This window comes from Aulonocara sp. 'chitande type north' Nkhata Bay, linkage group LG17, assembly GCF_057382095.1.
Source record: "Aulonocara sp. 'chitande type north' Nkhata Bay isolate Kocher_YH1m ecotype deep benthic linkage group LG17, A_spYH_male_GT1.1, whole genome shotgun sequence".
Lineage (NCBI taxonomy): Eukaryota > Metazoa > Chordata > Actinopteri > Cichliformes > Cichlidae > Aulonocara > Aulonocara sp. 'chitande type north' Nkhata Bay.
In genome coordinates, this window is record NC_141360.1 from 40,944,103 (window position 1) to 41,084,897 (window position 140,795).

Genomic DNA, 140,795 nt, shown 5'->3' on the forward strand with positions numbered 1-140,795 from the left:
AAAGTGCAGCCCGGTGGTTAGACTCAGGAACAAGAACATGAGATTAGACTTTGGAGGAAAACATCTAAAAGAGTCGAAGGCAAAGCAAACAAACAAACTACGGACTCATGAAATCAAGATGGACTTGCACCCGACAGGAAGTGGAAAGACTCATGAACAGAAGCGTACCACACCATCTGTTAGACACGGTGGAGGTAATGTTATGGCATTGGCATTTGTGGCTGCCGGTGAAACCAGGTCATGTGACTGCTGATAGACGTTAAAGCAGCGGTCCCCAACCCCCGGGCCTCGGACCGGTACCGGTCGGTGAGTCGTTTGGTACCGGGCCGCGAGAGTTGAGGCTCAGGTGTGATATGTGTGGTTTTCAGGGTTTTTATCGGTTTTCAGCGTTATTTTGTTATCGTTTTTATCGTTAACTCGGTTTTCCTGGGTCTTTTCACGTGTGTCATGAATAAATCTTCTTTTTTTCGGTACCGGTACTAGTTTTATTTTGTTGTATTTATCCGCGACACCTTAAAGGCCGGTCCATGAAAATATTGTCGGGCATAAACCGGTCCGTGGCACAAAAAAGGTTGGAGACCGCTGTGTTAAAGGATGAACTGTGACGTGTACACGTCTGCACTCTCTGCTCAAACTCAGTCAAACGCTGCAGAATGACCAGACAACGCTTTGCAGTGCAAACGCTTAATGACGCAACCCAAGAATTTGTGACGGCAAAGAAACAGGATATTATTTGATCCCCAGTCAGTCACTTGTTCATCCAGATATTCAGAACAATCGTTATATTTGAAATTCTGTTGGTTTTTGCTCTGAAACTGAAGGACTGTGTATTAAAATGAGTACTCCTAAACACTTAATACAATACCTGTGTTAAGCCTTGAGTTGCATAAAGATGAGGTTCTTTATTTAAATCACCCAAATAGTTGTGGACTGTCGTTGGGAGTGGGCCTGCTTTAGATTTAGGAGTCTAGGAAGTATGCACTTTGGTTTGAGCGTCCTTTCCTAATCTTTAACATCACCAAGCCTTTCACAGTACATCTATGGATTTCTCACAGCTTCATCATGCCTTCCAATATTCCCACATTAACCCATCAAATGAATCAACCATTTCAGCCATGTCAAGAAAGCTCTTTAGCAATGAATGAACACCCGTGTGCCTGGAGCATGGAAAATTGTCCCTTCCTGTGGAAAGCTGTGCTTCCCTGTTAGTTTAAGAGCATGTCTTTGAACTGCAGCGTCGATGCAAATTTAACTGAGGATTTTCATTGGATGCAATTTCCCAATTCTGTCTCTCAGCTGTTAAAGCATAAAATCTGATTTAAAAAATTTGCAGAAGTCCATAAAAGTGCCAAAACCCAGTTTGTCCATCAAATCACATTTCATCCTGATATCATTACTCAGATGAGTAACAGTTTGGACAAAATGAGTCCTTCAAGTTTTCAGTGCCGCTCTTACTTCACAGTTTCATTGACTTAAGATCGGAAAATGTTGCTTTGGCAAAAGCAAGATTTTCCAAAAGTTATTCCCTTATTTGCTTTTGATGCACTGTTCAACACATCAGTCCACACCCTAAAAGTTCAGCTGCGTCTGCATCTTCTGAAGGTTACAGTTTATGATTCACATCAGCTTGTTTCCATAACATTACATCTGTAAGCTGCAACGCTCAAACACCTTTTAACGAAAAATATTTGGTGGGTTTTCCATGTCTTTGTGGAAAATTGTCCCCGCCGTTCAGTGGATCCGTTTAGATCACAAAGAATCTGTTTGTGACTGAAAGAGTGAATAAAAGTCATTAATAATCACATCACTGACTGGGAGGCAGTGATATCTGGGAAAACAGCGCGATAAAGGGGACAGCAACACCGACATTAACAGAAAGCATCAGCAGCATCCGAGTGAACCCAAGCCCATGTTGTGATCCGATTACAGCGGCAGCATTATAATAAGATGCTGACTTCCTGACCCGTCAGTGCTTAAGCCCTTACTTGTGGTGATTACCGAGCCTGAGTGCGGTGTACTCCGGCTCAGTAACAATGGGGCTACACCCACCTTCAACCGACCTTCAGCTGTCTTGACAGTTGTGCTGAAATTGTGAAAGATTGCATGTTACACGGTTATGACATGAACATGTTGACAAAATCAACAGACAGACACACGCGCAAGCACGACAATTTTTCCTTAAGCACTTCAAACTGTCGTTGTGGTACCCTGTGCTGCAATCAGCATCTCCAGAAACGCAATTTTCCATAGTGAGACACACACCTGCGTTGACACTGACAGCAGCTGTGACAGGGCCCACATCACGTGCAGCTGGAGCTTTGTTTCAGGACACCGGCGTGGTGTTCGTGATCATCTGCGTTACTGCGTGTTTCATTTGCGATATCTTTGCCAACGTTGTTCGTCGGCTGTAGACAACAGGCTTTATGACGGGGTTGTGTCTGACTGATTGTACCTATAATCAATCCAGTCCTTTTTGGCCATTTAAAAGATCTTCATAGAACTGTTATGTTCATTTTTAATTTCTCTTTGCTGTTTGGGCTGATTGGGACCTGATGACTGTAAAAACAAAGAATTACTGGATTTTTTTACACTATAATGTCCTCGTAAGTGTATATCAGGCCTTTGTAGAGCAAAATTTTGTATTTTGATCTAGACGAACCAAAATGTGATGTCCACATATGTGGACACCAGGTCCTAGGAGGTTAATGCTGATCTAGAAGGAAGCCTCCTGTCCCTCTGATACTGAGGAATTAAAAGCTCAGATGAGCTGACCTGCAGCCCGGCGCTGAGCTCATTAAGCATGTGTGGCTCTCTCACCAGGACTTCAGACTTTTACCTTTGTGGTAAAAGTAAAATACTCCAGAATAATGCAATAATTGTATTGTGTAGGGTCTTCACCTTGTGATATGAATCACTTTGAAATCACTGTTGTTGTGATTCGGTGCCATTTAAATAAAACTAGATTACTTGGTGTGTTTCTTGTCCTGGTCTTTGTCCAGTCATTCAAAACAGAAAATCCCAGCACTGCTCAGAAGTGGAGACGTGTTAGAACATGCAGGCTTGTGCGCAGTAGTAACTAATTACATTTACTTATTTACAATTACTTGAGTAACTTTTTGGAAAAAAATACTTTTAGGAGTAGTTTTACTACACTGTACTTTTTACTTTCACTTGAGTAATATGAGGAAAATGTGAAAACATTTTGGCTGCTGAGTGTGAGTGATGTCACTGAATGAACAATAAACAGGAGACACAAACCTACAGTTTCTGTCAAAGTGAGACGTTTTGTTTGTGCATGAAGTTTGTTGTTGTGTCATTTGGAGAGCAAAGAAATGAAACTCCAGATATTATTAATATGAACTCTTTTTTTTGCTTTTCAGTGTTTTAAATACCAAAATTTGCTCTAAACTTTATATTTTTGTTTGTCTGATTGTCTCATTTTTAAACATTAAATCAGGTGTGATGATCAGTTACTCAGTACTCAAGTAGCCTTGTTTACTAAATACTTTTTTACTCTTGCTTGAGTAATTTCTTGGACAGCTACTTTTTACTTTTACTTGAGTAAAAGTAGTGCTACTATTACTTGAGTACAATTTCTGGCTACTCTACCCACCTCTGCGTGCGCTACATTTCACTGACCATATCAAGATTTGTTGTTTTTTCCTGGAAATGATCGAATTCCGATATTTTTTCCAGGATTTTCCTGCTATAAAGTCATGGTTCCTGCTACTCTGTGGACAAACGCACAGACAGCAGCTGCAGACATAACAGACTTGAGCTGTAGTCTGCTTAGAGCAGGGGTGTCAAACTCAAATACACAGTGGGCCAAAATTCAAAACTGGAACAAGGTCGCGGGCTAACGCTAATATTTATTGAAAAAAAATCTTCCTCCAGATTTAAGAATGAATCTTTTCTTATGGACTCAAACAAGTTTTGCTGAAAAACTGAATATGGAACAAGCAAAGCTTAATACAAAACATTATATATATTAGCTGTATAATAACAGTAGGCCAGCTCTGATAGTCATTTGGTATGGCTTCGCTGTCAAACTCTGGCCCGCGGGCCAAATTTGGCCCACAGCCTAATTACATTTGGCCCGCGGGCCAGAGTTTGACAGCTATGGCTTAGAGGTTGTGTGTAGCTAATACTTTGGTGGTTTCTTGTATTCACGCTCTGATGATGCCACTTGTGTCACTCTGACACAATCGGTCGCTCGGTTCGGTCACAGCGACACCATCTGTGTTACATTTGTGAATGAGTAACTTTAGCTTAGACTGAGAAAAGCAACACGAGGCCAAAGTATTAAAAAAGTCCTAAACATCAACAGAAGATGTTGGAAAACTGTGTTATTGGTCTTTTGGAACTTCCATCATCAGCTGTGTGCTGTCGGAAACTGGAGGCACCTTCACTTCCTGCCGGAGTCCTTTCACTGATGTCGCCACAGAGCTGCTGTGGTTTGTTGGTTCCTGTCTCAGTTGCTGTTTGATAAATAACAAAAAAACTTACTTTAGTGGTATTAATATGTATGTAAACAGGTCTGTATGTAGCCCATCTCCTTAACAGTGGGGTGAATCTAAACATTACTCTGCATGAACATCAGATTATTAACATCTTTATGCTTTTCCAAAAACATTTCACCACTAAATACTAAAGACTTAGAAGAGTTTTGTTATTTGAAAGCCCACCGTGCTTTTTCACAATTATTATCATCATTATACCACTGTACAATCGTTACAGATGTCTAACACGTCAAATACAAATCCGTGTGTACTTCAAGGGTACATACATCTACAGATTTTATGCAGTTGTTTCCAGTACAGTTTAAAATTGACTAAAATGCACAAGGTGTGATCAGCTGCACCTAAAAGCTTCTATAAGTGGGTTTCTGATTAGGTCGCTGACCTCTTCCACAGACCAAACAGCAGTCTCGAGCCTGAAGAAAGCAGATGCATGACCAGAAGCATTTCCATCTCTTTTTTTAATCCAACATTGGCAGGTTGTCCACCATTCATCCACTCCCCACAGTCAGTCTGATGTCTGTGGACTTCAGACATGAACTGGAGCACTTGCCGTCTTATAGGCAGGATAAGCATAAAAATAGCAACTTTGCTCTTTTTTCATAGTAAAATATGAGGCAATGGGTCACCAGTTTGAGATGCAGTGTGCTCAGACATGCCCACCATCAAGTCATCAGAGCCGGACCACCTGAGAAAGATCCAAATCTTTCAGGTGGCCTATGAGCCGTGGCTACACAGGTAGATTATCTTTAATGAGATGGGGGCTCAGTTTAAATCAAGTATTTCAGCTTTTACAGGCACAGTCAGAACAAATGTGATATTGGTGACATCGAACATCTGCTGGTGACGTTTCGTTATGAAGCCTTGAGTTGAGTTTGGAGTTTTCTTGATCATCATCTCAGTGTTTTCAGACTGAGCTTGAGGAAGACGAGCAGATCTAACAAAACCTTGGACACATCCTGCTTTCTGACTCTAAAAATGACTCGTTTAGAAAATGAACTAACTCATAAATTCAGTTCCACAGAAGTCGTTTTGAAAACAGGGGCCAATGAAGAGAATGGAGGTTCAAGGCGATTCTGCATTAGCTTCACTTTTCAAACCTGGAAGCTCAATTTTTTATACTGACCTGTAACTTTTTAATTCCACCTTCAAACTAAGCAAGTACAGGCAAACACACACTGATAACACCACAGTTTATAAAATCCCAGCAGCATGAAACAGCAAAGGTACAGACTAAGCTTACCCATCAGGCTTCCACAGCTGGAATAACCAGAGTCTGAAATATGTCATCAAACAAGGACAGTTTAAGCCTTCGGACTGTTCACTGGAGGATAATGAGAAGAACCAGAGAACAAATCATTGTTAATGCTGTAGATGCCCACAGCGTGTTTGCTGAACAATAACTCCAGATAGCTAGCTGTTAGCATATTTCCATGTGGTCCGACACTTACAGGAGATGAAGGTTTGTGAGGTTTGGACTTGCAGGAGGCCTGAAGCAATGACGGCTTGCTGTCATAAATCCCCATTCATATTCATACGTCAGGTAATGAGAAAAGCCTGCAACCTATTCTGGGATACAGCCAAACAGGCTGAAGCTTTGTGCGGTGAACTTAGGCGATGTTGTCAACCACAGGTGATTGGTAACCTACTGTTAGCTCGCTAGTCGTTATTTTAATATAAGTTAAATTATATTTGCATTGTTATGTAAAACATCGTATTTAGGTGTTTGTAAGTTCTTTGTGACTGCTCTGCCTGTTTACACGTTTCAAAAACAATCAAAACGGTTAGCTTGTTTTAAAAAAGCATCAGCAGCTGGTTTATTTTCTTTCTTTCCAGCACAATAGGCTGTGATAATGGTTGTGTTAAATGTATAAAGCAGAAATGATCAAGCATGAACAATATATAGTTAATATTTTCCAGAGGAGGGTTGGGAACGCTTTTAGCTGAGGTCGGCCCCAAAGTTAAATTCTGCTCTGATATCAAGAGCACCAAACCACCTGTCGGTGTGGTGTGTGGACGAGCAGGTGAAAGTGTGAAGGTTATTAAAGTAAGTGAATTTATAATGTGTCCTTCACAGGCAAATAAAGCAGTTAAAAAAGAAATAAAACGGATAAAGGTGAGACAAATATTCCTTAAACTGAGTGTGAAAGCTCTGGGATTTACTGCAGTGGTTAAAACAAGATTTTAAAAATGTGTCTATAAAGTTAAAAAACATTTTTTAAAACTGAAGAGATCTCGTTCCCGAATTAGTTAAAAGACGTGCCACTCCGTTTTAAAGAGATGATTTGTTAAGACGGGTAAATAGAGAGTTGCATTGATCCCAACGAGGAAAGATAAAAGTATGAACAATTTCCAGCAGTTCCACTTCAGAATTAAAACGTCTTAACTCAGCAATGTTCCTCTGATGAATGAGGGCTGAGTCAGCTTCCTGCCAGTCTAAAGACAAAAACTGTTCAGGATAACCTCAAAGTCACATAAGCTAGATGTAGCCAACCGATTTAACCAAGACCTGATGGCAGCTTGTTAGGTTGGAAAGAACAGGAGAGATGGATGCATACAAAATTTGGTAAAAAAAAAAAAGTTAATTAAATGACCGAATTATACAATATACAAGCTAAACAGTATAGATCCCAAAACTGATCCCTTTGGAAAGTAGCCTTTTCCAAAAGACGGAGATTAATGGTGATAAAACAGAAAATTCTGTTTGGTAAAATTGAAACCAGTCTAATGCTGATTTAAACACAATCGTCACCTGATGGCTTTAAGATTGTTGCAGGACATGAAATCAGCACAAGTAGGTGAAGATATGGTGCTGAGGTAGCTGGGATAGGTTCTAGCACCTTACCCTTCTGCTCCCTGATAAGGATACGCAAAAATGGATGGAAATGGTACTGTTAGAGAATATGGGGGATGCCAGAAAAAGATAGAGACACCAGCCTGTTTATTGCATCAAAAAGGACTGAAGGATTTCTCTTCCTGCGTGATATAAGATTAGCAAGAATTTGTAGTTCTGGCTTCCTTTATACCAACATTATAAAAACAGTTGTGCACTCTCTCAGATGAAGCATTTCTAATTTTTACCACATGTACTTGATATACAGTATGTGTTCCATTACAATAAATCACATACTGGTGTTGAATATTGCATTGTACAGAGAAGCACATTAGAATAGGAGCACGCTGTAAAAATGACCTTAAAATCTTGTTTTTGTTCATTTTTCTGATGTGGAAGCTGTTTCCATGAAAGCTTTAGCTCTGATCGAAGCACAATGAAACACTGATCTTAACTGAATTTGTAAATCTAAACAGCTTTCTCAACCTGCTGACAGGCAAGCATGCAATCCTATAAAAGCATGAAAATCCCCTAAGTGGACTTATAATGTGCAACAAGATTGTAGTCTTTATCTGTCGGCCTGTGGTGCGATGGGCTGCTGGCCTGAGCTGTTTGATCTCATTATCTGAGTGTGTGTGAGCACAAAAGCAGATGTGATAGGCCGTTTGATTGAGGTCAAATCTCTTTTGCGCTCCGCCGTGCCAAAAGCCCCCTCCATCATGCTCCCGACCCCTCTGATGGGCCGGCTGGTGTCAGAGAGCTCAGGAGTGACATGTCAGGTCAGCGAGGCAGTGCCCTATGGCACCAAGCAGAGAAGAGAGGCGTAAAGAGAGCAGGAGATGGAGTGGTTGTGGTAGGTGAGCTAATGGCTTTGAGAAAGAAGAGGTACAGGCCTGAAGGTGCAGACTGTGATGTCTTTATACAGCGTACGAAGGGACAAATTATTAAAATGCAGGAACGGATGCAGAGAGTAAATGACTTGACCTGAAACCCATGGGTCAGGACCCCCACCCCTCCACCCCCATCTCCGTATGTGCATGTGTGATTGTGTCCACCCCCACACTGATTGACAGCCGCTGTCTTTGTCTAATAATGCTTTGGGTATTTTTCCCAGGCACTAAAAGAAACGCTGCTGTCCAAAGGCTCGAGTGGAGGCTGCTACACGCGGGGGTAGAAGTGTGTCCAGAAATATGGAGCCTAAATGTTAACAGATGAGACTGTTGGGGCTAATCGCTCGGTTCTCATGCTCTTTGTTTGACTTTCCAATCTCACATCCTTTGGGAGTGCACTGTTGCAAAACTGTATTTCAGCGCATGCTTCAGCGCACACGTATCAGCTAGATTAGATTAGACCTTTCTCACTTTCTCACTTTTTAATGGTGGAAAACTACATTAGATCACAGGCGTTTAACATTACATTGAACTATTTTATTTTTGTAATTATGTTGCAAATGAATTCAGTTGAATTAGGATTTTACATGCACACAAAAACGGCCAGAAGAGACAGCTGTAGTCATTATATATCTGTATGTTTGTGGACTGTTAATGAGTCGGAAACAAGTCAGTCTTTTTTATTATTTTATTAAAAATGTTTCAAATGGTCGGCTCCAGTTGTGTTTAAAGAACAAAAACATTTCATGTGGGCTAACGTACTACACACATCTTTAAATAACAAACATGGAATATTAGCAGGGAGCCGGACAACAGCAAATATATATGCATTTATTGAAATCAGACATTTTTTGTTGTATCTACTCGATCTGGAACTTTGTGTGTGCATTTCTCAAAACAGGCAGTAATAATGTATCAAAGTATATTTAATGATTACTGCACTTACACTATGTTAGTATATTTTAAATGAAAATATACATTTTACTCCAGTTTTCCATGGTGGCGAGATATCTGAAAAATAATACGCTGTTTAAAATGAATAAACTGTCACTACTTTTATTTTGATAATTGAAAGACGACTTTTAATAGAGTGCTTTTAGGTACCGAAATAAAACATCTGAACACTTTTTCACCCCTCGAGGATAAACAAAAGAACAAAAATCCATTTCTTTCCAAGAGACATTTTGCTTTATTGCGTTGCCTTTGACACAAGAGTCACACAGAGGTTACAACAATCGTGTCATCGAAAAAACCTTTGATGAACTCAGAAGCTTAACGCAGATCTTAGAGAGCGGCAACACAAAATGGAAAGATAATTGCATCATCTGCTCTAATGGCAGCTATTACAACAATGGCGATGGTGACCTGGAGGCGTGGGGGGAGCGGGAGGACGGGCCCTCTCCGGTGACCTCTGCTCGGGAAAGGGCGAGCTCAGGCAGGAGTCGGAGCGTCAGGGGCTCGCCACCTCGTCTGGCACTGTGAACTCTCCATTCACAGCCTAACACAACAGGCAGGCATCGCTGTGACCCTGTGGGTGTGACACTCAACCTTTGCCTTAACCTCCTGACCGGCAGTCACAGCTGCAGCTAACCGGCTCGGGCAGGTCAGGGCGAGGGGTGAGAGATGAGAGCAGGGAAGATGGAGGGGGAGGAAATAAAGAGTAAAGGCAGAGCGACTGAAATATGAACGAGTGGGTGACAAAGAAGGTGAGAAGCTCAATAAGCCGGGTCTTAAAGGGTCAATCCACTGAATTTAGAAATAATAATTTAAAAAAGCCCAGTGCATCTGGAAGTATGCACATTACCAACAAATAAATAGGTACACTAGAATAAAGAGGTAACAAATAAGGTTTTTACAGGATATAAAGAAATAATTATACTGTAAGTAAATTTAAAGACTGTGTCATTTCCTGGTGATTTAGCAGAAAAACAAACAACATGGGTACTTTTCAGGGTGCAGACTGCATTATGGAAACCTTATGTTTAACCTTGCATAAAATGTTCCTCAGTATAACGGGATTACAGCATAAATGTACAAGGCAGATATTTCCAGACACGATAACTATACACAAGGTAAGTTTAGACATACGAGAGTGAGGCGAGGCTTAGAAAACGAGTAGTTACGCTACTATGTCGACTACTAACCCCGCTGTCACAAAAGGAAGGATGCCTGGCAGCAGCTTCGTGCAGTTGGTGTTTGCAGGAAAATGGACGCGTGCACTGTTGAGGTCAGTCCCGAGGCCTTTAGTGGGCTCAGTCTTTGAGTCCCAGCTGTTTGTCTGATGTGGATCCTTTTAGAGACGCCAAGCTTTAGAGTCCAATTCAGTTTATTGATAAATCTTACACAACCGTTCAGGTAGAAATCACAGTGTTATGTTTTATTTTTTACCCCCCAAGAGCCAAAGAAAGTGCTGGATGTCATTAATGATTGCTAGATAAATAGATATTCTTTACAGGCCCAGAAAAAGGCTAAAAATCTAAGCATGTAATATAAACTAGATAAAAGCAGAAAGCTATACTCGTCATATTTACACATGTAGCTGATGTGATTAAGATACGGATGTCGAGATGGCTTTCAGCGAAGACTTGATGTCTTATAAAACAGTCTCTTCCCTCCTCCACTCCAAGGCTTCCTCTGCAGCTTTTGCAGCTCCGCCCTGGCCGTGTCGACTCTCCATCGAGGCCGCCAATTTCTGCTCCAGCCGCCACACCTGCTCCCGATACTTCCTCCGTATCTGACGGTATGAACTCAAGGCTTTGCTGCGACGAAAAGATCCACATGACTTTTTAACTTTGACTCAAGCTGAGCACAAAGGGCCTGATGAACAGACACCAAAGAAGTATATTCAGCAGCTTTCTTTTTCCATTCACCTGTGAGCTTGTGTGAGGCGAGCTATCTGCTCCGCATTGTCCCTCCTGTGGGAGGAACTGTCTGAGACGGCTGCGTTCAGTGACTCATGGACCAAAGCCAGCCGCTTCTTCAAGGCTTGCTCCCTGGAAAAAGAAATAGTGAGGTCAGTGGGTAAACATGCTGTGAGGTTATTCATTTTGCTGCAAGCACAAAAGATGTTTACTCACAGACTCATATTTAACATGCGTCCTTGGCCTTAGGGCCGCTGTGACGCATTGTGTTAACAGGAGTGCTTTATTTAAAAGTATTCAGCACTCTAGGTCAGAAGAGAAAAGGTGCTCTCTGAAGCACATCGTGGAGAGAAACAGCTAGAAATTCTTTATGTGCAAAGTCTGCAGCGTTCCTAAGCAACAGTTCAAAGCGGCCAAGAGATGTCTGACACATTTTCAAACCTGATTATATTCAAGTACGTCCACATATTCAACATCCAGATAATTACTATCATAATTATTATCAGATTTTATTGTTAAAACACGAAACTAGAAGTTGTCAAGAGCTAAAGTGCTTCTATATAGAGGCCATATGACACCGACAGGTATGGAAAAGACAGAATCCAACCCTCACCTCTGCAGGACCGCCTGCAGCTCTTTCAGGATGGGTCTTGTCCTATAACCAGCGATGTCCCCTTCACAACCGAGCTTCGCTGCGTTCTCACAGAGCCTCTGAAACACAACGTTCAGTTAAGATACCGCCCAAAGTCCCAAAGGTGTCTTCACTTCTCCTCTGGCGTATGTGCACTTTAATCTAAAGCTGTGGCTCCAGGCTGTCATCATGCAATGTCTCGTGTTTTTAGCTCTGAAGTGCTTTTACACTTTAAGGCTCATGGGACACTGTTGGCCGTGGACACCGAAGTTTGTGAGTATGATAGCTTGAAAATGAGGTGGATTTGATATCCCAATATTGACCTCAAGGTCAAGGTCAGAGGTCAAGTTTTCTCAAAACCTTGTGAATGTAATTAATTGAGATTTTCTAATTCATACCATACGAGCTACTATGAGGCTGGGGCTGGTGGTCGCCAGTATTTCTTACAGTTCAGTGTCCAACAGACCGAATAAAGTGATCTGCGAGGCCAGTAGTGTTGTGGGGATGGAGCTGGACTCTCAAAGGGGTGTCAGAGAGGTGGACGTTGTCCAGGACAAGGACGACGCTGGACGATACCTCCCACCCACTACATGACGTGTTGGCCAGTGACAGGAGCACGCTCAGTGAGAGACAGAGGAACCATCCCTGCCTGTGATCAGTTACTGCTCTTACTGTCTCAGAGCGATGTGACCACATAATTTCCTCAAACGTATTCTGATTCTAACATCATTTGTTTTTATCATTGACCGTATCAGGAACATAATACTTGGGTCTAATTTCTCCAGCTGAGCAAAATCAGCTGGTTCAGACGCCTGCATGTACACGCAGCATTTATTACACGGCCTGGGCGCTGACTGAGATTTTAGGTGAAGTAGCCAAACAGGACACAGTCTGCAGAAACCAGGCAGCGTGCAGCACAGGAAGTTTGAAAGCTATTCACATTTGTAATCTGGAGGCAAAGAGCCAGTGCAAATTAACATCACGGGGGGAAGGAAAGCTAAAGGAGCTGTTCCACTCTTTGTCATTTGACAATGACAGAGATGCGCGGCATGAATCTGTGCTGCAGTGACAGGACAGCTCAGCAGAAGACCTTGTGGAACCAAAATATCCTTCCTGGCCTGGAGGGATTCTGCTTTTGTAGATGTGTGATTTCCCACGTGGGGCACCCATATTTGAATCGGGTCTGTCACAGTAGACCAGCGTCCTGCTCCCTCTTGCTCGTTTCACCTTGACTTTGTATTATTTTCCAATTTGAAAAAAAGAAAGGATAAAAACCCCGTCTGGATTGCTGCTGCAGGAGTGTATCCTACCTGTTGTTCAGGCCTACGATCCTCCACCTCCTCTTGGAGACTTTCTGGGATGAAGACCCCAGCTGCTCCCTGAGCCTTCTGGCCCATTAAACTCCACTCCAGACACCTCAGCTCTTTCTCCTTGAGGCGGATTAAAGCTCGCAGATCTGACATCTCCTCCTGAACAAAAGCGGTTATTTAAAGAGTGGCAGCTACAAATCAATAGAGGCACCAAAGCCCAGCTTTGGTGCCTCTATTGATTTGATAAATATTACCTCAGATTGTCAATGCATGAAGATTTCTTTAGAATATCCTGATGTTGTGTCCCCTGATTTTTCTTTTTTGTTTGCATGTAAATTCATGAAACTCTGTCTCGTTTAGCTGGTTTGCACTTTTGTTTGAGTTATTATGAATTTATTATAATCTGTATATTCATGGCGTCTCATCCACTATATCCTGTATATGTATTTAGAGTACTATGCAAACAGTGTTTTAGGAAATTGTGCAAATATTTTACTCCTTTCATAGAATAAATCTGTTTCACTCATAATCTCTTTGCATCCATAGTTTTGCATGCTTTTTTTTTTTTTCCTGGCCATGGTGTGATTGTAATGTACGTCATACCCTGACTGAGATCAGTTCATAAAACAGGGAAGCCTTCTCCTTCTTGTTATCAGGCTTGTCTTTAGTCATGTGACCCCCTCTTTGTCCAGGTGGGCTCAGTTTGGCCTCTGCTCCTGGACCTGGCTTAGGGAGGCAAATGGCTGCCCGGTCCCTCTTCAGGCGCTCAATTTGCTGCCGGAGAGCCGCCTCCCGATCCTCGGGCTCGGGCGTCCTGTGGGGTTACTTGCAGTGAACAAGCTGACAAAAGCGCAGCCCAAGAAATTTGCATATTTGAAGTTCCTACACGGTGATCTCGAACTCTTTCGTCAGCTTTGTTGTGTGTAAGCGTTTTAAAACATCACCTCTGCCCGGTGTGACTCGCTGTTTCCGTCTCCTCTGTGACCCCTGCTGTCGAGAAGGAGGTGGACAGCTCTTCAGTGCCCATTTTCCTCAGCTGAGCTAATGGACTGTCTGGGTCCCGAATGTCACCGACCGGCTCTGATGATGGGAAAAAGAGAGAACACAACTGTGTCTAATGCTTGAAAGCCGTATATTGTACATGTGAGTGTCTGAGTGCTCTTTGGTGCGAGCAGTATTAAAACTCGGTATTCCATCACCTGCTGAGACACTCTGCTGAGGACTGCTTTGCTGCTTCCTGGCGTCATAAAGCGACAGCAGCTCGCCGTAGGCCTCTTCACACTCCTCACTGTCAGTCCCAAAACACAAAACGTGACCTTGCTAATACTGTTAAACCGACCTGTGCGTGCTGATGGTTTCTGACAGGTGATAACGAACTCGTCCAGCGTTGACACAGACAGAAATATTTATTGGTACCAGTATCTGAGAGCCATCTGCAGGGCCGAGCAGTCGGACTCAAGCCTGTTCAGCGTGAGATTGATCTGCTCCGACTCTCCTTTCCTTCGCTCCAGAGCTGCAGTGAGACGTTCGTTTCTGGCCTTCAGCCTCTCGATGCATCTGCGGTAAAGTGAGTGAGGATGAGGGGATTAATTCAATTCAATTCAATTTTATTTATATAGCGCCAAATCACAACAAAAGTCGCCTCAAGGCGCTTCAGAGAGAAAAACCCAACAGTCATATGACCCCCTATGAGCAGCACTTTGGCGACAGTGGGAAGGAAAAACTCCCTTTTAACAGGAAGAAACCTCCAGCAGAACCAGGCTCAGGGAGGGGCGGGGCCATCTGCTGTGATTGGTTGGGGTTAAGAGTGAAATGGCTTTAATGATCAAAATAACACATGAAGAAGCTGCTTTACTTGATTGGTTGAGTTAAACTTCAGCAATTACATCATCAATCAGACCAGTGAGATTTGAGATTTGACCCTTATAAGCACTTTGAGGCGGTCTTCAGGAGGCAGAGCAGGTCATCTACTAATGGCAAGGTTGGTGGTTCGATCCCTGGCTCCTCCAGCCTGTATGCTAATTATCCTTGGGCATAAAAAACTAATCCCAAGTCGGAGTGTGAATGTTAAATAGAAAGCACTGGTGAATGTGGCCTGTTGTATAAAATGCTTTGAGTACTCTGTTAAAGCAGAAAGGTGATAAGAACCAGTGTTACAGATATCTACCTGAATCTTTAAATGAGCTGTGGGAGGTTATAAGAACATGTAGTCATAAGTCTAGTAAGTGAAACTGTATCTGTGTCTTTCTTTACATACATGTAAATACAGGGACAGCGTGTGTCAACAATGTGGTAGTCGAGTTTTTATTTTTATTTATAACTCCTAAACCTTCTAAGCTGCTAATCACTCCCACCTGTTGAGCCGCTCTGTCTCAGACTCCAGGCTAAGGGGGCTGGGACAGAGACTGCCCGAGTTAACTGATCCCAGTGGAGATCCATCCCCACCCACAGTCAGAGGCGTCACAGCTCTGTTGGCTCTCCTGTGGAGTAAAGGTGAACCGGGATAGGGGGGCGAGGCCCAGTCTGGACTTAGGGCCCCAGCAGTGGGCCGGTAGGAAGGAATGTGGCCGCCAGACCTCCAGGCTTTATGGAGACCAACCAGCTGAAACACAGGAGAAAGGCAGCTGCACTGATTCTTGTCAGTCTCTTGTAGTGTTTATTGGATCTTTGTCCACTGAACGAGATTCATTCTGGCTAATAAAGTACGAGACATCTTCTCCCACCTTGTTCTTCTCCTCTTCCACCTGGCTGATGCTGCTCTGTGGGGGGCTTCTGAGAGCAGACTCCTGTTTGTCCCCATCCAGCATGTCTTCCTGGTACTGGTCTCTTGGGAAGCTCGACCGGCACGAAATCCCAAACTCTCTTTCCATCTCTTCCAATATCTGTTGGAAATGAAGCAGGATCATGAAAGGGACTGATGGGAGTCTAAAGACAGTCTGAACAATGACATTTTTTTCTCATAAACTGATCCTTGCTGAATTTTCTTTTTTTATGAAAGAAGAAGAGCCAGTATATGGACCTGAAGCTCTTTTTCTTGGGCTTTGCAGCTTTAAATTACTTAATAGATGTTTTAATTGTGATTATTCTTATTTGTTTTTAACTTATACCTGGCTGGCTTTAACCCAGTTCTCTTGAGCTGCTCTCAGATGCTCTCTGTGCGTTTCCTGGTCAGAAGCTGTGATGGGGGCCGCCCAGGTCCTTCTGAAGCTGATGGAGTCCTCCACTGATGATAAAACCTCCTGCAGTTTGCTCCAGACAACACCACTGCCTCCTAGTGGATAGAAAGCAAAGGTGCAGGGATATATGCAGTATATGATGCTCAAACAAACATAAAATATGCAATAAAGGACATAAACATAAAATATTAATCGGTGGAAGCTTCTGAATTGGATGAAAGTGCATGGCATCCAAACTGATAAGCTCTGCTGATGAACGAGTGATGCTATGGTAACGCCAACCTTGGTCATTCAGTGGAGGTTTAGATGTTGGGCTGTTTCTTTCTGGGCTGCTTCTAACGAGCCGGTGAGACAGAAGATCTGGAACCAGAGGCCTGGATGGAGCCGGCGGTCTCGTGTCATCTGGTTCACTGCAAGAGTAGTGCGTTTACACGAGCTATAGGTTGAATATCAAACTCCCTATTAATGTGAAAATATGTGTGGTATTGCCCACAAGGATGAATACAAATCCACAGATTTCAGGTGTCTTGTAAGGATGGCATTAGTATTCAAGTCAAAGTGGAGCCAAAGGTGATGCTGCAGTAAATCCAGCCGTCGCGCCGGGCGCCTCGCTTACCTTGGAGCTTTTAGTGACCCCATCTTCTTGTTCAGTTCAGCAATGATGTTGAGCAGCGTGCCCACTTCAGCCTCACACTGAGCCAGCTCTGCTGGTGTAGGCTCGAGGATGACTGCAGGGTCACAGCCCTCGTGGTAGAGGGAGATATAGTCACTCGGGCTCATCGCCTCCTTGTCACACCTTGACCCTGCATCCAGACTGTCACATCTGCCTCGCCTGAAATCCTACAGAAACATGGAGTCGTGTTTGGACTGAAAGAAAAAATAACTTGGAGGACCCATTCATTTAGTTTTTTGCTGTATTTTTTTTTATATTTCTGCAATCTGTCACGTCTGCGTGCACCAATAATAACACACATCACACCCGATGTATGCAGCCTTCTTCCGTCCTGTGAACAAGCACCTTTCAGTGAGTACAGCAAAATAATTTAATTATATAATGTATCAGCATTAAAAATCTGTTACGCTATTGAGCCAAACATGTTTGGCAGCTATTGTTCTGAGCAACGGAAAAGGAGGAAACTAAAACATCCTGACATCCAACTTCCTGCCAAGCAAATATTTGTGGACCGAACCATCTATTGTTTTCATGAAGAACGCTGAACAAATCTCTCAGACACAAAATGTTGAATCAGAACAAAATGTTACTCTTTAATTATGGAATTAACTACAGTCAGATGTAGAATGAAAATGTACTTTTTAAACGATTGAACACATACATCTTTTTAATAACACACGTATATATGGTGCAGGCCAGAGTTGGCAACATACTTGAAATTCCTTATCCTCATTACCAAACTATTCCCAGTCAGTGTCAGAGAAAAGTCATTTAGGCATGAAAAGGGGGAATAAAGACTTTACGCATGCTGTCAGACCAACTCTCTGATTTCAGATTTGTGGATTTTATTACTTATGTGCAAAGTGCATGTTTTCAAACAGTAAAAAGTCTTACCCTGCCTTATCGATGGGGCAGATTAAATCATTTAAAAGTCTCTATTATGAGGCTGCAGCAGTTCTGCAAACAACAGTTCTTCTCTTATGGGGCATATTGGAGCAACATGCGACATCTGCATTAGGCATTTACCAGTGACAGCTTTGAACTGCATTACAAACTCATATACTGTGTCACATATCATAAGCTCAACTGGATTTATGTTGCTCCCAATCTCACTAAACCTTCAAAACAATCCCTCAAACATTTCATCATAACTTACCTCCATGCTCGCTGATCTGTGTGACTGCAGAAGTGACTCAGTTTACCACGTGTGTAAAAAAAAATAAAAAATTGACAAAATGAGGGTCTGTTTTCTTCCGTCCTACTATTTTGTGTAATTATATTTTCCAAGAGTCAGTCAGTCTCTGTAATAAGTCTGCTCTCTCCATGTCTGCCTAACACTGTTTTGTGTGATGGGTGAAGTAAGTGGAAAAGTCATCCCCACCCATTCCCTTTCACTCTGAGTCCTTTCCTGTTTTGTCCGTAGTGTGCTTCTATGTCTGATTATGACCAAAGGGGGTGTGAATTATCCTATCTGGTTAAAATGTGATATATACGCAGGAAAATGCTACCTGTTTATTTTTTGGATACAATCTGCAGACCGGTGTTGGCAAAAAATATAGTAAAAGACTCACTTTGGTAGAATAAATTCAATACATCAATAAATCAATCGATTACTTATGCATGACAGTATCTGTGGACTCAAACAAAGCTTTTTATGATACTACTACTACTGCTACTGCAGTAAAAACTATATTATTAGGTCAGCAAAACTGTTTTTGAGCACCACAATCCATAAACTTCATTACCCACAATTCCATTGTACCCGTTCCAGTTTCTGGTTATATCATTTCCGTTCAGAACAAATGTTAGCTCGCTGTTGGAATATTTCTCAGTCCTCAATGAGTTGTTACCGTATATAAATACAAGACCTGTCGTAATAATTAAGTAAGTGTCTGTTCTTCTTCTTCCAAATGTAAAAGTTATACTTCAGTTCACAGAGTGACTGATTTGACGTATTTGTTTTAGTTAAAGCTAACTAATGCTAACGGCTAATGTTGCTACAGCCGTGGAGCATCAGCTGCTCTGTCTGCTGTGGTTTTTAGCACTTTGTCAGGTTTTCTGGTCGCATTGACTCAAGCTTTTGCCAATTAATAATATTTCCTGTAAATATACACCACTGCGTTTATCTACACATAACACTCGAGCTAACACGTGGAGAAGCAGTCCTTGTGTGTAAAATGAACTTTACACTGGACTGAGTTTGTACTGAAAGTAGAAATATGATTTTAAAGTTGATGAGAATGGTTGTGTGGTGGTCTGGTGTAAATGTGCCCTCTGTAAGATAGGGACAAGCGGTGTCGTTTATGAGAAGCCCGTGTTTAGGATTTTAGGTGGATTTGCACTTGTTGGTCTTTGTGAAGGATGGACAGCAAGCAAAGTTACAAATATTATACCAGCCTTTTAATGTCAAGTGAGTCCATCACCTGTTAAATGCTAGAAATCTTTGAGAGCCAGAATAACTAACTTCACCTCACCACCTCCACTTCTGTAGCTTCCTCCTTTATCAATGGACACACCAGAGCCCGGCCAGGCAGATGGAGAGGAGCGTCTTGTAGAGCTCCGACCTCGAACGCGCTCCAACCCAGAGGGTGCTGAGGACCGACGCAGCAGCACTGGCAGCCTCGGAGGCAACGGGAACCCCAGCATATCTCAGCCTGCCGTGGGAAGTCGTGTGGAGGGAGAAGGTGAGGCCTCGACCAGCGACAGCCCTCCAAGTTCCACCACCGCAACCATCTCAGTGTCTACGGCTCAGGCTGTGGCTCCTACTGCCGTCACAGGTGCGACTGCTGCGGCCAGTGCTGCGGTACCACTGTCCACTACGGCCGTGTCAACCAAAGACTGGCCAAAGTCCACACAGCAGCACCCCACACTCACCACGTCCGTCCCTTCACCGGCAGAGTATCAGCTCAGAGTGCCCCGTGTAAACTGCCCAGAGAAAGTGGTGGGTCCACTTAGCATTTCAGATTTTTGAAGAGTCACAAGAAAAAAAAAAGTCATTTTCACTGTCAGTTCTTCTCTTTTATGACAGATTATCTGCTTAGATCTTTCTGAAGAGATGTCTTTGCCAAAGCTGGAGTCCTTTAACGGGTAGGCGGCTGCATGTTAAACTTCATTGTGTATCGTCAAAGTTTCACCGCCTAATTTGACTGTTTTTCAACCTAGGTCTAAAACGAATGCTCTGAACATATCCCAGAAGATGATTGAGATGTTTGTCAGAACAAAACACAAGATTGACAAACGGCACGAGTTTGCTCTGGTGGTCGTCAACGATGACGCCCTGTGGGTGAGTACGAGAGCTGTTAGGATGCTTTTTCTTATGTGTGACTTCTAAAAAATGTAGAAGACTCAACACACTCTTAGCCGTTTGTTTGGGCATGATCATGTAGTTCCTTTTTGTTGTTGTTGTCTATGGCGGTTGAATGCACTTCCCTAATGTAACGTCATTTAATCCATCTGTGGACATATCTCAGCTGTCAGGCTTTACCTCTGATCCCAGGGAGCTGTGTAGCTGCTTGTATGACCTGGAGACCAACGTGTGCGAGTCCTTCAGTATCCTTAAACTGAAACTGACAAAAAAATGCTAGTAACTTCTAGATGTTTGGTTTTGACCCTTAACTCCCCTTTTATAGACCTGGAAGATCTCCTTAATGTCATGTAAGTAACAGATCTGCTGTAAATTTGATTAAAAATGCGATTTTTTTAGCTTCTAAACACATAAGTGTTTCAACTGTTTGCTCATTTTTTGCCTTTGCAGACATCAGAAAATCGAGCTGCCGTTGATGGAGAATATTCAGACTATCCCGCCTCCGTATGTGGTGCGGACTGTGCTTATCTACAGCCGTCATGCTGGGCAGCTGCAGTTCAACCCATCTGAGGCTGTTAGTGTAAGTACAGCACAGTCTCTCTTTGTGTCTGTATTTTAGTTTTTACACGTGGGACCTGTTCCTGACTGTGCACTTTGTGTTTCTCTGTCCTGTCACAGAAAATGCTGCAGTCGCCATATTTTTTCTTCGACGTGGTCTATTTGCACAACGGGGTGGAAGAGCAGGGGGATGAGACCAGCTGGAGGGTGAGTGCAGAAGCTGGTGATGGTTCAAACTGTGTGCAGCAGCTCCATGTACCAGGTTTGACGCCCTTTTACCTTCAGAAGTGCCTTAAATCTGTATGGCACAGGTTCAACAAGGTGCTGGAAACATTCATCAGAGGTCTCGGTCCATAAACCATCGCATCAAATAGTATCCAGTCTCAAACTGACCGCAGCCTTAGACTGTCACTGACCGGGTGGTTAAAGGAGTCAAACAAGCTTCATGCTGTGCCACAGCGATGCAGTTACTGTCCTACCAAAGGGGGGGACATGTGGATGATTATTAACATGAGGAATAAGAAAACAGAGGAACATAAAATACCTCGTGATCAAGATCAAATCTGTTAAAATAAGTTAGTTCAGTGGATAAGACGACACAATAATGGCACACAGTGCGTGAGTGCTTTACTGACAACACATTTTTCAGCTAGCAAGTATTACACAAACCACACTATACGCTCATTGGTTACTTTCTTAGGTGCACGCGATCAGTTGCTTGTTAATGCAAATATCCAATCGGCCAATCACATGTCAGCATAGCAGGTGATTTAAGTCACTTTAAACGTGACGTGTTTTGGTGCCTTAATGTTGAAGCAGACGGGCTACAACAGCAGGAGAGCGCCCTGGCTGCCACTCCTGTCAGTTACAAACAGGAAACTGAGGCTACGCTCCGCACAGGTTCAACAAAATTAGAAGATTGGAGTGTGGCAAATATTTCCTTGGCACACTTTGGTCCTTTTAGTACCAGCTGAGAATCGTTTAAAGCAGGGGTGTCCAACTCCAGGCCTCGAGGGTGTCCTGCAGGTTTTAGATCTCACCCTGGGACATCACGCCTGAATCAAACGATGAGTTCATTGCCAGGCCTCTGGAGAACTTCAAGATATTTAAACCAGCTGTGTTGGATCAAGGACACATTTGAAACCTGCAGGACACCTTGAGGCCTGGAGTTGGACACCCCTGAGTATTGTTGCTGACCACAGTGATGCGATCTCCTGATGGCTGCTCCCAGCAGCGTGACGCACCATCTCATAAAGCTTAAATCATCTCAAGCTGGTTTCTTGAATGTGACGATGAGATCACTGCACTTAGATGACCTCTGCCGTTAGAGCGCGTTGGCCTTTCGGATGTGGTGGAACGGGAGATTTCCACGATGACTGTGCAGCAACTGCGTGATGCTATCACGTCAAGAAGAACCAAAAACTCTGAGAAATGTTTCCAGCGTTCTGTTGAATCAGTGACCCAAAGGATTGAGACAGCTGAGACAAGCGGTACCAACAAGGTCCAGTGAGTGCATGTTGTAACCTTTGAATAAATCCAAACCTTTACTTGTCTAAACATAAAGTACGTCCTTGTTTCTCGTCAGTGTTCAGCATGTTTGAAAAGCCTCTGTGGCATGTTAAATGTGAACCAGGGCACCGCTGTAGTTACTGGTTTGAGCGTTAAAGCTCTGCTCTGAGGCAATTCGCTGCATGTCGTCCCCTGCATCGTCTCCCAGCTTTCATGTCTTCTCTCCACTGTCCCATCTCATTAAAGGCTAAAACCCCCCCAAAATATATATTTGAAAAAATGAACCATCTATGCCTCCAAGCTTATCTTTTAAGATATTTTCTGCACATTGTAAGACAGCGATGCCAAACTCTGGGCTGTGGAGCTTTTGCACGCCCGACTCACCTTCAAAGCCTTTGCTGCTCTCGTGTTCACACCCAGTGATGATAAAACTGCAGTACTGACTCTAAAAACCAGCACCGGCCTTTTGATTCTGTATGTAAAAAGCTGTTTTACACTGTCTCACCTGATATTCTCTTGCATACTCTTAAACTGAGTATTTGCTTTTTCTCCAGGACAACTACACCTCTTTCAGTAACCTGGACTCTAAGGGCATGTGTTACCGCTTTGAGGTTTCCTTAGGCGGACCCGCCATTGAGCTGCACAATTGCATGGCCAAACTTCTGGCTCACCCTTTACAAAGGCCTTTCCAGAGTCATGCATCTTACAGCCTGCTGGAGGGGGACGACCCCCAGGACATTGAGGCAACAGTTTAAAATGGGACACTGGCTTCTCTGTGAAATCCACACGCACGCGTTTCGGTTTTTCCTCCACATTATGACCATTTTTTCTCTTAGCTGCTGTAATTCATGTATTATTTGGGATGTAGGTGTAGATCTAAGGATAACCAAGGGGTTTGGTAAGTTGCCAACTGCACAGACATTGTATGTCCATACTAAAATAGACGAGTGATTTTTTTTTTTCTTCATCTTAGCTGCAGAACTCATGCAGCTGTTAGCTGCAGGTGTCGTGAGAATGATTAAAAGTCCCAGAATCCAAGAAAAAGATAAAAGAGCAGCTAAACGGTGTAAAGGCATCATTCATCCCTCGTTGCTTTCTAACACACCACACTGCTCCGAAGCAGGCGATCGGGAAACTAATGAACCTTAATTTGAAGTAATGAATCACAGAGACACGTGATCCTGCCTGTACGTCTGTTTTAATCTACTTTGTTTTATAAGGGCTTGTTTTCTTTCTTAGCTGTCACACTTACGTTATGTTACATAAGCAATGAAAAAATAAAGGGTATGATTGTAAAAACGGCCCTTTGCACTGCCCGTAGATGCACTCGAAACACGTTGTGTACAGATGACGTTTGTAAAACTGTTTCTGCGGATTAAAAACGTTCGTTTAATGACACTTGTCGTGTTCGTGTGTTTGATGTCATTTTTTTAATGTCTAGCTTTTGTCAGGAGATGGCAGCAAAGCCTCTGCTGGGATCCTTCAGCTGTAACTGTGATTTCACTGCAGCTCAGATGTCTTTATATTCGTGTTTATGGCGGTGATTGAGCAGTCGAGCAGCAGACACCGTTGTAAACAGGAAGTCTTCTCCAGTTGTAGCATGAAGATTAATTCAGTGTGGAGGTTCTCAGTCTTGTTCTGATGCTTCACGTGCTGTTTGAATGTTAGTGAAGCACTGACGGCATCAGTCATGTCTCTATCATATTCAGTTTGGTTCCGCTCCATATTTTCCCCTCGTTGAGCTGCAGCGCTCTGTCCCCCGGGTTGAGAATCACCGCTTTAGCTGTAAAATATGTTTTCCCGTCACCTCAAAGATGTCTAGTCTGTTATCTTAAAAGGTGTCTTATCACGGTCTTCAGCCATTTGGTTTCCTGCTTTTGTTCACGTTATCTAACACCTCTTTCCCGACTCGTTGTCTTCTGTCACTCTTAACATGCCTCATAAATAAGTTTTTCCACCTGAGGACAGGTTGTCAGGGAGACAATAGGGAGCAGGAAAGCTTCAGGCTCAGAGGCCCTTTCCCCTTTCACACCCTTCCCCGGCTGACCCGACTGCGCCTGACGTCACCGGCTCTGCCGTGGATGCCGTGGGTGGGACGGGGGGTGAAGGGTGTCTGCGCTCTGCAGGGAGAATTTGTTATTCCCCATCCCCACAGAATGACAGGTCCCTATTGTTTTCACTCCTTCACTCCTCCACTACCACGACTCCTTTCCGTGCTCGTTCAAGACAGGATATGCTGGAAAAAAATTTTGTTTGGCATTTTCTGCTTTTACTCCTTAAATGGTTCATATTGTTCATCAAGCACCAGGGGAATACATCAGTCTGCAGCAGCTATAATTAAATAGGAATATTTCCTGTTGTTTCTTCATTATTTTTATATCTCATGGAGTCATGGGTAAAAAAAAAACATAAGCAGTCTTACTAAAGTACTGAACGTCTGTGCTTCTGGTGGACATGAGTCCTGACTGATTGGATATTTATCTGAGAAAATATGATGTATGTAGTTTATGAATGTGGCGTGGTTGTTGATGCAGCTGAGCTGCTTGGAGTATTTGAGAAACTGTTGATCTGCTGGGATTTTACTGCACATCCATCTCTAGTGTTAAAAAAGAGGTTTTATTTATGTAGTGGCAAATTACAACTGTTACTTTATACTGTAAGGTCAAGACTGTACAGTAATACAAAGAGAAACCAGAGCGCTTCAACCAACGTTTGTAGAAGAGCATCTATGAACGACTGTGGCAGATGGGCCCCAGCAGCAGGAGGCCTCACCTGCCAACAGGAACCTGAGGATTGAAACTGGACCACAGAAGATTAGAAAAATGTTGCCCGGTCTGTTGAGTTTTGCTGCAAATAGCATGAAATCAAATCATCGACCCATCCCGCTGCAGCCCAGCCTGGGTGTTGTTGCTGGGTCCATATCTATGACTGCAGTGCACCTTCTTCTGATGCCGCTGTGATGCTGTCGCACCAATATGGACCAAAATCCCTGAGAAATGTTTGCAGCACCTTGTTGTTTCTGTGCCACAAATTATTATTAAGGTGCTTCTGAATGCAAAAGTGGGTCCGACCCGTTACCACCGAGGCACAATGAAGTGATTGCTCGCTTATTTTAAACCCTAATTTAAGGTCATTTAATAGAGTTCGTAGATTCCACTACAGGAGAGCATGCAGCCTCTGCAAAGGCGACTTCTTTAGGCAGCGTGAGCACATTTTGTTAGAACTGACGGTTTTCTTACAGTTTTTGTTGAAAAGCTTTAAATGTATTTATGTCTTGAAGATCTTTAAATCTAATTCCCATCACACCAACTTATTTTTGTTTCAAACGTTCCATGAAAAGTTTCTGATAACTTGGGCAGCTTTGCAGCAGGAGGCTGTCCTGCGACACAGGCTGATTAGGGACGGGAGGGGAAGAGGCAGGAGAGGTTGGGCTGGGATGGGCAGGAAGTGTGCCTCTAGCACCAATTATAAACATGACCCTTCTGGACACCTAAGGGTCATTGTTTACGTCCATCATTGCCTGCCACTTGTGCCTGTCTGCTTCTTCACGTCGGTAGGGCTGCAGAGCTGTAAAAGGTGAGCAGAAGTCCGGGAAACCATCACCTCACTGCACGCTCGACTTCTTCCATCTTCCAGGGGGAATACTTGCGGATTTTCTTTATGGACAAATAATTTCTCTGTAGTCAGTCATGTACAGCTCCAGCTACTCTCGGGCCAAACTGAGCCCAGGGGTAAGGCACCTGAACAAGTCCAAAGCGAAGAGCTGCGGCTACTACATGAGGATCGTCTTCCTCTTTTCTTCTCTCATCCAGTCGCTCATCATCGTCAGCTTGGTGCTTTTTGTCATCTACGGACAGCCGGAGAAGACTGCAGCAGATAAAAGGGTCAAGGTCAGTGAGCTGGTCTAAGTTTGGTTTATTAAACTGAAGCATTCAAATATTTTAAAGACATTTGAATGTCCCGGCCCACCTTGAATAACAATACAACAGCTTATTAGTAGGATTATTTTCTGAGAGGTTTTCTTAGATTTCAGTGATGTCATGTTCAGAAACCATTAATGTGTTTTTTTCACTGTAAATATTTTAATTCTAATTATTCTAGTATTTTACGTGATTTCCCAGTTGTTCTACCATCATGTGTAGAGCTGTAAGAAGCATGGCTTTGATGCTGAGTGCTGTTATCCTGCAGGAGCTGGAGCTGGGCTTCAATAAACTGAGTGACAACAACATCGAGCTGAGGAAGGAGAAAAGTAAGCTGGAAGCTCAGCTGAAGGCTCGCGCTGAGGAGAGAGCAGCTCTGGAGAAAGAGATGGCGAAGCAGCAGATTGATGCCAACAAGACGGAGCAGGATCTGAAGAAAAAGTCTGTAAGTTCACTTCCCCGTTGGTCACCAGTGCAAGAAAATATAATCGTGAATCAAATGTCTTTGTGTGTGTTTTCTTCACAGGAGGACTGCAACAGGTTACTGAACCTAGCACGGCGCCCCCTCCCTCCGATACAGCCCCATATCACTAGAAGCAGCACGAGCAGTATGTACCTCAGTGCCATCTTCTTCTTCTCAGGCATTTATCGTCTCATCAAACATGAAACACAAACAGTGTCTGCAGACGTCACTCTGAAGTTGAACAGTTAAAAGAGTCTTGATGCTGCGGAGGTGGATCTCGATCTGCCCAAACAGTTAAACATGTTGCAAACCATCTGGAAACTCGTTATCTAATAACTCTGAAGCATTAATAAATGATGCGTTAAGCCTTAATTAGCATTATTGCAGTTGGCCTTAATAAGAGTGAAATCGTCGCTTTCTGACAGTTTCTGTCTGAATCCTCCAGGCGAGCTGAGTAATCTGAAGAGACTCTACGATCAGCAGGAGGCCAAGCTGGACGTCGTCAACTCAAACTTCACCCAGACGGTGCAGAATCTGCGGGATGAGTTAGACACAGCCGTCAAAGACCGAACGCGCCTCAACGACGAGGTGGTGGAGCTGCGGCGCGACAACACCTTTCTCAGGGAGCAGCACGCCTTGTACACCAGGTAGGTGTGTGTGGCGTGTGCGACTGAAACAACCTGAAAAATAAGCAAAGTTAAAGCGTTTTATTTTATTCTTTCTGCCTCCACCAGCAAGTGCAAAGAGGACTTTGCAAATTCTCTAGAAGGCATCACGACGGTGACCAGAGAATTCTTGGACCGGATTAACAAACTGTTTCCTCACCAGCTCACCTTTCACCTCACCTGCAGCAGCCAGCGGGAGCACATGGACAAGATCAAAAACAGCTGCACGAACCTGTCCAGAGACGTGGAGAACAAGTTCCAGGTTTATCTCGACAATGTGGGGAAAATGGTAATTTAACATTTTTAATGCCATTTTTAATACTTTCAAATCACTCTTTGGTGCAGCTGCTGCCAACTCAGAGATGCATCAGATCAGACAATCAACCAGATCTGTTTTTGTTTTTAAAGAAGGGGTGATAGGCAATCGGGATTTCAGTTCTCATTTTATTCTGAAAGGTCAGAATAAAAGTGATAAATGACATACTTGTTGCTCTTGATAAAAAACAGCACTGTGCTTCTCTCTTTATCGACCTGTCAAAAGCTTTCGACACTGTGGATCACGCCATTTTGAAGCATAGACTTCTTTCTTTGGGGCTGTCTAGACATGTTGTCTCCTGGTTTACTAATTATTTGAGTGACAGGACTCAATGCATTAAATGTGAAAATCTGTGCTCAGAACTTTTGAATATTCACACTGGGGTGCCACAGGGTTCAATTTTAGGACCTCTGTTGTTCATCATGTATATAAATGATTTGGGACAAAATGTGTCCAATGCTAGTATGCATTTTTATGCTGATGACACAGTTATTTATTCCTTTGGCTCAAACTTTGAAAAGGCAATAGAATCGTTGCAGAAAGCTTTTGACGTGGTTCAGCACACACTTCTGGAGCTGAAATTGGTTCTCAATGCTGAAAAGACAAAGCTAATGTTGTTTTCAAACATGAAGAGATTTCCTCAAACTGTCCCCTTGGTGTCCACTCTTGAGGGAAACCTCATAGAAGTGGTGCATACGTATAAATATCTTGGCTTTTTAATTGATGATTCTCTGACCTTTAAACCTCACATAGACAATCTTGTGAAAAAACTCAAACTAAAATTGGGATTTTTCTTTCGAAACAAATTTTGCTTTTCTTTTGAGACAAAAAAGCGTCTTGTAAATGCCACATTTTAATCTGTTTTAGATTATGGTGATCTGCTGTACATGAATGCTTCCGCCCAGTGTCTTCATAAGATTGACTCAGTTTATCATGCCTCCTTACGGTTTATTACAAACTGTAGGGCCTTGACCCATTGTTGTGATCTGTACGCTCGAGTGGGATGGCCTTCGTTGTCCTCCAGGAGGTTTGCTCACTGGTGCATCTTTATTTATAAGGCCCTGCTTGGACAAATGCCCACCTACATTTGCGATCTGCTCACACGGAGAAGTACTGTTTCTTACAGCCTGCGTTCAAGCGATCTTTTTTTGTTCCATTTGCCAGAACTGAACTGGGAAAGAGGGCTTTTACTTATGCTGCCCCTTTCACATGGAACATGATGCAAAAAGACTGGAAGATAGCAGATCTTATTTCATTAAATGCTTTTAAGTCCAGATTGAGAGAGCCAGAGAAAAATGTTTTTAAAATGTAATTGTTACTTATAATATGTATGTAACTTTGTAATTTCAACGTGTTGTCGCCTCTTGGCCAGGACTCCCTTGAAAAAGAGGTTTTTAATCTCAATGGGACTTTTCCTGGTTAAATAAAGGTTAATAATAATAATAATAAAAAATATAGTGAGATATAACGTGGCAGAGAGATGCCTGCATAAAAGAGGTTTGCTTCAGTAAATTAACTACTTGAGGGAGAGGACGTGTTTATTTTCAGGTCAGACTTTCAGCCTTTAAACTTTTGAACTCTCCCTGAAGAAGTTAATTCTGTGGAACATCCCAGAGTACAATCTGAGTGGGAAACCGCTTTCTCAAGGGAGGAAGTCTCTGCATTGTATCATTGCTGATAAATGCAGCTAAAGAGACAGATGTCCTGTGAGGCAGTGCCAGGGTAAAGCAGACGTGAAGTATGTGTCTCTGCTGATGCAGCACTTTAAAATGAGCCTCGGACGCCTTCAAAGTGTCGGGTCAAAGTTCTCAAAACAGCTTAAAAACGTTCGAAACGTCATAAATATTTTGATATTTTTCATGTTTTTACTCAAAATTGCAGCAGGGAAAGCAAAACAAAATTCTATCTACTCATATGTTGTCCAAGATTAAAATAAAATTGTGTTGTTTTGCTCTCAGGTGTCTGAAATTCAAGAAAAGTCCAGTCAGCTGGAAGTGAAAAACAAACACTTAATCTCCGACTTCGAGGAGTGTCAACGCAATCACTCAGAGTTTGTTGAAAAAACGTCCAAACAGTCGCAGATCGCACAAAAAGCTCATGATGATAAGGTAAATCAGATCTGGGTGGACGGGAAGCGGGAGCCACTGTGTCGTTACAAAGCAAATGCAAATGTTCATCTACTCCTGTTTTATCTGCTTTTCTAAGAGTGCAAATCCTGCAGTTTCATATTCGACACAAACACTGTTTGACTTACACCGTGTGTACTTTCCACAGGTTGAGAAATTACTGCAGGAGAAGGAAGAACTGAGACAACAACTGTCCAATATGAAGGTAAAAGACACGAACAAATAAACAAACTAATACTCTGTCACAGAACGAGAGCTTGATTAGGACTCGGGACAGATGTTCACTTATTGTATTTACATTTGACTCAGTCTTGAATCTCAGCTGATGAAGATTCGATTTCCCTCCAATCGGAATTATTATTTATCCCCAAAAGCAGAGATGTAATCATGTCACATCCTTCTCGGAGTGTCATCCACCTCTGAGCTGTGAAATCACAGCAGATCTGGTGATTACATAGACGTCAGTGCAGAGGTGAGGTGGTGAGGGGGAATTGGACAGGAATCTGAGAATCTGCAGCAGCTGCAGGGCGGATGGAGAAGCGAGATGACAAAAGAAAGCTGCACTAATGTTCTGACTGTGTCTAACGTTAAATGACCTTTGTTTTGCAGCCCGGCGCTAAACCTGCAGGCTTTCAGGCGTCCTCGCTGCAGGGCAGACACACTCCAACTAACTGGACTTCTGTAGGAATAACCGGCATCTTCAAAGCTCCAATGGTAAGCCTTCAGATTGCTGTTGACTGCGAGCTCGAAGCTTCATCAGCCTGCAGATATCATCCCTGTGACAATGATAAAATACTGATGCTGAGCAGGGATGAGACCTTTACACGTCCAGCTTACTTTGCTTACAATTTTTTGATGTTTTATCTTCCAGGTGAAATGAAATAATGCGTCCTGGTGGTCAGAGAGAGGAGAGAGGCAAATCCAGCCCACAGCGCTCAGGACGTTGTTTTTTAAAGCCTGTGTATATACTAGAGTGTGCAGATGCTTTGCCTCCATATAGTAACTGCATCGTGTGTTTTTGAACTTCTGCTCTGAAGCATTGTACCCAGGTAAATGTAAGAAGTAGGTGTGCATGTGTCCTTTTGTGTGTCTCTCTGTGCAGGTAGAAAAACTGACTCTGGAAAAATACTTTTGTTTGCTGACGATGAAATTTCGTCCCGCTGACATTAAAAATGTAACAAAGACTCAGACAACAGCTGCTCACTGGGCTGTGAGAAACAGACTAGTCTTAAAATAGCAACTGTTAAGTGTCCCAGTGGCGAGATGCTAACGTAGCCTGGATGACAGTACAGACGTCCATTAAGTCATAAACACGTGGTCACGTCAGCCGAGTCGCTCGAAGTCGTAAACACTGGATGTCAGAAAGAGGAATCATGAATTTGACTGAAAACACTTTGTTTTGATGATCAGCTTAAAGAAAAGAAAGAAAAACAGCTGAGTCTTCATGAACTGTCCCAGTTTCGGTGCTGTTTTCAGGCTTTACTGCTTCCTTTTCTCGTCATAAGCAGGCTGAGCACGTCCGGTCTGTGGCAGGAAACAGAAGCCTGCTTTTATGATTATTGTGGATCCGTTTGGACATGAAAAAGATGTCAGGAAAACAACAGAAACACAGTGAAAAGTCGTGTTATTTGCAGTGTTTTCAACTTCTGACTGAAGACTGTTTCATGGCTACTATTCATGTAAATACTGTATATTTAATAAAAGAATAAACAACCATTTGATGTTAACAGTTATGCAGTTTTGTTTTTATTTTACCAGACGTTCAGCTTTACAGGGTTAAACAAAAGTTACATCGTTATACAAACATCCTCAGAAACTCAAAGCTGCAGGTGACTGACAACCAGTTTCACACACGTGTTCTTTCATTTCAGAGGTGAAGCTTGTGTCGCGGTAATAATTCTTTGAGGTCCAAATGCACGTCACAGCCTGAACTCACAAAAACACGCTTTTTAAATGCAAAAACCAAACGCTGAGAGACCCACAAACAAGCAGCAGCTGAGGCGGCTGCAGCGACGGCCTGGCACAGCACGTTAACGAAGGACACGCAGCACTGGTGTCCGTGGGTTCTAGGCCAGACTCGTGTCCTATGAAGCCTATGAAGGGATTTTGTGCGTGAGCATTAACACTGAGACGGTCACCGCCTCCTCGTTGATTAGTGAACACGGTGTTTAAGTTCAGACACAAAAGCGTTTTTGCAGAACATCTTTGCCTGTTTGTGTAGATAATAGCATCACTTCTTTTATCCTGTTAGACACCAGTGCACGTTTTCTATCATTTGCACGATTATCTAACAGGTTGTGTCCTCATTTAAGTTTGTGTGAAGTCACAGAAGATGTTTAACCTTTGACCAACAAATTCTACTCAGTTTATTCCCGAATCTGATGCAATAATTGTGCTAAATTTAAAGATATTTCCTCTAGGTGTTCTGCATTCACAAGAACGGGATCATGGTGACCTTTGACCGGCTCCATCTCAACAAAGTTTTTCTGTTCTGTCTTATAAATCCCGAGGATTTGTTTTAGTTTCATTTTGTGACAAACTTGCGTCAGAAGTGGAAGAAATAAGGCCAGACAGAACAAATATTTGAGTTTGTTTCCATATTACATAAGAAACAAACCAGGATTATCTCCCAGACTCGCTGTACACAAGGATGTGTGTGTTACAGGTGAGCTGGTCTGCCTCCTGTTTTCAGGAAATCCTTTGTTTCGCATCAAGTGTTTCCAGTGCCGTGTATAGCTACGAATGCACTCACACTGGTTTAAGTAAAATGCGTGCAGGGTGGACCTGGCTGCAGCGGAGCAGACAGTCATTAATCAAACCTACAGGAAGCTAAAAGTACCCATCATCAGTCACATATGGACCAAACTGTGACGATGAGGTTAAGCTTATGCGTCATCTCTTTTTCCCATTCGTGTGCAGACTGATGATTATGAGGACATGTTATCATGTTGAATTTGTTTAACTACATTGTTATAACTCAGGGCACTGATATTTGCAATCGTGATGATTCAGCTAAAATAAAACACCTCAGGTTTAGTCAACACGAGGCACTGATGGACGAGAATATCCAGAGCTGCGCTTTTACTGTCACAGATCTCTGTCATATACCCTCCATATAAAAAGAATTAAAATTACATTTTTTGGTTCTTACGAAGCATGAATGCAGATCCAAGCCATCAGCACTACAGTGGTGCAGGACGTCAGCGCAATTATTCTTCTGGGAATCATGAATTTGTAGATAAAATATCAACAGGACACATAAAATTGACAACAACCACTGAGCTTTCACAGAGCGGCACCATTAGCGTTGTGAGGTCCCAAAGAAGTACACCTTTCCTACTGATATACAAAACATCCGACTTTCACAGCTGTAGTAAACACAGTGACCCGGAGGCCATCGCACACGGGCAGGGCTTCAAAGACAAAGCTCCAGAATTTACTACCACTAATTTGTCTGACAACAAGCCCCACTTTTAGTTTACACTTCCCTTGTTTTGCAATTAATCAACGCAGAACATGAAAGTCAACAAAAAGGGTGACAGAGCAGCACAGGAAGAGGAAAGGTCAGATAGCACAGCCAGACGCCAGAGACGCAGAAAAGGCAGAAAGGCAGCGGTGGTGCTGGGTAACAGAGGTGCAAATGTCGTCAGAGACGGGGCAAGAAGACACCAACTGGGGAAGAAGGGTGAGGAGTTCAGCGTGGAAACATAAATATTTGATCAAGGCTAAACTGACAGGGAAACAAAGGGCACAGAAAGCAGTGCCAACAAGAATGTGTCTAACAAAGGGAACGCTGGCTTTAGACAACACTAAGCCAGTCTCTGTAGGAACAGACAGGAATATATGTAATGCATAATGAAGAAGGTTAAAGCATGCGATTCGTGCAATCTGTTCTTCGCCTTTACTTCTCTACTGTAACACGTCCGTGCACCTTTAAACTTGTGTAATAAAGATTAATTCAAATCATCGCTGAGCGACACATTCCTGTTTCACCAGTGATGCAATGGACTGTGGAAGTCATCCCAGTACAATGAACTCACCGTCATGTTCAAGAAACCAGTCCGGGATGATCCGAGCTTTGTGACATGCCACCCCTGCAGACCTGTGGTCATAAAGGGACGGACGGTGCTCAGGTAGGCTGTGGTGTTTGGACAATGCTCATCTGATACTAAGGGGCACAAAGTGCGTTAAGACAATTTTGTGGATGTGGTCTGTAATAGTTCAGCAGCCCATTTAGCACCAACGATCACACCATGGTCAAAGTCACTTAAATCGCTTTTCTACACAAATCAATTTTATTTATACAGCCGTGCTTTATATTGTACAGTAAACCCTACAATAATACATACAGAGAAAAGCCCAACAATCATATGACCCCCTATGAGCAGCACTTTGGCGACAGTGGGAAGGAAAAACTCCCTTTTAACAGGAAGAAACCTCCGGCAGAACCAGGCTCAGGGAGGGGCGGGGCCATCTGCTGTGATTGGTTGGTGTGAGAGAAGGAAGACAGGATAAAGACATGCTGTGGAAGAGAGACAGAGGTTAATAACAGATATGATTCAATGCAGAGAGGTCTATTAACACATAGTGAGTGAAGAAGAAACACCCAGTGCATCATGGGAATCCCCAGCAGCCTACGTCTATTGCAGCATAACTAAGGGAGGATTCAGGGTCACCTGGTCCAGCCCTAACTATATGCTTTAGCAAAAAGGAAAGTTTGAAGCCTAATCTTGAAAGTAGAGATAGTGTCTGTCTCCTGAATCCAAACTGGAAGCTGGTTCCACAGAAGAGGGGCCTGAAAACTGAAGGCTCTGCCTCCCATTCTACTTTTAAATACTCTAGGAACAACAAGTAGGCCTGCAGAGCGAGAGCGAACTGCTCTAATAGGCTGATATGGTACTACAAGGTCATTAAGATAAGATGGGGCCTGATTATTTAAGACCTTGTATGTGAGGAGCAGGATTTTGAATTCTGGATTTAACAGGAAGCCAAAACACCAGAAAGTTAGCGGCCATCCAGGTCTTTATATCTTTAAGACATTCCTGCAGTCTAACTCATTGGTGTGTGTTATATTTGTTTATTATGTAATATGTAGTAATATGTTTTGAAAAGCTGTAAAAATCCCTTGATGTTTAATAGCATGAGGGAGGCTAATTTTGTACTGTTAACGAGTAGCTGATGGGTTTATATTATTCCATCCATCCATCCATTCACTTCCGCTTATCCTTTTCAGGGTCGCGGGGGGCGCTGGAGCCTATCCCAGCTGCCATAGGGCGAGAGGCGGGATACACCCTGGACAGGTCACCAGTCTGTCGCAAGGCTAACACACAGGGACAGACAACCATTCGCACTCACATTCATTTGCACATTCACACCTAGTGACAATTTGGGTTATCCAATTAACCTATCCCCACAAGCTGCATGTCTTTGGACGGTGGGAGGAAGCCGGAGTACCCGGAGAGAACCCACGCAAACACGGGGAGAACATGCAAACTCCACACAGAAAGACCCCGGCCTGATGTTGGAATTGAACTCAGGACCTTCTTGCTGTGTGGCAACAGTGCTAACCACCGTGCACCGTGGTTTATATTATTATTTTTATTATTAGTGACTCAAAGAGGGCACCGAGTATTTTTAGTTCACTGTTTTATCTTCAGCAAAAAAACAAGAACGTAGCTTCTGTGTATCTTTAAAGAGAATTTTTATTTGTTACAAAAATACACACGATCTCATTTATTTAAGGGTCCAAAGTAACGTAACACAGCAACATGCAACAAAGCGACACAATCATTCTGATTAGTATTAGTTCTTTTTTGGAAAATAAATAAATGTAATAAAGGCGCAAAGTAAAAAAAATAAGTCATGTTCCTGCGGTACAAGTAAACACCCAAACCTTCAGTCCATGACCTTGCAGGTTATATTTGAAAGATCTGGGCTGTTGTGTTGCAGCCCAGGAGGCCGATCTTCAAAGGATTTCGACATCTATTTTCAAATTACGACTCAAGGCTTGCCAAACACTTGTTCGGTATATTGGGCCTTTGAGGCACCTGTCATCATGCTCAAACTATTTTGGCTGATAAAAAGCATCAACAGAAAACATTTTAGCGTCCTGGGAGCGCACGCGTTCAGCGGCCAAGAACACAGAGTTTTTTCTTTCAGCTGTGTGTCGACGCCTGGCTCAGCGCCCAGCGGTGTCCTTTCAGTCCTGTTTTCTGACACCGTGAGACTGCAGGAATGCGATTTTCCTCTCAGAGCAGCCGGCGATCGCATATCTGTCAGTTTTTCACTCTTTTATTTTCCAATGCAGAAGTCTTTGAAGATGATGTCCAGGATCTCCTCTGCGCCGACCCGTCCAGTGATCCGGCCCAGGCTGGTGACAGCTAAACGGACACCTTCGGCTGCCAGAGCGAGGTCAGTGTCACGGTACCGCTGATACTGAGCCAGAGCCGCCGCGCACCGCTGCAGGTGGGCCCGGTGGCGAGCCTGTGTCAGGGTGGGGGCACCGAACAGAGGGTCGCCACACCTACAGAGGAAGTTAATCAGCGAATGTGAAGAGCCTCTGGAGGAGAACTACAAAGATAAAGATGCACTGGGAAGACTGCCTTAACAAATAAACAGTTAAGATTGATCCCTGCCATCAGTTCAGTTTGTACAGCCATCTCACACATCCTGCAAGAGGACATTCAAATGAGACTTGGCCTTCGCACTGGGGCAACAAAACAAAACTCAAACTCACAGAGTCTTGACACTGCTGTGCAGCACTGTGAGGAAGGCCTTCAGTCCCTCGTTAGTCTGGCAGGAGATCAGACGGACAGCAGGGAGACCAGAGACACCCCTCAGCTCCGTGTCCAGCTTTTGTCTCTGCTTCTCAGGCAGCAGATCGGCCTTATTCAACACCAGGAGACACCTGTCTGCAGGACATGATGTGGTAAGTTAACTTGACTGATCCTCATTTGTCTCTGCCTGGGGTTACCTCATGCACGTGTTTAAGACTCTAACTAACTAACTGCAGACAGCTACAGGCACCAAGGCTTTCTGTGAAAGTCAAACGTCTTTAAAATGCAGTCGGTGCATCAGTAGACAAACACATGGCACGGTACCTGTGTCAGGCAGCACACTCCTCAGGTGCTCCCGCAGGAACGCCGCGGCTCGGTCTACCTCAGAGGGGAGATGAGCAGAGTCCACGACCACCAGCGTCAGATCTGCCTGCTCCACCCTGGAGAAACAGAGCAGCCTCCACTTTAGTCACAAACCCTCTGCTGACACTCGACCTGTAATGATGGCGTGGCAGGTATTTCTCATCACCGTGTGTGTTTCCATGGCTGAATGTGTTCTGGTAACCACAACAAGGACAGTCGTGAGTATTTCAGACGTGGATCCTGAAATGTGTTTATTTGAGGCAACTTTTCCACAACAGCGTGAAAATCGTAAGATGCAGTCAGGACACTTTATGGGCGATAGCTGAGGTCAAAAGGAAGGTGAAGGGCGAAAGTAGTTGTAGTCCAAACCAGGAGTACTGAGTAAAAATAATCTGGGGCCTCTTACTTCTTACTTTGACGATTTATGGTTCAGACCCCACCGACCATGACCTTCACATCTGTATCTTGCACTGTACACAGACGAACAAACACCGGCACTCAAAACTGCTTTTGTGGTGGTTTTTGTGCTACAGGTGGTTCCTCTAGGATAAAGTATAGCTCCTTTATGCTCTACAATCTATGGCAGTACTGTTGGGAAATACATCAAGCCCAAACACGTTTCCCACCACCTGTGCCCGCTCTTGGCTGCGCACCAAGATATCTCAGAGCAGAGACTGTTGTGCTGTTTCACAAACGAACTATAAGCTATAGCCCAGAAAAGCTGGCAGGGACATCCCATCACTCTAAATGGTATTCACGTGAAATACTGGTTCCTTGCATCCGTCTCACTGCGAGGTAGCAGCAGGAGTGGAGGCGGATGCTTGTACTTACCACGTCCTTCCTGTAGTGACCCAGGTCACGAGCCTTTCTCCTGCTCCCTGCAAAAGCAGTTTCCCACAGAACACAAACTGCCTGCCCTTCCTATAGAGCCACCAGGTCAGGCACATAACTTAAACAAGGAGTGAAGGGATGAGACTGCATTTGCACTGGAAATGGCATTCCTCTGGACACACCTGGATTTATACCAGCAGTGACAGCAAAGCTGATACTGTGCTCATTTTGGGAGTCGGGAGGTGACGAATAAGAAAAATACAGCGTAGTACTGTGAAGGCTGACACATGTATGAGGTTCAGTATTCACTTTACTCTATACCAGTGAGTACAGCCTGCAAGTATGAGGGTCCTTCTTTCACTGCAGGCCCCTTCATGTCCCACTGACTCACATACTAGCCACCCACCCATCCATCTGTTTATCCGTGCATCTGTACTTCATTCCATCCTTCCACCCATTCATCTGTCACTCCATCAGTCCCTCCACCCGTCCATCTGTCCTTCCATTCATCCATCTTAACTTCATATTCAGTTTAGGACAGCAGGGGGACCGAAGCCCACCTTTGCCCATCACAGGGCTCAGCTGTCTTTATGTGGTGTAGAAACATACACTGTTTATGTAAAGTTAATGTGAAAGCTTTAAGGTTTTAGCCCTTTCATTAGCTCGCACACTGAACTGACATTGAAACCTTGTTAGAATCAGCTACCTGAAGCCATCTGCCCGACTAGTTTACACAAGTTTGATCTGGTCTAATATATTTAAAAACCTGCTGTAGTCTAAATAAGCCTACTTCCTGCCGTCCTACCACCTCACCTCCCTAAAGAGGCACAAATGAGTCATAGATAATACCGTTCAGGATGTGTCCTTCATTTTTGGTTTAAGTACGCTGTGGCGCAGCCTGTGCTTGAGACCTTGATAACCTTGATCTCTTCTATGATTTCAGGTTTGTTTCCAATATTTCTAAAACTAATATTAGGGAGAAAGTCTGTCTTTAAATCAAACACACTCGGTGTGCAGATATTTTATTAACACTTGGCACTAACGACTCGGCTTTAGCTTCCGTTAACACTGTAGAGCCCAGCGCTATCTCGTTTGGCGGGCATACATGCACTGCAACCAGCTTTAAGTTATAATTGTCAAACAGAAGATTTTCTGTGTGCCTCACCTGCTTCCTCGGGGCTCCTACCAGCCTCTACTCTTGACCTGTTTCTTTATTCTCTGTGCCGTTTGCATGTTTCCTCTGTTTGCTATTTATTCCTCATGTCTTTACTAGTTTACCATTTCTATGTGGAACTTCTAAACTTGTTTTAAAGCCTTCGCGGCTCCATCACGGCGGATACTGTTTTCTATTTTTGAGTCCGACTGCAGAGATGTATGTGTTGTCATGCTGAATGGCCTGATACTGTATGTTCATCTCTCCTACACACGAAACTTCTCGACGGTACAACGAGGAAAGGGGACTCTTCGTTATGCAACCTCCTGAGAGTGTTTGCACTGTGTATTTATAACTAGCATCAATATAAACTCTGGGGTAGGACAGACATTACAGAAATGACTTATTTCTTCCTTTCTTTGTTTCCAGGGTCACTTCGCATTGGTCTGCAGGCCAATATGTTCTGTTAAATCATACATAATGCAGTACTTTGCAATAAATACTCACTTGCATTCCTGTCCTGTGCAAGTATTCGAACATCAGTCTTCATTTCTTTCTATTAACATGAAAGCAAAACAATGCAACAGAAGTCCAACTTTAAGAGGTTTCCATGCGCTACCTTTCCCGAGCGCGGCGGACGCCCTCTCTCTCCACCAGGTCCGAGCTGTCTCTGAGGCCAGCTGTGTCACTCAGGAGGACGGGGAACCCACCGAGGTCCAGAGCCGTCTCCACCACATCTCTGGTGGTGCCAGCAATGGGAGACACAATGGCTGCAGGTCTCTGACCTGGAATACAAAATGTTTTTAAATGTTAATGAATAAACTTGCCTGTCACAAAAAAACAAGCATTGTGTGCATTTCTCAAAGTAATAATTTGGTCATTTCATCACCTGCAATACAGCAGATCATTTATAACCAGAGAAATCTCCCGGGTCTAATAACGCTGACATATCTGTGCTTCTGGGTGTGAGCTCGAGCCACCGGAGCACGAATCATAGCAGGAAGGACTTTATCTGACATCTGTCAAATACACCGATCGCTCTGATACGAAGACATCCGAGCTTCAAGACCGGAGAGCTTACATTAAAAGGTTCGACATTATGTCAGGAAACATGTCCTCATATTACAAAACACCAAACATATACATAATTAGAGAGAAGCGGCACATTTAAACTCTACAGAAACGTATCTAACAAATGTGAAAATATTACTTAAATCTTAAATGTTTTTATTCTTTTAAGTGTTTATTCTACAGATTAGGGCTGCCACGATTACGTCGACTATCAAAATCGTCGACGACTGATTTAATAGTCGACGCGTCGTTTGAAGCTTTGTAAGATCACAAAAGACGCAGGAATAAGTAGCAGGATTTAAGAGTGTAATAACGGACTGAAACAGAAGATGGCAGCACTGCATGTACAAGGATGCCAGCTGCCGTTAAACCCCGAAGAAGAAGAAGCTGTGTCCCAGAATTCATAGCGCGGCCCAGCTCAGTTTCCAACAATGGCGGCAGCTAGTTAGTTTTATTAATACTCTTATTATTCTTTCTGGGTCACAAAATAAACATTTAACATATTTTCAGGTGAGAATGTAGCTGTGTAAACCTCAAATATCTGCTTAGTTTATCAAGACACCGCATATTTTCAAAAGCGCTCCGACGTTTTCGGAGACGTCTGTTACCCACTAGCTCGATAGTTAGCCGGGGGCTAGGCTAACTAGAGCCGTGAGAACACCGGACTCCCGGCAAATCGTTTTCAAACCCACCGCCGTCTTTCGCTACTCAGGTTAAACATGATATATGAGTCACTTAGATAACTTAAAATGTTATTGTTTGGCTTTCTTTAGTATTTTATTTGTTCCTGAGTAAATCGGTTTGGCTGAGATTAAAGTTATAGTTTTTACACAGCTGAATAAACCTCAAGCAGACAGCTGATTATCAGAAGTGTGAGATGCTCAGAATTTACTCCTGTGTCCTGTTATAGTTTAGATAGCAAGGAGTTTATTAAACTTCACCGAAACAATCTGCAGATTTCATTAAAATTGAATAAACTATCATCTTGTCTTTATTTTTAGTTAGCACAGACCTTAAACACTTAAAGCTGTAAGCTAATGATAGTTATATAAGAGCAGATGCTGCTGGTGCAATAAGCTGTAGTTTTACGTCCAATGGATGATGATCTGATTAGTCGACTAATCGCAGAAATAATTGGTGACTAGTCGACTATCAAAATAATCGTTTGTGGCAGCCCTACTACAGATTGACTCCACTGTCACCTGAAGCACCAGCACAAGCGTAAAACAGAGATAAAGGTTCCCGTCTTTCATACAAAAATCTGGGATGAAAAACAGAAGTTAAAAACTTTCACCTTTTGATTAGACGAAAGGTGAAAGTTTTGTCTAATCAAAAACTAGAACAAACTCTTTGACTTAAGCTGCAGCGTAAAGGTGTGAAAGCTCTCAGGTGCATTTATGTTTCCATCCAGACTCCTTTCATTATTATTCTTTCACATTTAGTGAAGAATATGAAGGATTGAACTGAAGGAACTGGGCACAAAGGTAAGTCACCAACTCTTTATCCAACCAAATATGAAACATGGTCACAATCTCCTCTTTGGTTCTGAATCAGGGCTGAGCATCGACTTCTATGTATAAAAACAAAGCTGACACTTCATCAGAGCTGTAACTTTGTGTGACTGAGGATAAAACACAGGCCTGGCTTTTTATAGCAGATGACCTTAAAAATATTCTGCAGTAAATCAAAAACTGAAGAAAACCATGAATCAACATGTGAACGTTACCTGATGCTGCTGAGGTGAAGCAAAGTTACAGAGGCAGAATTTTAAAAAGTTTACATTTCCTCTGGATTGAACAGCAGAAATGAGGCCGACAGCTCTGAACACAACAGCCGACTTGTGCGTAATAATCAGTGAATAATGCAGAAAGCAGAGATTTTGATGGTAAACTGGTCTCCGAGTACACTGAGAGAGAGAGCTGTGCAGGAAGTGAGACTTTTATCGTGGTGGAAACAAAACAGCCAAAGTCAGAGAGATTAATGACGAGAAGTTTTCATCTTCTTTTGCTGCTTCAGTCAGTTTTGGTCAGAGTGACGAAACCTGCAGCTTCAGAATCTGAGACGTCGACTTTCAGCCCCGACGGCGTGTCCGTGCTGTCGGGTGAACGGTCCACACTCGTGTTTGCATCCTTGTGTGGATCCGTGTAGCTGCCCTCATTTGCTGTTTTAAATCGTTTTGTGAGCTTTAACCTGAGATTCTGGCGTTTCTGGTAAAATACATTTAATGAATCGATATCGCTTCATTCAAACTAAAAATGATTTGAATCAGGAAATCGATATTTAAACCCAGCCCAAGTCTGAATTATGGTTTTAAATATATCACCATGCTGATGTCACAGTGAAGCTGAACGTTGACTTCTGGATATAAAATGTAACCAAGCTGTCCACGTTTTCATTCACAAACATGTTCACTGTGGTCTCAGTGACGCTGGGCCGTGATCGGCTCGTCTCTGACTCCACGTTGGTGTTTGCACCAAATGTGCTGCGATTCCCTAAAGTCGTTCCTGATGCTGCACTGGATGAGCCGGATCGATCCATCAGAAACTTTTGCACTTTTCAAACAGATGCTAAAAACTTCTGATGAGAAGGAAAAACCAGGTTTCTTGTGCTTGATGGGACGCAGCACAGACTTCCTCTGACTTCTGAGATGACAGATATCTTTTTCCCTGATTCGCCATCAAAATATATATTAAAAATATTCTTTGTACATTATAATTTGATCCTTTGGCTGTATGTGAGGGTGTGTCCGACTCCGGCTCTCTTACAGAGTTTGTTAAGAAGGCTACTTTTTCCTGCATTCGTAGCTCCCGCGATCACCACCTGGACCCCGCTGCGAAGCCGCTCGCCCCGTCTCTCGTCCTTCAGGTGTCGCTCAATCTCCGCTTGCAGATCACTTACTGACACGTCCACTATGAGGGGATCAGCACAGACACAGAGGCATTATAAAATACATTGCTGTCCTCTTTTTCCTTAAAACTCTTCGAACTCTTCGATGGACAAAGTACTTCACTCAAATTTTGGCCACTTTGAAGGTAAAAATGAACACGATGTCAGATAAATCTTTGCAGGTGGAAAAGCAAAGTATTTATACCACCTTTCCTATTTTTGAAAGTCTATTATTAAGTCTATTATTATTTTCCGCTCTGTGGCATGAGCCAACATTAGTCACCACCAAAACAAACACCCGTTCCCAGGCTTTGTGCTCAAATCTCAAAACATTTGAGACTTATGAAAGAATCTGGCAGTGCCAGACGACCGGCGACACTCACAGGGGAGGTCGCTCCCTCTCAGGTCTGCTGAGAGGATAGGAAACCCAGTCGGGCCGCTGACGGCACTCTTCCTGGGAGTAGGCTTGTTTTTGAAATGCCTCAACTCCCCTTCTGGCCGTCCTCTCAACACATCCTAAGAAAATGACCCTCGGAAAAATTGCCACTTAGAGCTCATAACAGGAAGAACAGTCGGACTCCTCTCTCCCTTTAACCCCTTTAAACCCCAAAGCATGACTGCCCTGTTGCTGTTTCGCAAAGGTCAAAGTGCACAGGTACCTCGGTTCAAGACCCCGTCCTCAATGAGCTCATCCTCGCTGAAGTCTATGAAGGCCTCGACGTGGGCCAAACACTGTGAAGACACAGGGAGGGGAGGGGTGAAATCAGGGAGCTAAAGCTCAGCTCCTTCAATGACTTAAGCATAACATTTCTGGAGGAGTCTTACAAAAATGAAGCTACTTTTTCTATTTTTACTGCAAAGCTTATTTACATGAAATGTGACACCAGGCCAGAAAAATACACGACAGAGAGCCGGAGACTCGTGAACAGCAGGTCGCTGTGCCTGCAGTGATGTCATTCAGAAACAAGCCTGTAAGTCACTGATATCACTCAATGTTTGTCCTCTAAGTTCAGTTTCAAGGTAAAAGCAAGAAGAAGCTCTCTCCTTTTGAGCCGTCCAGTTATTCACGTCACTTATCTGCAGATATGAACATAAATCCCTTTTGCTGAGTCTTTCTGTAGGTTTGCTTCACTGCCAGATTTAAGCTCAGGAATAGCTCTGTATAGAGAAAAGCTTCAGCATTTCCACCAAGATCAGTATCTTCACTGACACTGTGGAACATAAACACAATAGCGGTATAGCTCCAGAAAAACAGGAAGCATCAGATTCCCATAGTTGAATCAATTTCTAAATGTGGGAAACCTATGGTTAAAAAAGCCGCATTGTTTAGTGTCAAATGCAGGTTTGACCTCCACCAACATGAACATATAGGATACTTTTTTATTAGCAATCTTCTCAGAAATGCGCGTCCAAAATAAAGCCGTGTTTTAAAAGCTTCTGGGAACCGAGCTCAGCAGCTGCCAACAAGCAAATTAAGAAGGTTTTCTCAGGGGAGAACACCTGGACCGGCTGGTCAGGTCTGGTGCCAAAGTATTGAAAGACCAACGTTTTATGCTTTTCAAAACAGGTCAGAGTACAAAAGGGCTTGGCCCACATCCAGCGAGTTCAAGTGTTCATCCGCGGTCAGCGACCTTCTCCTGTGAGCTGCCTCCGCAAAACACCAACAAAAACCACGATCAGGTCAGGATTACACAAACGCACAGCAACGCACGGCAACACGTCAGCGTCCTTTAACTTTGGGCCTGACTCACAATGACTTCTTTATCATTTTGGACTGCATGCATCAACTCAACCACAAATGAACATCGTTGCTTTTTAAATCTTTAGAAATAATAAAGCAAAATAAGGCACCGAGCTACAGTATCGGAGCAAAAACGGTCTAACCTGGGATTTAAATTTGCGTTCATTTCTCCCAACCTGAGCTACACCTACTGATTTATGACACACACAGGATACTTCACACAGATAAGAAGAACAATACCGCTGCACGTACTGTATCATGCTTTTATTCGACCGTGGTCATTTTCAGATAAACGTTAGCCATGCTTCAGACGTTCAGTAAACACTGCAGCAGGTTTTAACCACTTTTCTAAAACGACAGTTGTCAGAAACAGATGTGCCGCTTTGTCTGCTCACTAATATCACACTTTTCCTCAGGAAATAAAAATCTTAACACAGGTCTGATGTCACGAATGCTAAAAATTAGTTTTTTTATTTTTCTCTGGAAAGTGAATCACATCACTGATCCGAGGAAACGCTGCCGTTACTCACTCGACCGCTGCTGACTCTCCTGTCTGAGCATTTTATCCATATCTGTGAGAAAAGTTCAATCATTTAAAAAAGTTATTAAGACTTTAGAAACCTTCTGTTTAACTGTTACGCTGGCTGATTGGATTCATATGATTTTCTTTTAATTCCATGTCTGCGAGGTCAAACTGAACTGACTTTAATATTTTAAAAGTACTTTGTGTACATGTGCCCTGGAAAGACTATCACTTTGAATCCAAGCATTGAACAGAAACACACGGAATGCAGCAACTTGAAAACAGGAAGCCTCAGACTCCCATAGGTTGCTGCATCAACACTGCAGTCTTGGAGGTACAAAAATGCATTGTGTTGGTACGAAGCAAGTGAATCCCGACCTACAGCACAGTCCGGACAGGTTCTTTCCTGAGTTTCTTCTGGGAAAACTCCAGAAGTTCCCCTCGTTTCAGGTGCCAAGCTAACTCGGAATGAGTTAAAACAGATGCTTTCTGTTTGTGCAGAGACGCAAGGAGGAGAGACCGGGTGTCAAAGCTGCTGCGTCCAGTCCAGCTGAAGACCGGAGCAAGTTTAGGATTTTCTTGTAGGCGGCAGAATTCCTGGTTTCAGCTCCAGACCATCACACGACCACCACCAGGTTTGACTGAATCGCCGCGTCAGTTTTTCAATTCAATGCAATTCAGCTTTATTTATACAGGCGCCTCAACGTGCTTTATATTGTAAGGTAGACCCTACAATAATACACACAGAGGAAAACCCAACAACATCAGAGCAAGCACTTTGGCGACAGTGGGAAGGAAAAACTCCCTTTTAACAGGAAGAAACCTCCAGCAGAACCAGGCTCAGGGAGGGGCGGAGCCATCTGCTGTGATTGGCTGGGGCGACGTGGATGACCTCAAATACTCCAAAAAGTCCAGCTTTTGACTCATCAGGATAGGTCCTCAATTTATTTTCCCACATGAGCCCCGCAGCTCTCTAGATGTTCTTCCTCCTGGATGAGTCGTCGATGTGAGTAATTTTGGTCGGCCGGTCACTCCTGGGTTGTTCCCCGCAGCTGAAAGACGATGCTCTGCGACTCTTTCCAAGCTGACTTTGTTTCTCAGCAGTTTCTCTTTCAGATCTTTTATACTACTTCATTTTCTCTCGATTCAGCAGGTCCGGCAGGTGTAAATGAATTAAATATGTATGTGTGACACAGAAATAACTAAAACATCATGAAAACGGGCAAATACTTCTTCAGACCAGCTGCTTTTCTACCAGAGGACGTACCCGTTTCAGTCTGTCGCTCCAGTCCTGATACAGGCGTCCCAGTTCGCCTGACATCTGTCTAAGAGCCTGCCTCCTCTGGGCCTCTGTCTCTGCGTGGATCAGATCCCCAAGCCCCTCCACCTATGAATCACACACCATATGTTACATATATCCTTATACTGGAATGTTTAATGTGTACACATCCTTTCTGTCTCCTGTCATAACAAACGTTTCTCCCAAAAAGTTTAAAATAAAGTGAAAAATTCAATAATTTCCAAATCATTCAAAGAGTATTTAAACACAACATATCAAATGTTAAAAGTTAGAAATGTCATTGTTATTATTTTTTAACATAACACAACATAACTAATAATTTTTTGGTTTTGATGAAGCCGACATCTTTCACAAACTGCCCTTTCTGGCTGAGGCGTATATAAATATATGTAATGCAGCCCATTGAATACGCAGATGTGGGTCTTCAGGCCTGTTCAGCACCCAGAGTCTGGCTGCTGGGATACGTGCAGAACCCATTTTGGCGCCCACGATTTCCAAAAAACATATCTGCAAACTTTAACGTGTCCCATCATCTTTTCCAACACGAATTTTAAAATGAATTGTGTTCACTGACAACAGTTTTCAGAAGTGGTGCGGGCTGTTTCATCAAGTGTTTTTCCCTTATTATGTCCATTAGGTGTTATCTACAGGAAAGTGCATCCTGCTGCTGTTTAGAGAGGGATGTCGCTGCCTCAGCTTAGACACTGATGCCAAATTCCTTTCAGCACCAATAAAACTCATCTTATCTGAAAGTCCTGCGAGCGTTTGGCTCATCTGCTATTTTACTTTTCCTCTCAAAACAGTCCGTTAAAAACTTTATTAAATTGTTCGTACGTGTTATTCATATCCAATGTCCTGTGTGAGGTTAATATATTAGTTTTTATGCTTCACAGAAAATCCAAACAGACTTTTATTAATGCTTCAGGCTGTATATTAAAAAAAAACATCTACAGAGGCCCAGTTGTTGCATTAATGTGGGAATATCAGACAACTCAATGAAATAAAATCGCCAAAGGGCAAAATACGCAAAAGGAGAAGTTGTCCCTGTTTACATTTCATGCATATGAAATCCCCGAACAGCCGCTATAATAACTCTAGATGCACAACAATGTGTTTTACACATTCCTCTCCACTCGCCTCCGTTAAACCGAGTTTCCCTGCTTGAAAAGCTCTCCGCGTGAACTCCCCCGCTTCGGCCGGCCTCAAGCCAGGCACGCTTCCTGAAAAACACACGTAAACACAAATATGAAGAAATGTATGAGACGTGTGCGCACACAATGCACACACTGAGGACAAAACATAAGGTCAATGACTCACGCAGAGAGCAAAAACAGGCACAACTACAGGTTAAGTAGGTTCATTGTTTTCTCAGACACTTTGCAAATCTCATCAGGAGAGACAATAGTGAGTGCAAAACCAAACGTGGGTCACCGTCTCCTGATTACAGACATTTTACTCGACTGATCTCACCGACACGCTCGGTGTTTTTGGTTTCCAAATGAAGGCAACAATTTTATGTGAATGAACCTTGAAAACAAAGGTAATGTAATATTAAATATTCCTCCCTGCTTAGAAAAAAACACCTTACAGCACATAAACTCTCTGCTTTGTACAATGCTGCCCCCTGGGAGGTCAACAGGAGAACTGCAGTAAAAACATCAAGCACAGGAGGACTGTCACGCTTGCCACAGCACATATTAAAAGTATCTCAGACGCGGCGATGCATGCGTCAGTTCTCTGTTTTAAGTCGCAGTGATGGATGGCCGCCTGACTCCAACAGATATCGTACTTACGGAGGCTTAGAGCTCAGGAAGCTACAAAGACTCAAACTTCAAAACGCTCTTCAAAGGGACGGCTGCATCTCAAGTCTGGATATGTTTGCTTGTCACATTGAATTATATCAAGTTTTTTAAAACATTATACTGAGAATCACATCTTACCAAGAGCCTGTAAGACAGCAGTAACGACAGCGGGACCTCCGTGGATATGGAACTCCACGCTATCTTCTCCGGAGAAACTACGAGGAGCTGATGAAACAAACAAAGGAATAACAACACTCTGTGCATCCTTTAGTTATTTAAATATGTAAAGAGAACTGAAGTGAATAACGGGCAGGACGTGAGATGCTGGAAAGATTTATTACTGGTTTTAGATCAAACACAGCAGCTATGGTTGTGGGTTAGTGAGAAATGACGTGGTTTTACCAAACTCTGTCATGTTGTTTAGAGAATGTGTCCCACCGTTAAAGCAGCCACCGCTCTATTTCCACCGTTTAGCCTCTACACGCTATTTCCAAACAATGCAGTGAAAAACCTTATTTCACGAGTGGAAAACATTCGAGGCAGATGCTCCACTTCTCAGGCGTAGACCTTCCACCAAAGTCAGTCCAAGCTCAGGTCGTGTTCAGAGAAATGGGGGAAAAAACTAAACAAAGAACTACGTCTCAGACTCAGTTAGCATGTTTTGTTTGCATGGCTGCATCTGCCAAACACAAGCCTTCTGCGACAATGTGCTTTAGGCAGATGAGACCAACAGCATCTTAGCACAAATACTTCAGCACAGTGATGGAGTGATGAAGGTTTGGGCTTGTTTTACAGTCTTGTGGCTTAATAAATAGCCACAAACAATCAGTGAACTGAAGCACATTTGAAAAGGAGAGTGAGCCTATAATCCTCCACAACAATACTTCAAGCTATTGCTGCTAAATGGGGTTCTACCAGTTCCTGAATCATGGAGCGTAGTTAGTTTTTCACACACTGCTTCTATATTTTGGCTTAGCATCCCAACCCCACCCACCCTCTCCTCTTGTTGGTACCCAGGACTTAGAAGAAACTGCTGATCCTCTTTGAGGCCTTTCCCAAACCGCAGCATCAATCAAGATCTTTGCTCGCTCCATCCATCATCCTGTTTCAATAAGCACTGTTTAATCAGAACTAAGGTGTGGTCCCTGCCTGAGGAATAACAACACTGTGTAATACATCATAAGGCATTATTCATCTCAGGTTGTATTTACCTACTTTTATTGCCTGGCAAACACTACATCGTTTTTATATTGTGTGCTGATATGTAAAACAATAACACTGGCTGAGGGAATACTTCCTTGTTATCATAATTAAGTACGAGTCTGTCTACATATCTGGGACATGCTGATAAACCTTTGGACATGGATGTAACTTATGTGCTTCTAAACAAAAACATATCCACATCCTCATATTCTCAGACAAAAACAGAGAAGAACAAAATGTTAGAACGGTCCAGTGGAACTGACCTGGAAACCACAGGACGAGCCCACGGTCCAGCACTTCTGTGGAGCGGGGGTCTGTGATGCTGCGTAACAGGGCGGTGCGTGGAGGGGGCAGACGCTGCGTGAACCCAGCCATACACCTCAGGGCTGTAGCTGAGGCGGGACCGCTGACACGTACCACTGCCACCCCGCACCTGCCGTGCCCGGACGACAGCGCAAAGATGGTGTCAGCATCAGCCAGTGCAGCTGGGGCTCCATCACAGGTAGAGGAGAAGAGCCTGTAGGGTGGAGCTCCACGGCTGGAAATAAGAAAATGACTGATTCATACTATAACATATTCTACATCTTGTTTTCAGTTATTATATCTCTATTATATTATTTAAACTCAAAATCAAAGTTATAAATGAGCACTTAAATAAACAACACTGAAAGTTAAGTCAGTGTAACAACAAGCATTAAACTTGAGTGGGTAAATAATGAAAAGTGCCCAAAGAAATCTATATTTTAATAGCACTATTTTGCTTCTGTGAATGCAGCCATAAAAATAAAGACATGAATTTGACATAGAGGCCGGGAAACAGAACGAACCTCATCCTGACTGTGTGCACAGCAGCTCTCCATATCCCACCACACACGGGCCGCAGCGGAAGCATCAGTATGAGACACCAAACGTTTCATTTATTTGCCGCTTCTCCTACAGACCAACACCCAACACATTATTTCCACTTTGCTTCTTTTCAGTTAACGTCGGAGTGTCTGTGAAGCTAATGTTAGCTGCCAAATCCGGACATTCACTCTTTTGCGTCTTATCTTATGTTATATTAAAGTATAATTTACACACTCATCCCACTCGTGACTTTTCCTTCCCATCTTTCAGTCACATTTATGTAGCTCCTCCCACTCTTGATTTCGATTGGTTAGCGTTTCTCACAACGACAGCAGATTAAGCACTCCCGTTTGTTCGACGCTTGTCAATCCATCTCAAGCCACGCCCATCGTACGCTGAAAATTCGGTCCGTGTGACTATTTCAAATATGATCGTTCCGGGATCAAAGGTCTGATTTTCAGCCTTTTTTGTTGTTTTATATCACGTTAAACAAATACATCCATTTAAACATTAAAATATAAAATGTTGGTTATTTTGTGGAAGGAATCTGTTTGACAGTAATCTTTTGTCCCCCCACAAAAGTAGCTTTGCATGAAATAAAGCATGAAAATAACTCTTGTTGTCTTGTTTAACTTGAAATTGTGTTGTGATATTTACAAATCTTCCTCTAATATGAAGGGATTTTATGTGATTTAGGCCACAAAAAGGTTCATTAACATTGTCATTGGTGTACATCGATCATTGCTGCAAATTCCAATGTTTTACTTTTTGTGTATGTAGCTAATATCGTTCTTATTGCGGCTATAAACGTTTCACTTTTTATCACTACTGTTTTTTTTAAACTTATGTTTACATGAACTCAAATGATTAACTCAGTGATGCACCTGCTATCAAAGGATCTACTGTTTGTGTGATGTACGTGCCAACATGTCTGTCACCTTTGTTTTGTGGTTAGTATATGAAAAAGGAGGATGTAAAATTCAGTTCAGGACAGACCACAGTTTGTTTTACTGCCAATTTACTTACCAAATCATCAAAGACTGGGGGAAACACCTCTGGCACATTATACAGAATGCACATGTTAACCAGGAAACAAATGAGCAGTCAAGTTTTGCTTTTTTCAGCACAAGGTGGAAAGTATTCCTTAGTGTGTGAGAATCAACAGCAGTGCAAACAGGGTTATTCTTACAGCACTACTATTTTTAATTTATTTCAAATGATAAGTTTTACAGTATTTGTTTAGATTGTGTTCTGTCTATTAAAACTAACAGTGCTTTGATCTGTGGTTCTTCATAGACTAGGCAAGGCAAGGCAAGTTTATTTGTATAGCACAATTCAACAACAAGGTGATTCAAAGTGCTTTGACTACATAAATGCGTGCATGTAACAGAATATAAACAGAGACTGTGTGCATCAGTGTGTGTGTGTGTGCGTGCCCCACTGCAGCGTCTTGCAGCTGTCATCCCAGAGAGTGGTGAGTAAGCAGAATTTGTGCTCACAGATGAGATGCTTCTGAGCCATACGGAAAACAGGCTGCCAGCCTGCCTCTGTAGCCGCACAGTGAACCACGGCCTCCAGGAGGGACGACCAAGATGATAGATTGTGTACACGGTGAAGAGGCATGGCCCAAGGCCTGGGAGCAATCTTTAACCTGGGATCTAAATAATTTATAGACTGCTCAGTGTGTGCACAGAGCATGGCAGCTGCCACCTCACAGCTGCTGAATACAGTCCAAACAGAGACAGTTACCTCTCAGCCCCGATTATGATTCCAGGTTATGAAATGATCTTTGTCTACAACGATAGCTGTGTTCACCTTCCTTGCACACACAAGCACTCCTAACATATGCTTTAGCAACTCCCCCACAGGTTGAAAAGGGGCAGACACAGCAATTTAAGACAAAGCACATATTTTACCTGCAGAGGATCATCTGACTCGCTCTGCTGTAACAACATTTATTTTGAGGGCCGTGTGTCTCTTTAGGGTGGAGGACTGCTCTTTGCTCTCTTTTCAAGACAGTGTGACCATGTAAACTGGCCTTAGCGATACAGTGATGGAATGACCAAGCTTATTAAGCAGCAAAGCAAACATTACACAGCCCCACGCCGTGTTTACTGTAGAGTGTTTGACTGAGAAGTGATATTACCGGTAGCCACACCCAAGTGTCACTAAAAATTTAATCCATGAAGATATTTTTTGCACAGCTTCTTCAGTTTTCCCATCATAGTCAAAGAAGAGTGATAGTCTATGAAAGGATTATCAAAGGCGTGCACATTAAAAGCACCAGATCATCTGATTGGGCATCTTGCCTGTGAAGTAATGTCATCACTGTGAAAACCATGCATTTTGAATGAGTTTTCCTTTAATGTAGCCATTTGGATTCTATTTTTGGCCTCGATCTGCAGCCTGCGAGGTGATAAAAATACACTTCTCTCAGAGATGGAGGAACCGCTATTACATGCATGCATAAAATGATCCTAACAGACAGATTCTTTTAATTCCTACAGCGTGCGTAGTGCGGGTTTGTTACATTTAACATTTTTGGTAATGTAATCTGAGACAACAATCAGTCAGCGACCGTGAAGGTGCATGTGTGTCACACAGCCCCCTCCATCCACCCCTCCCTCCCTCTCTTTGTCCCTCCTCCTGTAGTGGTTGGAGGAGCGCTCTCCATCTAACCGCGCATCCTGCTCCAGAGTACCACCAGGATGATCCGCCGCTGCGCCAACAACCTTCACTTCACTTTCATTCTCATTTAACCCCCACTCTGACCCCCACGCTACACCCATGCTTTGCCTTCCTCTTGAGATGCGACACCGCTGCACGATTTCCCGGAGAATACCTTTATCCTCAGTCGCTCCTCGCTGATAGAGAGCATGCCCGACACGGGGACGGCAGCGGCGGGCGCTGCTGCAGCCGGGGCGGCCGCCGGTGGCGCGACCACCTCCGGGGACGGCCCCGAGAGTTCCCGGCACCGACACCGAGCGCCGCAAGGAGACGCAGAGAGGCCGGATCCAGGCTCGGCTCCGCCACAGACCTCCTCCGGCGTGCTGGGTGAGTGAGAGGAGGCGGAGGGGAAGGACAGGTGAAGGCGACGCTGTTGGAAAACGAGACAAGAGGCGCACTGCCGTCGCGCACCTCGCGGTGGCACGGTTCTTTTGTCTCCACGAGGGCGTCCCAAAATCAACAGCTGGTCAGGCAGCAGGCCTGTAAACGATGGCTCTGACTGGCATTTCGTGCTGTTTCCAAAATTCACTGCTGTGATAATAGGTGTTCAGGAAAAATGGCCACTTTGGCACATCCGAGTTGTGACCTTCTGGTCGGTTATTGTCTGTTTAGCCCATTAGCCTGCCTCCTGTTATGAGCCCATTTGTTCCCTCTGGGCAGCTGTTGTTGTCCATACTATCCTCACACGCAGCTCACGGGCCTTGATTGGCTGATAGTTAGCCTATTTTTATTGAAGGGGGTTCTCTCTTGTCAGTCATCTCCTCTGGTTTAAGGTTGTTTACCTTCGAGATCACTTTCCTCGGGATTTCCGAACTATTGCAGGTGGACTGCACTATTGCACACCGCGTCGTGCACCTCAGTGTCAGTTTCCATGCTATTGGACAGACTCGAGGACAGGTGCATGTTTAATCTGCTTTGAGCTCGCAGTGTTTGCCTTTTCTCGGTTCACACCTCCTCACATTTCATTGTATTTTGGTCTCCGGTGCTGTTCTTGTATTGGAGGCTGCAAGAAAAAAGTACATCATAAAATCGACTTTTCCCTCCTTCTTCTTTACAAAGGATAATCAGAACCAGCCTGCTTCATGTTAATACTCCGTGCCTCTGACAGTGGATTTGAACAGCCCATATCTTAGTTGTCTCTTTGCAAGATTTACAAGTGAGGCTATTTTTGGATCAGACCACAATATTAGCTGGGACAGGGAGCCTCAGCTGCCAAGGCAGGATTGTTTTCCTGCATGCGGGGTGCAGAGACAGCCTGTGCCTCCTGAGTGCTGCTGCAGAGTGATGCAGTGGAGCAGTGGGCTGTCAGCAGATGAGACCTTCTTTCCACTCTTGGTCGAGGTAACCTGAGCAGGCAGCTGCCGAATGGAAGAGCAGCCTGTCATCCAGTTGAGAGGGTGGCACCCAGTGGTCCTTGAATGGGTTACAGGCTGTTGGAGGGCCAGTGAAATGGAGATGAGTTCAACTTTACGGTGGCTCAACTAGCTAGAGGCAGCGCCGGGGCAAAGAGAAGAAACCAGGGCTTTAAGGCTGGCTAGACACACATGTGTAGGACAAATCTAAATAGTGTCAAGTATGCAGAGCTGTGCAGAAAGCATTGAATGCTTGATCAGACATCTAACACTGTGTTTTTAATCGTCAGATCAGAGGAATCCCAGTTTTATTCAGATGTTGGCTTTGTTTGACTCGATATGTTTATTAAGTTTAATGAAAGAAGAGATGAGTGTATAGAAAGTCCCCGTGCTTCCCACAGTGCAGGGACAGTAACTTAACAGCAGACATAATAGCCCAATGCTTCCAAAGGTTTCTGTGACATGAACTAGGCTGTGAGATGTTTATTGTTCCCATCTGTGCTCGAGAATATTATGTGTAGAAATAAACATCAACATGCGTGGCAGGTGGTGTGGTGGTTAGCACTGTTGCCTCACAGTAAGGAGGTGCTGGGTTTGAATCCAGTTTTGTCCTGTTTTGTTTGCACATTCTGTCAGCGTGGGTTCAGCCTGGTGAATCTCAGGACGCGAGCGAGCGATTGGTGACCTGTCCAGCGAGCTCGCATTGCCTGAATTAAATAAGCATAAGATCATAAATGGATGGTTAAACTTCAAAACCATCTACAGTGTGGGAATCTACATGAAAACAGATGCTTTTGTGTAATAGTTTCGCCCAGCATTACAGAAACACGCATGTAGAGATGCAAATAGTGGGAAAGGATTTTCAGCACATCTGGCTCTACTATTACACCTGCAGTCGTTCAGTGAATCAAGACTGTTTCACCGATAGCAGCGATGATGAAATGATGCAGTGACGTTTCCATGAAGCAGTTCTTAAAGGGGTAGTTCACCACGAAATCCAGGGTTTTTCCTCTGAGCTGTGCTGCTGTTTATCGACACTGTTTCTGCTGTGAGCTCCCAGTGTTGGAGTTATCAGAGATGTCTGCTTTCCCTTAAATATGATGGAGCTATCTTCGAGAATGTGAACTGTACCGCTGTGCAGAAGCAAGGGTGCTTTCAACCGTGAGGAGGGGCTCGCGCTCATGGCAGTGTGACACGATGTAAACATTAATGCTGCTGCCCTAAGATGAGCTTAAATTTCAGCTTGCTGCCAGCTTCCATCAGCTGTTAGGTGAGAGAAACTCGTTCCTACGTGAAGGTTTGTGTATTTTCTTTGAGTAACTGGTTCAGGATTTCTGAAAAGAGACACTGCTGCAGAGTTTTATGTATTTTTCTGCAGATTTGCAATTTTGTTCTCCTATTTTTATATAAAAGCTGAAATAACTATAAGATTTTGGAGTGACCTGCCCCATTTACTTATAATAAATACTTGTTAATTATATACACAAAGGGAAAAGCCTTGAGGCCAATAGCTCAGGGGTGTCCAACTGTCCTGCAGGTTTTACATGTGTCCTTGATCCATCACAGCTGATTTAAATGACCTCCTCAACATGTCTTGTAGTTCTCCAGAGGCCTGGTAATGAACTAATCATGTGATTCAGGTGTGCTGACCCAGGGTGAGATCTAAACCCTGCAGGACACCGGGCCTCGAGGCCTGGAGTTCGACACCCCTGCAGTAGCCACTGTGTTTTTAGGGAACCAGCTACATTTTTTGTCCCAACGTTCTCCTTTAGTTTGGTGCATAAACAACATGCATGCTTACGAAACTCATAATCACTCACATCTGTCACAAACTACGAAATCAAAACAACAACCCGCTGTCAGTAGTTACTGCAGCAGTAACTCCTTCCTGTGTCTGTTCTCCTGCATGGGTTACGAAAAAGAGGCTCTGGGACTTCAGTGGGATTACTACGATATCACATAACGCCCTCGCACGTGTCAGTGTCAGTCAGCGAGCAAAGCACAAGGGCAGGGTGACTTCTTCGTGCAGCCGGGGTCTTGGTTGTGCTGGAACCGAAAGGCTCGGATGCTCGATTGTCTCCGTGCCTCCACCGTATTTTGCTAATCTCTCCCACCGCAGCAGACTGGAATGACTTTGATCCTCGCAGCCATCCTCCTTTGTAGCCTCAAAACTCAAAAGCCCGCGTCTCAAGGATTAATTAGACACCCAACGTTAACGCCTCAGCAATTAGTTTGTGTTCCCTCTGAGGCCAGTGTTGATAAGATTTGTCATGGAAATTAGGCCATGCAATTTGTGGTTTAGGATTAAGGACACGTATGTGCTGAGGTTATTCCTGCACTGATAACGGTTCACTTTTTTCACGGTGCTGTTAAAAGCTTCTTTTGACCCAAAACACCAGTTAGTGGATTGTAGATGTGGATGTTCTTCATAAGTTAGCCCAAAACTTGGGAATAAAAATAAATGTAACTTTGTGATCACAGGAAAACCTGTGTGATCCTTTCTCTGATGTAAAATCTAAATAAATTTGACAATAAGTTCACAGGTGATAGTCCGAAACCATCCTTGGACCCCTGCTTCTTTCTGCAACTCATTTCTATCCCTGTAAACTTGTCTGACCTCGTCCTCATGAGAACAACATTAAGCAGTCACCCGTGCACTCTTTGCCAGAGCGCCGCTCTCTCTGTATCTCCGGCTCTCTCGCCTCTTCAGCGAGTTGAATGCCTCAGCTTTGCCTCAGACAGATTTAGTCAGGTTGAGTGTCACACAGGCTGCTTTAAATACAGCAGTGTGAGGGGAAAGCATCCCACTGAACTTCCTAAAAGAAGAGCTGCTTTTCACAGCAGTGGCAGACGAGCCTCTGCTTTTGTGCCCTCCCACGGCTTCGTAATGAAAGGGCTGATGAATGTCGTGCAGTATGATATAATGACACATGTGTTGTGCCTAATGACTCTGAACTTAATGTCTCTCTTGCATCTGCCTCCTCGCCTGTGTCCCCCGATATTCATCGCACGCTCCGCAGAGATGTATTTCCTGTTCCTCCCTCTCTCCTCGCCTTCTGGTGTAAGCGCTGAGCTGCACATTAGCTGCATTAGCAGTCAAGGAAAAATGCCTCTGTGTGGGGTGACCTTGCTGCTGTAGCTTTATCAGCCTTTCCCCGACACGTCACACGCACAGCTGACTGATCGCTTTGGCGACTATAAAATGAAACGGCCCGCTCTTTAGACGAGCAGCTTGCCTTCAAATTGTGAAGTCAAGCTGCCGACCAGATGATATTAAACACTGCAGTTAATGCTGCAATGATTTTCTGTCGATGGTGACAGCGGTGGTGTGTTTGTGGGGACAGTGGATCTTTGTGTGTGCCAGAAAAATGTCAGACTACAAAGCATCCCTGTGAGTTCCAACAAAGGGAGCTTCCCCAGATTGTTAAAGGAGCTGAGCTGAGCACAGGTCTTAAATTTGGCATCAGGAGATGAACCGAGTTATCCATGCTGACTGTTCACTGAACAGATCTGTTTTCTCAATTTATTCTGATCATGCAAACCTGCGGTGTCCAACTCCAGGCCTCGAGGGCCGGTGTCCTGCAGGTTTTAGGGTCAACGCACCTGAATCAGATGATTAGTTCATCACCAGGCCTCTGGAGAACTTCAGGACACTTTGAGGAGGTCATTTAGGTAAAGATCAAGGACACGTCTAAACCCTGCAGCACACCGGCCCTCGAGGCCTGGAGTTGGACACCCCTGATGTAAACAATATACAGAAAGTCATTTAGCAAAAAAACTATACAAGATAAAGCAAAATACCCTCTAACTATCCTCAGTTTACATATCCAAAAGCATTGGGAAGAAGTGCACACTTATTTAATTCCATCCTCGTCCATAATCTGTCAGCAATAGACATATTTCTAATAACACTGACTATTAAACTGCTTAAAATACAAATTATTATCATATTATTTAATTTTAACAACTCATAACTCCACACATTAAAGCCAATGACCTCCAGTTGTGGAGCATTCACTGTAAAATCTGAATAAGAACGAAGCAGCAACTTACTGAACCGAGACATTTACTTTTCCTCTTCTGTGGATTTCCTCTTTTTGAAGTGCTTTATGTTTGGACATTGTTTTAACTCCACACTCAAACTGTTCCACACACAGAAACACAAAAACGTTCCCTGATAGCTGCACGTTCACAGCTAAAGTCGGAAAAACGACTTAAAAGCACCTTAAATGATAAGTTGCTATAACTCTTTAGTGCACTGGCCTGATGACGCAGCCGCCTTTGCTCTGATTCTGCACTGCATGAAAGGAACAGCATCATTATTGGACCTTCGTGACAGGATGAGTTTATGATGGACCTGAGAAAACAGATTGTTTCTGTTTCTTTTTTCTAACGCAGGCTTTCGGAGGTGTCCTTTAAATATGTGTGCTGGTTTTACTGGCCCAGCCCCCTGTAGGTCATACTGGGACCAGCCCATGAGCTAAAGTCAGTAATATGAACTGAAACATGAACTAAAGAAAATCTAAAACAAACTGAGAGCGATCTGCTGTGATGAACGTGGTCAGTGTAGCCCCGCCCTTGGTCAGTGTGGCCCCGCCCTTGGCCAGTGTGGCCCCGCCCTTGGTCAGTGTAGCCCCGCCCTTGGCCAGTGTGGCCCCGCCCCCACCTTCTTGTTACCTGCTTGTTGGTTGCTTTTTCTAAACTGCAGAGATGCTCCAGAACACACAAACTTGTGTTATCAGGCTTCCTGCTGCGTAGGTGTTTGTGTGTATCCAGCAACATTAGATGATATGTTTTAGGAAGTTACAGATAATTTCCCAGAGCTGCGATAAACCGTCTGTCTTGCCAGCAGTGATTCACTTGCCCTACATTCTCAAGTTTTTAATGGCTTAATCATATCCTCCATAATGCCTCTTTGCTTCTAGCCAATCGACTTCGAAAAACTCCATTCATGGCCTCTGGAAGTTTACACTCCTCCATTTATAGCCATGAAGATTATCGTTCCTGCACGCAGAAAATGATAATGCACACTCCAGAGCTTAATGCGCGTGAGGCGCGCAGAGCTGCTGGTGTTGCCCGTCCGCCTGTTTGTGTGGAAGCAGTGACACAATGCAGAAACCTTATCAGCGGGTTTAGGCTCCACTCTGTGATCAAAGCACGGTCCTGTGCAGGCTGATAGCTCGTTCCTGAAAGGAAAAAACAGAAATACTGAGAGGAGTTGGGTCAGCGCACCCTTTATCCTGTGTGACTGCACTGACTAGGCCTGGATTTGATTCCCTTCTTTTTTCATCAGTTGCTAAGCAAAGCCAGGAGAAATCCAGTGACCATGGTGAAGAATGCTGTTTCCTGTCGCAGTCGTAGGAAACCGCTCTACATTAGCTGCTCCGCAGTGTCCACAAAGACCAAAGGTTCGTCAGAGCGTCGTGTACGACTCACCAGGGAGGGATGCTCTTTCTCCTGAAGCTCATAACCGGACATATCCGTGTCAGTGTTAGCACGGAGACAGTTTTAAAGCACAGTAACGTTGGTTCTTGTCCTATTTATCACTCACGGTTCTCAGTAAATACCCTCCTGTGACTCGTTTTGTTTCAGCCACTAAGTTTGATTTTTTTGTGGGTAGCGAGGTGCAATCAGTCCTCGCGCTCGTGTCCTTCACCCCTCTGAAGCAGCCTGAATGCAGACAGCGTCTGTCTGACGCACTGTCAGAAATGTTACAGCTCCCTGTGATTGCTTGTCTGGTTTTTCTTCGAGGTGCTTGTCACCCTGGTTGTCTGACGCGGCTCCGTGTGCATGTATATGATTTGGTTTCGTGTAAGGGAGACACGGAGCTAGTTTAGTGCAAATGAGGATCAGAATCAGGGTTTGTTGTTCCAAACTGAAGCAGCTGCATGTGTGAGTGTAAAAAACAATGTTTTTTTGCTTTGATATGAGCACAAAGCTCAGAGCTGTAGATGACAGATTACAGCGTCGCTCTGGGCTTTTCTTTGAATGTCCTCTTAAAATGCTCCACTTTTGTTCTTGGCAGAGAACTGCTGCTCATTGGATAGTTCGTCTTTCTCCTCCATTGTGGCGGAGTCACCAGGTTGGACTTTGGCAGGCCGTCTTGGTCATGTTTACATCCCTGAATGTCCCAAATTCCTGCAACGTGACTCGCTCATTAGATATTTGATGATATGAGCCTTTGAACAGATGTACCTAACAAACTGGCTGGTGATTCCAACCAGCAATGAAACCATTATATGTCTTTTAAGCCTCCATACGCTCACAGCTGTATTCTTCAACAGGATGGAAATATTCTTTATTTATGTGTTACTGTTTGTTTCCTGCGATACAAGTTGATATATTTGAAGTCTTTAAAGGTTTCTGACCTCCACCCGTGTTTGAAACGATGTTCTGTGAGATGTGATGAAGCTCGGCCGTGTAGCGTGAGTCTGTACAGCCTGATGGGCTTGTGGGGTTGAAGAGTGTGTAACGAGGTCATTTTCATTCCTCGTTCTTTGTTTGCGTCCTTTGTTCCTTATCTGAAAAACGTGAGTCAGATCTTGGCCGGGGCCTTTAATGTGAACTTGAATGTGGTGAAAGTCCACAGCTGAACAGGAACACACAGTTCCAGGTGTGATGCAGCAGAGGTTTCTTCCTCCTCCGTTTTCTTCTTTCTCCTTGCTTATCTTTACTCTTGAGTCTACATCATCACGATATATATATATAAAAGGACACAAACTCAGCGTGTCCTCTGCGGCTACGCGCCCTTTGTCTTCCTGGTAGCTTTTACTCCAGCTCGTTCGATGTGGAAAAGCGCGCTGAGGGACAGGATCTGCATTGCCACTGCTATAACACCCGTATGTGGCTGTGAGAGAGGGTGATCTCCCGTTTCCACGTTTCTCCTGATCACTGTTTATTCAGGCAAAGCAGCTGAGCGCCTAACGTTTGCTTTAAGGTCTTTGAGTGCGACTGTGTGGCCTCCTTCTAACAGAAGAGGATTCGCCAGCTCAAAGATGCTGCGACTTTGAATTAGGCCTCACGCCGACCATTTCCATGAGTTCAGCTACATCTGTTTAAACTGTGTTAGCTTCTTGTAGCGTGCACGGTGGCGTAACCGACCATCCCAACATCTCTCTCTCTCTGCGCGCGCTGCCAGGCTAAATGAATTATGATGATTTGCTGCATTTCCTCCTTTTGAAAAAGCTGAAGAAATCAAAGCTGACTAAGTCATTAATGATATCCTCATGGGAGGAATGGTGTCGTTATGTCCAATAATCACTGGTTCCTCCGGGGTATTGATCCGACTCGGAGCCTCCTTTCCGGCTTTCCTGTCCAGGAATAGAGTATGGTACCATCGTACAGACAGAGCTCCATCAGACTGACTGACTGTAGTACCTTTTCTCCAAATTATTTAATTATCCTCCCCTTATGCTTTCTGACATGAATAAAAGCGCCCAGTTTGCCCAGTGTTTACTGGGATCTCTCACTGCACCACAGTATCTGATTATCAAATGATTAATAGTGTTTTCTGATCTCCCAGGATGCTGGTAGGAGCTGGATCCTCTGAGTCATTGCAAATACGACGTCAGAGGATCTGACAACAATTCAATCAACCTTCCCAAATAGCTCGGTCCAACCGCAGTCCCACTGAAACGACTGCTAAACTCTAAGCTTAGTAAAGTCAGTCCCTTTCACGATAACAGAGCTTGTGTACTTTGGACACTAATGCACTAAAAGCTTTTTAAAAATGCATGAGTCTGTTTTCTCTCCGTGCCTCAGCTGTTCAGTTGTCCACACTCTGCACGATCTCTGAATAAAAGGTCGTGTTGTTGATTCTCCGTGAAACTAGGGCTGCTCGATTATGGCAAAAATGATAATCACGATTATTTTCACTGAAATTGAGATCACGATTATTTGACGATATTTATTTAACCCTTTAAGACCTACTATAGAACCAAGTCCACCAGAGCTTATATATATATTTTTTTTTTACATGCTGTAGTGCCATTTGTGGGAGCATTTCAAGTTGCTATACATCAATACAACTGTTATAGCCCATATTTTAATAATATGTATGCATTAAGTGCATAGTAATTACATAAATTGCAAAAAAGTGCAATAAACTACAAAAAAAATTGAAAATCGCTTTTGTTTTGTTTACATACATTTCTACTTGGAGAAATTTAAGAGGTTTATCCCTCAAAACTTTAAATACAATAAAGTTGCAAAAAATAGTTTCCCACCACAGGAAATTTATTTTGAGTGTCTTCATAGTTTTATTTTGGAGATACAGCAATTTTTATATACTGCAGGAAAAACAAAAAACAATCCTATGATGCAAATTTGCAAAGAAAACAGCAGGTGCATCATTTCACTGTGGGAAGTGTTACGAACAGCTGATAGGATCGGCAAAGCGTGTTTCTGGAATATTATGTTTTTGTTCCTGCAAGCGCTTTTTATGCAATTTTTGCAAAGCTTTATGTGGAACGAAACCGTGACCGAGGACAAGCTGATGGCATCAGATGTAAGTACAACTCCTCCGGTTTCATATGCAAAACAAATTATTGTGCTAGCTTACACGGTTCAGGTTCTACAGGGATTTAAAAATAGTTACGCAAAACGGAGCGTGCTGCTCTGACCGGCTTTAAAGGGTTAACAATGACTTTAAAAAAATAATATAAAATAGTGTGCAACACCACTGAAGTTTTTTTTTTTTTTTTAACTCTTTTCAACCAATGGCAGTCACTCTCCAAATAACTTCTGCTTAGCTTTCCAAGCTTCCCTCGGGTCCTCTTAATCAGCGGTCTCCAACCTTTTTTGCGCCACGGACTGGTTTATGCCCGACAATATTTTCACGGACCGGCCTTTAAGGTGTCGCGGATAAATGAGGGAGGGGCTAATAATCGGCTCAGTCATTTTTAATGATCGTTGAAAGCCCAGATCGTAATCGTGATTAAAATTCGATTAATTGAGCAGCCCTACGTGAAACCATCACCAGCAGGACTTTGTCCAGATTTCACTTTGCACCTCATTTAGATAAGCTGATGGCTTTTACTAGAGGTGCAACGATACACAAAATTCACGGTTTGGTTCGGTTCTTTGGTGTCACGGTTCGATATTTTTTCGATACAAAAAAATATTCATGCCTTTTTAATTTGTCATTTATTAAAATTGTAAATATATATTTTAACTCAAAAGTACAGTTTTTAAATTTAATGTTGCTGAAACCACAAAGTAATAAAAAAAAATCTGATTGAGGAATCACTCATCTTTGGAAAAGAGAGTTTATTACAGAGAAATGGCTCTTTCAAAATAAAAGCTCTACTATACGCTTCTTCTGGGCTATATTCTCAGCAGCACATTAAACATATCAGGTCCCCATAAGGAGAATCCTGTGCTAACGGCTGTCTAAATGACTCGGGTAAAGTTTGTAGCATGCTGCTTGTTGTTTTTGTCTGCTTCCACTTGTCTTTGCACTAGGATGATGTCGGAGTAAATGTGCAGTCATACTCGTTGTGTTCCCACTAGCGCTGTCAGCGTTAATTTGAAATGACGTTAACGCCACAACACGGCAAATCTCCGTTAACGAGCTACCGCGGATCGCCCCGTGCGTGGGGCTGGACGGTGTCAACAAGCTAACTGCGCTAACGCGCTAGTTCCCAACAATGTAATTGAGCATTGCGTGGCACATCCGACATGATGTTTTATTTTTGTCCATGACGCGCTTACCTTCAGGGTCATACTTCACCTGAAGACCAAAATAGTTCCAAAGGCCAGATCTGAATGAGGGTGGGGGAGGTTCAATTTGCCATGTTGCAACGAGCTTAGCTTCTGTCTTGCTAGCTTGCGCTGCGCTCAGTGGATCTGCGCTCGACAGTGCAGCCTAGGCGAAGTAGTCGAACGCAGATCCACTGAGCGCTCAACACAGACAGCATCGTCAGAAGAAAAGTTGATAAAATTAATAAAAAAATGTTGTATTGTTCGATACATATGCGTACCGAACCGAAAGCACTGTATCCAACGGTTGCACCCCTAGCTTTTACACACCAAGAACTCGTATCCGTGACATTTGTGACGTGTCCAAACGAAGCGAATCGATGTGTTTTCTCAAATAACATCTCTGAATATTTTTCTTCCACGTCAAGCTCTTCGCCAGAAACTAACAACGTTGTCAGTTCTTAGCAAGTTTATTGTTTATTTTGTGATCAAATGTAGCCAGAACTACATCTAATCTGTCACTGAAGTGAAAACGTTGCTGCTCAGAAAGGCCCGCTTGCCCGCGTTGCCTTTTTGCCCCCCAGAAAAGCCTTCCTCCACACTGGCAGTTGTCCACTGCTCAACAAGGAGGTTTGTTTGCTTCACAAAGGCTGCTATTCAGTCCACTATATTCATCATCACCACTCAGTTATTCATGATTCGTAATCCTTGCTTGACAATGTTCAGTTCATGCAGTTAGATAACCAGTCTGTGGTTGTCTGAAGGCGTGCTCTGCACCGACTGGGCACAAGAGGGATTCTGTTTATGATTATTACCTGATGAATGCACACAGCCCCTAGTTTTATATTGTAAACAACAGCCGAGGCCCTGCTTCTCTGCTTTTTCGCTGCGGTTGCTCATTTAAATTAACCAGCTAACCTGAAATGAACCAGCGATCAGCCCACTTGGCAGAAGAAAGAGAGTTGGAAATAAAGGCGTCACATTTAGAGAGACTAGGTTTGAAGTGCAGGGAAAAAAGTGATGTAAAGGGTAGAAAGACGCTGGGATGGGAGACGCCATGCTTTGATTATTCTGCCATGTGAGCGGTGGGGCTCTTTTCTTGCCTCGTCCTCTTGGCTCTCAGCCACAGGCGGCTCCAGTGTCATAAGCAATCATTGTCATTTTGAAGCCAAGGATGAGTCTCTGTTATCCTCCCTGCGTCTGTTAATGAGGAAACCAGAGTTCTGACATCCACGGGCATTCGCGTCTTTATCCCATTTGTCACAAACGTGTAACAAACACAGAAATCATAATCCGAGCGACGTCATAGATACGTGCTTTTATCTCAGGACAGCTCTCTGCACTTCTGTCTCTGTTGGAACCAATTTGTCACGAGTTTCAACAACATTTTATGGAAATTGCTTTCAATAAAACAACAGTATTGCAAATAAACACTGAGGGTTTTTTTCCTGAATATTCTCACGTTAAATATTTCATACTTGTAGTTTTGAATTAGATGTCCTAATAACTGTAATTCAGCATTAAATATGAATGTCCTTGGTGTCAGTGAAACACAGTCATTCTAATTTTAATCCAGCATCAGGAGACTGTGTCACTGGGTCAAGATAACATTAGATATTTTATTTATCCCATATTTGGAAAATGCTTTGGTGCAAAAACACGCTGCTAACACTAGCACGTTATCACTGTCACTATGAGTAGAAACGAATGAAGCTGCCTTGCCACAGTCAGTAGCTCTGCTCTCTGTTTGATGTGTCTGTGGCTGGAATTGAACCAACAACCTTTTACTTGCACAGGTGTTGGAGATACATAAACTGGCTGATATATTGCTATCAGCATTAAGAACCGATGGGAGAGACACCATTCAACTATGTTATGAGCATTGATGTTGCGAGGTTTATCCACCAGAGGGCGCTCTACAGACCCCCGATGGCAACAACCAGGGACCGTTTAAAATATAGTGATAATTTAGCTAAGCACCATGTTTTAACAGGTATGCTGATATTAATTAAAAAAACCTCTTTACTCTTTACTTAATGACGACATGTTAAGATGTGGGAATTTCAAAGTATGAATCTTAGCTGTTGTAATTATTGTGTCTTAATGCAGCGGTCTCCAACCTTTTTTGCGCCACGGACCGGTTTATGCCCGACAATATTTTCATGGACCGGCCTTTAACGTGTCGCGGATAAATACAACAAAATAAAACTAGTACCGGTACCGAAAAAAAGAACATTTATTCATAACACACGTGAAAAGACCCAGGAAAACCGAGTTAACAATAAAAACGATAACAAAATAACGCTGAAAACCGATAAAAACCCTGAAAACCAGACATTTCACAGCTGAGCCTCAACTCTTGCGGCCCGGTACCAAACGACTCACGGACCGGCACCGGCCTACCGCTGTCTTAATGGGTCTTTTTCCTTCTGGTTGTAGTGCAACCAGCAGGAAAATGTCCAGGCTACGTAAAAGTTAAGAGGGGGTTGTACTGACGAATGTCTGTGGGTGGGAGTTTCATACCACGGCTCCACCCGTGGTTACTACTGCGCAGATCCTGGCTTCAAATTCAAGAAGGCGTCTCCCAGATCCGGGATATTTTAGCTTCATTTATACAAAATGGGAGGAGGTGGAGCCGCGTCATCCATGTTCTTTACAGTCATTGGCAACAACCAGCAGAGCGTAAAGGAATTAATCCACGACTTGTTTGAATTAAAACAGATTTAGTTTTAAACTGCATTGTTGTGCTAGCTAGGGACGGACTCACAAATAGCTACACGTAAAACAATGTCAGAAAAATCTGTTTGTGGGCGGAGCTCAGGGGGCCACGTTCAAGTCTGACCTGGAGCCCGTTAGCTTTCACTGCTCCTCTATCCAAGGAAGCCGAAAATGTAAAAAAACGTCTTAAAAAGAAAGAGATGTGTCTGAAAGAAAAAAATCTATCAGCTGATTTTAAATGATTAAATATGGGTGCTGAAAATGCTACATCAGCTCTAACTGTGAGCATGGTAGGACTTATCCCAAAGTAACATCCTGTGGTAACGGCTGTAAAAAGACGATGGCTCGTTGTCATTGGGCCTGGCTGTTTGACACCTTAGCTGGTGCGTTTGTGTGTTTTAAATAAAACGGCGTGATCTTCCTCGCGTACCTTCAGTGATGAAGAAGGTTTAGGGTGAGGGTAATTTCGAAGGCAAGCTCTCTCGTAGTATTGGCTCCTGGAGTAGAGCACACTGCCTGTGTGAAGGCATCAGCCCTAAGAGCTCTGTGTACACAATGATGACAAATATCTCTTGAGACGACTGAGAGAGGAGGCAGGAGAGCTGAAGGAGAGAAACGGATAAAACGGAAGCATGGCGGGAAGGAGGGATTGATAGATTCTGCCTTGAGGGGCTGGAAAGAGAAGATTTAGATGGAGGAAAAGAGACGGTGGTGCCAAAAAGATATGAAGAGGAGAGAGAGCAGACTGAGGGGAAAGAAAGTGAGAGACTGCAGGAAGGCTGTGCTGCTTTGGGATGAGGGCCTTTCATATCCTTTAAACACATCTGTGTATGCAGCTGCCAGAAGGACGTGGTGTACGAGAGTCGATGTCGGTGTCTGTACGTGTACCTTGCGGTACAGAGAGGTGGCCGCTGCCACAGCGATGGAGTGAGTCAGTGTTTGGGAGCAGGAGGAAGCAGGACGGATCTGGTTTCTATCCCTTTCCTCGAGACGCGCAGGATCATTTTGTGCTCGGGCGAAATGATCGAATGTTTTATTTATTCCAAACGTCTCGGCGCCACGATTTGATTTGACGACTCGGTGTAAAAATGCTGTCAGTCTTTGTGTTGGGGTTACAGATCAGCTCTGGGTCCTCTGTGGCTGTTTGTGGACTCGTCTACACAGGATGGCAACAAGTCAGGAACATAAATGAAACTGTTGGGTGTTTGAACCCGATTAGGCTCGCTGTCCCACTTACTGATGTAATCGTTGTAACAGGGTCATTTGCACACTAGATGTGACAGTACAAGTATTTTCTGCCTGTTTTATATTTTGCCGTCCTTCCTCTGTCTGCTGGGAGCTGTGTCTGTCTCTCTGCCTTTATTACTTTATGTCTGTCTCAGGCTCTTTGTTGAATAGACGAAAACATCCAGTCTTCAGAAGCTCAATGCAGACTTTCATTAAGCTGATTTTACAGATTTCATCACCTGCAGCGAATCACCAAACCTGCTGTTTTCTCAGGATGTGATTTTTGAGGAAAATAATTCAGATTCACGGTGACAGAATCTCTCATGTGTAAAATCTTTGATAAAGACTACATAATATTGTTACAGATAGTTTATTATGATGATGAAGGCTGATTGTGTGTGCTTTCTTTTGATGCTTTCTGTTTAAATGAAACCTGTTTATAAGTCGACGCTTCACCGAACTTCCTCCTGTGTGAAGCACAGAAGCTATTACTGCTAACCATAAATGTGTTCCTGGTTGTTACTTAAAGCGACACATTTTATTTCTGTTCGGGACGTCTGTGACCATATTTTCAGGAATGTGGTTTGAAGCGATGAGCTGAAAGTTCGTGAAGAGAAATGTGCGGTCATCAAATGTCCTGTGGTTCATCATAGGACCTGAAAGCTGCAGTAAAAGTTTAATGAGATTTCTAAGGATGCTCATTAAGGACCTCTGTAGTTCTGCCACTCAAAGCTTTGCACCACAAGGTAAAAGCATCTTCGTTTAGGTTCATATTCCCACATTAATCAGCTTTATCAGTCGTAGGCTCCCAGCAGCTCTGGATGTTGGGGTCACATGACACCGTGTGCATATTGGTCAAGAGTTGTCTGCCATATTGGAAATTATACAACCTCCAGTTGCTAGGTAAAGATGTGTCGGTTGGGTGTGGTTCCTGGAGGTTGCGCCGGTTGCACAGAAGGTGCTGCAACAATAATCTGTGATTTCTTTAGTTTGGAGCCAATTTTCCGTGTCTCTCTGTAAATACTCATGAAATATCCCAGCAGTAGTGAAACTTGGAAACGTGCATTTTTAGAGTAACTGTTTGTAAAGTCCGGCTCTTCCATTCAAACCGATGCAGCAAAACAGTCACTGGGAGGTTTTGGCCAACTGGTTGGGGAAGGCAGGTGGTTGCCAGGGGTTACTGTAGGCCTCTGTGACGAGCCTCACCAAACATTTTCACTACAACTGCCATCAACTTCCAGCAACCGCTGGCCAGCGCTTGGGGACTCATTCAGTCATTTTTCACTCATGATCAGAAATTGCCAGCCGAGCCGTCTGCAGGCTGTGTGGGCCCTTATTCACTTATTCGTTGTCACTTGTTTATTTGACATTGAAATGAGGTTTTCAAGGACTTCAAACTGAAATCTGCTTATTCAGACAGTTTAATGAGGCTTATTTTTCCATAGCACGTTCATTTGATCTTTTTCCTGAATGCACATCTTTTGGCAGAGAACAAAAAAACCTCATGTCTAACCGGACTGAGTGAGAAACGAAAGAACATTAATTATTTGTGCACAAACTCAATAACACATAAAAACATATTATTATCAGTTTGCTGGCTTATGGAGTTTGAAGGCTTAACTTGTGCTGTGACCATGTTTGGTACCTGATGGAGTCACTGTTGCCGGCTTCATTTCTCAGGCGCGCAGGTTGCTGCTTGCTTTCAGTCCCAGCTTTTATCCCATTTGGAAGAAATAAGTTCATAAAACTTTAAAAACAAACGTGCTTTTACCTGGCAAAGCAAAATCTTTAAAGGAGGCTCAAGGTTACATAAATGGCAATCAGTTATCAAACTGCTCACAGAGAAGACACATCAGGTCTGTGACCTTCATTTAAAAGCTTTGCTTGACTTTCATGACTGAATTACACCCCATTAATCTCACACTTTATATCTCATGTTCACACACACACACACACACACACACACACACACACACACACACACACACACACACACACACACGTCCCAGAGAAACACTTCAGCGAGCGTCTCAGATCACAGAACGACGCCCTGCTTGTTATGTCTGCCTGGCTGCTGTCTGATAAGCCCCACAGCAGCCGCCTGACTCTGAAGGCCGTGAGTGATGCAGGATTCATCTGTACGACTGCGAGTCCTGGACCAGCCGAGTCCACACTGACCTGGTTTCTGTTACGAGGCCAAAGGGGCTTTCAAGCTCAGACTCACCGACCAAAATGACATCCGGGATCTTTTGTTTTTCTGTGTAGCTGCTCCACAGTCTTTACCGAGATGTTGTTTAAAGATAAATATGGATCAAAAGAGTAAACAAACACACGACCCTCACTGCACAGGTCCTGTTTAATACCGTTATTATTTGCTGCTGTTTTACAAACCGTTACCTCAAAACACTCCAAAAATAGCTGCTTATCTGGCCGTGCTCTCATTTGTGCTGCTTGATGAAAATACATTTCTATGAAACTGACAACAACTTATTCCCAGAACATGAGAGGCGGGTTATTTCTATAGCAAAGGGGGGACGTGCAAACACAAAGCTGCAGCACGAGCCCGTCTGTGCATTCAAGCCTTGACGGGCGACGTATGAATCAAACATCGGGACACATGAAGTGAAGCTTTGTTGAAACCAATCTGTTAGCTGCTCCAAGTGTGTGTGTGTGTGTGTGTGTGTGTGTGTGTGTGTGTGTGTTGCCTTCAGCGATGAATACAGGACTCATTAGAATTGCTGTCATGTTGCAGCGCTGCCTGCAGCATCTCCTCTAAAGCACAGTGGAACAACCAGTCACATTTCAGTATCCAGGAGAAGCACTGAAGAATAAAAAGACAAACACCTCCGTCTCCTGTTTGGCCTGTTGAGATGTTTAAAAATGTTCTTCAGAGGAAAATCAGCGTGGAACCAGATAAAGCGGTTGCAGCCTCTTCGTAAGTACTCGAGGGACTCTTTAAATACTGATGTTGGTACTGAAATCATTATTCTCGACAAAAGACACCAGATAGGAGGCAGACAAATCTTTAGATTTCCTGGATATATTTGATAAATAATAATAATAATGGCCTTAATTAATAAAAACAGTAAAAAAGTAGGTGTTGTTCCTACAGCGTAACCTTAATGCTGTTATTTATATTTCATAATATCCAACTATGGTGGATCCATCCATTCTTAATAATACCAAAGAATGTTTCCTGCTTGCAGTGAAACGTGCTGCTCGTTATCGTCTTCGTCCGCGACGTTACTTGTTGCTTTCTGTTCAATTTGCACAAACTGAACTTGACAAAAGAGCTTTTGTCCATTTAGCATCCTCAGCTTGGAACGAGCTGCCGAACGACCGGAAAACGTCAGAATTCATTTCATTAAGTGCTTTTAAATCAAAACTCTGAATCCTGGAGGATTTTTGTAACTGCGAGATACTCGCTGCTGCCATCTTGGCCAGTTTTTAATCTCAGTGGGATTTTCCTGGTTAAATAAATTTTTAAAAATCACCCAAAGCTTCCTGTTCATACGTCTTACACATGTGCAGTGTTGTAGTGTATTTGTTGTAGTTAGCCCAGCACAGTGTGCTGCGTGCATGATGTGTGACTTACAGAGGGTTTTATCGGTGATCTGTCCGACATGAACAAACAGCTCGAGTGCCTGTAACACCTGCGTGGTGCACCTGGTAATTTGCTCTTTTTGTTTAAAAAAATAAATCTGCATTAATAGAGCTTTAAACACTGAGGGACTGTACCAGCAGATCTCATGACCTTTCATGAATACAGAGATGACTTCATAGTGCACGTTGATCCAGTGCTGATGCGCATACATAATGTGAAGGTGAAAAACAAATCTAGATGTGCAAATACACTCTGTGGCTTTTTCCCCGAAGCCCCACCGGGCGTCCCTCTGTTCACAGTTCCAGGAAGCAGGATGACACGCTGACTGGCAGCAGCGCAGAGATGCATTAATGTGACAGTTTGAGTTAAAGCACCGTAATAAAATTAGCAGCCACTTCCCTGTTTGCCACATTTTAAAAGCATTTAAGTGATATCTGAACTGATAAGACTGACGAGCTTTTACATTTGTAAGATTCATTTTACTGCTTCAAACATACAAAAATAAACTTTCATGACTGCGATTCCACCTTTCTTGACTTTGCTCTTCATTAAGGGGGGGATGCTGTGGGATGGCCTCTCCACGCTGCTGTCGTTGTTATTTAGGACTCGTAAACAGTTTACACAGACGGTCCTGTGACAGCTGAGCAGGATGTGAGCTTACGCCCATCGCAGTTCACTCGGCTTTCTTTTGACTCTTTGCACTGGCTCCGATTTTTCAGCGAGGTTGTTGAAAGATGAGCGAGGTGTCAGGGACACCAAAGATTGCAGCGATGTTACAGGATCCAGGGGGGAAAATTTATTGTGTTGGTCTTCCTTCAGCCCGCCTGGAGTTGGCAGCGTTTTGAATGTCACATTACTGTGACAGTCGAGCTATTTCCAGTTTGCTCTGGACTTCAGGGACCAGAGATGAAGTAGATGTACACAGACCGAGTTCATGCATGTGTGTGTGTACAGAGCATTGCATTGTCTCTGAGACTCATTACATATCACAGCACTCAGAAATAACTGCTTTAAGTGTGTGTGTGTGTGTGTGTGTGTGTGTGTGTGTGTGTGTGTGTGTGTGTGTGTGTGTGTGTGTGTGTGTGTGTGTGTGATAAATCATAGCAGAGGGTGGTGAACAATGTGTGGCCTCTGGTCTTGGCAGGGCAGGATTATTTCAGTCAGTGTCGTGTTGTGAGTCAGAGCGGTGTGACATTTAAATCTGTCCTGTCAAGAAAGACAGTTGTGTGTGTGTGTGTGTGTCTTTGTGTTGTGGCAGCAGGGGTAAGGGTTTGGAGAAAGTGGGGTCAGGTGGCGGGGGTGTGTGAAAATGTTAAAAATGCCATTTCTGCTTACACCCTGTCTCTTTGAAAAGGTGACTGTCCCCCTCTCCGTGGGTCCGTCTGACTGTCCGTCTGTCTCTCCGTCTTTCAGATAAGCTGTTCGGGAAGCGGCTGCTGCAGGCTGGAAGACACATCATGTCTCATAAGTCTTGGATGAAAACGGTGCCCACAGAGAACTGCGACGTCCTCATGACATTTGCAGGTCAATCAAACACACACATTCCTGCTGCTTTCATACGTGTGAGAATCCTGACTGACAGCTTTCATATCACAAACACAGAACTATGTCTGCAGTTAACCCTCAGTGTGGAGCTGCTGCTCATCATCACTTTTTAATTTGCTTTTCATGTAGGAAAAGAGGGTAATCCCCGTGTTTGAAACGCTGGAACAATTTTCTGTTCTATCACAGAGGATCTGTGTCCTTTTTGTATTGTTCGGCCCATTGTGATGTCCTGGGAATGTCTTGAGGAAACAGTTTTGGCAGAAACAATCACATGGACCCAAAAACTGAAATAATTCATGTTCAGGGGACAGACACTGTCTCTGTTTTTAAGATGAGGCTTACAGCGCTCCTTTTCAATAAAGCTTAAAGTTAAACCTGGATCAGATCTAACTTAGACTGCTGAGGGCTGCACTGTTTCTTCTTCTACTCTCTGTATGTTTAAACACAATTTGGCATTTAATCATTAGTTATTATTCCTCTCTGGCTCTCTTCCACGGGCGTCTTTAGTCTTGCCTTGCTCCCCTCACTCCCAACCGGTCCCAGCAGAGGGCCGCCCATCCCCGAATCTGATTCTGCTTTAGGTTTCTTCCTGTTACAAGGCAGTTTTTCCTTCCCACTGTCACCAAGTTCCGCCTCACAGAGGATCATGTGATTGTCGGGGTTTCCATGACTGCAGGGTCTTTACTTACCATGATGACTGTTGGGAGCTGATTGGCAGTGGCATACAATATGACTTATGTTACATGTTAACTTTGCAATAACTGCAGTGAACACGAGCTTTTACTGTGACGCTCAGTCAGTCACTGTAGTGTCGGTGGAAAAATGTTAGATGCGCTCTTATTTCCTAGTTTCACCTTCAGCTGTAAGCTTAGGCTGGCGCCCTGCAGGCCGAGAAGAACGTGATGATTCAGTAGTATGACCTCACACCTCCAGCTGCTGCTCAGAGATAAAAGCAAAGACTGTGGGAGTACTCGGCAGATCCTACGGGGGCGTCAACACGAACTCTTTGTTTTTCCACTTCCTGTTACAGATACTACAGATGACCACACGTTACTATGGCTACTTAACCACATCCGACTGGGAATCCCAGAGCTCATCATCCAGATCCGACATCATAAACACACGCGAGTCTACGCATTCTTCATCACCGCTACGTATGAAAAGTAAGAAATCAACCAATCAAATCAGAAAGGAGCCTCTGGTTCGTGCTTCTGTTCATTTTGCCTCTGTCAGGGCGCCCCAGGGTGGCTGTGGCTGCAATGTAGCTGCCATCACCAGTGTGTGACTGGATGTGTAAAGCGCTATAAAAATACAGGCCATGTGTTGGCTGATGCTGCTGACAGTAGGACCGCAGCACTGATTATCAAACTGTTCTTTTAGTTAATCAGTTAGTTCAATGTTTCACTCTCTCCTTTAAAATGATTAGAATATTCCAGCTTTATGATCGAACTTGCTTGTTCTCACCTTCACTGCTTCTTCAGACATATCATAGTTCGGGATGTTGGTGCTGTTTTAACTGTGATCAATAATTAACAAACGACCCATCGCAGATATTACTTAATATCGCCTCTTCCTCCACTGGCTCGAGGGGTAGTTATTTTTGAACGTTACTACGGGAGTCGGGATGTAAAAGGCGAGAATAACCCTGCTGTGCTGTGTCGGTGTGAAGCAGCGCCTCCGTTTATCATAGTTTTAAATGTAGTTGCAGCTTATAGTAGGCGCAGCAGTTTAGCTCGTACACTGTGAATCACGAGTGAAGCTGATGCCTGGTGAATCAGCATTGCTCCTCTGCTGCTGGTCTTTCAAGTTTTCCAGAGGCTTTAGCATCATGCTAACCTCTGTGTAGTGGATTTGCTGTGATTTCACTCCCACTGTCACAGACAGTCACAGGTGAGTGCAGGGTCACTTTAATATCAGTGCTGACTTTGACGTATAAATACAGAGAAATACAATCTGGGGATCAGGGCGGCAGCTGCTCCCGTGCTGCATTTCACCACAAATGTTGAATCCTCTGTGCTGACTGCGCTTTTAGACGACGGGCTTATCTAACATAAACCTTTTACCTGTGAATGCAGTAAGAGCGGACAGATTGTGGGAAAGAAGAGAGAGAGACAAGCGGGCGTGACAGAGAGAGAGAGATAAAAGCAGAAAGGATGCAAGGTAAAGAAACGCAAAGAGGAAGCAGTGAGGAAAGGTGGTGAGGAAGGATGGACTGAGTGCTCTTCTTAAAAGTGTGCCAGTGGGTTTTGGATGAAAAGCTCAAAGAAAGTGCTGCTTGACCACACACACACACACACACACACACACACACACACACACACACACACACACACACACACACGTGTTTTCATATTGTTGTGGGGACATCTCATTGGGATAATGCTTTCCCTAGCCCCTACCGTAACCATGAAAAATCAATGCCTAATCCTAACCGTAACCCTGACACTAAAACCACATTTTGAGTCTCAAACTCATTTGGTCCTGACAAAGATATGTAAACACACACACACCTGCTGTGGGGTCGGTTGACCTACATTTTATGTGGTAGAAATCATAACCCAGAAAGTGCTCCACGTCCTCTTGAATTCCCCTCGGATACTGATTCCCGGTCCACCATGAAGCAGCGTGAAAAATCCTTTCCTGTTTTAGTTTTGTTGGATATGTTCAGCTGTGCCATTTGTTCAGTATGTTTTCATATCGTCACATGATTTATAGTTGTGTTGTTATCATCGCTGAAAGAGTCAGGATGGAGCTGTACGTGTGGGAGTGTTTTGTGCGTTTTTTCAGAAAGGCTTCATTCATTTAACTGAAAGCAGCAAATTCAGCTGTAACAGAACATTTTCTTACCTGACATGTCATCAGTTACTCATTCTGCTGCTCTGACGGGCAGTTTACGGTTTGCCATTTGGATCTGCTGAGTTTCTGCATTACCTACATTAGCATAAACACGCAGAGCTCTCCATCAGCAGTGTTACTTTACAAGGTTAGCTTTGTCCACGCTTTGCGTACAGCCTCACTGTCAGACTTTCTCTCTTTGTGTTTTTGTATTTTCTTGTTAAAAAGCTGAACACTTTGATGAAATAAGAAAAGAGAGAATCTCATTAAGATTCCTGGCAGCAGCTGCTCACCTCTAAAAGGCCTCCTGGTTTTGGCTTCGATTACTAAACAGTTGGTTTAAACAGATAAAGCCTCGTTTTTTTCTTCCTCACACAAGCACCTTTATTGTGACGGTTCTGCGCTGTAAGCAGTATTCAGGCGTGAAACACAAGCTTACACCTCAGATTTCTGCTGTAATCCATCAGGTGCCGTCCGTGCTTCTTTGTGCTGCCCCTGCGAGTACATGGAGCTGCATGATGGATGGCTGTTACACATCGGCCGTACGTCTTTGTGCGTGCGTGTAAAGACTATATATACATGTGAGGGCGAGGTGAGCTCTTAGCCTGCGGGGAACAGAGAGGGAGCTGCATTATTATTGAGATTTCAGCACAAGGCCGGCGGGAAGGACAGACGGAGATGGAAAAAAGGATGATGGGATAGAAGGAGGGGAGGAGAGCGATGGATGAAGAGGGGAGGCTGAGAGAAGACAGCGTGGGCATGAAAGAGGACGAGAGCATGGGGATAGAAGATGTGCAGGAAGGCATGATGGGAAATGAGATGAGGTTCAGACATTACAGCTGAAGGACAAACCACTGTTTTTTTTAGTAATGTGGAAAAGTGGCCAAACAGAAGTGCTGCAGTGTTGTGAATTAAGATAAATCAGGTGATTATTGGGATTATTTTTAGTGTCAATCATCAGTTTAACCAACATGTTAGAAGAAAAAAGGACCATCCCAGCATGCAGGCATACATGTTTATAGCTCATAGCTGTAAAAAGAGAGACAACACCGCGTGTTGCTGTTACTATGCAATTACTCCCATTATTCCTCTCGCCGCCTCCATAATGTGCGGTGTTACCACCAGCAGAGTGAGAGCCCGGGCGTCGCCGCGTAGGCAATTAGAAACAAAAGATTTAATTAGACGAGATTAATGCACTGCAGATGACACAGATTACACGTGTAGCGTGGGCGTCTGAGGCCGGCTTAAAAAAACCTGCCCGATGTTGTCGTGCAGTTTGCTGCGAGGCGCCGAGGAAATGGGACTGAGGAAAGCAGTGAAGCCCGAGTTTGGCGGAGGAACACGGAGCTTCTCCTGCGAGGAGGACTACATCTACGAGAACATCGAGAGCGAGCTGTGCTTCTTCACCTCGCAGGTCAGTGCGACTCCAGTTATTCCCAGGTACCTACACTGGGAAAAGTTTTTCTCACGTTGCTTCCTCCTCCTCCTCTTCCCGGTGGCTGCAGGAGAGGCAGAGCATCATTAAATACTGGCTGGACAACCTACGTGCCAAACAAGGGGAGGTGCTTCATAACATCAGCTTCCTGGAAGGCCAGCCAATCAGTAAGTGATCAGAGCTAAAAGCTCCGTTGTCTTCAGCGGGCCGCGGCGTGTGTGATTGATGGTTTCCTCTCCTCGAGTGCTTCTCTCTCTAACTAAATAAAGTAAATCATCTGCTTAAATATGTTTTGCTGCTCGCTTTACTCTCTGCAGTCCCGGAGCTGAGTGCGAGAGGTGTGATCCAGCAGGTGTTCCCTCTGCATGAGCAGAGGATCCTCAGCCAGCTGATGAAGTCTTGGGTCCAGGCTGTTTGTGAGAAGCAGCCGTTAGGTTAATAAATCAAAGCTCGCTTTTACGCTGTTTCCATCTCTGACTTTGCTGTTTGCCTCACTGTTATCTTATCGATCTCACAAACAGATGATATCTGTGACTACTTCGGGGTGAAGATTGCCATGTATTTTGCCTGGCTGGGTTTCTACACCACCTCCATGTTATATCCCGCCGTGATCGGTTTCGTGCTTTGGATGCTCACCGAGTCCGATCAGGTGAGCAGAGATGAGCCGTGTGCTTGTGTAGGAAAAGGAAACAATGACACCGCCCAGTCAAACCGATAAATGTCTGCATGCTTGCCTCAGACGAGCCGGGACATCTGCTGCGTGGTGTTTGCCCTCTTCAATGTGGTGTGGGCCACTCTGTTTCTGGAGCGGTGGAAGCGGAGGGGGGCGGAGCTGGCGTATAAGTGGGGAACGCTGGACGCGCCTGCGGAGTCCCTGGAGGAACCACGGCCTCAGTTCCGGGTGAGAGAAATTAAACTCTGATTCAGTCAAGGTGCTTTACAGCGTCAGATAAAGACAATGCAGCAGAGTAACACTGAACAAAGCTTTGCAACAGGAATTAAAGGCGAACGATGTGGATTCAGTTCAGTTATAGCTGATGAGAAACAGGAGGACAGATTTAAAGCAGAGCATGGAGCAACAAATAGTCCAACGTGTAAGGAAGCTGAGTGATATTTGCTCTATAGTGGGCAAATATCCAGATAATATTTAAAAATGAAGAAGCTCCCAGTATAACACACTGGAGAAACTGGTTACATGCTGTCCTTGTTATGGGAAAACATCCCTGCAGGACTACAGCTGAAAATAGACGACCTGTTGTTAAATGCTCACCAATGATAGCGAGCGAATCAGAATGATGCTGACAGCTGCACAGTTTCCTTTTTTCTTCTGCTTTATTCACAAAAACTTTAATTATGTACTTTGGGAACAGCTTTAGTTACTCTTCCACTACAAGGAGATGTCAGAACAGAAGTGGAACTGAGGATTGATTGATTGATTGATTGATTGATTGATTGATTGATTGATTGCTTGATTGGGGTGGCTGTAGCTCAGGAGTCGAGCAGGTCGTCCACTAATCGCAGGGTCGGTGGTTTGATCGCTGGCTGCTCCAGCCTGCAGCCGAATCCTCGGGAAAGAAAATAATGAAGTATGACTGTTAGATAGAAAGCACTTCAGTACAAAAAGCATAAACAGTGTTTGTGAGAATTTCACTTCAAAAACAACATCACAGCTGATCAACGTGCTGTACCAAACTAAGAGAACAAAAGAATAAATGGGTACACAGGGCAAAAACAAAGACGACAACTCACACGGGCCGAGGAGGACAGGTGTGTTTTTAAATGAGCTTTAAAAGCAGCGAGGGATGGAGCCTGCCTGAGCTCCAGAGGAAGCTCATTCCACATTTTGGGAGACAAAGCTGCAAAGACTCGGTCTCCTCGGGGTTTCTAAAATGTTTCTGGGACAGCTAGCTGATCTAAGAGCACGAGACGGCACGTAAGGGTGAAGCAGCTCAGACAAATAATAAGAAGCGAGACCATTAAGACTTAAAAACAAATACAAGAATTTTAAAATGGGTTCAAAACTTAATGGAAGCCAATGAATTGCAGTAAATGCTCAGATCAGAGTGTCAACAGGACGGGTTTAATGTTTGACGGCTGCCTCAGCTGAAAGAAGGAGAACTTCACCACAGTGTCGATGTGAGTCAATGAGGCGAGTTGTTTAAAGTGCTTTGAGCAGTGAGAGTAGAAAACAGTCCGTTTATGTGAAACGTGCTTCTTCATGTGCAAATGCAAAGAGGAGAAAAAGCACAAAACAAATATGTTACTGTGATTATCTAACAGCGTCACTAATGTGGGGTCCAGGGTCTCCTGACCCACCCCTAAAATATTGTCTTTATCAAAAAGGAGCATTTAAAGCCAACAACAAAGGCAGCGAGTCTCCTGTGTGACGGCTGGCTGAAGGCTCCGCTTCACATTTTACCTTTGAGAACTCAAATGAGTGCTTTGTGCGTTTTCCCTCCAGCCTCTCCTCTTTACGCTGTTTCATATCCTCTGTCTGCAGGGAATCAAGCGCTGCAGTCCTATAACGGGATGCGAGGAGTTCTACTATCCTCCGTGGCGGAGGCGTCTATTCAGGTGGCTGGTCAGCCTGCCCATCTGTATCCTCTGTCTCTGTTTTGTCTTCCTGGTCATGCTCATCTGCTTTGAGCTGCAGGTCAGTCCAGCTGTCAGCATCTGTTCTCTTTGTTGTGTCCCGCTTTGATGAATACAGCAGCAAATTTAACGCAAGAAAATCATCTTCTTTTGTCAGATTTCTTTTAGAGTTTGACGTAATGAAGCATTTTAAAGAAGCTACGAAACCAAAAACCACAGACAGTAACTAATAATAAACAAATAGACTCCACGCTTCATAGAATGGGAGTGTTTATTGCCTTTGGGGGCTGAGAAGTTGTATTTGTGTCTCTGCAGGAGTTTGTGATGGGGATCAAGGAAATGCCTCGGCTGGCTCGCTTCATCCCCAAAATCATGCTCGCTATCACTGTGACTGCGTGTGATGAGGTGTACAGGAAGATCGCCTGCTGGCTCAATGACATGGGTGAGCGCCGAGCTTCTAGGCCGGCAAAACGTAACCGCAGATTCAGAGCAGAGCGTCTCTTACTCAAGATGATCTCCTGAAAGTCGCGTCCTTAATATTAGTTATTAATATTAGTTATGGATCGCTGGCAATTCCTTTTGAGCGCTGAGCTGGCTGTGGCTCGAGAGGTCGAGCAGGCTGCACGAATCAGAAGGTTCCTGCGGTCTGGACACGATGTGTCCATCAGTGTGTGTGTGAGTGTGTGTGTGAGTGTGTGTGAGTGTGTGAGTGTGAGTGTGTGAGTGTGTGTGTGTGTGTGTGTGTGTGAGTGAGTGAGTGTGTGTGAGTGTGTGTAGAAGTGCTTTGAGCGCTCAAATAAAGGGGTGAAGCTCTACGGTTCATTAGTTACTAATTAAGCAGTCAATGATTGAAGCTTTTACTGTGCTGCATGTTTTTAATGGCTCGCCAGGTGTGTTACGCTGATGTTGTGTTTCCACAGAAAACTATAGACTCCAGAGTGCCTATGAGAAAAATCTCATCATCAAAATGGTTCTTGTAAGTGTCGTCCTTTGCTGTGGGATTGGGTGGAGCTAATTCCTCTTCCTGTTTAATCACACCTGGCCTTTCTGTCTCTTGCAGTTTCAGTTTGTAAATTCCTATCTCAGCCTTTTTTACATCGGATTCTACCTCAAAGACATGGAGCGCCTGAAAGAGGTGAGACGTTTCCGCCGCTCAGACACTCGCACTCACTCGTCGACGTCGTCATTAATCCGCACATCCGTGCGTTTGTCCGTTTGTGGAAGATGCTGCTGGTGTTGTCTCTGATCAGGAGTCTGCAGCGGCAGGTCCGGGTCAATGTGCTGCCTCACGTCTCCCTGAAGATCAAGATGCTGGTGGTCTCTGTTCCCTGGTTCTTCAGGGCTTTGCTCGGGAACAAAGTACGATCCCTGTTACGCGTAGGGAAGGTCAGAGGTCTGTTTCTGACCACCTCCGTTATGCCTTTGCATGCCAGCTTGGTGCCAATCGGTGAGCAGGTGTGCTTGGAAAGAACGTGTGCTGGAGCTCCAAACCTCCACGCTGTTAAATGGCTGCAGGGCTGTTTTCATTACATCTCTGTATTTGGGAGACTTGGGACTTTGTAGCTGTCAGCAGATACTGTCTGATTATCTAAAACCAACTTTATATTCAATGACATCAACTCTCAAAACGCGCCTCTTCTTACTTCTTCTATTGGGTCCTTTCATCTGAAGATCGGTCTTCCTGGTATTCCTTGTGATGGGAATTGTGGATTTCTTTCTTGGGCTTTTTTCCCTCTGTGAGTCATCTTGTCCCTCAGCTTCTCACCATCTGCTCCACCTTTCGGACTCTCGATGTCAGCTGACTTCCCAGTTTTCCCAGTTTACACCAGCACAGCTCAGGCTCTCCACATGTCGGTAAAGCTTTCTGATTTACTGGAAGTACCATGAAAGGCTAAAATCATTTAAAACACGTGAGACTTTTCTTGTTTCCAGTTGATGAGAGAGACGTCAGCTGTTACGTGACTGAGATGTTAGCAATCAGAGAGCAGCGTCTCCGCCTCTCAGTCCCTGTGCTGTCCATTATTGATTATGTCCTGTATGCTCTCTGTTTCTGTGCTGTAGCATCTTCTGCGCAGCGTGTTGTGCATCAGCGTTTGACCTGAAGGAGCTGCTTTCAGATTAAAGGCAACAATGGATCGTGAGCTTTGTGGTGATGCAGTCGCTGTCTAACCTCTGCGTGTGTGTATTATGTGATTGAAGACATATTAAACTCTTGGCTTTGACTGTTAAAGCTCATGTTAAGTCTAATTGTTGAATGTTGCCATTGTGTTTCTTAAATTTGTACAGTCTTAGTTTAAGCAGTAGGATCAAAGCCATTCCTTTGATCCTGACCACCTTTCCAGCCACTCTGTGCTGGGGGAGGTTTTATTGTAGATACATCCTATCTGAAAGATCTGTTTCTTTTGATGTAAGCTTCCTGGGTTTATGACCCTTTGGTCAGCAGGAGGTCTCACACACACATTCTCACATTCTCACATAACACACACACACACACACACACACACACACACTCAGTGTATACATTTACATACAGTGCCTTGTCTTTGTAACCAAAGGGGGGTTGCAAGGGGAGGTGCTTTGTAAACTATTGTTTGAAGTTTGTCAATAAAAGGCAGCGAGAGGAGGCCACCATTGGGGTCATTGTCGTGCTGGACACAGACGAGGCCTCCCTTGCGCAAGTAATGGATCGATCGACTGTCTTGTTTTCTTCATGATGAATAAGTCTCTAGAATTAGCGGGGTTTGTGGAAACACAGACCCAACAGCTCAGTTATGGTTTGATGCAACTCAGTTTCTTTTTCTGTGCTTATTGACAAGATCAGAGAAACAAAGAAACATTTTTTGTTGTAGAAACCAGGAGATCACTGAGTTTGACCAGATTAAACTCTTAAGAAACTTTATTTTGTAAAGCTAAATAAATACTTTGTGCACAGAGACACGTTCACATCGAACCTAAATGAAGGTTTATTAAAAAATGGTAATGAATCCCAAAATGATAAGAGTATAGTTGTGTTCAGTTACCCGTTTAATCTTAATCTCTGTACTTATTGTCACGCATAATGTATATGTCTTCTTCCAGATGACTTTTTCAGAAACAAAGAACTGTGTCTGTGTTGGACTCAGCATGAGATTTTATTTGTAGCCGTTCTGCTTCCCGTCAGTTCCTGTTCTGGACGCCTCCCGTTCGCCCACAGGTCAAAGTATTTGGACGAGGGACCGGGCCGTGGGTGCCGCAGCGTCTCCTGTTGCATGAAGCGTCCGTGACAGAGCCGGGAAAACATGACAACTTTGAGGTTTCTAGTCAGCTGTCCACAAATAAGCCCGTCGCACGTCTTGACTGCTGCGTCTAAAGAAACTTTAGTTTCAAGACTGATGAACTTTTCACTCGAGCCTGTCACAGGGCGGAGGTGTAATTATTGTGCGTCGCTTTGTGTCTCGGCTTGGTGGAGCAGTTTAGTTGGTTCGTTCGTGTCTGCCGTGTGCAGCGAGGTCTGTAGGTGAGAGGCTGCTGTGCTTTTTAGAGTTCGAATGTGACACAGCGATTGCTGCCTAACACCTCAGGACCCCCGATTACAGGGTCCCTCCTACTGCTTGGAATAGGGAACCATTCAGGCGGAGCTTGCCTTGAGCACACAGTCTGCATACATGTCTCTTTATTTTAAATGTTTTCACCTTATTTTATTAAGTCCTCCTGCGCTCTGTCCACTGTCATCTATCCTGTCTTGTTTCTTTTAAATGCTCCAATCAGTGCGCTGTGATCTGTGGGTGCTGCAGCTGTTTCTCTGCCTTGTGTTTGTCAGATGCTGGCCACTCTACTCATCATACGCCAGTTCCTTCAAAACGTTAAGGAGGTGCTGCAGCCTTACCTGTATGAGCGTCACAAGCTGGGAGAGCTTACGCTGCGAGCCGTGTGGGACCTGCTGCTCTCAGTGCTGCTGAAATACGCCCGGCTGGCAGCTGGAAAAGCCATGGCGTCTCCCACTGACCAGACCATGCCAGGACCCGGACTGAGGGGCACCAGGCCTGGAGTGGGGCAGCCAGAAAGAAGGTGGTGCTCTGAGCCGTTCAGTAAAGATGATGCAGTAAAGAAAGCGTGTGCTGAAAGATCCGTGACGTTCATGTGTTTAGCTGTCATTCACACCAACACTTACTGCGTTAGTCACTACAAGCAGAGCCGCTCGGCTGCAGACAGAACGACACTTTATCGTCCTCCGCTATTGTTCACGCACCGCATGCAGTTATGATTCATATCTATCAGACACCGAGTGCACAGACCGCCAGAACAGGTTGGCACACAGTTACTCTGACGTTTATCTGTCTCTTCACCTGCTCTCAGGGAAAAGAAGTGTCTGAACGGAGGATGTGGAGTGCCTGATGAGGAGGAGGGAGCTGAGAAGGACGAGGCTGACAGCGGGAGGTTCAGCGAAGGAGAGACGGAGGAGGAAAGTTTGATCGACTGCGGCTTGAAGCTGAGGAAAGTGAGCTTCATAGAGAAGGTACAGTGCCGCGTGACCAGCGTTAGCATGTTCACGCTTTAGAGGTTGAATCATGTAACTGATCAGCGATGTCGTGGTTAAGGTGGACAGAAAGGCGGCGTGCAGTGGGCCCCCTGTGGACAGCAGCTTTCTGGAGGAGGGAAGCCCCACCATGGTGGAAAAGGGAATGGACCCGGCCTCGATGTTCGAAATGTGCGACGACGACAACGGAATTCATGATGTGAAGGACTCGAGCGGGGGCAGGGCTGAGGCCGCTGATGCTGCCGCCGCCGCCAGCCCGCTGCCTTCTGGATCTGAGAGCAGCGCGTCGCTGCGTCACAGAAGAAGAGGCCGGAGCGCCGAGAGGGTCGAGCCGAAAACGAAAAGGGAATCGTGGATGGATCCCCCCGAGGAGAGAGAGAGCACCACGCTCACTCAGGCGGAGATGGAGAGCTGCATGCAGACGTACTCAGTAAGTGCACATATGTACTCACCCTGCACGTACGGCTCAACTGACACCTTGGCTGATTGTGATTGGGTAGAGGATCAATAGGGGGTCCATGGCACTCTTTGGGACACTCCCACAGGGCTTAAATCTGAGATTCTCCACCAGTCGCATTTAGAACTGAAGAAGCTTCTCAGATGAGAGGTCTTTCCAAGCTCCTTAGACTACTGACAGAAGGGAAATGCAAGTGAGGTCAGAGGTCAAATGTGACATATTTGGACCCAAACTGTAGTGTGATATTTAGTATCGTTTTAAAGATCAGAGATTTTCTTGAAAGTTTGACCTCATTTGAAGAAGTGATCAGAGGTGACTGAGTAACGTGATATTTACAATCACTATATGCCTGCATAGTTTTACATGCTCAGTGCAGCATTATTATCACTGAGGTTCAGATCAATCAAGTCAAATGTGATGTGATATTTTGAACCTTATAAAATCGGTACTTTATAAGTACCAGATGTTGACTGTGTGATAATCATCCCCGCAGACCTCGGTGGATGTAAGCCAAAGTTTCCTGGGTCGTTAACAGTTTACTCTTCGGCCGCCCCTCATCTGTTGTTTTTTTTTCGGCAAAATTATCCACACCCACCGCCGTGCTATGCATTCTGGGATATGTTGGGCCACGAAGTCTTCACCGCCACGTCCTTAAAATTCAGGGAAATGAAGGACGCATTTGAGGGCCGCATTTCGAGCAGCCTTTGAATTGGGACAGCCTTCGTTGCGTCAATGTGACGTAATCGGCCTTACAATGCGGCCTTTAAGGCTGCAGACCCTGAATCGGGATACAGCCTCTGTGTTTCATTCAGTCTGTGTCATGTCGTCTGTGTTCCCACCTCCATGTTTTCATGGTCAGTCTTTGCAGTTATCACCATAGTCTCTGAGTCTTCTTAGTTTGTCACAGTACTAGTTTTCCCAGTTTAGTTATAGTCTAGTTTAGTCACGCTATCCCTGCTTTGTTTGTTCACTTTGTCTTCAGCCATAATAAAGGCTCGCTTTCTGTTAAGTTCACTCCCGTGTACGCACCTGGGTCCATCACACACACCACCACATTAGGGGTGCAACGATATTGAACCGTTCGATACAGTGCTTTCGGTTCGGTACGCATATGTATCGAACAATACAAAATTTGTAATTTATTTTATCAACTTTCCTTCTGACGATGCTGTCTGTGTTGAGCGCTCAGTGGATCTGTGTTCGACTACTCCGCCTAGGCTGCACTGTCGAGCGCAGATCCACTGAGCGCTCAACACAGACAGCATCGTCAGAAGGAAGAGCGCAGGGCAAGCTAGCAGACAGAAGTTAAGCTCTCCTTGCAACATGGCAAATTGAACCTCCCCCACCCTCATTCAGATCTGGCCTTTGGAACTATTTTGGTTTTCATGTGACGTATGACCCTGAAGGTAAGCGCTTCATGGACTAAAGTAAAACAGTATGTTGGATGTGCCACGCAATGCTCAATTACATTGGTGTGAACTAGTGTGTTAGGCAGTTAGCTCGTTAACTTGTTAGCCGTCTAGCCCCACGCGGGGTGATCAGGGGTAGCTCGTTAACGGATATTTGCCGTGTTGTGGCGTTAACGTCATTTCAACGAGATTAACGCTGACAGCACTAGTGGGAACACAACGAATATGACTGCACATTTACGCCGACATCATCCTAGTGCAAAGACAAGTGGAAGCAGACAAAAACAACAAGCATGCTACAAACTTTACCCGAGTCATTTAGACAGCCGTTAGCACAGGATTCTCCTTATGGGGACCTGATATGTTTAATATTGTGGCGAGCTCAGACAAGGAGGAGACAGAGGTGTCGTTTGGTCTTGCTTCCCGTGAGCTAACCGGGGAGCACAGCCGTTTATTGACATCTGCAGAAGAACACTGCCGCTAGCTAACTGCTCAGCGCGGCAACCGCACAGCAACAACAACAACACACAGGGCGCCCTCTGACCCCGGAAGGACACACCGTCGCAGCGAGAGGGCGTCACCCGTCACTATGGCAACATAAACAAAACATAACTGTACAAACAGAACCCCGAGCAGCCCTGACCCGCTACAATATGCTGCTGAGAATATAGCCCAGAAGAAGCGTATAGTATAGCTTTTATTTTGGAAAGAGCCATTTCTCTGTAATAAACTCTCTTTTCCAAAGATGAGTGATTCCTCAATCAGATACAGGGCTCGCAAAATCGCCTGCCCAACGTCCTGGGGCTAGCGATTTTTCCAGTCGGGCTACCAAAATCTATCTCTTCCCTGCCCGTCGGGCTATTGTAGGAAGCAAAAATATATGTCAATGCTTTTGCATTCTTTCAGAAATGTAGCTGGGTAATTATGTCATTGGCATCGGTGAGTCACTGTCAATATGTGACATATTGAAGTCGCGTTTGAATTTGCGCTTGTTTTTTTGCTTTCACTTTGCAATGCACGAACTGTGTATAGAGAGCGACAGCACTGATCTGTGAGTGATGATAATTTGCGCACCAATTCCTCTGACATCGTCTTATCAATCGTTAGCTTACTATGCAAACATGACAAGTGAAATCTCCTGCAGCTTAAACATGTGAGAGGTTGATCGCGCAGAGAATCGCTGAGCGTTATGTGTGTGTGTGTGTGTGTGTGTGTGTGTGTGTGTGTGTGTGTGTGTGTGTGTGTGTAAAAGCAGCAGGATATATATTTTAGTTCTGCTGAGCCAAATAAGACAGGTCAGGGTGAAGAAGTGACAGCCAAAGAAAAGCTTACCACAAAACGGAGAAGTTATGACAAATCAGACTATAAGGCAAAAAGAAAGTGCAGCTTTATGGTTTCATGGACAAAAGAATTTCTGTGGCTGCAATATGAGGAGCTAAATAACCAGGGCTGCACATAAGTGGTCCGCAGGTGCGCATTCGCTGTCAAAAAAAAAAAAAAAAAAAAAACGCGCACAAGATATGAAGTTGCAACGCGCGTTTGCGTACATAAGATTTTCTGGAGGAGGACAGACATTTGTTTAGAACTCTTAAAGATGTCGAAGAAGCTCCTTTAAGCAATTACTGTGATGTTCCTCCACCTCCAAAGAAATGTCAGAAGGAGTCCGAACCACAAAAGAAGCGCGTATTCTCGGAAAAGTGGTTGCAGGAGGTGAGCTGGCTTCAAACAAATGATGAACGCACAGAGATGTGGTGCAGAATGTGCCGTGAAAATCCCACTCTAGTGGACAAAAACAGCTTTTTATATGGACGCAAACGCGCGTTGCAACTTCTTGTCTGGTGCGTCTTTTATTTTGACAGCGAATGCGCACATGTGGACCACTTATGTGCACCCGTGTAAATAACATAATGTTCTGCCGGGTGTGTTGTTGGATTTCTCTCGATTTCTGAGTCGACAAGCGTCTTTGTTACTGGGGCCAGTCATTTTAAGAAAGGCCCCCATTAGAACCCATGAGAAATGCAAGAAATGCATTATTGCTCAGTCTGCAATATCTTTCCCAGAACAAACACCAATTGCAAATAACAGACTAAAAATAAACCTGAAAAATCTGTTTAGAACAGCTACTATGTTGCGTGAACTACCACTGGCAAAATTTAGCAGTCTTTGCAAACTTCAAAAAGCAAACGGCCTCGATCTTGGTTCCACTTGTCTCTTACCCGTGACTTCAGTGGAAATTTCAAATTCAGGCTCTGACACAGACTGATTCATGTCCTACACAGTTCTTACAAGTTCATAGAAATTTCTGTTCAATTAGAACCAAGTATTTGAGTTGATGACTGTAATTTTTATACAATGTTGTGATTTGTGTTTCAACAATTTTTTGATTAATGTTTTGTTTCCTTTACAATATTATACTTTAATGTATAATATTGTAAAGGAGACAAAACATCAATCAAAAAAATTGCTCTCTTTTTTATTCGGGCTGCTTAAATTTATTTTGGGCTACCAAAAACTGAAGAGTCCCTGCCCGAAGGGCTACCAGGGATTTTGAAATTTTGCGAGCCCTGAGATATATTTATTTTTTTTAATTACTTTTGTTTCAGCAACATTAAATTTAAAAACTGTACTTTTGAGTTAAAATATATATTTATAATTTTAATAAATGACAAATTAAAAAGGCATGAACATTTGTTTTGTATCGAAAAAATATCGAACCGAACCGTGAATTTTGTGTATCGTTGCACCCCTACACCACATGGCCTGTCTCCGCAGACCGTGACAAGTTCATTCTAAACATCTGGTGTTTACAGGCAGAACGACTCGTTCTCTGTTATTCTCTTTAAAAACTGGTCACTCTTTGAATCCTAGAACTACAACATGAATCCTACAGACCTTATAAATGCTTGTATGACTGCCATATCTTATTATATCTTATATATCTCATCTACAAATGAGTTTAGTCCACAGAAAATGCAGCGTCGTCCGCAGCAGCCATGTAGTCACGTACTGTACAGACTGCATTTGGCTTATTGCTCCACTTTGTCCTTCTTAGGACACTTTCCAAGACTACCAGGAGATGTTTGTCCAGTTTGGCTACGTGGTGCTCTTCTCCTCTGCCTTTCCTCTGGCTGCCATGTGCGCTCTCATCAACAACATCATTGAGATCCGCAGTGATGCCTTTAAGCTCTGCACCGGCCTGCAGAGGCCCTTTGGAGTCCGTGTGGAGAGCATCGGCCAGTGGCAGGTAAGAAATGCACTGTGTGAACATGGGGAGCTGACTAACACACAAACGGCATTACTGTTAACAAACCAATCAAGTTCATCAGTAATCAGAGTCTGGCTGAACTTGATTTAAGAGCAAAGCACAAAGTCAGAAAAAAATGGAAAGCTTTTATTTTCCCGTTCACAGACTGCGATGGAAGCCATGGGCCTGATTGCCATCATAGTGAACTGCTACCTGATTGGTCAGTGTGGTCAGCTACAGCGTCTCTTTCCATGGCTCAGCCCTGAGATGGCCATCATCTCCATCGTCATCCTCGAGGTACCGCAGCTACTTCCTGCTCAGTCTGAAACACAGCGGCGCTCTTTCAGTCTTTTCCCGTCACACAGTTGTCCTACCTGTAAAGACTGGGACGGACATTTAACAGAACATTTACTCAAACCACTTCATCAGTCGGTAAACTGTTTAACACAGATTTCACTTTCATGACACGTAATGAAGTAGAAGCCCAGGAAATAGTTTACTAATAGGAAGATGAGATTGGCGGCCAGTCATGACATCAAACCAGTTTTAACTCTCCAAACGCGTGAACAAAGGAACTGAAAGATAAGATAAGATAGAACTTTATTAATCCCTCGGGTGGGTTCCTCTGGGAAATTCGACTTCCAAAAAAAGCACAGCACCGACAGAAGTTACAGTTACAGAATTGTTATATATATATATATACACACACACACACACACACACACATATAAATACAGAGACAAATATAAATAAAATATACAAAGGGGATAAATAGAATAAATAGGAATAAAAAAATAAAAATACAAGTGAATTGCACATTTCAAGTATTGAGTCTATTGCACTGTTGACTATTTACAAAAGTATTGCACAAAAGGTATTGTACAGTGAGGTGAAGAGGCACTACAGCTTAGTTGTTCCCCCCTCCTTTGTCCTCCTGTTTCCCCTCCCTGTTTGATGGCGTGTGGGACAAAGGAGTTTTTAAGTCTGTTAGTTCTTGTCTTGGGGAGAAGCAACCTGTCACTGAACAGACTCTTCTGGTTGTTAATGGCCGTGTGCAGAGGATGCCCAGCATTGTTCATAATGTCCAGCAGTTTCTTTAATGTCCTTTTCTCTGCCACTGTCACCAGAGTGTCCAGCTTCATGCCGACCACAGAGCTAGCCCTCCTGATCAGTTTCTCCAGCCTGAAACCGTCTGTGCACAACGCTGCTGCTACAGCTTGTCACATATTTAGAAACAGGCTGTGCTTCACTGTGCCGGCCGTCTGCATCCAGAGGGGTCAACAGCCTGCAGCTCTGTGCTGGCCTGATAAAGAAGTTTGAGCCCAAATGTTGCAAGAATGACCTCAAGTGACAAGTTGCTTAAAGAGGGCGTTTGAGGCACCGTGTCCTATTTACTGTATGTGAATTACTTTATAATTGTTTGACTTCACCTTCCTTGTTTTCCACCTCTCTGTCTGTTTGCAGCACTTTGCCATCCTGTTGAAATACATCATCCATGTGGCTATTCCCGACATTCCTACATGGGTCAAAGAGGAGATGGCTAAGCTGGATTACCAGCGCAGGGAGGCCTTTAAGGTGACTTCAGGGAGTTCGAAGAAGCCCTTTAAAGTCTCCCTCATTAACCTTATGATGCTACAGCACTGCAGTTGTTTCTTTTTGGAAATAAATGACTAAAGTTGCTTTGATATTGTAGCAAAATGACTGTTACTGTAAAGGTTGTCAGCTGTGCTGCACAACACAGGAAAAGAGATTAGCTTGTAGCTGCCCCGGGAGCACTAATGCAAGATTCTGACTGCAGTAAGGGCTTTTAGACAAGTCGCGCTGCGGTAGTGTAGTAGTTGACTACTGCTGATTCTTTATGAATGCATTGTGAGAACGTTTCCCTTCCTCTGCAGAAGCACGAGCGGCAGGCGCAGCAGCATTACCAGCAGCTGCAGAGGAGGAAGAGGGAGGAGGAGGAGAGGCAAAGGCAGGCAGAGCACATGGCTCGCAGGGAGAGGGAGCGGGACGACAGCAAAGGCGACGTTTCGGGGGATCACCACCACGACAAAGGTCACGGCAGCAAATCACGTTCTGGGTGTGGAGGCGGAGGAGGGAGCGGCGGGTCGGACAAGCCCAAGAGGCCCAGCTCCCTGTTGGCCAATAATAATGTGATGAAGCTGAAGCAGATCATCCCGCTGCAGAGCAAGTTCTCCTCGGGTGGCGCCCGCTCCCCACAGTCACCCACGGGCAGCGAGCCAAAACTGCCCGGCTTCTTGAGCTTCAAATTCCTCAAGTCGCCTGAGAATAAGAGGGAAGGTGCTGCGGCTTCTGCGGCCGCCGGCACCACGTCTGCCAGCGCCACGGCGACAGCGGCGCCGTCATCATCGTCATTATCAGGTAGCAGCTCTCAGGAGCGTTCTCAGTCACCCAATAAAGCCTTCAACCCCGGGAAATTGTTTAACTTTGGGAAATCCGAGGGAGGGACTTCCACGAACGGAGCTCCGCTGCCCAGGTCAGGAGAGGGGTCATCATCGCTGACGACAGAAAGACAGCCTTCCCGGTCTGACTTGAATGGCGTTCCGGACGAGATCCCCTCACCCGGAGGGGAAGGCGCAGAGAACGGACATTCATCAGACTTGGACGCGGCTGGTTTTAAAATCTAGAAAACGACGACAAAAAAAGCGCAACTTGTCTTTGGTTCCATCTCACCTGAACAGGTGACGTGTTTACTGTGAGGAAGGCCTGACCTGCCCTCTGTGCTGTCACAGGCCGGTGCAGGAGAGCAGAAGCTGATGAGGCGAGACTTGTTCTGGTTTGCTTTTTCTGCTGCGAGACAAAAAAAATAAAATAGAGAAAGAAACAAAAAAAAACAGGCTTTGTAAGAAAGACGAAAGCCCTTCTATCATGACCGAACACACACACACACACACACACACACACACACACACAAATATTCAAATTCTTCCTTGTCTGCAATACATAAAGAAATGCATGAGCTGCGTTTCTAATATTTTTACGCCTTTAAAGCAGAGCTTTGTTTCCTGATTTCTTCTTGTCAGAAATTGTAAACATCTCGGTGGCTTCACACCAACAGTCTGTCGTGGAGGGGAGGAGTTTAAGGGAAAAAAAAGCTTACATGGCGGTACGAACGGATTAGAGATTGTACATCAGATAATTCCTGAGTGTTTTTTAGCTGTCACCACACAAGCGATCGTTAGAAATCGGTCTCATTTTTAAACTGCGACGAGTTGTTGGGCCCTTCGCTTTCGTGCTGAAGCTGAAGAGTGGAAAAGCAATATGAGTCAGTGTTTTTGTTTTTTTATTAAGTGTCAATCATCGCATTAGCCCCTCCTTAACAGTCGCCCCTGATGTATCACCAGCTTTATTTTCAAAGCAGAGGTGAGGTCTGAGCTTTGCAGAACCCGGTTTGCTCCAATAGAACGCGGCGAGCTTAGTAAGTCGTAAAAATCACAGTATTTTGGAAGAGCGAGCGGTTTTCGAGGAAAAGGAGCAGAGATGCCCGTTGCATGCTGTTCTCCATCCGAGTCCGTAGAGCGCCTTGTAAACACAGATGGTGCCTCATGCCACAAACTCCAGCTAGACTTGGCAAACGAGCACAGAGTTAAAGAAGTAACATTTGCACTAAAGCCTGACGCCCTGCATAGAAACCACCTCGGCACAGAGGGCCCACACCAGCCTGCCTCATCATTATGCAAAAAATGCATTTCTGTTCATTTCCCCCTTTCACATGGTGCATGCAGTCAGCAGCAACGAGCTTTCAAAATATTCACGTTTTCTTTTCTTCTTGAACAGCTGTTTTTATTGGCAGAAGATGGAAATTCCCTTTTTTTTAACCAGTGCAGAACTTTTCAGATTATGCTGTTAACCCAAGACGTACAGTACTCTATAAAGGTTTTAGGCACTAAAATATGTGAGAATACTTTGAAAGATGTCAGTTTACCTGACAGGAGTTCGGTAAATAGAAAAACCCTACATTAGTGGGAGCTTCATTTGACTACACAGTCGCTCAGTCATTATGAGATCTTACCCAGAATCCTTCTCTGGAGTCGGGCTGTGTCTCTCTTCATGCATTTACTGGCTCACTTGATGACGTCACCACAGAGCTTCTGCAGGGACCAATGCATGCGTTGCAGGACTCCCTTTTCCCACTGAAGATACATTTTAGGTCATCGTCATTTTTCAAAAAGCAGGATGGCATCATGTGATTTACAAAAACATACAAACATCTTAGAGTACCTAAAACTTTTTCACAGTACTGTACTTTGCATATTGTTTGCATGATCCATGTATTTTCAATGAGCCCAGCATCTACCCTTAGCTGGTATTTCACTTCTGCGGGGTCTCCAGAAGGTGGCGCTGGTTATTTAGTCACCACAGGCAGCAAAATTAAAGCAGTCTGACAAGTTTATGATGATATGAGACACAGAGAGGATTCAGAAGCCGCCGCACTGCCGAGATACGGAAACATTAACTATGCATTTCCACACGTTCACCTCCGGCGAGGATTTGGGCAATAACACAGCGTTGAAGTTGACGTGTAGTACTAAAGCTCGACACTAACCCAACCTCAAACCCCAACTCCAGCGCATCATCCTCATCCACTCTATGCATTTTCTTTCCCTTTATGTTTTAGTGTCAGCTCTCTCAGATCGCCTGTTTCCTATTTAATGTTAAGAACCTGCCCCGACCTGCATCGGCTTAACAGGTTTTTGTATTCTGTTACAGCTTTAATGTGTTAGTTTTAGAAGTCTGGTCCATTTTTCGCTCACACGCCTGCAGAAGAGACGAAAAATGTTCTTTCCGGGAGGCAAAAAGTTCTTACTGACATCAAATGCAATACCGAAATAGTCTGTGCAGTCATGTTATCATTTTTAGGAATATTTGGAAGGTACTGTTCATTATAAATGTAAATGGAGAAGGCCGAGGCTAAGAGAAACGTGACATCATCAGGGTGTGATCTTAAGAGCAGCAGAGCGAGACGGTGACGACGTAGCTGAGCACAGTCTCATTAAAAACCCTTGATATTCTTGCAGCATCAGGATTTCTGGGATAAGTGGCTTCATGGTGCGTAAGAGTCCATCGTTTGAAAAAGTCCCATAGAGAAGCAGAACTGGTGCGCTGAATAGCTCCGCCGATGCCGAGCGAGGTCACTTCCATGTGTGCATTCCCACCTTATTCAGGTAAAGCTGAAGAGCATCACAACAGACATCGGCTCGTTACTTTTTTCGTTTTTGCAGTGAAACATGTTCTGCGACGGAGATCTGTAACGTTTGGAGGAACGGCAGCGTCACGGCGCAGGCATTGCCTGCATCAGGACACAAGCTCGGACTCGTTATCAGAACAGCTTCTTTGAAAAGTTCGGACATCGTCTGTCTCATTCGGAATAAGCAGGAAAGGACTGAATGGACGTATTAATGTTTGTGTTTCAGAGTGGATGTGAACAGGCGAGACTCACCGCAGCTACATTACAGCCCGACCCGAACCTCAAAGACGAGACATTTTCATGGAAGCCTCACTTACACAACATCATACGCTCTTCCAATGTACCACTGTACAAAAAAGATCTTTTAAAGAAAAATACTGGGGAATGGGATTATTTATTTCTTTTAATTTATTTTGTCATATTTTTGTAAGACCTGACAAATAGTTAATAAAACTATTTCAAATGCATCCCATGTGTTGTGAACCGCTTCTTTACATTTTTGAAGTACCACAAACCAAAAGTGTTTTAATCCAGTTTTATTTCAGCAAAGCTAAAAAGAACATCTGATCTAACACATGTGGGGCAAGGCTTCGGGTGGTGTAGAACAGTCTGAGCAGAAGCATAATGAGGTTTTTATACTTGAAATAACAAGACGGGGTATTTACAGTGTAGATATGAAGATGACTGACCGCACCGTCGACCCACAAAACAGGAAAGAGAGGAGGTTACGTCGTGACTCAGCCGGGGAGTGATAAGAACGATTTTTTTAAAGGACAGAAAAAGAAAAGCTTTTTTTTGGGTGCATGGACACCAATACAAACTGAATCTCATACAAGGAACAAGGCAGGATGGCAGCTGCACTTTGCTGTGCATGCTTATTGTGCATTCTATGGCTGAAAGTATAATACTCTAAACGCTCACAGCAGCCAGCTCTCCATCGAGAAGGGAGAAAAATAAAATAAAAACCATCCGGAGCTGTCACAAAGATGAGACGAGCAGTAACGCTGACCCGGGCCCTGAGCTGGATCCGAGTCTTAAGGCCTCTCGGCTAATACCTTCCACACAAAAATCCCCCCCCAAACACTTTATTTCTGGTCCAGGATTATAACATCCAGCCACTGAAACAGTAACATGCAAGGCAAGATAACATCCACTGGACACTGGGGCTCTTCTCTACTTTATTCTGTAGTCTTTTACAAAAAGGCAGACACACAGATACTAAATCGGATAAGCTACTGTAACTATTTACACACGTTATGCATTCTTTTCCCTTTCCCACACGTTACTATAGACATTTCTCTTTAGTGTCTGTGCTGTTGCCAAAGTTGCGCGACTAAAAATGAAATCTCACATTTCTGTATTTTCCTATTAAGACGTAACAGCTCTTTCTTTTTCTTCACATCTTTCGGTGAAAGATCTGCTAAAACTTAAAGAGAGAGAATCCCCTTCTTACTCGCCTCGATCAGCCAGAGGGAGGTGCTAGACGTGACGCTGCTTCTCAGCCACGCCGACACAACATTAATCCTACAAGCACGAGTCCCAGGATAGAACACAGATATTAATATATTCACCATAAAACAAACAAAAGAAGCCACACGTTTAAAAAGGTGGGGGTCCGGAAGAGTCGCTTCTACTTTGTGCTGTTCTTCACAGTGCATTCTTGGTTCTGTCGATTCAAACAGTGTGGAAAAGAAGTCGCAATGCCCCCGTGTGGTTGCAGAGTGGGCAGTGAAACTGAGATGGTGGGCACTGTGGCTGGCAGGAAGCTCATTGCCATTTACAAACAACAACAAAAACATCATAAAATAAAATTAAAACAGTAACAAAATACTCACAAATCAGAACAGACTGTCCGGACGACAGACAGGCTACACGAGTCTTGTACCAGTTACATTTTTAAGAGTAGTGTCTGACATTTTCTGTCCAGTCCGTCTCATCTTAATCCTACCATCCACTCGCAGTCCGCACTCACAGCTCAGCATGCACACAAACATATACATGTGTACTGGCCCACATGGGGAAGAGCCAACACAATCAAAACACCAGTAATGATTTCGCCTCCACGACTTGAGATCATTTCTACCAACGTTATTTTCATACACTGTAAATGGCGGCTTTGTGAGTGGGAATTTCCTGCAATTCTCTCTGGAGTGACTTAACTTCATGCCAGGAAAGACATCCTGCTCTAGTCCAGGAAAAACCAGGAAGTCTGCATGCAGGAGGGATTATCCTATGGTTTTGCTTATATTGGCTATACCCTATTGATGCAAACACACATGTATACCCACCCACACACACACACACACACACACGACGCGCACTTATGAGTCCTCGTTCATCTCTTGGCTATCTGTCCTGGCGATCTTCCTCGGGGGCGCCGGGCTGTCACCCTCAGCTTGTTCCTGTTCCCTTTTCTTTGCTGCATTCTGTTTGACACAGGATTACACAGGAATCAGCAAAATCACAGCCTCGCTCTCTTTCAACACGTCAGTGACAGAAGCACAGATGAACAGTTGCTTCATAGCACGTGATTATTTGAGACATAATAAAGACTCCTTACAAAGACTTTTGAATTTCAGGAGTGGGACCGCAGCTCATACTCGGCCCTGCCAATTCCATCAATATATTTCCCTTCCTACATTATACACAGCATTTATTGAGGTTCTTGCATTAGTACCTGTTGCCACTCTTTACTGAGGCCTTCCCCAAACTGCAGTTTAAAATCTAAATCTTTATTTCATCTGCCATTCTCTTTCAAGAAATACTGTCAACTCTTAGCCCTAACCCTAGTTGAGGATGTGGTCTCTGCCAAATGAGAGAAATGAAAGAACTGCACACGCTCACCTTTTTGTCCCACTGCTGGTGGAGGTAACGCAGGAGAATGTTGGTTTTTTCTGTAACAATGACTGTAAACAAACACAGGCAAGATGTTTTACATACAAAACACATTACACAGGGTGCTAGTTTAGCCACAGTTAGTAAGCATTTGAAAACATCACCACAGCAGTTTTACAGTTTCAACTGTACTTACTCTGTTCAGAGGGGTATTCGCGTGTTGGTAGGTACACGGAGGGCCTGCGGTTCTATACGAGAGATCAGAAAGAGGCTGTGAATTAGAGCTGTGCCTTCTAGACATGAACAAACCTTTAAAGAACTGCATCAAGTGATTTTAAAGGCTACTTACAGATGCTTTACAAACTGAATCTGCATGAAACCTGCTGAAGTTGCTCTTGTTGTAGACAGGAAGTCCTTTCAAGAAATCAGCCTGTGGAAAGAAGGTGAGGTGACCGTTAGACACTGCAGCTCTCATTTCATTTGTCTTTCATCTTCAACTTCATACATCCAAAGATCGCAAGTCTGAAATCATCTGACTTTCAGCAGTCAGACTGCTGTAGTTTACTCGTGTCGGCTGACAGCAACAGTGTAAGTCATCACCACCGACATGAGCGTAGGTGTGCTCCTCTTAATGCAGATGCTGCTGAGCAGGTGACAGGTCCCTGCAGATGACTGGATACAGCATTCAGGGCGTTACCTCATCTTTCACGACAACAAACCTGCCGCCCTTCGACGTCGCCATTAACCTTCAAAGTGGATGCAATATCGCACAGTGTCCATCAAGAGGTTTCAAATGGGCAGGATAGAGCTGAGCAGCTAAGAGCACAAATCGATGCCGGCTTGGCCTTGAATACCAACAGGAGGAGCAGGTGTGGCTAGCAGCTAGCCGGTAGAATCAGTTAGCTGGCTTACAATTACTGTATGCCTTATAACACCAGCTATACAGCTTAAACCACAGTAATAAACATGGGGTATGCGAACTACCTTCTCCATGATGGTGGCAGAAACGTCCAACTGCCAAACGCCGACTTGTGGACTTGGTGTGTGTTGTTCTGGTCGTGATGGCCGCGCTAGCTTACAGGCTAGGAAACCGAGACCGCTGTCCTACGTCCTTTTCGAAAGCAAAAATCACCGTCCTCAAACACAAGTTGCTGTTTCCATTTTACTTCCCAGTGACTGTGGAAAAAATGACACTACGCGCATAAAAAAGCCAAGACACCAAAACGCTCAGTACACGAGTTCGCAAAGCTACTTACACAGGACTTCTTCAGCTAGCATGATGGCACCGACGCTTTTCTAGGCCACGCCCCAAGTAGCACCTATTGGCTTATTCTTACCCCCACCTGGTAGTAGCTTGACCGGACAACCAATTGTTAAAAACAACACAATTTAGCCCCTCCCTAAACCATTGACCAGGCAATCTGCTCTCACTCATTGAGTTTCATTATGAAAACCATCAGCCACTATTGATCCGAGCTAGAGTCCAAGATTGATGTCATCATGTGGGCGCACGTATCTCCTGCACGCGCCAATGTTTATTAGTGTCTGCAGTAAAGGCTTCAGGAAACTGAAGGACTATTTAATTCTTTTGACTTTTGTTGTAAGTTTACACCAAGTTGAAAACTTCAGATTGAAAGGTGAGAAATTGAAAACTAGGGATAAAAAAGGGTTTTCATAACACAAAGTCATTCAGGTGTTTTTGGTATTTTAAATCCTTTCAGATCTGAGTGTAGCGGAAAATTTATCTTTGTATCATAAGAAATATCTAATTTATGATGGGTGCACAGCAATCACTGAAATCAAAGATCCACAATATCTTTATTCTTGTCATACAAAATCACACAACAGTCAAGCAAATGCAATAAACAGATAATAAATATACAGGACTGAGCAACATTAACATTAAGAATATAATGAATTATTTTAAAGACTGCATGTCAGTATACTGTGTCTACACCCAGACTCTTCTAATAAGGTGTTGTTAGGATCAGCCAGAATAAACTGGGCCCTCTAGCCTTATACAGGTGACGAAGGCCATTTTGCTGCACACTCTGACTATACTCGCAGTCTCTTAGTCTGCTTCTTAGGTTCACTGACTTGTACCTGCACACAAAAGAGAAAGTCAGAATGGATTCAATCAAACAGGAATCCATATGAGTAAAGAGGGCAGGAGTATTTACTTTGTCCAGGAGATGAGATTTAAATCACATGATGGTAAGGGCTTAAGAAGCACAGTTGAAGAGTCACAGTACTGTGCTCTTTATTTTAAACAGTGCTCTTGCGTAACATCATAGACTTTAAAGGAGGAAACCTGGTCTTGTTAGGAGAGACGGCATCCATCCCACTTTGGATGGAGCAGCTCTCATTTCTAGAAATATGGACAAATTTATTAAACCCCCCAAAATATGACTATCCAGAGTTGGGACCAGGAAGCAGAGTTGCAGTCTTACACGCCTCTCTGCAGCTTCTCTCCTCCTGCTACCCCCCCCCAAAAACCCATCTCCATAGAGACTGTGTCAGCTCCCAAACAGACAAAAAACAAACTAAAAACCATCAACAAACAACTTAAACATAAACAATTACAAAGAAAGAACAATACAGTATCCACATCTGAACCAAAGAGTAAAACAGTGAAATGTGGATTATTAAACATTAGGTCTCTCTCCTCCAAGTCTCTGTTAGTACATGACTTAATAATTGATCAACAAATCAATTTACTCTGTCTTACAGAAACCTGGTTGCAGCAGGATGATTATGTTAGTTTAAATGAATCAACACCTCCGAGTCATTCTAACTACCAGAAATCTCGAAGCACAGGCCGAGGGGGAGGTGTGGCAGCAATTTTTCACACCAGCCTATTAATCAACCAAAGACCCAGACAGACTTTTAATTCATTTGAAAGCCTGATGCTTAGCCTCGTCCACCCCAGCTGTAAAACTCAGAAACCAGTCTTACTTGTTATCATCTATCGTCCACCTGGGCCTTACACAGAGTTTCTGTCTGATTTCTCAGACTTTATATCTAATTTAGTTCTGAGCTCAGATAAAATAATTATTGTGGGTGATTTTAACATCCATGTAGATGCTAAAAATGACAGCCTCAACATGGCATTTAATCTGTTATTAGACTCAATTGGTTTCTGTCAAAATGTAAAAGAACCCACCCACCACTTTAATCACACTCTAGATCTTGTTTTAACATATGGCATAGAAACTGAACATTTAACAGTGTTTCCTGAAAACCCTCTGCTGTCTGATCATTTCCTGATAACATTTACATTTACAATAATTGATTACACAGCGGTGGAGAGTAGACTTTATCACAGTAGATGTCTTTCTGAAAGCGCTGTAACTAAGTTTAAGAATATAATCCACCCACTGTTATCATCTTCAATGCCCTGTACCAACACAGAGCAGAGCAGCTACCTGAACGCTACTCCAACAGAGGTCGATCATCTTGTTAATAATTTTACCTCCTCACTACGTACGACTCTGGATACTGTAGCTCCTGTGAAAACTAAGGTCTCTAATCAGAAGTACCTGACTCCGTGGTATAATTCTCAAACACGTAGCCTAAAGCAGATGACTCGTAATCTGGAGAGGAAATGGCGTGTCACAAATTTAGAGGATCATCATTTAGCCTGGAGAAATAGTTTGTTGCTTTATAAGAAAGCCCTCCGCAAAGCCAGAACATCTTACTATTCATCACTGATTGAAGAAAATAAGAACAACCCCAGGTTTCTCTTCAGCTCTGTAGCCAGGCTGACAAACAGTCAGAGCTCTGTTGAGCCAACCATCCCTTTAACGTTAACTAGTAATGACTTCATGAACTTCACAAATAAAATTTTTATCATTATAGAAAAAATGACCAATAATCATCCCACAGATGTAATATTATCTACAGCTACTCTTAGTACCATTGATGTTAAGTTAGACTCTTTTTCTCTAATTGATCTTTCTGAGTTAACTTCAATAATTACTTCCTCCAAACCATCAACGTGTCTTTTAGACCCCATTCCTACAAAATGCTCAAAGAAGTCCTGCCATTAATTAATTCTTCAATCTTAAATATGATCAACCTATCTCTAATGATCAGCTATGTACCACAGGCCTTCAAGCTGGCTGTAGTTAAACCTTTACTCAAAAAGCATCTCTAGACCCAGCAGTCTTAGCTAATTATAGGCCAATCTCCAACCTTCCTTTTGTAGCGAGTAAAAGCCACCGAATAACCGCTAAGGGCCTCTATACTACTTGTGCAAACTTTCAGGCCCAAAGCTCTCACAGGAACGAGCCCAGAATAAACGGGACAAGAGGGTCAATATCAGTCAGATATGTTAAAATTTATTATTTTAAAAGAACACAAAGGGTTTGCAAAAGGCCTAAAACATCGAAATGGGAAAGGTCACTAACGACCACAAGATAGTCTTGGTGCAACCTGCCAGCAATGCAGCCATCACCTGAGGGCTTGCTTTACCCCGGTGGTCCCAGATGCTCGTTGCTTTAAAAGAAACAAATCCACCCCAAATAAATACGAGCCCAACAGAACACTTATCGCATGCACTAAGTGTTTTAGTTCAGGCAATAATCGGTGGCACTAAAATCACTCTTAATAAAACTTATTCACTGCAAATCCACACGGAGCACCTCTAAAAAGACCTACTTCCCCTAAGGTAAGAGCCCAGCTCAGGGATTGCACATTGCCCAACTAATATTGCACCAGCCCAGTAGAAATAAAAACAAACCCGGCATAAAAAACAGTTTTAAAAGGTGACCCTACTAAAACCAAAAACGCAACAAAAAGGAGGAAAAAACAGTGACAAATTCACATGTGCAGCCTGCCCTGCAGCAGACAACTGTGTTTGCTGCACACCTGGCTTATCTTGGCTTATCTTCTAAAATCACTTCTGGAACCTCTGCTGTAGAGGTTTAAAACAACAGTTTGTGTAGCAGACAATTAAAACTTCTCAGGCTCTTCACCTACTCACACAACCATTGTTCACAGCCGCTTGTCAGTGGAAATCAAGAACACCTGCTGCTACTTCCTCTTTTATACCCTCCATTGGGTCCCCTGGGTCCTAAAGCCTTCCCCATTACACTTTCATATCAGAATCAGAATCAGAATACTTTATTAATCCCGTGGGAAATTAGGTTATCAAACATCCTTGAAAGAGTAGTTGTCAAACAGCTAACAAATCATCTGCAGAGGTTTATTTGAAGAGTTTCAGTCAGGTTTCAGAGCTCAGCACAGCACAGAAACAGCTTTAGTGAAGGTTACAAATGATCTTCTTATGGCCTCTGACAGTGGACTCATCTCTGTGCTTGTCCTGCTAGACCTCAGTGCAGCGTTCGATACTGTCGACCATAATATCCTATTAGAGCGATTAGAACATGCTGTAGGTATTACAGGTACTGCACTGCAGTGGTTTGTATCATATCTATCTAATAGACTCCAGTTTGTGCATGTAAATGGAGAGTCCTCTTCACACACTGAGGTTAATTATGGAGTTCCACAGGGTTCAGTGCTAGGACCAATTCTGTTTACATTATACATGCTTCCCTTAGGCAGCATCATTAGAAGACATAGCATACATTTACACTGCTATGCAGATGACACCCAGCTCTATCTGTCCATGAAGCCAGATAACACACACCAATGAGTTAAACTGCAGGAATGTCTTAAAGACATAAAGACCTGGATGGCCGCTAACTTTCTGCTTCTTAATTCAGATCAAACTGAGGTTATTGTACTCGGCCCTGAAAAGCTTAGAAATATGGTATCTAAGCAGATTCTTACCCTGGATGGCATTACCTTGGCCTCCAGTAACACTGTGAGGAACCTTAGAGTCATTTTTGACCAGGACATGCCCTTCAACGCACATATTAAACAAATATGTAAGACTGCTTTCTTCCATGTGTGCAACATCTCTAAAGTTAGAAATATCCTGTCTCAGAGTGACGCTGAAAAACTAGTTCATGCATTTATTACTTCCAGGCTGGACGACTGTAATTCATTATTATCAGGAAGTCCTAAAAACTCCCTGAAAAGTCTTCAGCTAATCCAAAATGCTGCAGCAAGAGTCCTGACAGGGACTAGAAAGAGAGAGCAGATTTCTCCTGTTTCGGCTTCCCTTCATTGGCTTCCTGTTAAATGCAGAATTGAATTCAAAATTCAAAAGTTTTCAGGCCCCTCTTCTGTGGAACCAGCTTCCAGTTTGGATTCAGGAGACAGACACTATCTCTACTTTCAAGATTAGGCTTCAAACTTTCCTTTTTGCTAAAGCATATAGTTAGGGCTGGACCAGGTGACCCTGAATCCTCCCTTAGTTATGCTGCAATAGGCATAGGCTGCCGGGGGATTCCCATGATGCACTGAGTGTTTCATCATCACTCACTATGTGTTAACAGACCTCTCTGCATTGAATCATATCTGTTATTAATCTCTGTCTCTCTTCCACAGCATGTCTTTATCCTGTCTTCCTTCTCTCACCCCAACCGGTCGCAGCAGATGGCCCCGCCCCTCCCTGAGCCTGGTTCTGCCGGAGGTTTCTTCCTGTTAAAAGGGAGTTTTTCCTTCCCACTGTCGCCAAAGTGCTTGCTCATAGGGGGTCATATGATTGTTGGGTTTTTCTCTGAATCTATGAAGCGCCTTGAGGCGACTTTTGTTGTGATTTGGCGCTATATAAATAAAATTGAATTGAATTGAATTGAATTGAATTGAATTGAATTGAATTGAATTGAATTGAAAAGGAGATGTAAATTATAACCGTGCATGAGTGGATTTGCCAGTCCTTCCGGTTTCTCGTGGATTGCTGGGTTTTGGTTTCTGTATGTTCTCCCACCTCGCTGTCACCTGCCTCCTTGGACTCCTTACAAGTAGTTACATAGCAACAACAGCCATGGCAACTTACACAGCAGCTCTGTATGATGTAAAAGGACAAAAAAATAAAATAAATTAAAAATAAAATCAAACATAAAAAAATGCTAAGATGGGGAGAATATTATTTGTGTATGACATCTGTTTTCACTGTAACTTAAGAAGATTTGTGCAAAAAACAAACAAACAAAAAAGCAAAATATCTGGATTTAAATGGGGCTTCTGGATAACAGGGACACTTAAATTATAACTGGCTGAGTGGCTTAGTTACATAGCAACAGCAGCCACGGGGCCTTATGATGCTGGAGGATAAATGCTAAGTAGATGGAGAGAGTATTCAGATTCACAAACTAACGTATTTAAGCTCTTTTAGATTATTGTTGTCTTGAAGGATGACTGTATAAATGAGTCTGAATTGAATTTAACTGAACTGAATGTTCTGTGCTTATGACTTCTCATTAACTGGAGGGGTCATCTGAAATGGTAAAATGCCCTGTATTTGTATTAGGGCTGCCACAAACGACTACCGATTAATCAGATCATCATCCATTGGACGTAAAAAGTACAGCTTATTGCACCGGCAGCATCTGCTCTTATATAACTATCATTAGCTTACAGCTTTAAGTGTTTAAGGTCTGTGCTAACTAAAAATAAAGACAAGATGATAGTTTATTAAATTTTAATGAAATTTGCAGATTGTTTCGGTGAAGTTTAATAAACTCCTTGCTATCTAAAATATAACAGGACACCGGAGTAAATTCTCGAGCATCTCACACTTCTGATAATCAGCTGTCTGCTTGAGGTTTATTCAGCTGTGTAAAAACTATAACTTTAATCTCAGCCAAACCGATTTACTCAGGAACAAATAAAACACTGAAAAAAGCCAAACAATAACATTTTAAGTTATCTTAGTGACTTATATATCATTTTTAACCTGAGTAGTGAAAGACGGCGGTGGGTTTGAAAACGATTTGCTGGGAGTCCGGTGTTCTCACCGGCTCTAGTGAGCCTAGCCCCCGGCTAGCTATCGAGCTAGTGGGTAACAGACGTCTCCGAAAACGTCGGAGCGCTTTTGAAAATATGTGGTGTCCTGATAAACTGAGCAGATATTTGAGGTTTACACAGCTACATTCTCGCCTGAAAATATGTTAAACGTTTATTTTGTGACCCAGAAAGAACAATAAGAGTAATATTAAAACTAAGTAGCTGCCGCCATTGTTGGAATGGCGGCATTCATAGCTGGGCCGCGCTATGAATTCTGGGACAGAGCTACTTCTTCTTTGGTGTTTAACGGCAGCTGGCATCCTTGTACATGCAGTGCTGCCATCTTCTGTTTCAGTCCGTTATTACACTCTTAAATCCTGCTACTTATTCCTGCGTCTTTTGGGATCTTACAAAGCTTCAAACGACGCGTCGACTATTAAATCAGTCGTGGACGATTTTGATAGTCGACTAATCGTGGCAGCCCTAATTTGTATAGTGCTTTACTTTGTCCCTAAGGACCCCAAAGCGCTTTACACTACATTCAGTCATCCACACATTCACACACTGGTGATGGCAGCTACATTGTAGCCACCCTGGGGCGCACTGACAGAGGCGAGGCTGCCGGACACTGGCGCCCCCGGGCCCTCTGACCACCACCAGTAGGTTGCCTACAGGTGGTGGTCAGAGGGCACCGTTGCGGGTGAAGCGTCTTGCCCAAGGACACAACGACCGAGACTGCCCGGGGCTCGAACCGGCAGCCTTCCGATTACAAGACAAACTGCCAACTCTTGAGCCACGATCGCCCCTGTCATTGATATTCAAACCAAGACACTTTCAGAATTTGACCTTTCAAGTTAACCAGTGTAAAATCTAGCTTGCAAAATGCTTGGTGAGAATAGAATAGAATAGAATAGAATAGAATAGAATAGCCTTTATTGTCATTGTACAGAGTACAACGAAATTGGAGTGCCACTCCCTTGGTGCAAGTTTCAATAATAAATATAAATGTAAAATATAAAAAGTACAAAAAAAACAATCGTAAGTACTCAAACAATAGTATGTACAATATATACAGGATAGCAGCATTAATATGATGACAGTATGAATAGCAGCATAATATAATGACAGTGACGGTATGGAATAGGTTCAGTTGTTTTTGTGCTTATTTACTACGGTGATAGCTCTGGGAAAGAAGCTATCCCTGAATCTGTTTGTCCTGGTTTTATGTGACCTGTACCGTCGGCCTGACGGTAATAATTCAAACAGTTGGTTGCTGGGGTGAGAGTAGTCCTTGATGATATTGCCAGCTCTGCTGAGGTACCGAGAGTTTGCAGTGACTTCCAGGCTGGGCAGAGAGCAGCCAGTGATCTTCTGGGCTGTGTTGATGACCCTCTGCAGTACTTTCCTGTCTGCAGCTGAGCACCCTGCATACCATGTTGTTATGCCGTACGTTAGGATGCTCTCTATGGTGGCTCTGTAAAATGTCACCAGCAGCCTCTCCTCCAGGTTGTTCCTCCTGAGCACTCTCAGAAAGTGGAGACGCTGCTGGGCCTTTTTTTTTTTACCACCGCTGTAGTATTTGCAGTCCAGGAGAGGTCATCAGATATCTGCACGCCCAGAAACCTCATGGAGTGTACCCTCTCCACACAGCTCCCGTGAATGTAAAGTGGGGCCGGGTCTGCTCTGCCCTTCCTGAAGTCCAAGATAAGTTCTTTAGTTTTCGTGGTGTTCAGTTGGAGGTTGTTAACTGAACACCACTCAGTCAGTCTGTTGACCTCATCTCTGTAGTCCGACTCATCCCCCCTTGAGATGAGTCCAACCACTGTGGTGTCATCCGCGAAAAGTGAGTAAAGAGAGTTATTTAAAAGTGAGGTGAAGGAAGTATTATTAGAAGTGAGTGAAAGAATTCATGGTTTTGTTAAGCAAGGCTGTCTAAGAAATTGACCACATTTAAAGGGAAACTGTGGCTCAGCTAATTTGCTTTCCTGATCAACAAAAGAAGAGAGAGAGAGACAAAGGGGTGTGGCAGAGAGAGAGAGAGAGAAGCAGACAAGATGCAAGAAAAACAAAGAGGAAGCGGTGAGGAAAGGTGGCAAGGAAGAATGGACTGAGTGCTTTCTAAAAGTGTGCCAGTGGGTTTCGGATGAAAAGCCACCCCCCCTCCCCTCTCTCTCTCACACACACACGCACGCACGCACACACACACACACACACACACACACACACACACACACACACACACACACACACACACACAGGCAGGAACACTTCATGCCCTTAAATGTATGTCGACCAACAAGATTTTTATTGTCAATTGTTCAAACATTTATGCTTATATTAACTTTTTATTTTATTTTAGAAAAGCCGCAGGTATTGTTGTCCGTCCCCCCCCCACACACACACACACCCTTCTTTACGTTTCTTTTTCTTTGCTTTTTTAATTGATTTAAATGTTAATCGGTTTTACTTCACTGGCACCTTTCCCGCCGGACAAACAGGTTTCTCTCCAATTGTCTGGTCTCCCCTTACATAGCAGCAGGGGACAAGTGTTCACTCCCACTAACAGAACAGGGAGCCAACGGTGTTTGTAAGACGATCAGCTATCGATGGATTAAAAACATCCGCGGAGCTCCGGTGGGTTTCTGAGCGCACGCGCAGATATTTCAGCGTGGACGTGGAGTTTCTGGAGCGCGCAGATATGTGGATCTACCTGTGACCCACAAAGAGATGCGCTGTCAGTCGGTCGATACTGGCCGCCATGTGGACAGGGCAACAAAATCCAGATAAATTAGATTACTGGATTGACCGCAACAGATTATAGTTCTCCTACTTCCCCGATGCTTGACGAGAAAACAATCTGAAAAATTAGACGGAATTTGAAGGGAAACAGGGAAAGGTAAGCCTTCTGATTTAATTAGTGTGTTTATCCCATTTTTTTCTGCGGACTGTAAATATTCAGATTATAAAGTAGTTTAAGGATTTCTGCAGGAGGCAAGACGAAGGTCGCTATGTAAAGGTGAGCTCCGTCATTGAAGACGCACGGGTCATTCGTGTAAATAACGGAAAGGATTTTTATTTGACGTTACATTCTAGTGTACACTGAAAAGAGAAACCTTCTGGCACTTGCTTCACCTGATGCATCAGACAGTGAGTCTATTCAAAGAGCTTTGATTGTGTTTAGTGAATGGATGGGCCCAGCAGCTTTAAATACCAGGTACAAGACTCCTATTATTATTATTATTAGTAGTAGTAGAAGAAGAAGACCACCACCCAAACCATTAGAGATGGATTTTCGTTGTTGTTTTGCTTAAATTATTTCTTAATGGTCACTTTGATGAATTTGTAGTTACAACAAACTGGTTATAAAAATGTATAACTTACTAACATATCACATTTCAAAGCTTCAGTCCACACCTGCTATGTGATTCTAGTTGTGTCAAACATGTCAGCAAATGCAATGGATCTTTAATGGTGCAGCACAACTAATACACTGATTAAATAAACAAGTGTGAGACTATAGCAACAGTGAAGCTAATGCAGTTGTTTTTAATCCGAATTACAGTCTCTACTCGTTTTTCTGGGCATCAGTCCCACTGTGATTGTGTCTAACCTGCATGCAATGTTATATAACAGCCAGTCACAGTCTCCGACCGCAGGGCCCGAGCAGGAACTTTAGCAAGAAGCAAACTCACTAATAGGGACGACTTTAATCAGGTGATATTTAAATGGACGGCACAGCCACAGGGAGGATGTTGTGAATATCTGCCTGTGAACATAAGCTCATCATGGTTCAATCAATAGATAGTAACACCCTGGCTGTACTTTGCATAAAAAATATAGTGTTAGATGAATGTAGGTACTTTCATGTGTGACTTTGTGTTACAATATGTTAAAAAAAAGAGTCCTTCCCACTCTGCATCTATGTGAATGTGTCCTGATTCTGTTAAGACCTTCTTTGTGTTCAGTTCATTTACATCAGGGGTGTCAAATTCGTGGCTCGGGGGCCACTTGCGGCCCACGTCACTTGCGGCCCGTATATTGACGTGAAGAAACATAATGCAATTTGAAGGGACTTCTTATGTTTGGGAGGATTTGTTTGTTGTTGAGTGCGATGCTAAAATAAGTTCTTTAAAAAGCCAAAAATGATTCAATATGAAGGCAACATGAGCAGAGAGCACAAACATGCTGAGGGATCGGCTGTCTGCTGTCACAGACTCATGTGTGCACTTAATACAAACAATAGCAGAAGTGATGCCACGTGTGAAAGAGAGAACGAGTGTCATTATTTGGTATTTCAATCAAAGGCTTCAGTTAGTTATGAGTTTGCAGTTTTGTCTTGTTATACAATATTTGAAATGTAAATTCTGGTGAGGGGGATGAGGGGGGATCGGACTATGTGACAGGGGGCGTGGTAGATGGATAAATGTTTATCTTTTATGCTTGTAAGCTGGTTCAGGTTATGATCCAGCCTCGCCAGTATTTTATACAAATGGAACAGGAAATAAAATGCGTCACTCCTTCTGCCTGATCAAAATGATGCCTTTTGTTGTGAGATGAATGGGCGACCCTCACTTATGTGAAAATGCCGCTCTCAGCCTCTTCCTGTCAGTACAGGCAGCACCGCACTGTTATTTGGAGAGTGGATGTGCCAGTATAAGCAGAAAGGACTAAAAGGGCCAAGCAGGAATATTGTTTTACGTTGTGCTTATAATCCCCACATGAAAACAGGAGCTGATGTAAAGTTGAGAGAAAAACGCAACAGTATAAAACTGTCTCTGCACAGTGCCATAGTTTCCTGTTTTTATCCAGAGACAGATTGTGCTCTGTGGACTTAAACAGAGAGACTGAGAGTATAATCCTTTCTAGTAGGGAGGAAGGTAGGATAATGCAGCCAGCAGAGACGCTTGCAGACCCTGCATGGCTGCTGTTGCCATAGCAGATAATCAACCAACAACTGATACTGCAGGAGGACCTGTGTAATGCACAGCGACACCTTTTGGGGGCTGTTTAGTTACAAAATTGTTGCAGAAGTTTCAAAAGAAGCAAGGAAGTAGAAAGGTGGTTGTATTGGAATTGAAGAATATGATATACAGTAGAAGAAGAAGAGCGTGCTGTCTATATGAGCTTAATTTACACCAAAGTAACACTGGCTTTTCTTTATTCATGAATATCCTTCAATAATCACTGAGCAACGCTTCAAAAAAAGCACCTTTAATCACCGATGGGTTGTTGTGTGGTTTTAACCAGTAGTGCTGCTGCGTGTTGCTCCTGCAGAGCGATCACATGGTGGACAGCTTTAACTCAGGGAGCTATTACCATCCGTCTATTAATACCACGAAAGGCCGTGCTGAGTAAAGATGGTGATCAGTTACGTCTGACAGAAAGCAGCAAGGCTTTAAGTTGTAAACAGATGCCGGGTTGTAAAGGCACCTGAACTTGTTTATTTCTCTGAATGGTACATTTAAGCTTCCCAGATAGTCAGTTGATGTAGAGAAGTCTTAAATGACATGCAGCATATATTTAGTTGATATTTGCCATTTAACTCTGCTGTTTCTCCAAATGCATGTGCTTGATGCATGTATGCATGTGTACTGTGCCTTCATCTCCTCATATTCATCTTCCTGAGTGAATTTCTAATGACATGAGCAGAGAATCATTTTGCCATAGTTTTGTGTTCTTATTCTGGCTTAACTAGAGAGCTTGCTTGTATGATAAAGGTTCACATTGCTGCCTGTCTGCATCTCTTCAATGACCCTATGTGTGTTTTTATGTGACTATATTCCCTGCAGACTGGCAGCCATGCTGACCAGCTTTCTGGAAGGTCTGCTCTGCTGCTTCACCTCAAAGCCGACCAATATTGTGGTTCCTGTAGAAACCTCAGAACCTGCTGATGGCTACGAGTTTGTGGAGGTAAAACCGGGCCGCATTCTGCGAGTTCGGCATATCATCCCCGACAGGCCGGTGGTGGAGGAGCCCACCGGGCTTGGTGGGAGTGTGAGCTGCAAACGAAAAATCACAGTTTACCGTAACGGACAGCTGTTCATTGAGAACTTGGGTGACAGGGCGAGTGCAGAGCTGAAAAGCTGCCAGAATGGAGAGACAGAACCCAACAGCACCATGGAGGTAGAACTGACGGACTGTGGTAATTCGTCGCCGCCCGTCAGCATTCCTGAGGCGAGATCAGACTCTCTCACGGCTGGAAACAACGGCGCATCCGACACAGCAGCAGCAGTGGGTGAGGCTTCTGCTGCTGGACAGACTGACCAATCTCAGCAACCCAGGAAGCGCAGGCGGAAGCCCAAGCGCACTGTGGTGATTGACTGTGAAAGGAAGATATCAGCCTGTAAAGGGACACATCCAGATGTGACGTTGTTCTTCATTCACGGAGTCGGAGGTTCGCTGGATATCTGGGGAAGCCAGCTGGACTTCTTTTCTCGGCTGGGCTACGAAGTGATTGCCCCGGACCTGGCAGGACACGGAGCCAGCTCAGCACCGCAGATTCCTGCAGCGTATACGTTCTATGCGCTGGCTGAGGATATGAGAATCATCTTCAAGAGATACGCTCGGAAGAGGAATATCCTCATAGGACACTCTTACGGGTGAGTCCCAGATCACAGCGTTCAAACAGAACACGGTCCGGAGGTCATCCAGAAGTGTTCAGGAAACCTCAGCGCCTCTTTGTTTCAGTCATTTGTCAGGCAAAGATCTGAGATCTTACTGGAGGTTCTGAAATATAAGAATTTACTCTGCAGTTTCATTAAAATTCAACATATTTAGATTTCATGAAGATAAAACAAGAATTTTACCAAACCAACTTCAAGCACTTTAACAGTCACAGCAGTTATAAAGTGATACACAAAAACGATTAAATACATTAAAAACAATCAAAAGTACAAAAATAACACCAATTAAGCTACAATAAAAACAAATACACTGGTTCAAAGACCACAAGGGATGAATAATTAAAAATGTTCAAAACTAATTCTAAAAATAGTTTTTTTAGACACATCATAATAAGCTATGGAAAATAAAGTTGCCAGTAAACAAAAGGTGTAGCAACATACAGTGGGACATGCTATACAGTAACAAAAGATATGTTAAGAAGAACTGTTAAACTTCTATAATTAGAGCTATAATTAAAACCACAAATGTAAATTATACAGCACAGACATTTAGTATGTGAATAACATATATATTTAATTTCAAAGGGACTTTCTAGTCTAACTAAATAAATGATTCTTTGCCCTCATAAGCATGAAACAATAACTTTGAGTAAAATACAACAGAATAAATGGTAAACAGACTGGTTCTTATAAAGTGCTTTTCTACTCTACTCAGCACTCAGGTAGCTTTATACAACTTACATGATTCATCCAAGCAATTTTTTCTATGCATATGTGCTTTCTGACTAACATTTACACTGATGGATGCATCAGAGAGCAACTTTAATTCATTTTTATTTAAATAGCACCAAATCACAACAACAGTCGCCTCAAGGTGCTTCATATTGTAAGGTAGATCGTACAATAATAGATACAGAGAAAAACCCAACAATCATATGACCCCCTATGAGCAGCACTTTGGTGACAGCGGGAAGGAAAAACTCCCTTTTAACAGGAAGAAACCTCCAGCAGAACCAGGCTCAGGGAGGGGCGGGGCCATCTGCTGTGATTGGTTGGGGTTGGGGACTAACTTGGGTTTAGAATCTTTCCCAAGGATATTTGGCACCACCCACAAACCGCCAGCCTTCAGTTAGTATGTATGCTCTGCCTCCTGAATAAACCTGTAAACTGAATCTAGGCCCATCCAGTGAACTCCTTTTGACCAGATTCTAATAAGTGTGTTTTGCATTGTATGTAACAAAAATTACATGGAAAGTTTACACGTAATCAAATTCCTGTAATTTCCTGCAAACAAATGACTTGAAGTCGGCATTTTGTGCATAAATACTTTTTCGAGTGTAGTGAATATAAATAATGCTAAATTTTATTCTGTCTGTTATTTAGCTGGGTCTTATGCTACACTAACTTCCTTTTACTTCCTGTATAGCCATTAAAATCAGTGTTATTGCTGTTAACTGTGATAATTATTGCTCAGTTTCTTACACACTATATTTAATCCAGACTTTAAAGACGTGCTGACTTGTGAAAATGTGAGCAAGTGAAAAAGTGAGGCACAATATTTGGACTCACACATAAAAAAAGGCCAATTCTGAACAGTAGATTTCAAAGATGACTACCACAGCATGATTACCTGGTTTTTTCAGTCTGTCCTGTAACCGGCCTGTTGTTCTTTTTGTCTAGTGTGTCGTTCTGCACCTTCCTGGCTCATGAATATCCAGAACAAATTCACAAGATGGTGATGATCAACGGCGGCGGTCCCACAGCTCTGGAGCCCAGCCTCTGCTCCATCTTCAACCTGCCCACCTGTGTGCTTCACTGCCTCTCCCCGCTGCTCGCCTGGTGCTTTCTCAAGTAAGACAGCGAAATTGAAAGATCCTCCAAGGAAGGAGGCACGACTCAGTTTGTTTTCTGTTTCTCTAAACAGTTGAAGTTCAGGTTTGTAGCCTCCTAAACATAAACGCAATGAGTCCAGTCAGATGAAATGTGCACACAGTTGGGTATTTTGCAGTGTTATACATTGCTTTTTCAATATTACATCATAGTGCCAATATTTATTTAAGACCAATCGTATTTACACATTTTGCAGAAAGAGTGTGAGTAAGAGAGTTTGACAAAGAAATAAAAGTCGTGCAGACAGTAAAACTGTCTGTAGTAGCAAATCCTGTTTATTGTATGTGTAATATCATGTATGTAGGATAATTCTTCTTATGTTTAATCTGCTGTTAAATTAATGTTTAAAATAATAATTTTTTCTTTGGTATAAATGTCGTCTACTCTGCAGGGCGGGCTTTGCTCGGCAGGGCGCCAGGGAGAAGCAGTTGCTGAAAGAGAACAATGCCTTCAATGTGTCGTCTTTTGTGTTGCGTGCCATGATGAGCGGGCAGTACTGGCCTGAGGGGGACGAGGTCTACCACGCTGAGCTGACAGTGCCCGTCCTGCTGGTGCATGGCATGCATGACAAATTTGTCCCTGTTGAAGAGGACCAACGAATGGCAGAAGTAAGTGGGGGGTCTCACACTTCCTAATGAAGCTATTATTATTATAAATAACAGATTGTGGACTGAAAACATCATTCTGTGGTGAAAAGGATAAGAAATGTGTCCCAGTTTGGAAAGAAGAAAATCCAGTTAAAAAACTTCATTAAAACAGACGTTCAGCTTTATTTATACAGCAACAAAGCACAACAACAGGTGCCTCAATGTGCTTTATATTGTAAGGTAGCGAAAACCACAACAATCAGAAGATCCCCAATGAGCAAGTGCTATGGTGACAGTAGGAAGGAAAAACTCCTTTTTAACAGGAAGAAACCTCAGAACCAGCTCAGGGAGGGGCGGGGCCATCTGCTGCAACCAGCTGGGGTGATTGGAGGAAGACGGGACAAAGACGTGGAAGAGCGTCATAATTTCAAAGCTATGTAATATAAGATAAGAATCATCACCTTGCTTTGTGTTTCAAGTTGAACTCTCTGGTGAACATTTGATAATCTTTCAGCCTGGTTCTTCTCTCTGATGAAAATAGCTGCTCTGCACGCAGCCATGAAATTAGCTTAGGAAACAGATCGTTCCCTCAGGGGTCGGTAATCAAAGCAAAGATAGAAATATAATTCTCAGGTGGCCAGAAAAACAACTGAATCAGTGCTTTGCTAAACGAGCAGCAGTTTGCAAACAAATTCACCGTAACAAGCTGAAATATGAAATCAGGTCAGTTTACAGCATCCAGTGAATGTTTAAAAAAATCAGCTGCTTTAACAAATTCTCAGGTAAACAGCAGCTAAAACGATGATGCAGCGGCTGAACTTTAGTGGCTGATTCATGAGAAGAGACACAGAAATTCATGTAAATGCCAAATCGTGTCCTTCTGTCAACTTACACACATAATGTGCTTGTTTTCCGCCCACTAAAAAGGACCAAAAGGTTTTGTTTGGATTCACACTTTGACTCTGATTCATTCATTTGAACTGTAGTTTGTTATTTGCAGAAATATTTGACAATATCATTCAGAAAGTGTTGAGCTGGTGATGAGTCTAACCTTTATTCTTATCCTTATTTTTATCAGATACTTCTAATGGCGTTCCTGAAGGTCTTGGAGGACGGCAGTCACATGGTCATGATGGAGTGTCCGGATCCTGTTAATACGCTCCTGCACGAGTTCTTCCTCTGGGAACCGCTGACCCTCCCAGCGCCAAAGAAAGAGTCCAAAACCCGTCCAGAGACCGCTAAAGCTCGAACTGATAACACTCAGGCGATAGCTGAGCCCAGCAAGGCCCGGCCTGCGACTGCTAAACCAGCCCAATGAAGCGGCAGCAGGTTCACATCAGAGCTGAAACACTGGTTGTTACGGTGAATCGTGGTCGGCCAGTCGGTGCATCACAAGCATCCCAGTGCATCTGGTGCAAGCTGTTAAACCTGATGATGAGCCAGTTAACTGGTCCTGCTGGAGGCGGGACACTCTGCAGAGGTCACTGATTCCAAATAAACACAGCAGCGAGGACGCGTTTGTGCCTTGAACTGATGCGTTACAGTGACGGTACCTGGATCGGGGAAGCACAAATGGAAACAGCCACGAAGGCAACGATGAAAACAGCTGCCAAGTGGGAAAGATGATAAACTGGGACAAGAACATGTGGCTCCTGGTTGAGCACAAGCTGTAATTAACAGCTGAGACTCAACCTTATGAAGTGTAGCTGGATAGTCAGTCATTGTTTTTATTCCTCATAAGTATTGCAAACCTTACCTGTTGTAAAGGTAAGCATGTGAAAATAACAGAATGCCATACGCAAAATAACTAATTGAGAAGATGTTTTTTGATGAAAAACAAAACCTCCGTCCATTGGCCTTTTTCTTCTCTCTTCTCTTCTTCTCACTGATGCATGAAGCTCAGTGTAGCTATGAAAGCAGCTGCTTCTGGTATTTAATAGAAATGCATTAATGGGGGTTTGGGGGGGGGGATCCAGAAAGAAGTGAAAGTAAGTTTGCTGCTTCTGAGACATCAAGAAAATGATGTTCAATCGAGTGTGCACGGCTAAACTTAGCAATGACTGCAGGTCATCACTGAGTCCTACATTTACAGGAACAGCACGATCGCATGTATGCAGCGAGGTGTAACTGCAGCAGGAAACGAAGCATGTCGAGCACTGCAACAGAGAACATGTCCAAGCTGAACACCACAAAGTATTTGCAGACACTATTGATTGTGTAGTGCTGCTACGTGTCGGTGCTGTAGCACCTCTGAGATTTCATTCCTCACTAAAACTGACTGAGAGTCGCTGACAAACAGCTTCTACGTGTCCTTTATTACACTGTGTTGTGTTATTGTGTCTGCTGAATGCACACAAAAGAGTTTAGCTTGGAAACATGTTACTGTCCAGTGCACCGACTGTAACGTTTGAGTCCTTCGTAGTTTAACGTGGACGTCTGTGACGCCACAGCGTAAACAATCAACACTACGAAGCTGTTAAATCCTCTGTGACTGTAAAGGTTTAGTTCGTTAGAGGATTTAAATTCTGGCATTTGCTGTGTTCACAAACCCTCACAGGGCCTCAGTCAGCTGTACAGGGCACAGATCTCACCCTTTTCTTTCTTTTCAAACATATTTGATTTTTTAAATTCGTAGGACAGACTTTTTATACTTTTGACTTCAGGTTAGGATGAATGTTTCTGAGATTCAAAGCAAGAAATGTTGCTTTTGATTCAAATAGAAGGAAACTGTCTGCTTTGTGTCTTGTGTGTCTTAAATTTTGTAACTGTTGGCCTTTGTCAAAGAAAAACATGATAAATTATTTACATGATCACAGTAAATGTGAATTTTCAAAAAAATAAAAGATAAATCTTCTGTTTTTTCTACATTTGGAGCAGCTGCCATTTTAATTTTCTTAAAATCAGAAACAACCTTCTTTACAGTTATATTGTTGCACACAAACAAACAGAAGCTGTCCAACCACAGCGAATTAGCACTGGGAGTCACAACGTCCCCCCCACACGTGCTCGAGGATTAAAGTGCTGACATCTGTGCGAGTATTCACAAAGCTTCCAAAGGTACAAACAATAATTGAAACTGTAAAATCTTGATATTTCTCACATGGTCCCGTCAAAGTTGAGACTAAATCTCGATAAAACAAAAGTAAAGACATAAAAACTGCTTCTAAGGTGAGACTGAAAGAAGGACTTAAGAGAATTTTAAGCAGAGAGGAAACAGAATATTCATAGTTCATATTATTCACTTAAATCATATTTATCCATTTAAGCAAAGGAAGATCCAAAGCACAGGTTATGCAAGACAGCCAATAAAAACAAGCCCAGCGGTTCTCACACATTAAATAAATGTAAGCAAACTATAAATGTCAACAGTGAGCAAAGTTTCTACATTTTTAAGGCAGAATGAATAAATGGTAAATGGCCTGTATTTGTATAGCGCTGTACACACTCACACACTGGTGTGAATGAATAACATCCTATTTATTGAAATGAGATATTTCTATTTATGCGTTTTAAAGAGATTTAATTATATGACTGAGTCTATTTTTTGCACTGTCAGTTTTCTATTTTGTTTTCCCATCTTTTGAAACAATCACACACTTAGCAACGACTTTTGATGAAGCTCGAGGTTTTGGTTTCTGGCTCAGAGCCGCCCTGAGACGAGCTGAGACGTGTTATTAGTGTGTTCTCTCTGATCGGCCGCTCAGCCCTGAAACTAATATGTAGAAACAAAGACACGTGTATGATTTTAACCTCCTGAAGATTTGAGCTCGTTTTCACATTTTTCTATTCAAGGAAAGATCCAGAGTAAAATGTCATCAGGTAAATTTATTGCAAACGAAAAAGAAAACTGTTGACCCAGTCTGCTCCACGAGTACGTTACTGGTGTGACTCAAAGAAACTCAGCACAACCAAAAAATGTTGATTCAAATGTTGCTCCAACTTCATTAGTGGGAGAAATATACAACAGATACTTCAAACCTTTCAGTGTTCCTGTAGTAAGAAGCTGAGTGAGGAACATATTTATCTTTTAAAGATATGCTTAACAAAGCCGATGACAGTGAGCAAATACAACGCATAAATACAACTGTAATAAAAAACGCAGTGTGCCATAAAACACTGACTTTAACTAAATGTTCAAAAAATGCTTGTTACTATGTATAAATGAGGAAACAGAAGATGAACTAAATAACAGCGTAGAGGACAAAACAACTCGTCTGCTGTATATTTCAGATTTAGTTGTTAGACCCCTTTAAATATCCAGTAAAGGGTCCAGTTTGATGACAGCTGTGCTGGTAAACTTTGTGAAAAGAGAGAAATTACATTTGCATTCAGAAACATTTATAACTTAATTTAAATCAAACACTTTGGAAACTGACGTGAGATATTTGGTCAAATTCTTCCACAAATCTAAAAGTTTTACAACGTTTATACATTCATAAGGTAATTTAAAAAAGCATAAAACTGAAGCGCTTATTTCCATCAGTGGACACAGTCACGGCCGGCACCCTCACACCTCCACCGTGACAGTGGGACCGTTGCTGGTGTCGTCCAGCGGCGTGGTCTCCGTGGGTGGGGCCTCTTTCTCCGCCTCCTCTTTCTTCTCTTCTTTGTCAGGCACCAGAGGAGTGCTCTCTGCTGCCGCCTGCTGCTCGTTGCTGGTAGTGCTGGCTGGCTCCTCAGCCTTGCCTTCGTCTTTCTGCTCGGCCGCTTTCGTCTCGTTGACGATCTGCACCGAGTCGGCTGCAGAGGCCTGCACCGGTTTCACTTCCCCGTTTTGAACGGGGAACACGGCCTCCACGGCGTCATATATAAACTGGTATTGCTCCTGTTAGAAACACAGGAAACAAATATTGTTTCAGTGTGTTTCTTGTTAGAGTGAATCTTGCTTTCTTTGCTGTCTTACACACTTCCCTAAATAACCAGCAGGAAGAATCCCACGAACACAACACAAACACTGAACCGATACTACTAAACTCTGTGTGGACAAGCACGGATATCACAGTGCTTCATATCAGACTTCTACTGTCGCCACAAACTAGTCATTACAGTTTCCAGCTGCTGTAAAAGTTCACATAAGCCTGAACACACTGCTGAAAACAGGCAAAATGCAACAATGACTCAAGTTTACATCAACAGCAGGGAGAAAACAAATGGGCGTGGCTTTTTCATAGATTTGTTATCAAATAGAAGGCAGAAATGATCTTTATACTTGAGCTTACTTTTGTTTTTAAAACAGTAATATAAAATATACATTTCATAGTGAGCTAGAACAGGGAACTGGTGATGTGCAACGCTGATCTCTGGTTATAAGCAGAGTGTGAACGATTGTGTTCCTCTTTCTCACCAGGCTGGAGACCATGCGCTGTCTCTCTTTGCGCAGCGTTTTGACCACTTGGAAAACATCCACCAGCTTCTCGCTCTCAGCGTTGTCCAGCACGTTCCACAGGGCGCAGAAAACCCCTGAGCGGGACGAGCCGTCGCTGAGGAGCACACAAGTTACAAACAGGAGTTTATTAATTTATACATATCCATTTATGTATTAGACAGCTGTGGGCCTGTGAAGGACATCACATGAAAAGTGGATCTGTTGTCATAGGAAATAAAAATATAACTAATTAATCATCAAACAAAGGATTTCCTTAAAAGAATAATTGATGTTGGGTTAAATTCATGGGAATACTCAACTATTCCTGATCAGCTGACCTTTACTGTCTTTCACACTAACATAGATGCATTTTACTGTGTACACTCGGTAATCACACTTTGTGTGAGGTGGCTTTAGAGAGTGCTGTTGGGAGTGTTCACACTATTTTTATAACATATTCATGCCTGAAAGGAAATCAAATGCATGGTTTCCTTGAAATGAGGTGAGGCTGCAAAGCAGGGTGAGCTCATTTTCATCAAGATCTTTATCTAAAATTTGCAACGTAAATGATTGCTGCATTCATGCATGCTCTGTCAACTGTAGGGCTTGCACCAAAACATGTGGCAGCATCTGTATATGCGCAGAAAGCAGCTACGTAGCTGATTTCTCTGTTTAAAAGACATCCTGCTGCTTAGATTTTACCGAGCTCTTTATTTAAAAACACTGATCAAAGGGACACTAGTGTCCGCCCTGAAACCCAGCGAGATGGAGAAGTCGGCTGTTGCGACACATTTTACTGATCTGAACGCTGAGAACGATGACTCGTCCTCGCTGCGTGCTGCCCCGTTCTCATCTCGTCACTGAACTGTTCCCCGTGTGTTCTTACTCGCAGTGGACCACTATGGGGTTGTTCCTCTGTGATCTGCTGGTGCCGCAGTTTTGCTTGATGTCCTTGATCATGTCTGTGAGGTCTTGAGGTTTCTCCGGCACCTCCTCTTTGCTCGTCCACTTCAGGAACTGGAAATGGTTTATCTCCCGTCTGTCTTTCCTCTGTGGATAGAAGAGGACGAGAAGAGCACAGCTGGCTTACAAATGTCCGGTCTCATCAGTGGGCGAGGCTCGCTTACAGAGGCAGAGTAGGTGGCGGCTGTGTTACCTTGACGTGGCGGATCTGCATGGTGCGTCTGATGAAATTTGGCGAGTTGTCTGTGCTCGTCACCTCCACCTCAATCTCCCCAAAGCTCTTCTTCTCTTTGTCCCAGTAAATACAGTCCTATTGAGCAGAAGAAAACAAGCATATTTACCACATGTACATTTAATGTGTGTCACTATAAGTATGTTATATTGTATGTACCGCGTCTCCTTCACTGCTGTCTGAAAGCATGACGACAGTATAAACTTTCTTCTGGTAAATCATCGACCAGAAGTCCCCCGTGGTGTCTGCCAGTGGGGTCTGCGCCACTATGAAGACACGGCAGCCCCAGTATCCCTGTGTGGGAGACAAACACATCGAGTCCAAACATAGAAGATGAGACATTTCGTTATCTGGTGCAACAGGAAAGAAGGTGGCAGGAAGCAGTTTGTCACAGTTTGACATCGGCTGGTATTTTTAGTAGTTTACATAGAAACGGGTTCATAAATAGGCTGAACGTTACCGTGATGTGCGAGGCGTTGATGTATTGAGTGGAGTCTTCATCCTCTTCATCTGAAGAATCTTCCTCCTCATCGTCTTCGTCAGGGTCACTGTCCTGACTTCGTCCTTCATCCAGCTTCAGGAGCACGCGGTTGAAGTCATCTGCAGGTTTGATATGAAAGAAGTGGAACTGAGCAGATGTAATCTTACATGCGAGCACACGCGTGCATGCAAAGCAAACTCACAGGGGATGACCGACGAAGAACGATTCTTCTTCTTGTTTTCTTCGGTCAGTCCTGTGTTGAGCGTCCTCCAGTTTTTAAAGGTGGGGAGTCTCTGCAAGATCATTTTGTCTATTAAAACTTTGCTTCCATCCAATCCATCGTGCAGGATGTGATGGAGAAGAGGACGACAGGCACACTTGATGATATTTTTAGATTTCAGACGTTTGTGCTACATCAATGTTTTAGGGTCATTTACATTATTCTGTCAGAGCTCAGTCAGACACTCTTTACGTGAGTTCTCTGTGACTCACTCAGCGACTTAAACACGATCAAAGCTGCATTTTCGGTCCCTCGCACTGCTTTTCTGTAGTTTACAGCTATAAAAGTGATAAGATACGGCGTACCTCAAACTCCTCCTCCATGAGCGTGGGCTCGTCGTCCAAGTTTTTCTCTTTGAGCGTGTTCATTGTGCTGTGCAGCTCAGACAGGCTGATCTCTGTCTCTCCAAACTGGTTGTGCTCCAGCAGGGCCTGGTGAATCAGGATGTACTGGGCCTGTGTGCACACAAATGCGCTCATGTTAATGCACGAGAGACAAACCTCGAATGTGCCGCAGCATTTATATCTCATTTACCCTCATTTATTTAATACAGGATTTTAAAAAATGAAGCTTTGTTTATGTGCAGTGTAGTCAGTGTATGTACATCTAACACGCGGTGTTCCTCACATACATTTCTTTACACAGTAGGTGAAATATAAAGGTGAATGAGTCTATAATACGAACATGCAGACTAAAGAACAGGACCACATGTACACACAGAGGGCTGACTGACACAGAGCTGCAGATGTAGGTGAAGAAAAAGAGGGCGGGGCCAAACACAAAGAGGAGAAACAAACAAAAAAAAAAAAACAGGAAGCAAAACCGGAACAAGACAGGAGATAATAACACCGAGGAAGACAGGAAATGACAGAAAGAGTACGGTGTACATGTTTAAAATACAACTTTTTATAAACATAACATTTTTAAAAATATATTAAAAAATATACATAATATATACAACTGTACATATTTAAGTTTAGCTGATTTAACTAATTGTTAATCTTTGTCATATATCCTTCCATCTGTTGTTCTGTCTGTCTGTAGATGCAGATAAGGTGATTCACTTTCCTGAGAATTGGCATCAAATTCGTTGTATTTACAAGTATTCTTCTGTTTTACACACACACACACACACACACACACACACACACACACACACACACACTTTACCTCGACTTGGACCATGAGGCATCTCTGTCTGCGGAGTCTGACCACGTAACCGTAGATGTCCACTCTGCCCTCTGACTCCAGACCTTCCATCATGGCATCGATGCCAATGTAGGTTCCTGTCCTGCCGACCCCCGCGCTGCACGAGAAAGAAGTATCACCTATGAGTGCCGTTGTCTTATTTAACCTGATGTACAATGACGCACTTTAGATCTCAATTAACAGCTCGTGTTTTAATCTGAATTAAACTAAGAGGCGGTGATCTGAAGAAGTAGGTGTGGCTACAAATAGACGTCCATCCAGTCAGACTTTGCCTAATATCAGCCTACAGATGTACTGACATGGCTGATGGAACAAAGTGAAACAAACATGTTAACCTGAGCCGAGCGTAGAGTGTGACCTCTTCATACCTGCAGTGAACAACGATCGGCCCACTGAAGAAATTCTTGAAGGCGTTGACGCGCCGCCTCAGTTTCAGGAGGAGGTGTGGCTCTCCAGGGACTCCGTGGTCGGGCCAACTCATGAACTGGATGTGGGTCACCTCCCTCTCTGAGTTCTTCTCTCTCTTCTGCAGGTGCAGTTATTGAGATAAATGTGCATGCTGAGCAACACTTCTACACAGATATGATTACAGACATTAAACACTTTTACAGTTTTGTCGGTTCAACATGTGACGGAGGCTTACGTTTGTCAGGCTGAGACGGCGGATGGTGTAATCTGGGTAGTGGTCCTCTGAGTTCAGCTTCACAATAAACTCCTCATAAAGCTCAGTCTCTCGGTCAGGAGACGGCCAGTACTGAGCACATTTGACCTGTGAAACGATGTGAGAGGAGAGAGGCTGACTGTCGCTCAGTGAGGAAGAAGAACGGAGCAAACAATACGAAGGTCTAAGATTTAAGCAAATCAGATAAGAAGCTTCTCAAAGAAAGGATATTTCTCTGTGACTCATTTTAAAAACTTTAAACACGATCTTACCCTGTTTCCCTCCTCACATCGTGTTACCATGACGATAATTGAGGACTGCTGTTCCCAGATCATCCTCCAGAAGTCATTTATAGTTTCTTCCTTTGGTCCTGCAGCGAGAACACCGTAGATAAGCATCATACATCACAGTCATTCAGTGCAGCTGTGTGAAGAACGGCAGCGTGACTTTACCTTGAGCTGCGATGTACTTTTTGGACTCTTTGAATCCCTGCAGGAAGAACAGGAGTGATGTTTGACTGTTTTATCGAACAGATGTCATGAACTTTATGTTGAACAAGCTGAACATTTTTACATACGTCAACGAAGCTGGCGTTGATGTAGTCGCATCCTGGCTCTCCATTTCCTGTGGTTAGCTGGACACGGTTATAATCATCTAGTTCAAGACAAAAAATAAAATAAAATAAATGATGACAGTCTTCACAGTGACTCTCAGTGATTTTGATAACATTGATCAGCTCACAGGGCAGAATGTCCACGTAGCGGTTCTTGATAGAATTGCAGGACTTCTTTGCCTCTTTCACCGTGTATCTTGAGAAAATTCTTGGGATGCTCTGCAAGTAAATTAAAGCAATGTTCTTTAAAAAACATACACTTTGGACTCCAACCGTCTAACATGTATTCAGATCAAGTTTTGGCCTTTTGTTTTCCATTGTCTGCTCCTCTGACATACTATGGTTAATCACCCATTCCTGAAAATAAATAACAGAAGTAGAAATACCCCCTACCAAAGACCACAGAGTGCACTTACCTGAAACTCAGCCAGGAAAAGTCTCCCCTCATCAGCGAGCTTCCTCTTGTAGGTTTCCAGCAGGACCTCTGCTGCGATCGGCTCAACAAGCAACAGGTTTTCTTCATCATCTACAAAAAGCAGTCAGCAAAAAAATGAGCTCGTAAAAAAAACAGAATCTTACAGTATTTGTTAACATACATCATAATTTGTATGCATAGTTTTTATATAACTCTTTCAGTCACCCGAATTCAACAAAGTGATCTGCTGTTAGATAACATAAAAATACATATATGAGGTTAAAAGGCAGGTTAACTCCGCCTACCTCAGACCGGCCATAGGACACTTATGTAAATGAGATTCTTGATCTCAAGAGTTTCACTTCTTGCTTAAAGGAGTTTAAAGAAAAATCCTATTCAAGCACAATTTCACTGCATTCATTTCATTTTCAAAGAAATGAGTAAATACCACAGTCATCATATTTACTCATAATGTGATGAAATTTAACTTTGAACTTTAAATATTAGTACATTTTACACTTTTCCCAAAAGGGTCTGAATTCTTCAGATTTGATATTTCACAGGATGTTTTTATGTGCTCTACAGCTGCTTTTACAGCAGTTCCAATGATCATAGATGAGAACCAGCATGACTTCACAGTCAATTCAATTTTGAAAAGAGGAACATAGTTTACTTGATCGTGTGCCTGTCATCCTGTTGTTATCTAAACCCTAAAGGTTTTAGTAAAAACAGTACAAAAACATATGAAAATAAGTGATGCCAGGAACCGAAACTCTACTATTAAATAAAACTCACTTGTTGTTGAAATAAGCATCATGCTTTCTCCCAGGTCACTGTGAAGAAAAGAGCATAGGAAGGTTTTTAAATTCAACAGAAGCAGTGCAAAAATCTTATTAACATTTTTATTTGTGAAAAATGAACAAATCCTAAAAAAGCGAGCGCAGCTCGGCTGTTAAAATAACAAAGGAAACGACATATTCAATTCAGTTTTATTTATACAGCCCCAAATAACAACAACCTTGAGGTGCTTTATATCGTAAGGTAGACCCTACAATAATACATACAGAGAAAAACCCAACAATCATATGACCCCCTATGAGCAGCACTTTGGTGACAGTGGGAAGGAAAAACTCCCTTTTAACAGGAAGAAACCTCCGGCAGGTTTCTTCCGGCAGGCTCGGGGAGGGGCGGGGCCATCTGCTGTGATTGGTTGGGGTGAGAGAAGGAAGACAGGATGAAGGCATGCTGTGGAATATGCACAGAAGTTTTCTTACTGGGACTGTCGGCGTTTCAAAATGTAGATCTTGTAGATGACAAAAAGTAGAGCCACAGACGTGAGGATGATGAGGAAGACCAGAAACCCAATGACAGCTTTGTCATTATCTGTAAAAGAATGGGACGAGTGAGTGCATGTATGTAAAACATACGGTAAAAACAAAGTACACCTTATGTTATTTCTAAGGTTTGACATCAGGACATAATAAACAATAATCTACCCCTCAGCAGTGTGTGAAAAATTAAATACATCTCATGATTCAGTGCCTTTAAGAACCACTTCTTAAAGGCACCACAATAACTTGAAATAATCCTTCTCTTGTAGACGTTATAAGTCTCTCATATCATTGTGGAGGAATTTTGGTCCACTCGTCTTTACAACACTGCTTCAGTTTATTGCACTTTATGGGCTTTTACTTCTGCACAGCTCTCTAAAGGTCTTGCGACAGCATTTTAATCATATTGAGGTCTGGACTCTGGAATGGGTCATTGGAACACTTAGATTCTTTACCTTCCTGGCCTCTAAATTCTGTTTTGAATACTTTGTGCTCATTGTACTTTTTCGTTAACTATTCTTTGTTTTGTTGTAGCATTTAACATGATATCTGAGACCTGTAGAGTCTGAGATGCAGCACTTGGGTTGTTGTAGATTCCATGAACACTGCACAGTCTGACACTGAGGTGAACTTTCTGGGACGTCCACTCCTGGGACAGTTGGTAACTGTCCTGAGTGTTTTCTTTGTGAATAATCTCACTTATTGCAGAATGATAGACTTTCCAAATGGTTTAGAAATCCTCCTTGGCACGGTGTTAATGTAAAACCTAAATGCTCCAGAAGTGTTAACATTTGCTTGTACCTCAGTTAATGAAGTGCATTTGATCAGCAGCACGTGGCTGTTACTGAATTCCTATGGAAGCAATAAGGCTGTACTTAGTTTTTTACACACTGCTTCTGAGTTTTGGCTTAACTTGTATTAAGTGAATACAGATATGATGTAAAATGTCAGGTGTTGTTGTTCATCTTACCTAGGTTAATGTAAAGATGATCTTTATTATGTCATAAAATCTTAGAGAAGGTGTACTTTTAAAAAACTTGGCTGTACAATGTGTAAATTGAATTTGTAAATATGTAAACTGATTTATCCAACAAACTGTGTCATTGAATCCATACTTACAGCGAGTATCAGCTGTTCCTCTGCCCGGTTGGCTTTCAAAGTATCCGTTGAAAACAGTCACCTATAAATACAGATGTTTCAGATGTTCATTCATAAGAAATGACACCATTAAAATAAAGCAGCCATAAAATAATCATATACTTAAAAGTAGGATGATACAAACCTCCACTCTGTATGCTGTAGAGTAGCTCAGATCCTTGAATTCAAACTTACAAACTGTTTCATTCTGTAGTTTGTTTTTACCACCAGGATGAAGACGTGCTATGAATCTTCTATATTTGTCTGGTCCTCTAATCTTGTCTCCACGCTTACACTCTACTTTAATCACATTATTCTCCGGCACAGTTACAGTCACTGTAGACGGCCCGTCGGGTACTGTAAGGAAATGAAAACAGGGATCATAGTTTTAAGATTCATTTTTATGTCCATCAGCAACGAGACAAAACATGTGAAAGTAAACATGTTTATGTTTGCAATGTTAAAACGATTCATAATAGAAATTAATTATTAATTATTGAAGAATTAATTTATCATTTTGTTTTCATGGAGCCCAGCTTACATTTAATGTACAGATATGTAACTTTAAAAAACAGAAAACATGTGAATGAACTTCAGTTATCTCTTATCATTAAACACATTTTCCCTCCAGAATAATATGAACGAGTAAAGAAAATTAACAAACACATTTCTATAAGTCCCAGAGAACAAGAGTCTGAGTCAGCGCTGCTTAAACGACTGAACGTCATAATTACTGTCACGTTTCTTCACTGATGACTCAGCATGTTTTAATGTTCACTGTAAAGTTTCAGAGAGTCGGATTTAGTTGATATGAGGGATACTCTCTGTTTCATGGCATTTATCTTAAAATATATCTAAATCACATTAATTATGATCAGGACTGTCACACTGAAAAACACATTTGTTTCCAATCTTTCACTAAAATAAATGAGCTCGAGTTTATTCTTCTTCATGAAAACATCATTTTGTAACTTTATTTTCTGCTGTTCACCACCAAAGTCTTCATGTTGTGTTTTAGAAGGATATTAATAAAAATAAAGCTAAACAAAGTTTGATTTTGATCAATTAAAGGTTCAGCTTTGTTATGAAGTGTAATTCTGAATATTTAGTTTGGTAACTTACCTCCAGGGTCAGTTCTCAGTGTAACTTCCTTTTTATTGGAAACCATCTTGCTGTTGTATTTGGGTTGGACTCCACAGGTATAATCAGTGAATGCTTCGAGTCCAGTAAAATCACACGTTCCTCTGTCAGACTGAGGCTTTGGGATTCCTGTGATTCCTGTAACATAATGTTCATGAACTCTTTGTGGTTTAAATCAGCAGGTCCAGCTAAAGAGACTTCAGGTGACTTTGACCTGCTGGCTTTAGTAAACACGACAACGACATGAGCAGCAGACTGAACATAACAGGTTGGAGATCTGAGTATAAGATAAGAATGCAGTGACATATCGTTATTTTGGATCATACTTCATGTGTTTAGTGATGGGGGTTAAATGTCAAGCAGTTATATTTAGTAAATTATTAGCTCAAAATATAAACACTTCTATATATTTTAATGATCAAATAAGCAGATCTTTTGTTAACAATAAACAAAAACAAAACTAATACATTTTAATATAAGATATTTATAAAGTGTAAGTGAATCCAAATGATTGGACTTACCTTTTTTATCACAACTGCAGTCATATGAAAAATTGTGAAGGACACCATTACATTTCTGACTGGTTGTTTTCCAGCTCAGTTTAATGGAAGTATTGGTTTTTTTATTCTCCAAGTTTATTGTAAGATCTGTTGAAACAAACAGTAACAGTGCAGCAGCTGTTAGTTTGTGTCGCTTCAAACTATCTGAGGAGGAAAAGCTTCATCCCTCTGAGGTAAGTTAAATATCAACACACCACAGTCAGTGTTAAGGTGGACGGGTGGAGTTGTGTAAACTGTGGGGATGTTGTTGATGAAGATCAGACCAGTACAGCGGTAGTTTCTGAAGGGATCCAGCTCAGACAGCGGTTTGTTCGTTTGACCAGGTTTGTCTTTTTCTGACGAGAAACAAAGACGACATCATTTTTTGTACCACAGTGCATGCAGCAGTTCATCTTTGGTTTTATATTCAAATGCAGAATACAAAATAAAACAAATTCACAAAGAGCACAAACACTCAGTCCTCTGACAGCAGAAGAGCTTTCAGATCAAACATACTTACAGTGAAGCGGATGTTTCACTTACCTGAACAAGTGTAATACACTGTGATATTTTTACACTCTTTGATCGTTGGTAACGTTGGCTGTATCACTGCAGGAAGTCCAGTGGAACCATTTTGCTGTATTTCAGTTAAATTATATAAATCTGTGGAAAAAAACATCATTGAATTACCTTCCTATTATAAGCATATGAGTTTTAATGTGAAGGTAACTTTTCTTGTACGAACCAACAATGATGTTTTTGGTGATATCAAATGAAGTATTCACACAGGTTTCTGAAGTGAAGGTTATTTCATAATCAGAGCAGATGTCATTAGTTTGGACACACAATGTATTACTGTCACTACTGGACTTATTAACTGAAGTTATATTTGGTGGTAATTTTAACGAGCTGATGTTCCACTGGCTCTGGTAGCAAATATGTCCATTTATGCTGCTTTGCCCTGTAATGTCCGTCTCACCTGAAACACACAAGTGATGCACAAATATATTTGATATTAAGTTTGTTAAACTACAAGAAGGCAAAACACAAAAAATATGAATTATTTGTACTCACTCATTTCTTTTGTTTCAGCTTTATTTCCAGTGGAGGTACACTTGATTATTTTATTGCCATAATTGTATAAAACTTGATGCTCATATTCAGTACAGGGCTTCAGGCGTTGGATGTTGTGTTGAGTAGAGTCGACCCTCTCTTCAATCACTCGTCGACCTCCTTCAGTAATACTGATGTTGTAGTCACCAGGGGTGAAGTTCATCACATTAATCTGCAGTCCAAACTCGATGGGTGTGACAGTGTAGGAACCTGAGCACGAAATCAAATCGATTGTTACATTTTGTTCATGAACATCAATCAGCTGCTGAAATGTTTCATCTCAGTCAGTTTGTTCATGCAGATGTTGACCACAGTCCAGCGTTGGCTAAAACTAAAACACAATCTTTACACTCGATAGAAAAATAAACTTTCACTAAGTAAGAAACGCTCGACAGCATCACTAGTGTTTGAAAGCAGACGACATATTATCTTTAAACTGACACTCACACTTTGGAGGCTCAGGAGTCGTCTCGGTGGCTGAAACGATGCATTCAAATGAGATCAGAAAAGAACAAAATTATTAGTTTGTGATTATGCAGCATGAATGTACAACAGCTCAGAGCACCTTACAGGTACTTGTAACTCAGCAGCGCCGTGTTCTTTGCTTATATTCACATCAATGTCATCACAGGCCTGTATAATAAAGAAACGGCCAACCTTCAGTGGTAGCTGTCACTGTGGTGCCTGTAGGTGAGGCCTGAGAGTCAGATGAGTTGCTGGGTGGAGTGGGTGTGAGTGAGGTCTCATTTGAGGTGCTTGCAGGAGGAGCTCTGGTTGCTGTGTGAGAGCAGGCTGGAGGTCAACTTCAGGCAGAAATACCTAACAGCTAGCAGACTGGTTGTACCTGACACGATGCTAAACTACAAATGTAGCATTTTATCACACAGCTGTGCCAATAATCCATGAAACTATAAACTCTGAATACATTACCAGACATGGCAGTTGAATTCACTGATGGACTAACTACTGTAGCATTTGGGGCCATGGATGAAGGTGAGGAGTCAGACAACGTGGCTACTGTAGCATTTGGGGTCGTGCGTGGAAGTGAGGCTGTTGAAGTGGCTACTATGGGATATGTGGTCATGCGTGGAGGTGAGACGTCAGACGACGTGGCTACTGTAGGACTGGTGGAAATGCGTGGAGGTGAGGAGGAGGCTGTTGAAGTGGCTACTGTAGCATTTGTAGCCGTGCGTGGAGGTGAGGAGGCTGAAACAATTTTCATTCCAAGAAAAAGAAATCAGCATGACGTAAAGATGTTAGCTGTAACTGTAGCAAATGTAAAATGTTCTCACTGTAACATTTTCACTCTAACAGTCGTGTTTCATGTTGTTAGAAAGATGCTGTGCTACTTGTCACTGCTATCCCATTTCCTATGCTAGCAAATTAAATATAGTCCTATTAATACTAATTATTGTTTACAAAACACAAACAAAATGATCTAAGGATAAGAGTAAGATGGATCAATGATAAGTTTTTATAGACAATAAAAGACTAACTGTTGTGTTGGATAATCAGTGACTTCATGTTACATGTTACTTTCATGCAAATTGGATCTAAATCCTAACAACAGAGAGCTGCTGCTCTGATTTGTCCAGACTCACTGAACTTGAACTCAAATGCATCTAAATTAAATTACAAGGAATCTAAAGTCAAATTTAACGTACAGGGACTTCGGGCAAAAGAAAGTATGGAACAGATACATTATGTGCAAAGCTATGAATTATTACACATAAATATAGTTCATTATAATATGAGCAAACAGAGCCTGCCCAAGAGCCTCAAATCACGCAGCCCGGTACCAAACGACCCGGACCACAGAGCGACTGGAGACCGCTGGTATACAGCATGTTAATTTGCTTTCATTCAGCTTCACAGAGGGTAAAAATGATTAGGAAAATACTTGATCACATATATGTGATTACCCATTCATGGAAAATTATCTGTGCAAAACAGCTGCTATAAGGACTGTGTACATTTACACATGAGGCTGAGGGAGATGCATGCTACATCAGGAAGCACAGCAGGGGGACAACTGGAATTAAACAAGTCTGAAAACAACATAATAAGAAGTAAATGTTATAAACTGAATAACATCATAAATATATTGGAACTCACGTTTGTTGTCATCTGGAATTACAAGAGACAAGAATGTCAGAATTAGTGTTTTGGTCATGAAAACATTCACTGTGTATGCAGGAAAACACAAACAAACAAAAACACAAACAATGAGTGATTACTAAATATTTGTCATGATGACTACGAGAAGTGAACGACTATAGAGATTCAATAACATGATAAAGTATAATGGTACTCACTTGTGTTGTTTTGAGCTGTAATTAAAAGAGAAAAAAAGTGTAAATCAGTTTGATTGTGATTAAATAATTTATTGTATTTGCAGGAAAAAGAAAACAAAACACATAAACAACCAGTGATTACTAAATATTTTTACACATCCCTCTGTTGAACACAGCAGGGTGAACTTTGTTACCCAGCATCGTGTGGATGAGGTATCGCTGCTGTGTAACCTGGTTGCTATGACACTGTGACAAAGAGCCACAGTTGCTATATCAGAAAGCAAACCGCAGCTTCCTGCCTGCACTCCAACCTAGAACCGCCCCATACTTACAACACTGGTGTCGGTTTGGCCGCGTCACTGAACCAGACACAACCAAAAATACATTTTTAACCAAAGTGTTTCAATAAATACGGTTTCAGATAATATTTGTCAGGTATGAAGTTCTCTTTTGTTCTTTGTTTCAATTTCTCTTCTCTTAAAATCTGTATTTTCGATATTACAAAGAATAAAAAACAAATAAACACATTTGGATCATATTCACAAGTACATGAGTTAGTTTACTTTAAATGGGTTTGTTGATGTTGTCCATTTGTTCTTTATAACAATAGAAATGAGAACTGAATGACTGGGTGATTGGGGACAGTCAAACAATGAGACTCAGGATGTGGTTTTGGCGCGTTGTTGTTTCACTCAGTCGTGCAGAGATGCAACATGTTTGCAGCGACATTTCAGCGCCTCGCACAAACGCAGCTCATCGATTATTCGTTTGGAGATGACTGCAACAGGTTTAGTGAAGGTTTATTTATATCATAACTATGTCGTTATGATGTGTTTGAAGCCCAGGAACGTAAACATAAAGAAAACCTTTTCTTCACTATTTAAAGTCGTTATTTAAACTGGTTTTAAATGTTTTCAGGAGAGTAGGTTTGTGATTTGCATGACAGTGTTGTAGTATTATGACAATCACAAATACAATAATGTGATTATCCCTGAATGCAGTAAAGACACGGACACAGTAACCAGCTCTGTCTCTAATTCATTGATTTTCTCTGTTTTACTGTTTTTCCTCCGTCTCATGTTTTGCGTTCACCACAGAGTCCTGCTCTGTGACACTCTCCTCCTCCCAGAAACGTTTTAAAGTCATGCTTAACATTTCTGACCTCATTTCTTCATTTTACACTCTGTGCTTCCCTTTTTTTTCCGCAAGTCATTTGCTGCGCGGTGCCTCGGCCTGCTCGGCCCGCGCTGCGCTGCCAGGAAATGAAGACGACTCAGAATGGCACACGGAAGTGGTCAAACTTTTTGATCACACTACTGCTGCTGCTAATGCAGGCGGCCTGTTAAACAGGGCCCAGCTTCTCTCGCCCAGTTTAAGCAGAAGACGCGTGAACTTTGGTATTTACTACTGAGCTGACACACGCGTGTAGTAATTCTTTAAAAGTAGTGAAAAAAGCAGGAAAATATAGAAAAAGATGAAGAAGTCGAGCAGAGTTTTAAACTATTTTTAAATGCGTTTAATATTAAAACACAATCATACACTGAGAGACATCTTTTTGGGAGATGTCTTTGAACTTTTTAAGGGACTTTCATCTCAAAGAGACATTAGATTAATAATGGCACAATCAAATTTAACTTTATTGATTAAAAATGTGGCTGTTTAGCGGTGTTCCTAATATTTTGTCTGTAACGATTACACGTATAGCTCGCTAAAGATAAATAATAAAGGATAAAATCAAATGTTATTAAAGTGAATTCAGATTCTTTAAACGTAATTAAGTTCATGTAACTAAATAAAAGTATATCTGCATTTATTAAAGTAAATATTTAAACACAGTTCACAGTGTTACGATGAACTGATACAATTTAATGTAAAAATCTGTTAAACTGTAAAACAATGTTAGTTTAATAATAATAACAGTGAGTTAGAATAATAATATTTCAACATGAGTGCATGATGAGTATATAGTACAATAATTAAAATGAGATACATCACTAAACAGAAAATTTTGACATTTTGGTTTTGGACACTTTTATGTATTTAATTTTTTTTAATAACGGCTGATCAGTTAATTAATTAATGTGACTGAAAGGAAAACAACAATCATGTTTTGGGTGGATGATGACACACCTTCACACTGGCTGAGAAATTCTGTATGTTAGAAACGAACGAGCCAGACTGAGGGCAAAGACGATAAATGACAGATTTTATTTCAGCTCATCAGCACAGACTGGCTGAAAACAGCTGAGTTATAGATGAATTATGAGTGATGATGGAGGCAGTGAGGTCAGTGTAACTCAGCGTGCACACGTGCACACACACACACACTGAAATGTTTATCACACACAGCACCCACAGTCACTGAGGTGAAGAAGCAGCTTGCAGGGACACACCCCAGAAAATGTCTCTGCTTTCAGACAGACACAGCCCCCCCACCCCCACAGCTACACACATACAGTACACAATCACACATTCATACGTGCACGGTATCAAAGCAGAACAGAAACACGACTGCAAAAATTCCCAAAGCACCAAATAAAAGCATATGTTTTAAAGAGCGTCTTCTTCCTATTAACAGCCGCCTTTGATTGAACACGAGTGTTCGTTCTTTTGCCAAAGGGCTCAGAAACCTGTCATTTTTAAGCTTTCACATCACAGGCGTGTGCAGTTCCTGTCTGCTGTTCTTGGGGTTGGAAAGTTTAAGAAACGTGAAGTAGCTCAAACGCGGATGCATCTCCAAAGCGTGCTACAGCGTAGCCTCTGCCCTCGGTTTTTATTTAAAAGGTCACATTTTGCTTGATGATGTTTTACAGTTTTCAAAAAGTAAAAAAGCTTTTCAGCTGACAGATTCACGTCTCCATCTCACACAGGGATAATAATCCTCATACACAATCACAAGCTCAACATCTGACTTCAAACACAGCGAGTTTAGGGGGGAGACTTCATCACCTACATGATTTGCATTTGCAGACGTTTTTCTGTTATTTCTCCTCAGTTTACAGACACAGAGAGAAACTTCAAAGTCTTTCTACAATCCTTAAAGAAAGCAGCACCGAGAACACTGCAGATGGTCACTTACAGTAGGTCAAACCGATGATCCCGGCCCAGAACAGCATCTTCAGACCCCAAAGACCTGCCATGTCCAGGAGTCAGGGTGTGTACAGCCACACACCGTACAGTGAAAGCAGCCGGCAGGTCGTCGCACGCCAAAACCTATTTCCAAATCTTACCTCAATTCTAACCTAACATAGAAAAAGCTGTCTGTGTTAAAGCGACATAAGTTCTCTGTCTTATCGGTTGACACAGCTTCCTGGACTTGTTCCCCAAACTCTAAACCTCGCCTTTGGTTTCGAGTCGAGCAAGTGGCAGTGACGTCACACTGAAGAGACTGCCTTTACCTTAACGTCTGCTGACAGGAAGCATCATTTCAACTACGCCACTAAGAACAGGAAGCCTTCGCTCGTCTAATGTTCACTTGAATTTGATGAAGGGTGAAATCGCTCTGACCTTTGAAAAAGGAGGCTGATAGCTGCCAATACGGTCAAGATTTCAGTTTTAGGGTCGCGTCTGACATATTAGGCTCAAATAACACGAGGCACACAAATGGATGATGAGACTGATGAGAGCACGGCGAAGCCTCCAGGTTAAAGTTTCAGGCCCGAGTAATTTCTGTTTTATTCTTGTTAAACTTCAGCAACTTTGCTTGTGAGACGCGAGACAGAGAGTTGTGAAACTTCTTAGAGCACCTCGTCTTTTTCACTGACTCCTCCCCTGCAGGCCCACGACGGCTCGTCCGTGCAGTCAAAGCTAACAAGAACATATCACTGCAACGTGCAAGAAACCAGAGGCAGTCTTTCCTTTGTTAAACTCTGTTCTCTTTTTTCTTCTTCTCTCCTTCTAAAGACAGAAAACACACGGCCATTGGCTCCAGAAATGAATTTCTTCATTGCTGCAGTTCATCTCGCGTGAACGACATTTATAAGAGGCGTTAGATCGCTTCAAAGTCATTGATCGAGGATGGTGTTTGATCACCACGCTTTGCCTCGGAGCCCTAAAATGCTTTACTTCTGTTTACATACACAAGAAAATAGGGGATAAAAGAGGAAGGAGGGGAGTCGAAAACTCTCCGGGGAGACTCACACACTGGGGGGGGGCTGATGTAAAAATGGATGAAACACAGTCAGCTTTTCATGCTCTTATATGAAATAATGCAGGGAACTAAGCAGAGCCTTCTTTGTGCTGAGACGGTCGTACTGAGCTGATAAAACCTTTTACTTAAACTTACACAGCACACTTTGCATGTCGTGACAAGCTGATATGAATCACACAGTTATATATAGTCTATTTAAAAAAGAGCAGCAGTCATCGTCACATGATCTCCTTAATGTTTTCAGTCATTTTGAAGAAGAGAAAGTTTCTTCTTTCTTTCACTCTGAAACATTCGGTGGAAATTAGTTTGACTTCACAAACCCGGCAGAAACATTGTTTCCGACAAAGACATCAGCTTTTTTGTAAAAAATCTAAATATGGATTTCCTCCTAGACAAATGAAACACATGCATTTGGCTGTTTCCACTTCTCACAGTGCAGATTCTTGTAATCAGGAAGTGACTCTTAAGCAAACAGCCCAATGTTCATGTAATCAAATTGAAGCTGTTGTTACAAATAAAATGTGTCACTGCAAGACTGCATGAGGAGCGCAGTGTTGCTGTTAGTAGCTACACAGAAATGTAACCAGCGTAACCGCATGTCATTCATTAGATAGACACTGTATTTAGAAATGAAGAACATAATGTACCACGATGAAACCTGTGAATGTTGCTCGTGTTCACGTGTACGCCCTCCCCCCTCCCTCGCCAGACAGAAAAATACTTTTAATCACATTTAACTGCTTAAAATGCTGTCAGCACTCGAGCCTTTCAGAGCGAAACGATCGCAAAATCGGATTAAATTATTTTATCACAAGATATAATTTAAATATGATCTTTAAAGTATGTGCAGTCTGTTAAATTTAGTAAGAAACTACAAAGTTTTGTTGTTTAAAAAGTGAACAGTTCCTCCTGAGAAACCACTGAAAACTTGGGTTTCTTAAATATTGTATCAAAGTTAGATTGTTATCATTATGAAAAGAGAAAGAAGAAGTCGTCTGGCTACCTTTACCATCTATTGACCAACTAGTGACATGGTTACATGTAACATGGTTTTCTTGCAACAGTGGTTTTAATAATAGGACAGCGGAACAGTCCAAAGAATTACAGCCTCCTGACCGTCAGTATCCACGACAGGAAGGCCCGAAGCATTTTGTAATGTGACATAAATGTTACATAACAAACGTGTTTTAGTCAGGGTTAACAAGTCGGCAACAGCTGCCACTGAGGCAGGTGGAAAAGAGCCTGGAAGGCTGGAGGTATGCATTGGAGAGAGGAGGAGGAGGAAGGCTGAAGATGTTAATATTTTCATTGGGAGTGAAAATGATGGACAAGTTCAGACATTAGTATGTCAGAGGGACAGCTCAGCAGCAGAGTGTAACGAGGCAGCAGCTGCAGCTGGAGTCCAGAGACACGAGCTTCTCGAGATGTAGCTGAGCATTGGGGAAAGGAGCCACACTGACAGGAACTTCCACCAGGCAATGCAAATAAAGACAAAGATGTTTTTTCTGCAAGTTAAAATATTTCAAATAAAAAAACCCGCTGGCTTCACACTGCACTGTGAAAACCATAAAACCATTAACTCGTCATCAGAAATAAAATAGACAGAAAGAAAACAGGACCTGTGGAGAAACGAACAAAATCACAGGACTTCATTGTAAATTCTTAAAATAAGTTCCTGTAGCTTGATTTCACCTCTCAGTTCTTGGTCCCGTCAGCTCTAACAGGTGAAAGTGCATTCATGCACTCACATTTAGGTTTGGTGTGAGAGCTGTCTGACACCAAGTAGCAAAATCTGGCAGTTAAAAAAAAACGAAGCAAAGCCAAAGTCACTCTAACGGTCACTCGTGACACACACAGCATTGAAGCACGTTTACGGTCCTCGTGGTCCTTTTTTCACTTTAAATTTTCAGGGTGTCGTTACATCAAATCATTCCACACACATCCACATCAGAATATGTACCCAGCAGGATTTTTATTTCCCATTGAAGTCTGATGTGTTTTCAAAGTGCTCCTTTTATTTTTTGATCACACAATCATATTTAAAATTTCCCCACGTGCCCGTGTGCTTACAGGTCTTTATCCTCCAAGCTCAGGTCCTCTAACAGCAGCTCGGAGGTGCTGCGCAGGATCTTTGCTGTTCTGGACAGAGATCTTGGGTTTCGTTCCTGGGATCTGCTAAAGCTACTCGCTCAGCTTGGGGGTCAGTGCCCCACACGAAACTGTTGCCTTCATTCGCCGCATCATCCTGATCTCGTCTCTCACCCTTTGTACTTCGAACTTCTCTTGTTCCTTTTACCTGATGGTGCTTTTGCTCATATAGCTACATCTATCAGTACGAAGCTCTGCCTCTGCTTGTCCACCACGACTGTGTCTGGTTGGTTAGCCTGTTTGTCCTTCTGTATGTGGAAATCTAACATACAGACAGACAAGATCTAAGTTCAGTCATTCTCAACCACCATAGGGGGCGTGTCCTATTTTGACCTCAGGACTTACAGGCCATACAGATGTTGCCTGCTAGCATCTTGTACCCTGCTGTTATGTGCTGAATAGTCTCAGATTGTCTCACATCCCCACTGAATTTCTGATGGAAGCTCATAGTTGATCTTGTACAGTTGTAGGCATTCTAGGATCCATGTGTGGGGCATCAAGTCATAGTGCCATGGTCCGTGGCCCTATGTCTGAGGAGTGTGTGGGATGCCCTGGTGGCCACACCCCCGAGCTGGGCCATCACCTGCACACCTGCTTTCCATTCTGGGCAATTACCTGGAGGACTCTGTAACCCTGCGCTGACGGATGCTCCACACCAGTCTGTTAGTCACCCCTCAGTGGTAACTAGGCTTCCCACAAAAGCTTTGTACATATGTGTCACTTGAACTACGTTAATTCTGCCTTCGTGTGCCTAGGTTACGATCCGGCGTTTGTGTCTGCCACCTGCCTGCTCGGATCACTCAGTCTGTCCTCATCCCTGCCTCCTCGGATTCGCTTACCACGGACACACCTCCCCCCCTTCCGAGTCCCACTGTCCCGCTCTGATCGTAAGCCAATTAGTAAAGCCCTGTCTTGTTGTGTCTTTCTATTTCCCGGCTCACTAGTATTTTCTCCCCTTTCTGTTGCATCTCCCACGGTCCCGATTATGGCTTCCCTGTGTCGTTTATCTTCCCGGTTTTTCTTCAGTTCCTCGTTTTGCTTCCTTGGTTGTTCCGGGTCACCTTTTGTTAAAGCAATAAACTGTTTCTTGCTCGCATTTGACATATTGAGGCTGCTGTTGGATCCCGCTTGTGTGCGTGCACTGCGGTGCATGACACATAGGCTTTCTTATAGTCATTCCAGGTGGTCCACAGGTTGGTGAGCCTGGTCTTGCAGTCTTGGGTGACTGCTCTATTAACCAGTAGCTGGTGTTCCTGCCAATCCCTTTCTGTATTGAGCCATGTGCCCCATCATCTTAGCCCCTATGATGCCTGACAGGAGCTTCCATGTGGTGCTGAGGCAGGTTATTAGTAGTTGGATGGGACCGGACTGATTTTGCCTGATTTTAGGCATTTTGGGTGTCTCTCATCATTTAGCATTGGGTTCATTTGTGCTGCCAGATGCTCGTGGAGTGCAGTCAGCTTCTTCAGCCAGTAGGCGTGAACCATGTCGGGGTCTGGTGCTGTCCAACTCTTCATACTGAGACCCTTTCTTGGGTATCTGCCACTGTGATGGTTACTGGAGATTGCTGTGGTCTGCTGTTAGAGCTGCTAGCCTCTGAGGTTTGTTCTTTCCCTTCCTTCATCCCACCTGTCTGCAGCTCCTATATTTGCTACCTTCCCTCTGCACTGCCTTGATCTTCGCCTCTAGTCTTCTTCTCCATGGAGGGTATTGCTCCTTGTGGCTGTTGACCTTGTAGCATCTCAGTGATCATAGCTGCCGTGGTGTAGATCAGCTGATTAGTCTCGGTGATGTACCAGTAGGGATTTTTTTTAATGCTGCATCCACATCTTCTAGTAGCCCCTCAGAGGGTACTTCTCGGTAATAAGCCATGAATTTCTAGCTTGATCATGATCTCTGAGGTCAGCTGCTCTTGCATTCGCACTTTCAGTTGTACTGATCACAGACGAGTGCAAGGAGCACACTGATGAACAGGCCTGACGTACCACCGTTTAAAGTGCTGGAACAGCTTTGCAGAAAGTAGACAGATAACCAGGTCTTTACACACTGCAGTTAAACGGTTAATGAGGAACAAACGTGTCAGCTAGGAATCCAATAGGAAATGGAACTGGGCCCACCT

The 140,795-nt window shown here is 43.2% G+C and overlaps 8 protein-coding genes across 12 annotated transcripts; 4 read left to right on the top strand and 4 right to left on the bottom strand.

Moving 5' to 3' along the window:
- Nucleotides 1–8,974: 8,974 nt before the first annotated feature.
- Nucleotides 8,975–18,286, bottom strand: ushbp1 (Usher syndrome 1C binding protein 1). The gene is made up of 14 exons (XM_086268402.1): nt 18,048–18,286; nt 16,835–17,058; nt 16,501–16,628; nt 16,150–16,313; nt 15,766–15,924; nt 15,397–15,644; nt 14,459–14,599; nt 14,242–14,330; nt 13,987–14,122; nt 13,646–13,856; nt 13,043–13,201; nt 11,715–11,812; nt 11,111–11,233; nt 8,975–10,999 (listed from the first exon to the last, which is right to left on the bottom strand). Exons 1-14 carry the CDS (start codon nt 18,051–18,053, stop codon nt 10,834–10,836), a joined length of 2,052 nt encoding a protein of 683 aa, XP_086124528.1. The 5' UTR covers nt 18,054–18,286; the 3' UTR covers nt 8,975–10,833.
- Nucleotides 18,287–18,653: 367 nt separating this feature from the next.
- On the top strand, nt 18,654–23,848 carry babam1 (BRISC and BRCA1 A complex member 1). 2 transcript variants are annotated; one of them, XM_086268405.1, is made up of 9 exons: nt 18,654–18,775; nt 19,383–19,832; nt 19,920–19,978; nt 20,054–20,174; nt 20,362–20,440; nt 20,521–20,545; nt 20,646–20,775; nt 20,874–20,960; nt 22,817–23,845. In XM_086268405.1, the coding sequence occupies exons 2-9, from the start codon at nt 19,398–19,400 to the stop codon at nt 23,015–23,017; spliced, it is 1,137 nt and encodes a 378-aa protein (XP_086124531.1). In that variant the 5' UTR covers nt 18,654–18,775; nt 19,383–19,397; the 3' UTR covers nt 23,018–23,845. The 2 variants fall into 2 exon arrangements, with proteins under 2 accessions (XP_086124531.1, XP_086124532.1); XM_086268406.1 differs by lacking the exon at nt 18,654–18,775 and having other exon boundaries at nt 19,386–19,832; nt 22,817–23,848.
- Nucleotides 23,849–25,718: 1,870 nt separating this feature from the next.
- Nucleotides 25,719–31,473, top strand: plvapb (plasmalemma vesicle associated protein b). Its single transcript, XM_086268404.1, has 9 exons — nt 25,719–26,152; nt 26,451–26,627; nt 26,709–26,790; nt 27,091–27,292; nt 27,380–27,599; nt 29,585–29,734; nt 29,901–29,957; nt 30,362–30,466; nt 30,624–31,473. Exons 1-9 carry the CDS (start codon nt 25,952–25,954, stop codon nt 30,630–30,632), a joined length of 1,203 nt encoding a protein of 400 aa, XP_086124530.1. The 5' UTR covers nt 25,719–25,951; the 3' UTR covers nt 30,633–31,473.
- A 3,963-nt stretch (nt 31,474–35,436) lies between these two features.
- On the bottom strand, nt 35,437–50,599 carry gtpbp3 (GTP binding protein 3, mitochondrial). The gene is made up of 11 exons (XM_086269179.1): nt 50,229–50,599; nt 49,665–49,939; nt 48,337–48,423; nt 47,534–47,616; nt 46,364–46,483; nt 43,492–43,564; nt 42,712–42,855; nt 39,495–39,660; nt 36,853–36,968; nt 36,489–36,663; nt 35,437–36,275 (listed from the first exon to the last, which is right to left on the bottom strand). The coding sequence occupies exons 1-11, from the start codon at nt 50,291–50,293 to the stop codon at nt 36,044–36,046; spliced, it is 1,536 nt and encodes a 511-aa protein (XP_086125305.1). The 5' UTR covers nt 50,294–50,599; the 3' UTR covers nt 35,437–36,043.
- Nucleotides 50,600–52,906: 2,307 nt separating this feature from the next.
- Nucleotides 52,907–95,281, top strand: ano8b (anoctamin 8b). Of its 3 annotated transcripts, XM_086268154.1 has the most exons (20): nt 52,907–53,301; nt 72,988–73,098; nt 74,150–74,282; nt 77,230–77,368; nt 77,460–77,556; nt 77,707–77,823; nt 77,911–78,038; nt 78,129–78,290; nt 79,890–80,042; nt 80,297–80,423; nt 80,902–80,957; nt 81,042–81,116; nt 81,206–81,340; nt 83,781–84,028; nt 84,317–84,476; nt 84,559–84,927; nt 89,416–89,607; nt 89,773–89,904; nt 91,072–91,182; nt 91,503–95,281. In XM_086268154.1, the coding sequence occupies exons 1-20, from the start codon at nt 53,124–53,126 to the stop codon at nt 92,250–92,252; spliced, it is 3,573 nt and encodes a 1,190-aa protein (XP_086124280.1). In that variant the 5' UTR covers nt 52,907–53,123; the 3' UTR covers nt 92,253–95,281. The 3 variants fall into 3 exon arrangements, with proteins under 3 accessions (XP_086124280.1, XP_086124277.1, XP_086124279.1); XM_086268151.1 differs by lacking the exon at nt 81,206–81,340 and having other exon boundaries at nt 52,908–53,301; XM_086268153.1 differs by lacking the exons at nt 52,907–53,301; nt 81,206–81,340 and adding an exon at nt 70,424–70,905.
- Nucleotides 95,282–95,333: 52 nt separating this feature from the next.
- dda1 (DET1 and DDB1 associated 1) lies at nt 95,334–99,022 on the bottom strand. Of its 2 annotated transcripts, XM_086268156.1 has the most exons (6): nt 98,905–99,004; nt 98,633–98,824; nt 97,998–98,078; nt 97,845–97,896; nt 97,658–97,719; nt 95,334–97,239 (listed from the first exon to the last, which is right to left on the bottom strand). In XM_086268156.1, the coding sequence occupies exons 2-6, from the start codon at nt 98,639–98,641 to the stop codon at nt 97,135–97,137; spliced, it is 309 nt and encodes a 102-aa protein (XP_086124282.1). In that variant the 5' UTR covers nt 98,642–98,824; nt 98,905–99,004; the 3' UTR covers nt 95,334–97,134. The 2 variants fall into 2 exon arrangements, with proteins under 2 accessions (XP_086124282.1, XP_086124281.1); XM_086268155.1 differs by having other exon boundaries at nt 98,633–99,022.
- Nucleotides 99,023–108,069: 9,047 nt separating this feature from the next.
- abhd8b (abhydrolase domain containing 8b) lies at nt 108,070–116,554 on the top strand. The gene is made up of 5 exons (XM_086268586.1): nt 108,070–108,401; nt 111,295–112,104; nt 113,809–113,979; nt 114,410–114,626; nt 115,684–116,554. The coding sequence occupies exons 2-5, from the start codon at nt 111,305–111,307 to the stop codon at nt 115,921–115,923; spliced, it is 1,428 nt and encodes a 475-aa protein (XP_086124712.1). The 5' UTR covers nt 108,070–108,401; nt 111,295–111,304; the 3' UTR covers nt 115,924–116,554.
- Nucleotides 116,555–118,410: 1,856 nt separating this feature from the next.
- Nucleotides 118,411–133,048, bottom strand: ptprc (protein tyrosine phosphatase receptor type C). The gene is made up of 30 exons (XM_086268587.1): nt 132,400–133,048; nt 131,015–132,211; nt 130,742–130,861; nt 130,532–130,561; nt 130,046–130,294; nt 129,717–129,950; nt 129,515–129,634; nt 129,187–129,327; nt 128,954–129,079; nt 128,415–128,570; nt 127,438–127,649; nt 127,275–127,335; nt 126,099–126,207; nt 125,620–125,657; nt 124,826–124,935; nt 124,538–124,628; nt 124,374–124,450; nt 124,249–124,285; nt 124,069–124,166; nt 123,779–123,904; nt 123,504–123,661; nt 123,097–123,232; nt 122,232–122,381; nt 121,849–121,939; nt 121,626–121,765; nt 121,325–121,459; nt 121,127–121,243; nt 120,857–121,020; nt 119,950–120,085; nt 118,411–119,430 (listed from the first exon to the last, which is right to left on the bottom strand). Exons 2-30 carry the CDS (start codon nt 131,304–131,306, stop codon nt 119,113–119,115), a joined length of 3,972 nt encoding a protein of 1,323 aa, XP_086124713.1. The 5' UTR covers nt 131,307–132,211; nt 132,400–133,048; the 3' UTR covers nt 118,411–119,112.
- Between the last annotated feature and the right edge of the window lie 7,747 nt (nt 133,049–140,795).

What these genes read in the sequence shown, in the direction of transcription:
- ptprc (XM_086268587.1), bottom strand. Translation starts at nt 131,306, where the DNA reads ATGAAAATTGTTTCAGCCTCCTCACCTCCACGCACGGCTACAAATGCT. An exon ending in GAATTCAACTGCCATGTCTG is followed by an intron (nt 130,862 to 131,014) that starts GTAATGTATTCA and finishes GCTCTCACACAG; the next exon opens with CAACCAGAGCTCCTCCTGCA. An exon ending in CCGATCGTTGTTCACTGCAG is followed by an intron (nt 123,233 to 123,503) that starts GTATGAAGAGGT and finishes TTTCTCGTGCAG; the next exon opens with CGCGGGGGTCGGCAGGACAG.
- ushbp1 (XM_086268402.1), bottom strand. An exon ending in ACCTCCACTGAATGACCAAG is followed by an intron (nt 16,314 to 16,500) that starts GTTGGCGTTACC and finishes TCTATCCACTAG; the next exon opens with GAGGCAGTGGTGTTGTCTGG. An exon ending in TCAGCAGAGTGTCTCAGCAG is followed by an intron (nt 14,123 to 14,241) that starts GTGATGGAATAC and finishes TCCCATCATCAG; the next exon opens with AGCCGGTCGGTGACATTCGG.
- babam1 (XM_086268405.1), top strand. Translation starts at nt 19,398, where the DNA reads ATGGACACACCAGAGCCCGGCCAGGCAGATGGAGAGGAGCGTCTTGTA. An exon ending in AAGCTGGAGTCCTTTAACGG is followed by an intron (nt 19,979 to 20,053) that starts GTAGGCGGCTGC and finishes TTTTCAACCTAG; the next exon opens with GTCTAAAACGAATGCTCTGA. An exon ending in ACCCATCTGAGGCTGTTAGT is followed by an intron (nt 20,776 to 20,873) that starts GTAAGTACAGCA and finishes GTCCTGTCACAG; the next exon opens with AAAATGCTGCAGTCGCCATA.
- dda1 (XM_086268155.1), bottom strand. An exon ending in CGAATACCCCTCTGAACAGA is followed by an intron (nt 97,720 to 97,844) that starts GTAAGTACAGTT and finishes GTTTGTTTACAG; the next exon opens with TCATTGTTACAGAAAAAACC. An exon ending in ACCAGCAGTGGGACAAAAAG is followed by an intron (nt 97,240 to 97,657) that starts GTGAGCGTGTGC and finishes TGTGTCAAACAG; the next exon opens with AATGCAGCAAAGAAAAGGGA.
- abhd8b (XM_086268586.1), top strand. Translation starts at nt 111,305, where the DNA reads ATGCTGACCAGCTTTCTGGAAGGTCTGCTCTGCTGCTTCACCTCAAAG. An exon ending in CTCATAGGACACTCTTACGG is followed by an intron (nt 112,105 to 113,808) that starts GTGAGTCCCAGA and finishes CTTTTTGTCTAG; the next exon opens with TGTGTCGTTCTGCACCTTCC. An exon ending in CTCGCCTGGTGCTTTCTCAA is followed by an intron (nt 113,980 to 114,409) that starts GTAAGACAGCGA and finishes TCTACTCTGCAG; the next exon opens with GGCGGGCTTTGCTCGGCAGG.
- gtpbp3 (XM_086269179.1), bottom strand. Translation starts at nt 50,293, where the DNA reads ATGCTTCCGCTGCGGCCCGTGTGTGGTGGGATATGGAGAGCTGCTGTG. An exon ending in GTGCACACAGTCAGGATGAG is followed by an intron (nt 49,940 to 50,228) that starts GTTCGTTCTGTT and finishes TCTTATTTCCAG; the next exon opens with CCGTGGAGCTCCACCCTACA. An exon ending in GGACGGGGTCTTGAACCGAG is followed by an intron (nt 42,856 to 43,491) that starts GTACCTGTGCAC and finishes ATCCCCTCATAG; the next exon opens with TGGACGTGTCAGTAAGTGAT.
- ano8b (XM_086268154.1), top strand. Translation starts at nt 53,124, where the DNA reads ATGCCCGACACGGGGACGGCAGCGGCGGGCGCTGCTGCAGCCGGGGCG. An exon ending in AACCACGGCCTCAGTTCCGG is followed by an intron (nt 78,291 to 79,889) that starts GTGAGAGAAATT and finishes CTCTGTCTGCAG; the next exon opens with GGAATCAAGCGCTGCAGTCC. An exon ending in AAGTGAGCTTCATAGAGAAG is followed by an intron (nt 84,477 to 84,558) that starts GTACAGTGCCGC and finishes GTCGTGGTTAAG; the next exon opens with GTGGACAGAAAGGCGGCGTG.
- plvapb (XM_086268404.1), top strand. Translation starts at nt 25,952, where the DNA reads ATGTACAGCTCCAGCTACTCTCGGGCCAAACTGAGCCCAGGGGTAAGG. An exon ending in CAGCAGATAAAAGGGTCAAG is followed by an intron (nt 26,153 to 26,450) that starts GTCAGTGAGCTG and finishes GTTATCCTGCAG; the next exon opens with GAGCTGGAGCTGGGCTTCAA. An exon ending in CAGCACGCCTTGTACACCAG is followed by an intron (nt 27,293 to 27,379) that starts GTAGGTGTGTGT and finishes TGCCTCCACCAG; the next exon opens with CAAGTGCAAAGAGGACTTTG.